General features: G+C 43.4%; 6 protein-coding genes across 17 annotated transcripts in view; 2 read left to right on the top strand and 4 right to left on the bottom strand.

The window, feature by feature from the left end:
- The first annotated feature begins 49,868 nt into the window (after window positions 1-49,868).
- Window positions 49,869-66,667, top strand: gtpbp8 (GTP binding protein 8 (putative)). The gene is made up of 7 exons (XM_035773450.2): window positions 49,869-50,037; window positions 50,447-50,783; window positions 57,993-58,091; window positions 58,215-58,345; window positions 59,372-59,471; window positions 63,358-63,473; window positions 65,227-66,667. The coding sequence occupies exons 2-7, from the start codon at window positions 50,466-50,468 to the stop codon at window positions 65,315-65,317; spliced, it is 855 nt and encodes a 284-aa protein (XP_035629343.1). The 5' UTR covers window positions 49,869-50,037; window positions 50,447-50,465; the 3' UTR covers window positions 65,318-66,667.
- A 1,002-nt stretch (window positions 66,668-67,669) lies between these two features.
- On the top strand, window positions 67,670-72,179 carry slc10a2 (solute carrier family 10 member 2). Its single transcript, XM_035774210.2, has 6 exons — window positions 67,670-68,257; window positions 68,653-68,771; window positions 70,370-70,458; window positions 70,604-70,779; window positions 71,151-71,308; window positions 71,614-72,179. The coding sequence occupies exons 1-6, from the start codon at window positions 67,857-67,859 to the stop codon at window positions 71,787-71,789; spliced, it is 1,119 nt and encodes a 372-aa protein (XP_035630103.1). The 5' UTR covers window positions 67,670-67,856; the 3' UTR covers window positions 71,790-72,179.
- Window positions 72,180-84,006: 11,827 nt separating this feature from the next.
- On the bottom strand, window positions 84,007-92,031 carry nepro (nucleolus and neural progenitor protein). The gene is made up of 9 exons (XM_035773448.2): window positions 91,881-92,031; window positions 91,444-91,598; window positions 86,849-86,937; window positions 86,501-86,629; window positions 85,924-86,001; window positions 85,379-85,731; window positions 85,092-85,153; window positions 84,763-84,992; window positions 84,007-84,604 (listed from the first exon to the last, which is right to left on the bottom strand). Exons 1-9 carry the CDS (start codon window positions 91,975-91,977, stop codon window positions 84,235-84,237), a joined length of 1,563 nt encoding a protein of 520 aa, XP_035629341.1. The 5' UTR covers window positions 91,978-92,031; the 3' UTR covers window positions 84,007-84,234.
- Window positions 92,032-92,161: 130 nt separating this feature from the next.
- tex30 (testis expressed 30) lies at window positions 92,162-96,070 on the bottom strand. The gene is made up of 5 exons (XM_035773447.2): window positions 95,953-96,070; window positions 95,629-95,865; window positions 95,400-95,451; window positions 92,743-92,957; window positions 92,162-92,465 (listed from the first exon to the last, which is right to left on the bottom strand). The coding sequence occupies exons 1-5, from the start codon at window positions 95,968-95,970 to the stop codon at window positions 92,307-92,309; spliced, it is 681 nt and encodes a 226-aa protein (XP_035629340.1). The 5' UTR covers window positions 95,971-96,070; the 3' UTR covers window positions 92,162-92,306.
- A 571-nt stretch (window positions 96,071-96,641) lies between these two features.
- poglut2 (protein O-glucosyltransferase 2) lies at window positions 96,642-117,567 on the bottom strand. The gene is made up of 10 exons (XM_035773446.2): window positions 116,996-117,567; window positions 114,818-115,023; window positions 111,614-111,819; window positions 110,529-110,606; window positions 107,785-107,957; window positions 107,251-107,488; window positions 105,362-105,571; window positions 105,144-105,233; window positions 98,096-98,203; window positions 96,642-96,845 (listed from the first exon to the last, which is right to left on the bottom strand). The coding sequence occupies exons 1-10, from the start codon at window positions 117,280-117,282 to the stop codon at window positions 96,828-96,830; spliced, it is 1,614 nt and encodes a 537-aa protein (XP_035629339.1). The 5' UTR covers window positions 117,283-117,567; the 3' UTR covers window positions 96,642-96,827.
- Window positions 117,568-121,140: 3,573 nt separating this feature from the next.
- stxbp5l (syntaxin binding protein 5L) overlaps window positions 121,141-144,179 on the bottom strand; it is a 258,352-nt gene continuing 235,313 nt past the window's right edge. For 4 of the 12 annotated variants that reach the window (XM_052522027.1, XM_052522032.1, XM_052522029.1 and 1 more), the window contains 9 exons: window positions 142,379-142,432; window positions 137,811-137,993; window positions 131,546-131,647; window positions 129,625-129,864; window positions 128,803-129,166; window positions 128,470-128,635; window positions 121,770-121,881; window positions 121,351-121,571; window positions 121,141-121,231 (listed from right to left, as the gene is read on the bottom strand). In XM_052522027.1, the coding sequence (XP_052377987.1) occupies window positions 121,190-121,231; window positions 121,351-121,571; window positions 121,770-121,881; window positions 128,470-128,635; window positions 128,803-129,166; window positions 129,625-129,864; window positions 131,546-131,647; window positions 137,811-137,993; window positions 142,379-142,432 (1,484 nt within the window). In that variant the 3' untranslated portion in view covers window positions 121,141-121,189. The remainder of the gene's footprint in view (window positions 121,232-121,350; window positions 121,572-121,769; window positions 121,882-128,469; window positions 128,636-128,802; window positions 129,167-129,624; window positions 129,865-131,545; window positions 131,648-137,810; window positions 137,994-142,378; window positions 142,433-144,179) is intronic. The other 8 variants (XM_052522028.1, XM_052522033.1, XM_052522035.1 and 5 more) reach the window with 4 other exon arrangements.

Here is a 144,179-nt window from a genome sequence, read left to right as displayed (position 1 = left end):
AAACAATAAACAATACAAAACAACAAACAATACAAAACAACCGTGAAGCTTAAGTGCTATGTGCCACAAACAAAGACAACTACCCACACAGAAAGGAGGGAAAAGGGCTACCTAAGTATGGTTCCCATTCAGAGACAACAATAGACAGCTGTCCCTGATTGAGAACCAGCCAAAACAAAGAAATACAAAAACATAGAAAATAGAAGATAGAATGCCCACCCAAATCACACCCTGACAAAACCCAAAATAGAGACATAAAAAGCTCTAAGGTCAGGGCGTGACATGCACTCAACTTGTAATGTACTGACTCAGATGACCGATGATTGGTTAAAAGAAATGGATAATAAGATGATAGTTGGAGCTGAATTGTTAGATTTCAGTGCAGGCAGCCTTTGATGTTATTGATCATACGTTGTTATTAAAAAAAAACTCACTTGCTATGGCTTTACATCACCTGCCATCACGTGGTTGGAGAGTTATTTATCCAATAGAACCCAGAGAGTGTTCTTCAATAGAATCATTGCTAACATCAGATACTGTATGTACAGTACGGTGTCACTCAGGGCAGTTGCCTTGGGCTGTTACTCTTTATTGTTTACAAACTATTTTCCACTGGTTTTACGCAAAGCTAGAATTGCAGATTATGCAGATTATTCCACACTCTACATGTCAGCACTCAAAGCCAGTGAGCTCACTAAAATTCTAAATAAGGAGTTACATTCAGTATAATATAATAATAATAATATAATATAAGAATGGGTGATTAATAATAAACTGGTCTTAAATACATCTTAAACTAAAATATTTGTATTTGGTTCAAAACATTCTCCAAGACCTAAACCTCAACTAGAGTTGTACATAAAGGGTGTGACTATTGAGCAAGTTGAGGAAAATAAACTCCTAGGTATAACATTGGATGATCAATTGTCAGGGTCAAGTCATTTTGACAGAGTTTATGGTACGTTGGAGAGGGGTATTTCTATTATAAAAATATGTTCTGTGTTTTTGACACAAAAATCAACTGTACTAGTTGTTCAGGCTCTGGTCTTGTCCCATCTTGATTACATGGCAATATGGTCAAGTGCAGCAAAGAAATACCTAGCAAAGCTGTAGCTGGCTCAAACCAGAGCAGCACGCCTTGCCCTTCGCCGCACATAAATAACTAAAAGCAACAACAACATGCCAGCCTTTCCTGGTTGAGGATTGATGAGTGATGAACTGCTTCTCTTCTAGCTTTATCATGAAGTAACATTCAGCTCAGACACCCATACGTACTTTTCCCCACAAACCATTCCTCCACGGGTCACCAAGCCCAAAAACAAAATCACGGCAACACACAGTTTATCTAATACAGAGCCATGATCGCATGTATTGCATGTTGTATTGTTTGTATAAAAAAAAATGTAAATGGTTGTATTGTTTGTATATCGTTGTATTTTACATTTGTGTGACTGTTCTTGTCTATCAATGTTTTGTTACTTGTCATGTTTGGTGTTTTTTATGGACCCCAGGAAGAGTAGCTGCTGCTTCTGTAAAAGCTCATGGAGATCCAAATAAACAAACAAACAGTATGTGATTAGGTAACACCCTGTTAGGAGATGGGACAGAGAAGTGGGGTGATGAGTGAGTGAAAGAGGTGTGAGAGGGGACCAGAGGGGAGTGAGGGAGGTGACAGAGCCCCAGCACACGGCTGTTCCTCTGGGATATTTCCTCTAGGAGACAGACCCTTGGATCTCAGGAGACCTACCGGGAGACCCCCGGAGCCCTGTGCTGACGGATGCACAGGTGGCTGACCATGAGCAAGGCCAGGCTGCTAACAGACGGGCCCAGGCCCCTACAGGATGAAGCTCAGACACAACACAGCTGAAGGAGGCCCGCGGAACTGGAACTGTCTGCATCAGAACACTCCAGAATGGCACCAACATTCTATAACATACAGTACCGGTCCAAAGTTTTAGAACACCTACTCATTCAAGAGTTTTCTTTATTTTTTTACTATTTTCTACATTGTAGAATAGTAGAGAAGACATAAAAACAATGAAATAACACATATGAAATCATGTAGTAACCAAAAAAGTGTAAAACAAATCAAAATATATTTTATAGTTGAGATTAGTAGCCACCCTTTGCCTTGATGACAGCTTTGCACACTCTTGGCATTCTCTCAACCAGCTTCACCTAGAATGCTTTTCTAACAGTCTTGAAGGAGTTCCCACATATGTTGAGCACTTGTTGGCTGTTTTTCATTAACTCCGCAGTACGACTCATCCCAAAACATCTCAATTGGCTTGAGGCCCGGGGATGGTGGAGCCCAGGTCATCTGATGCAGCACTCCATCACTCTCCTTCTTGGTAAAATATCCCTTACACAGCCTGGAGGTGATTTGGGTCATTGCCCTGTTGAAAAACAAATGATAGTCCCACTAAGCCCAAACTACATGGGATGGCGTATCGCTGCAGAATGCTGTGGTAGCCATGCTGGTTAAGTGTGCCTTGAATTCTAAATGAATCACACACATTGTCACCAGCAAAGCACCCACTCACCATAACACCTCCTCCTCCATGCTTTAGGGTGAGAAATACACATGCAGAGATCATCCGTTTACCCACACCACGTCTCACAAAGACACGGCGGTTGAAACCAAAATTCCAAATTCCAAATCCAATTTGGAGTCCAAACCAGAGTCCATTGCCCATGTTTCTTGGCCCAAGCAAGTCTCCTATTATTATTGGTGTCCTTTAGTAGTGGTTTCTTTGCAGCAATTCGACCATGAAGGCATGATTCACACAGTCACCTTTGAACAGTTGATGTTGAGATGCATCGGCCTTGTCCGGGAGTATCGTTGGACGGGGCCACCGTGCCTCATGACCCCTCCTGTCTCAGCCTCCAGTATTTATGCTGCAATAGTTTATGTGTCGGGGGGCTAGGGTCAGTCTGTTATATCTGGAGTATTTCTCCTGTCTTATCCAGTGTCCTGTGTGAATTTAAGTATGCTCTCTCTAATTCTCTCTCTCTTTCTTTCTTTCTTTCTTTCTTTCTTTCTTTCTTTCTTTCTTTCTTTCTCTCTCTCTTTCTTTCTTTCTTTCTTTCTTTCTCTTTGCTGTTTTCAACTCAGCTATGAATAGCCAACTGACATTTACTCCTGAGGTTCTGACCCTCAACTACCACTGTGATTATTATTTTTTGACCCTGCTGGTCATCTATGACCATTTGAACATCTTGGCCATGTTCTGTTATAATCTCCAACCCGTCACATTCAGAAGAGGACTAGCCACTCCTCATAGCCTGGTTCCTCTCTAGGTTTCTTCTTAAGTTCCGGCCTTTCTAGGGATTTTTTCATAGCCACCGTGCTTCTACACCTGCATTGCTTGCTGTTTGTGGTTTTAGGCTGGGTTTCTGTACAGCACTTTGTGACTTCAGCTGATGTAAGAAGGGCTTTATAAATACATGTGATTGATTGATTGATCTGTTACTTGAACTCTGTGAAGCATTTATTTGGGATGCAATTTCTGAAGCTGGTAACTCTAATGAACTTATCCTCTACAGCAGAGGTAACTCTGGATCTTCCTTTCCTTCTTTCCAGTCCTCATGAGTCAGATTCATCATAGCGCTTGATGGTTTTTGTGACTGCACTTGAAGAAACTTTTAAAGTTCTTGACATTTTCCGAATTGACTGACCTTCATGTCTTAAAGCAATGATGGACTGTTGTTTCTCTTTGCTTATTTGAGCTGTTCTTGCCATAACATGGACATGGTCTTTTACAAAATCTGTATACCCCCTTACAACTGATTGGCTCAAACGCATTAAGAAGGAAAGTGTCACAACTTCCACCGAAGGTGGCTCCTCTCCCTGTTCGGGCGGCGCTCGGTGGTCGTCATCGCCGGTCTACTAGAAGGTGGCTCCTCTCCCTGTTCGGGCGGCGCTCGGTGGTCGTCATCGCCGGTCTACTAGAAGGTGGCTCCTCTCCCTGTTCGGCGGCGCTCGGCGGTCGTCGTCGTCGGCCTACTAGAAGGTGGCTCCTCTCCCTGTTCGGGCGATGCTCGGCGCTCGTCGTCGCTGGTCTACTAGAAGGTGGCTCCTCTCCCTGTTCGGGCAGCGCTCGGCGGTCGTCGTTGCCGGTCTACTAGAAGGTGGCTCCTCTCCCTGTTCGGGCTGCGCTCGGCGCTCGTCGTCGCCGGTCTACTAGAAGGTGGCTCCTCTCCCTGTTCGGGCTGCGCTCGGCGCTCGTCGTCGCCGGTCTACTAGAAGGTTGCTCCTCTCCCTGTTCAGGCGGTGCTCGGCGGTCGTCGTCGTCGGCCTACTAGAAGGTGGCTCCTCTCCCTGTTCGGGCGGTGCTCGGCGGTCGTCGTCGTCGGCCTACTAGAAGGTGGCTCCTCTCCCTGTTCGGGCGGTGCTCGGCGGTCGTCGTCGTCGGCCTACTAGAAGGTGGCTCCTCTCCCTGTTCGGGCGGTGCTCGGCGGTCGTCGTCGGCGGCCTACTAGAAGGTGGCTCCTCTCCCTGTTCGGGCGGTGCTCGGCGCTCAACGTCGCCGGTCTACTAGAAGGTGGCTCCTCTCCCTGTTCGGGCGATGCTCGGCGCTCGTCGTCGCCGGTCTACTAGAAGGTGGCTCCTCTCCCTGTTCGGGCAGCGCTCGGCGGTCTTGGTCGCTGGTCTACTAGAAGGTGGCTCCTCTCCCTGTTCGGGCGATGCTCGGCGCTCGTCGTCGCCGGTCTACTAGAAGGTGGCTCCTCTCCCCTGTTCGTCGTCGGCCTACTAGAAGGTGGCTCCTCTCCCTGTTCGGGCGTGCTCGGCGTTCGTCGGCGGTCTACTAGAAGGTGGCTCTTCTCCCTGTTCGGGCGGTGCTCGGCGGTCGTCGTCGTCGGCCTACTAGAACGTGGCTCCTCTCCCTGTTCGGGCGGTGCTCGGCGGTCGTCGTCGTCCGCCTACTAGAAGGTGGCTCCTCTCCCTGTTCGGGCGGTGCTCGGCGTTCGTCGTCGCTGGTCTACTAGAAGGTGGCTCCTCTCCCTGTTCGGGCGTGCTCGGCGCTCGTCGTCGCCGGTCTACTAGAAGGTGGCTCCTCTCCCTGTTCGGGCGATGCTCGGCGCTCGTCGTCGTCGGCCTACTAGAAGGTGGCTCCTCTCCCTGTTCGGGCGGTGCTCGGCGGTCGTCGTCGGCCTACTAGAAGGTGGCTCCTCTCCCTGTTCGGGCGATACTCGGCGCTCGTCGTCGCCGGTCTACTAGAAGGTGGCTCCTCTCCCTGTTCGGGCAGCGCTCGGCGGTCGTCGTCGCCGGTCTACTAGAAGGTGGCTCCTCTCCCTGTTCGGGCAGCGCTCGGCGTTCTTCGTCGCCGGTCTACTAGAAGGTGGCTCCTCTCCCTGTTCGGGCAGCGCTCGGCGGTCGTCGTCGCCGGTCTACTAGAAGGTGGCTCCTCTCCCTGTTCGGGCAGCGCTCTGCGTTCTTCGTCGCCGGTCTACTAGAAGGTGGCTCCTCTCCCTGTTCGGGCGATGCTCGGCGCTCGTCGTCGCCGGTCTACTAGAAGGTGGCTCCTCTCCCTGTTCGGGCAGCGCTCGGCGGTCGTCGTCGTCGGCCTACTAGAAGGTGGCTCCTCTCCCTGTTCGGGCGATGCTCGGCGTTCGTCGTGGCCGGTCTACTAGAAGGTGGCTCTTCTCCCTGTTCGGGCGGTGCTCGGCGGTCGTCGTCGTCGGCCTACTAGAACGTGGCTCCTCTCCCTGTTCGGGCGGTGCTCGGCGGTCGTCGTCGTCCGCCTACTAGAAGGTGGCTCCTCTCCCTGTTCGGGCGGTGCTCGGCGTTCGTCGTCGCTGGTCTACTAGAAGGTGGCTCCTCTCCCTGTTCGGGCGATGCTCGGCGCTCGTCGTCGCCGGTCTACTAGAAGGTGGCTCCTCTCCCTGTTCGGGCGATGCTCGGCGCTCGTCGTCGTCGGCCTACTAGAAGGTGGCTCCTCTCCCTGTTCGGGCGGTGCTCGGCGGTCGTCGTCGGCCTACTAGAAGGTGGCTCCTCTCCCTGTTCGGGCGATACTCGCGCCGTCGCCGGTCTACTAGAAGGTGGCTCCTCTCCCTGTTCGGGCAGATGCTCGGCGGTCGTCGTCGCCGGTCTACTAGAAGGTGGCTCCTCTCCCTGTTCGGGCAGCGCTCTGCGTTCTTCGTCGCCGGTCTACTAGAAGGTGGCTCCTCTCCCTGTTCGGGCAGCGCTCGGCGGTCGTCGTCGCCGGTCTACTAGAAGGTGGCTCCTCTCCCTGTTCGGGCAGCGCTCGGCGTTCTTCGTCGCCGGTCTACTAGAAGGTGGCTCCTCTCCCTGTTCGGGCAGCGCTCGGCGGTCGTCGTCGCCGGTCTACTAGCTGCCACCGATCCTTTTTGTGTTTCACCTGTGTTCTATTTGGTTTTGGGATTGTTTTGTTTGCTGTCAGTTAGTTTTGGGTTGCGTTTTCTTGGGTTTAGTTTAACAGGTGGGTTTTCCCTGGACTGTGTCTGAGTGGGTTTTGAGGCTACTGTAGTCCGCTTTCCTGTTATTTGGACTTGCTAAATAAACGCCCTTTCGGAGCTTGCGCCTGACTCCACACCCACATCTCCTTGGGGAGAATCTGACAGAAAGAAATTCCACAAATGAACTTTTAAGAAGGTACACCTGTTATTTGAAATGCATTCCATGTGACTACCTCATGAAGCTGGTTGAGAAAATGCCAAGAGTGTGCAAAGCTGTCATCAAAGCAAAGGGTGAAGAATCTCAAATATAAAATATACTTTGATTTGTTTAACACTTTTTTGGTTACTACATGATTCCATGTGTTATTTCATTGTGTTGATGTCTTCACTGTTATTCTACAGTGTAGAAAACAGTAAAAAATAAAGAAAAACCTTTGAATGAGTAGGTGTTCTAAAACTTTTGATGGTACTGTATACCATTTGGAGGAGTGGTGACAGCAAGAGCCAATAAAAGACAGCTACTAATATAACTCTATTATCTTACACAGACAAATATAATTGATTATGGTCACTGATTGATAACTATTTGTACAAATACTGCGCAGAATACCAGATTATATTTGGCTGTCTATTATGTGTAGATTGAATTAGTTTAATGATATTCAACTGACACGTTTATTCATTATTATTGTAAAGAATGTATGTTTTCAGAGGACACCATGGAATACTCATGAGAAATCAGCTGGCTAATTTGTTATGCACATACAGTTACTGTAGGTAGAGCGATCCAGGCCCAGCTGGGGGGAGACTAACTGTGAGTGCCAGTAGTGACAGGTCACAGCTATGTACTCGAACATAAACCCTCTCGGAGTCTGACTGCACACCAGATCCAGGACCCAGGCTGTAGAGGAACTCCCCAAGCCCCCAGATCCCTCCTCAGACGCAAGCTAATCACACATGCACGCAATCAGACCTCCTCCAGCATGGGGCCAAGGCCGGGATCAGAGGGAGCGTGGAACTGTCACTCAGCCCAAATCTGGCCTCCTGGGTCAGGTACATGGTGCTGGTGGGCTGGGTTCTCTGGTGCTCTGAGTTTGGTAAAACGCTGAGGGAAGGGCCTGGAGAAATGTAACCACTCTCAAATTCACAGACAGAGGTATGGATGCAAGGTCTGACCATACATTATATCAGAAATGATAGTTTTAACCATGTTTTGAGGCTATACAGTGCTACAGATTGACATTGTTTTCAAACACTGGCTTTAAACAAGCGTATATTTTGGAATTGAATTGGGTATGGCAGTTGAACTAAGCTCATGAGGCATTTCTAAGTTATATTCTTGTTGTCTCAAAGTGGGGAGATGAGAAGGGCTGGTGGACAGTCGATCCAAGTTTATCATTTGAGAACTTAAAGTGGACTCTTGACTTTTCAGACAATCAAAATCCATCGATCTGAATGTTTTGTTTGTGTCTGTGCAAGAGGGGTTTGGAAAATTGCCCATGATTATGTCTTGATTAGCCATTGATGTTATTCTCAACAACTTTGACAACTTCATAATGCAGAGTCTGTTCTGTTCCCATTTGAACTCAGTATGAAAGTTGCCACAGAAGCTATTGGGCTTCCATTTTTCTCTTTAAAATTCAGATCTAAATTCAAACCAATCAACTCCCGTGGTGTAACAAACTTCTTCTTCGTCTGATGAGGAGTAGGGAGGATCGGACCAAAATGCTGCGTTGTAAGTGTTCATGCTAACTTATTATATCAGAACACGAAAAATACAAAATAACAAAGTGAGGGAAAGAAATGAAAATGGAAACAGTTCTGTATGGTGAAAACACAGACACAGAAAACAACTACCCACAAACACCAGATGGGAACAGGCTACCGAAGTAAGGTTCTCAATCAGCGACAACGATTGACAGCTGCCTCTGATTTGTAACCGTACCAGGCCAAACACATAGAACTATAACACACAGAACAAACATAGAATGCCCACCCCAACTCACACCCTGACCAAACTAAAATAGAGACATAAAAAAGGAACTAAGGTCAGGACGTGACACGTCATGCTAGGCATGGAAACGAACAGAACCGTAACCTCCAATGAAATTAAATCACACTGAACAGAAAATACAAGTCCCCAGCTTTCCATGTTGCGTTTCATTATCACCCAAGTGCTGAACAGTCCCCACTTTCAAAAACCGAGACCGACCCCCCTCACATACACACAACTTACTTTACATACAGAACAAGAGTGCATTTAATTTTTCTCCTAATTACGCTAATGGAGGTTTCTTTGTCGGACTAGGTGCTACCAAACGGAGGAAGTTAAGGAAAGAGGCTCTCAGAGCTCAAGGCTCCATTGTCTGGTGAAGCCCCTGGCTTACACTGCCAGGCAGAGGGGACCGACGGTAATTAGTTTAGCGCTCTCAGCTTCGCCCCCTCTGCCAGGAGAGGGCTTTACCCACAGAAAGGTAACTCCGGAGTCAGCCGACAAGGAGGCTCAAACATCATTCAGGTCATGGGGAGAAGGGAAAGGGAAGTTCAGGGAAGTGAATACATTTTTTGTTCAATTCATAAAATGTTATTTCAGTTGAGTTATCCAAAACCGGGGTTGGGAAGCAACGGATTACAAAAAACTATAACTGTAATATTGTAATCAGATTATAGATACTTTCGAAAAACTAGATGATTTCTTCTACAATTACTTTTAAATTCAGAAAGGATATGTGCAAAAAAATTATGAAGGACACTTTTCTGTTGAGATTCAAATCAGCATTGAAAAAAGGCGCAAATTTACGGTTGTACCACCTGAGCGAGTCTGACCACAAGTCAGAGACCACTATGATGACCCACAAAATGCATTTGATGGATCGCAGGAAAAGAGTAGGAATAAGCTTTTGTAGGCTACAGTCCAACGTACACTATATATACAAAAGTATGCAGACACCCCTTCAAATTAGTGGATTCGGCTATTTCAGCCACACCAGTTTCTGAGAGCACACAGCCATGCAATCTCCATAGAAACACATTGGCAGTAGAATGGCCCGTATTGAAGAGCTCAGTGACTTTCAACGTGACACTGTCATAGAATGCCATCTTTCCAACAAGTCAGTTAGTAAAATATCTTCCCTGCTAAAGCTTCTCCGGTCAACTATAAGGACTGTTATTGTGAAGTGGAAATGTCAAGGAGCAACAAAGGCTCAGCAGCAAAGTGGTAGGCCACACAAGCTCACCGAATGGGACCGCCAAGTGCTAAGCGCGTAGCATGTAAAAATCATCTGTCCTTAGTTGCAACACTCACTACCGAGTTCCAAACTGCCTCTGGAAGCAACGTCAGCACAAGAACTGTTCATAGGGAGCTTCATGAAATGGGTTTCCATTGCCGATCAGCCACACACAAGCCTAAGATCACCAAGCACTATGTCAAGCGTCGGCTGGAGTGGTGTAAAGCTTGCCGGCATTGGACTCTGGAGAAGTGTAAACGTTTTCTCTGGAGTAATGAATCTGTCAGTCCGGTGGACAAATCTGGGTTTAGCAGATGCCAGGAGAACGCTACCTGCCCCAATGCATAGTGCCAACTGTAAAGTTTGGTGAAGGAGGAATAAGGGTCTGGGGCTTTTTCATGGTTCGGGCTAGGCCCCTTAGTTCCAGTGAAGTGAAATCTTAAACTTGACAGCATTCAATGACATTCGAGACCATTCTATGCTACTAACTTTGTGGCAACAGTTTGGGGAAGGTCCTTTCCTGTTTCAGCATGACAATGCCCCTGTGCACAAAGCGAGGTTCATACAGAAATGTTTTTTCCAGATCGGTGTGTAAGACGTTGACTCCCTAGAGAGCACTGACTACAACCCCATCGAACACCTTTGGGATAAGTTGGAACGCCAGCTGCGAGCCAGACCTAATCGCCCAACATCAGTGCCCGACCTCACTACTGCTCTTGTGGCTGAATGGAATAGAAGTCCCCGCAGTAATGTCCCCAACGTCTAGTGGAAAGCCTTCCCAGAAGAGTGGAGGCTGTTATAGCAGCAAAGGGGGGACCAACTCCATATTAACATGATTTTGGAATGAGATGTTTGACGAGCATGTAGTGTAGGTCTTCCAATGGTGTGACTGCTGTCGGCATCCAAAGATTATCCAACTTGAATAAATGTTTAGAGGTAAGGACGACAGCAGTGGCTTGGTCTACCGGCGGTACGGATATCACTTATTATTAATATCTTCATAGTGCATTGATATGAATCACATTGCTGCTCTCTCATTTAGCTATTTGTAGCTTACGGTTTGAGGTTGTTGTGGATGGCTGCACATTCACAAATGTATTTGTGTATGTTTAAGTTGCCTACCAATCATTGTTTTACGACCAGTGGACAGCCAGTGAAAAATGCACTCTTGCAACAGCTGCATAGTGCGGATACCAGCCTATGGAATACAAGTCTAAGTTCCTCCCTTCTAAACTCCTCCCGAGTATTGTGCTCCATACTGTCAAAAACAAGTTACATTTATTTAAGTAGACCATGAGTGGGGCTTTTGTTGCTGTATCCAATTTGAGATGATACAAAAACAAAATCCATAGGCCTAACGTACACTTGCTCAAACAGTCAAGGTGAAATCTGCAGTTGCTACGTTAATTTTAGGATTGATAAATTAATGATGTATGCCCATTGTTTCTTGAAGAATAGAACTTATAAATGCCTAATGAGCTTAGCTCAACTGTCGTACCCCACGAGAACCCAAAATTATGAGCTTGTTTTTCTCCAACGTTTGTTGGAACATTGCAAATGTAAACAAACACTGTATAGCCTCAGAACATGGTTTAAACAATACTTTTGATCTCCTGGATGGTCAGTCCTTGCATCCATAGCTCTGTCCATTCATCTGAGAGTAAATACAGGCCCTCAGCGTTTTACCAGAACAGAGGTATGTATGCGCTTTGTTATTGTTTCAACTGTGGACTCGCCATTTAAACAGCTGCAAATTATCAAGGTATCGAAGTGTCATTTAAAAAAAAAAAACGTAAACAATAGGCCGATAGCAAATGCAGCATATGGAATACATTTTTCACATGCTAATAGAACTTTTCGGTAATGCTCAAAGCATGCCATTCGATGAGAGCAGCATTTATTTTTTTCCAACTCAAACCAATGAGCCCAATCAGTCTTCCATGACAACAAAATCATAAACAACAGAGTAGGGAAGGCTTATGATTGCTTAGCTTTTGGGTTATGCTCAGGTAAAACAATTTGGCTAATTATACTACTATAAGTCCTATTCTTGAAGATCAAGGGGTGTTCAATTCATTGGAATGACTGGAAACCTGACAGACTGTCACACCCTGGCCATAGAGAGGCTTTTATTCTCTATTTTGGGTAGGCCAGGGTGTGACTAGGCTGGGCTAGGCTGGGCATGTTTTCTCTTTCTATGTTTTGGCCGGGTATGGTTCTCAATCAGGGACAGCTGTCTATTGTTGTCTCTGATGGAGAATTATACTTTTGCAGCCTTTTTTCCTTTGTATTTTGTGGGTAGATGACTTTGTTAGTGGCACTCTAGCCCTAGTAAGCTTCACGGTCCTTTCCTTGTTTTGTTGGCGACATTCATTTCAAATAAAAATAAATGTACGCTCATCACGCTGCGCTTTGGTCCAGTCATTTCCAAGACGACGCCCGTGACAGAACTACCCACCACCAAAGGACCAAGCAGCGTGGCCAGGAGAGGCAGCCCGGGACGGGGCGGTCGGCAAAGCCCAGGTTGGAACCAGAGCCAGTCGGGAAGAAGAAGGTGAACTTGGAGGGGAGTGAAGGGAGGGAAGCAGAGACAGTTAAGGAGTTGATTTTTTAGATTGGAGGAGAGAGTTAGGAGAGAGCTGTTTTGTTGGTGCTTGAGGCATGACATTCGACCCCTACGGAGCATGTCGTCAGTTTAATGTCACCTGAGTCAGCTCTCCATACTCGTCCTGAGGTGCGTGCGAGCCGGTTGGTGAAGACTGTGCCAGCCCCACGGACATGGTATCCTGTGCGCCTCCCCAGCCCGGCGAGTCCTGCGCCTGTCCTCTGGAGGTGCCAGGCTAAAGTCGGCATTCAGCCTGGAAGAGTGGTGCCAAGGATACGCACCAGATCTCCAGTGCTCCCCCACAGCCCGGGTCATCCTGTGCCTCCTCCAAGGACCAGGCCTCCAGTAAGTCTCCCCAGCCTGGTGAGTCCGGGGCCGGCAGCGAGGGTCCCCAGTCCGGGGCCTGCGGCGAGGGTCCCCAGTCCGGGGCCGGCCGCGAGGGTCCGGAGCCTCCGGTGACAGTCCCCAGTCCGGGGCCGGCAGCGAGGGTCCCCAGTCCTGGGCCGGCAGCGAGGGTCCCCCGTCCACACCAGAGCTCGTAAGTAAGTAAGTAAGAACAGGGCTCCGGGCAGCCGAGTGGAAATGGAGGAAAACTCGCCTCCCTGCGGACCTGGCATCCTTTCACTCCCTCCTCTCTACATTTTCCTCCTCTGTCTCTGCTGCTAAAGCCACTTTCTACCACTCTAAATTCCAAGCATCTGCCTCTAACCCTAGGAAGCTCTTTGCCACCTTCTCCTCCCTCCTGAATCCTCCTCCCCCCCCCCCCTCCTCCCTCTCTGCAGATGACTTCGTCAACCATTTTGAAAAGAAGGTCGACGACATCCGATCCTCGTTTGCTAAGTCAAACGACACCGCTGGTTCTGCTCACACTGCCCTACCCTGTGCTCTGACCTCTTTCTCCCCTCTCTCTCCAGATGAAATCTCGCGTCTTGTGACGGCCGGCCGCCCAACAACCTGCCCGCTTGACCCTATCTCCTCCTCTCTTCTCCAGACCATTTCCGGAGACCTTCTCCCTTACCTCACCTCGCTCATCAACTCATCCCTGACCGCTGGCTACGTCCCTTCCGTCCTCAAGAGAGCGAGAGTTGCACCCCTTCTGAAAAAACCTACACTCGTTCCCTCCGATGTCAACAACTACAGACCAGTATCCCTTCTTTCTTTTCTCTCCAAAACTCTTGAACGTGCCGTCCTTGGCCAGCTCTACCGCTATCTCTCTCAGAATGACCTTCTTGATCCAAATCAGTCAGGTTTCAAGACTAGTCATTCAACTGAGACTGCTCTTCTCTGCATCACGGAGGCGCTCCGCACTGCTAAAGCTAACTCTCTCTCCTCTGCTCTCATCCTTCTAAACCTATCGGCTGCCTTCGATACTGTGAACCATCAGATCCTCCTCTCCACCCTCTCCGAGTTGGGCATCTCCGGCGCGGCCCACGCTTGGATTGCGTCTTACCTGACAGGTCGCTCCTACCAGGTGGCGTGGCGAGAATCTGTCTCCTCACCACGCGCTCTCACCACTGGTGTCCCCCTGGGCTCTGTTCTAGGCCCTCTCCTATTCTCGCTATACACCAAGTCACTTGGCTCTGTCATAACCTCACATGGTCTCTCCTATCATTGCTATGCAGACGACACACAATTAATCTTCTCCTTTCCCCCTTCTGATGACCAGGTGGCGAATCGCATCTCTGCATGTCTGGCACACATATCAGTGTGGATGACGGATCACCACCTCAAGCTGAACCTCGGCAAGACGGAGCTGCTCTTCCTCCCGGGGAAGGACTGCCCGTTCCATGATCTCGCCATCACGGTTGACAACTCCATTGTGTCCTCCTCCCAGAGCGCTAAGAACCTTGGCGTGATCCTGGACAACACCCTGTCGTTCTCAACTAACATCAAGGCGGTGGCCCGTTCCTGTAGGTTCATGCTCTACAACATCCGCAGAGTACGACCCTGCCTCACACAGGAAGCGGCGCAGGTCCTAATCCAGGCACTTGTCATCTCCCGTCTGGATTACTGCAACTCGCTGTTGGCTGAGCTCCCTGCCTGTGCCATTAAACCCCTACAACTCATCCAGAACGCCGCAGCCCGTCTGGTGTTCAACCTTCCCAAGTTCTCTCACATCACCCCGCTCCTCCGCTCTCTCCACTGGCTTCCAGTTGAAGCTCGCATCCGCTACAAGACCATGGTGCTTGCCTACGGAGCTGTGAGGGGAACGGCACCTCAGTACCTCCAAGCTCTGATCAGGCCCTACACCCAAACAAGGGCACTGCGTTCATCCACCTCTGGCCTGCTCGCCTCCCTACCACTGAGGAAGTACAGTTCCCGCTCAGCCCAGTCAAAACTGTTCGCTGCTCTGGCCCCCCAATGGTGGAACAAACTCCCTCACGACGCCAGGACAGCGGAGTCAATCACCACCTTCCGGAGACACCTGAAACCCCACCTCTTTAAGGAATACCTAGGATAGGATAAGTAATCCTTCTCACCCCCCCCCCTAAAATATTTAGATGCACTATTGTAAAGTGGATGTTCCACTGGATGTCATAGGTGAATGCACCAATTTGTAAGTCGCTCTGGATAAGAGCGTCTGCTAAATGACTTAAATGTAAATGTAAGTATTTCACTGTAAGGTGAATAATGGTTGTATTCAAATACCTGTTGTATTCGGCACACCTGACAAATAACATTTGATTTGATTACATTTTATAGCTATCGCCAAATAGTAATATTATCTGTTTTGTAGTAGAAAGCGATGGGTTAGAAGAAGCCTACATAACTAACCCATAATGTAAAATGCAACATCTGTTAATGGTAGGCTATGTAAACTTATTGAATTATGAATTAAATGATTTATCTTGTAATAGATGTTATTCAATTGGTAATATTAATGTTAGTCTTCTTCTAATGCCTCTTAGGGGGAAAGTAATCAAAAGTAACAAAGTAATTATTACTAAAAGTAATTTCGGTAATCCAAAAATCAAGTTACGGATTACAATTTTGGACAGGTAACTAACTGTAATGGATTACATTTACAAAGTAAACTACCCAAACCTGTCTAAAACATAGACATAAAGTATACAGTGTATCTAGCCCCATATTTGCGAACATCTGTGAATGGTTGTTTTTCTTGTTTATCCAATCATTGCTGTTTTAATGCTTGTTGTTTTTTGAGCGGTGGCTGCTCACACCTCAGTGATCACGCTAAATGGTTCTCAACCCCATATCTGCCATTTCCCCCAGCCCTTTGCCCTGAATGAATGGATACCCTCTCCTCCTCTCCATGAAAGGGGAGGCTAAACCTCCCCAGCCTAATCAGGGAGCTCAGGACGATTGTGGGAGCTAGGGGGCTCACGCCTTTGTTGCGGCCTTGACCATCTTGATGTGGTTGGCATTTTCTGGCGAGGTATGATGCCCCAGGGCTTTTTAATTTGCTCTCCATTGACTCCTGGTTAATTGGGTTGGTTAGCTGCATCCAGATTCCACTCCCAAGTTCAGCCATGTTAAACCCACATGGCATTTCTCACACACACACAAAGACACTGAGCCTCCTGGGACGGCTATGTATAAGGAAAGGGAGGGAGGGAGAGATAGCTGAGTGGCAGGAGGGAGGGAGGAAGAGAGAGAAAGAGGGGTGGAGGAGGAGTAGGGGTATGGGGTGGTTTGGCCCTTAACCAAAGGAATTTTCAGCAATTACCCGGCTCATGCACATACATAGAGGCTCTGGACATGCATGTGGTTGTATTGTTCTATACCAGCTTTTAACATGACTACATCTGTAAGTAGTTGTATATTCTGTCATGACTGCGGTCTGTGCAATCAGGCATAATATGCATGTACCAGACAGGGTACAAGCAACCAACACTGACCACCACTAGTGGTTGAAGGATTATAAACATCACATGGTCAGGGATAGAGCCACGTATTTAGATGTATAATGCATAGCTCTGATCGGGGGTAGGCTGTGGCCTTCATCACTGTGGAGGAAAAACCAGACAAGTCACATTACCTTAGAAAGCCCATCTGAAGTGGGGCTTACCCCCCGTGGGGCTGGCCACATATGCCTGGGTCTCCGGTGGGCGCCAGCATATGAAGTTCCCTGGACTAAGCGATAGGCTTTCTAAGTGTGTAATCATTTGTTTCTCCTCTGGGACTGTGTGAACCCAACGCTGGTTAATTGATGAAATCCAAGCGATTAAAATGCACCTTAGGAATCTCATTAAAGCCCTCCACGCGTCGATGGCTCTGCTTCAGACTGATGTTTTTCTCCTGGAGCCCAAGCAGGAGCAGACCAGGCCGGATTTACCCGGATAATGGTATTGGTTTCACATCAAGTAGGAAGCAGGAAGGAGACAGTGGATAAGCAAAGTTGGGACAGCTTCTTTCTCCCTCTATACTTCCCTCACTCTCTCACCCTCTTCAATCTCTGTCCTTATTCCTTAAGCCCACCTACTCAGGCAACCAAAATAACATTGATTTCCCATTATGTGTAGCAAGGCTCCTGCTGAGGAGGTCCTGTCGGTTGACTGGTTCTCAGACCTGACCTTAGAGAGCGTTTTGCACTGTGGTATCGATGTGATCCTGTGCCTGCTTTCCCAAAACAAAGTGATTGAACTTGGTGCTGTCACACTAGCTTCCCTGGGATAGGGCTACAAAGTCTGGGAGGGGACAGGCTGTCTGAATAAAGGCTAGACCACATGACTTAGTTTAACCCCCAATTTGGTAAGCAATTGATCAATTTCAACAACAAGAGCAAGACTGTCAAAAGTCCTTTCAGAGTCATAGCATGAAACATGGTTATCTAAGCACCTTGCATATCAGTTGGTGATGTGAAAACATCCACATTGTTGAAGATCAAACAGGGGAGATATCCTATCAGTGGTAAACAACTACACTTTAAAAAGTGGGACAACGCTGTTGTTTATCTGAAGTGCTTTTACTGATTGGGAGATTGAAAATTATGCTTGGGTTCATTCAAACAACCTAAATAAAATAACAACATTTGACAGATCAATGTGATTTTTTAAATTGAATGAAAGCTCTAAAATTGCAATGCAGATTGAATATCCGTGGGGGCAATGTAGCAGCGGCAGCAGCCTATCAGAAGGGTTGGGGGCAATGTAGCAGCGGCAGCAGCCTATCAGAAGGGTTGGGGGCATGGCGTATTTGGGGCTTGGCTTTAAGTTTGCTCTTTTTGCCTATCTGTGAGAGTGAATGTCATCCTAGTTAATCTGGTCTACTGTAGTTGTTATTCACATGCAGATGTATACTGGCAGCACATGTAAAGATACCTGAATAAGTGCATGTGCTGCTAAAGAGCCTGATAATATTTTGGTTATTGTGTTTCTTGATTTACAGGGAAGTCATGTCATTTATTCTAACCTAAATGGAGAAGTTTGGTTTATCCCAGATTAAAAAGTGAATTTGTAACAAGATAACAAAACAAATGGGTTGTGTTCACATGAAATATTTGTTTTTATTTGTTATTTATTAGGTTTAACAAAAGAAGGTCTCTGCCAGAGGACCACGAGGCATTGAACTCCAGACCTGTCTCGGCTCGGTGTACTGTATCTGTTCACACATGACCTCTGGGCTGCAGCGTAACCCTCAGTGACACAACAGTGCAGCTGTAAATCCAGCAGAATGAGAAGAGAATGCTCAAAGGTCAAGGAGGAGGTCATCAATATACACACAGAACACAGAGCTGAAGCAGAAAGGTTTTCAGTTGGGCTTTTCAGCTACAGTTGCTGTGCAGTTGTTTGATTGCCGTTCACCAAAGGGAGCAATTCACTCCTCGGATTAGGATAGACTGTTTTAGGATCTCTTTTAAATATGTCCACAGTTTAGGACCCCTCAGGGTCTCTCACAGGCTATTCCAGAGGCTTGGGGCATAATAACTAAAGGCTGCCTCTCAATGCATCTTGGTCCTAGGCTTTGAGATAGTTAAAAGGACAGTGCCAGAGGACCTGAGGGACCTACTGGGTACATAACTTAAAAGCATGTTTGACATGTACTGGGGTGCACAATCATGAATTGATTTAAAAAAACAAAAAATTATTTTAAAATTAATTCTGAATCTTACAGGCAGTCAGTGCAGAGACCTTAAAAGCTGTGTAATGTGTGCTTTCCGCCTGGTCTTGGTCAGTACCCACGCCGCAGCATTCTGTATGTTTTGCAGTTGACCAATGGCTTTTTTAGATCGACCAGACAGGAAAGCATTAGAGTAGTCAAGCCTGTTCGTAATAAAAGCATGGATGAGTCTCTCTGTATCAGCCTGAGAGAGAAATGTCCCCACTGTGGCAATGTTCCTCAGGCGGTACTAAGCTATTTTGGTCACATTCCTAATGTGTGATTGGAATTTAAGTTCAGAATCTAAAATAACAGTATTTTTTACCTTTATTGCCCGTGAATGAAAATGTGTGGCCAGATTCTCTCTCTGGGCTTTGGCTCCAAAAAATAGTACCTCTGAAGTTGTGAGCCTTCCAAGCATTTACAGTGCATTCGGGAAAGTATTCAGACACCTTGACTTCTTCCACATTTTGTTACATTACAGTGTTATTCAAAAATGTATTACATCGTTTTTTCCCTAATTTAAATTGGCAAGTCAATTAAGAACCAATTCTTATTTACAATAATATATAATATAATAATATATGCCATTTAGCAGACGCTTTTATCCAAAGCGACTTACAGTCATGTGTGCATACATTCTACGTATGGGTGGTCGCGGGGATTGAACCCACTACCCTGGCGTTACAAGCGCCATGCTCTACCAACTGAGCTACAGAACGACCACGTCGTGGTCTATCCCGGCCAAACCCTAACCCGGACAATGCTGCTGGGCCAATTGTACACCGCCCTATGGGACTCCCAATCACGGCCGGTTGTGGTACAGCCTGAATCGAAACATGGTCTATAGTGATGCAACTAGCACTGAGATGCAGTGCCTTCTGGAAGATTCTCCGCTCCACAGAGGAATGCTGGAGCTCTGTCAGAGTCACTATTGGGTTCTTGGTCACCTCTCTGACCAAGGCCCTTCGCCCTGGATTGCTCAGTTTGGCCGGGCGGCCAGCTCTAGGAAGAGTCTTGGTGGTTCCAAACTTCTTTTGTTTAAGAATGATGGACGCCACTGTGTTCTTGCTGCATAACCTTCAATGCTGCATAATTGTTCTGGTACCCTTCCCCAGATCTGTGCCTCGACGCAATCCTGTCTCTGAGATCTACGGACAATTTCTTCGACTTCATGACTTGGTTTTTGCTCTGACATGCACTGTCAACTGTGGGACTTTATATAGACAGATGTGTGCCTTTCCAAATCATGTCCAATCAATTGAATTTACCACAGGTGGACTCCAATCAAATTGTAGAAAGATCTCAAGAATGATTCATGGAAACAGGATGCACCAGCTCAATTTCAAGTCTCATAGCAAAGGTTCTGAATACTTATGTACTGTAAGGTATTTCTGGTATTTGTTTTGCAAATGTAAACCTGTTTTCGCTTTGTCATTATGGAGTATTATGTGCAGATTGATGAGGACAATTTCATTTGTATCCATTTTCGAATAAGGCTGTAATGTAACAAAATGTGGATAAAGGGAAGGGGTCTGAATACTTTCCAAATGCACTGTAAATAACTAATACAGTCGTATAATTTGTCTGTGGAGTTAAAATCCTCTGGTGACACAGAAATGTAAAGTTGTGTTTCATCGGCGTGGTAGTGAAAATCCATGCTGTGCTTTCTGATAACACTGCCAAGGGGTAACATATAGAAACTGAACAGTACCAGACAAAAATCTAATCTTGTGGAACGCCACATGTGATATGCATTTTCTCAGAGTTATGTTCACCAAGGGTGGGAAAAAAAACTCTTGACCGGTTAAATAGGTCCTGAACCCATTTAGAAGTGGACCGGAGAGGCCAACCCACCTCTCCAGTCTGTATAAACTCAATGACAGTAAAAGGTCATTATACTGCACGGATTTGAAAAATATATAATCAAGGAAGTAAAAGCAGATATACGGAATTTCTACACAACATGTAACTTTAATATAACATCAATGAGGATTCCCGTGGTCAAATTCAATATCACTAATTCAACAGTCACAGAGTACATTTACTGGTCGCCACCCTCTGTTCCCAAGCAGTTGTCAATCACGCTAGTCTGACACGCCCTGAGCTGTGTGCTGCTGATTTGGAGAGCTCATTAACCCAGGCCTGTTTTGGAGGAGAGCGTGCCCTGTCTGTCCTAGGCCCAATGTGAGACGTTCCTCCGGGCAGAGACAGGCTGATCAGTAGAGTTGAAATATCTGGGCTCTATCCATTAAAATTGCTGGGAGTTTATATATGGAGTGAGCGACTTTCTTGCTTTTGATAGTTTATAGAAATATTGGTCCTGGATATATAATATAAAGAAGTAACATACTGTTATTACACCGTGAAGACTGAATAATGAGAAAGGGCAATATTCACATGGATTTGAAAGGTATGATACCGTATGTTCAGTGAAACAATAGAGGTGGAATCAACAAAGTGTTGCCCAGACCTCAACACTATTTAACTCTTTATTTCCTTTTTATTCTTTATGTTTGCACATTTTCATTCAACCATGCGTAGGGCAAAAGCTATCATTAAACAAGACGCTGGATCAGACTTCAGAATGCTAACTTGGAACACTGAGCGTTTCCATGTCGGGTGCCAAGATGTTATGACATGAAGAAATAGTGCCTCTAAAACTATTCTGCCACTGCAGGAATATAAATCATTATTTATTACCACAGAAAACACAAAGAAAATGGAATTGAGGAACGAACAATGGAAAAGAGGAAATCGAGGAAACCTGCATTAAATGTGCTTTGGTTTACTCTTGTTCGCTTTTATAGTTTGGTTGTATTTATTTTGAATGGGAGGCTCCTTGTGTAATGTGGGCTGGGATCTAAAATAACGGAGGCTGGACGGTGCAGATGGAAATGACCACTGAATGGCCAATTGAGACCACTAATGTCCCTAGACTAGTGTTGACCACACTGTCTAGCATCCTCCTCATGGCTAAATATAGGATGGAAATATCAAGCAGTAAATATGGTCATTGGAAGGAAGAGCTGAGCAATCACAAAAGTTCAGCATGGGACTTTGGAAGCAACAAGACAAATTAAGAAAACAAGGGAAATTTGGCATGTTTTTGTGTACCTTTTATTTAACTAGGAAAAACCCATTGAGACACATAGTCTCTTTTGCGAGGGAGACCTGGCCAAGAAAGCAGTAGCACAATTGCTCAAGGGAAGTGTTTAAGGTGAGGGTTTGTTCAGACTTTATGAAGTCCTATCCGACCTGTCTACTGAATTCAGGGAATCGCACTGACTGACTGACTTTGTACCCGTCTTTCTCTTCTTCCAGCTTTTGGACTGTCTTGTCATATCTTGCCCTTCTACATTTGATCGGGGTCTTGTTTTTGAGACAAGTTCCTGTCAGACTTAGCTACTGAGTACCGGTCATCTTCTCATTTGATTGGGTTGGATGGGGAGCACCGCTGGCAACTACTTTCAGGTCTCTCCAGAGATGTTTGATCGGGTTTGATTGTCACATCTAGCCAGTTTCCCTGTCTACATTTTATAGGCCTAACCTTGTTCATTTTCACCCCGGTTACCTAACATAAGCTGTGTGGGTGGTAGGAGTGGAGAAGCGTCTTGCCTGTCTATTCCTTTGGCAGCGGTACCTTTTTCTCCACTTGCAGATTCTCCTGTGAATTTGACTTCTTAAACATGGGTTTATTCATGGCTCTCTGGCTGTGTGATAACCCCTCTCTCTCTCTCTCTCTCTAACGGGGGCTGTATGCGTCTGTATAAATGAGGTGCTGCTGCGTACGTCCGTTTTCCCCTGCAGGTATTAATCATTCAGACTGAGCAGGACTGTGTCTGATGTCTGGACTACACTTACTTACATTCACAGGTTTCTTTATCTGTACTTGTAAAGCTGAATGGGTGTCTTAAGCCCCTATTCTCCAGCTACCCTATGCGACTCTGTCATTGTCGTTTCCTCCACTATCTCCCTCGCCTTCCTCCATTCTTACCATCCTTCTTGTGTTTGCTCTCGCTCTCTCCTTCTCTCTGTCAGACTATTCTCTCTCTCAAACCCCTCTATCCCCTTTTCTCTTGCCCCCGTCGCTCATGCACTACACACACACCTTTGATGACTGCCAATCCAGTAATAGTCTGTTTTCGTCCGTCTCTTATTGTGAGGCATTTTCTATGTTTTCCTTTAGCGATCTGTGTCAGAGAGGAGCCTGGGGAGGGGAGGAGAACACTGCAGTACCATGGACCAGAACCAACCAATCTGCATCTTCCTGTAGAGGTAAAGCTATCCTGCAGTGCATCTTATCTCTGCAGCTGATTCTACGCTCCTCCTTCCGAACCTGAGGGGGGCAGTGTTCTGTTCTGCAGTGTTCTGCTCGACACAGCCACCAGGCAGCTCAGAGAAACAGCTAACAACGTGGCTGCAGGGCGGTGTGACCCTGTCTCAAGCCAGTTCTGAAGAGGGCGGGCTGCCTGGCTCTTCGCCAGCCGTGCAAGCTGTGTAAAAGTCCTGCGGCCCCATCACATATAGCCAATGTTACATTGGTTCCAGCCCCTCTCTGCTTCTCTATGCTTCCCCGCCATCTGTGCTCTTAATGAAGCTGTCGAGAAGCTGTCATTCACTCATGAATGACTACGCCTCTCAGGCTGATTGCTAGCGCTATGTTAGCCAGCGGGGATTTAGCTACGAACCAACGCCAGAGGGTGGGAGAAAGTAACTTTTCAAAACTGCAGAGGACTTATTTTCAGCGCAGCACGGCCACTCGAGAAACGTGTACCTGACGACGCAGGCTAATTTGAAGACAGACCTGTGAGGGATCCAGCTCTGTAGGTCTACATGGTTTATTTTAAAGGGAGCACAGCTATGTGAATGTGTAAGAGCATAACAGTTGAGTGATTAATAAGTCATGATAAATCCCAGTGTGTTTGTCAGCACAGCGAGGCCTCGGGTTTGGGAACAAAGGGGGAAGTCCCATCTCTGGTGATGAAGTCATGGCAACGATCTACTGCCAAGCCTTTGGATAGAGATGGAGGGGTTGGTGTTGGATAGGGAGGGGTGGGGTGGGGTGGGGTGGGGTGGGGAGGGGTGCTGAATCATGTTCACCTAGTGTCACACATGCCTGATCGGAGCAGGGGGGCTTTCTAATACTTAGTCTCTCCACACCCCTTGTTAACTCAACCACTATGTTGTTTCACAACCCTTAGAGCCCCTCATTCATTTGCAGTTAATTCAGCAAGGATTATTAGGAATAGAGCCTGGGATGAAGAAATATGGGTTTATTATTTACCAGATGTAGATTTTTTTCTATAGTGACGGTGGTGGTTTTCGCAGCATCAGAGCATTACTAGGGGAATAAAATGTGTTCATTTCATTCCCATGCATTGGTAACATTATGTCATTACCACATCTTGGTAACTGTATAGTAATATCATCATAATTCAGATCAGATCACTTGAGAGAAATTGGATATGAGATTACTGAAAAAGAGCACCCGTTGGAAGCCTGAGCCACTTATAACACTGAATAGTAATTGCTATGCCGTTATGCACGTCTGTCGTGAGTCATAATCTCAGCCGTCTGCGTGTATCGCTGTATAGTACGTGTTCTAACAAGCCAGCCAGCTCAATCTTAATTACACTGCTTGGCTTTATCTCATATGACCATCATCCCTACTAATGTAATGATCGTCCCCCAGGCTGTAGTTGTTCAGTGATATAGAGAACCAAAGACAAATACAGTTGGATGGTGGTTCAAAGGGGGGTTTTGTGACCATGATGAAGTGAAGTGTGTTGCTTTTTCCACTGGAGCCTGGTAAGAGGGCTGTTTTCGGAGAGGGGACGGTTGCTGCCTAGATTGATGAGTCAGCAGCCCCCGGAGCCAGGGGTTGTTCTGGGCCATAAGGGCCCGCGGTGTGGCCTCTCTTCCTGGTGCGCACTCTCCTTCTGCACGCCCTCCTCCGAGTGGAACAAGGAGGGGAGAAGTTAGTGCCAAATGCCGAGCCAAAGAGGCCCACTGCCACCGCACCAGATCCAGCACCACCAGGCCCAAAGAGGACGGCTCCGGCTCTCATCCAGAGACCACTAAGCCTGGACAGACACCCACAACCACAGGAGCTCAACACACTGCCTTGCACAGCACACAGTCCCCTCGTTTAGACAGACACTCTTTCATTTCTCCCTCTCTCTCTCTCTCTATGGCTGGCACACTTGCATGTCAATGTGCTAAATCTATTAAGCATTACCAGCTCTGCAAAAATGTAGCATAATTAAATAACTTTGTGAATTACCACTTTGCTTTATGTTGGGGTGAAGATTAAACTGTACTTTTTATGACCGAAGAACAAAGAGAATTGAGTTCTAGAGTTTTGACAGCAGGGCCCAGAAAGCAATCTCCATTCCAAAGAGGGTTGGGTAAAAATCCCTCTTTCTCAGCAGTCATAATAAACAAAGACCATCATCATCTCTCTCTCATGATCAGAAAGATTTGATGTTATGCCTCAATTGAGTTTGCCAGAGAAGGATTTAAATCCAGGACCTAATCTAATACGGTCTCTCTCTCTCTCTCTCTCTCTCTCTCTCTCTCTCTCTCTCTCTCTCTCTCCCCTCAACCTTTCCCTCTTTTTCGCACTCTCCTTCTCCCTCCATCTACCTCACTCTTTCTTCCCCTCCCTCTGTCTTTCTCACACTCCCAACCTCCCTCCACCTCCTCCCTGTCTGCACGGAAGCGAGCACTCCGTCTCCATGCTTTGCCTGGACAGGACTCAAGAGATAATGGTTGTAGCTACATGGCCCACAAATCAGGACAGATTTATTCCAACATCGCTGGCCGTGTCCTGGGCCAAAGGATCGCCATCGCCCCCGGAGTGCTGTCCTCAGGAGCGACAAGGACGAAAAGGGGAATGAGGAGAACGAGCCACCAGGGTCTGGGTGACGTGACGGGGAACGAGCTGGGCCACACAGAGATCAGACGCTGCGCCACGCTCCCCTGTGTTCCTCTTTAAACAGCTTCCTGCACTAGACCTCATTATACTGTGCCCTAGCCTCACTCTGGTGACATTCTCAGTTCTCTCACACACACACACACTCTCTCTACGTCATATAGATTACAGCTCCCACTGAAGAGCTGAGTTTAGATTTGCACTGGGTCTAGACTGCAGTGTCCTCTGTAGCTCAGTTAGCAGAGCATGGCACTTGCTATGCCAGGATAGCAGGTTCGATTCCCTCAGCCACTCATATGTAAAAAAAAGTTATGCATGCATGAGTTGCTTTGGATAAAATAATCTGCTCAATGACATATATTATTATTATTACACACATTGGGCTCTGATTTTGGTTGGTGGTAAGGAGGTGCAAGTGTCTAATTTCTTCTTGGAATGAATTGTGTCATGTAAATACTGGCGAATTGGCTTTTCTTTTGCCTTTACGGCAGCTTCGGCAATTTACCTGTCTACCATCAGCTGGCTTGTGCTGAGGTGGGAGGGATTTAAATGGTTGAGGTGTGTACTTACAAACGTGTGCCAATATGACAATTTCAGTGAGCGCAACTAGGATAATTTTTTTAAAAACATTTTTTATTTATTTTACCTTTATTTAACCAGGTAGGCTAGTTGAGAACAAGTTCTCATTTGCAACTGCGACCTGGCCAAGATAAAGCATAGCAGTGTGAACAGACAACACAGAGTTACACATGGAGTAAACAATTAACAAGTCAATAACACAGTAGAAAAAAAATGGGCAGTCTATATACAATGTGTGCAAAGGGCATGAGGAGGTAGGCGAATAATACGATTTTGCAGATTAACACTGGAGTGATAAATGATCAGATGGTCATGTACAGGTAGAGATATTGGTGTGCAAAAGAGCAGAAAAGTAAATAAATAAAAAACAGTATAAAAACAGTATGGGAATGAGGTAGGTGAAAATGGGTGGGCTATTTACCAATAGACTATGTACAGCTGCAGCGATCGGTTAGCTGCTCGGATAGCTGATGTTTGAAGTTGGTGAGGGAGATAAAAGTCTCCAACTTCAGCGATTTTTTGCAGTTCGTTCCAGTCACAGGCAGCAGAGTACTGGAACGAAAGGCGGCCAAATGAGGTGTTGGCTTTAGGGATGATCAGTGAGATACACCTGCTGGAGCGCGTGCTACGGATGGGTGTTGCCATCGTGACCAGTGAACTGAGATAAGGCGGAGCTTTACCTAGCATGGACTTGTAGATGACCTGGAGCCAGTGGGTCTGGCGACGAATATGTAGTGAGGGCCAGCCGACTAGAGCATACAAGTCGCAGTGGTGGGTGGTATAAGGTGCTTTAGTGACAAAATGGATGGCACTGTGATAGACTGCATCCAGTTTGCTGAGTAGAGTGTTGGAAGCCATTTTGTAGATGACATCGCCGAAGTCGAGGATCGGTAGGATAGTCAGTTTTACTAGGGTAAGCTTGGCGGCGTGAGTGAAGGAGGCTTTGTTGCGGAATAGAAAGCCGACTCTTGATTTGATTTTCGATTGGAGATGTTTGATGTGAGTCTGGAAGGAGAGTTTGCAGTCTAGCCAGACACCTAGGTACTTATAGATGTCCACATATTCAAGGTCGGAACCATCCAGGGTGGTGATGCTAGTCGGGCATGCGGGTGCAGGCAGCGATCGGTTGAAAAGCATGCATTTGGTTTTACTCGCGTTTAAGAGCAGTTGGAGGCCACGGAAGGAGTGCTGTATGGCATTGAAGCTCGTTTGGAGGTTAGATAGCACAGTGTCCAATGACACTTAATTTAAGATGGGTCTTTATTTTTGTATTTATTTTATTACATATTAAAACATACAATCTACATGTAGTGAAGCCGCTCAACATTTACATTACATTCAGTCATCTAGCAGACACTCCCATCCAGAGCACCTACAGGAGCAGCCAGGGTCAAGCGCCCCACCCAAGGGCACGTCAACAGATCCCCCACCAAATCGGGGACCCGAACCAGAGACCCATTGGCCACCGACCCAAGCTCCCAACCGCCAGTCCGCCAATCCAAGATCCCCCACAGTTCACCTAGAGCTGCTCCTCAACCATCCGAGACCACCCTGTTCGGATTTTTATGCACCACATACTGTATCTTTCAACTATGCTGTGATGTTTAACATACAATTTGAATCTACCTAATTGAATAGAATCCACAGATTGCGAGTTAAAGATAAATACTTTTACTAAGAGTATTAGTAATTGACTGACCCGGTCTCTCCAGATCTCCTAACAGTACTATTTCTAGGGTCAACTTTAGATTAATGCTATGAATTTTCAGCCATTTCTGAACCTGAGACCAGAAACAGGCGACCTGAGGGCAATACCAAAACAAATGGTCTATTGATTCTGCATCTGCAGAGCTGCGATGAATTTATGCCCAAAATATTCAACATTTTGTTGAAGGCAAGAATTCTGAACGATAAGTTTAGCTGAAAAGTTTTGAATCTTGTATCGTTTCATGTATGAACTCATACACCCTGCGCCATGAAATTGGTGCATCAAAAATCTCTTGCCAGCTATTTTGCAATCTGTATGACACAGCTGTCAACATCCTGGTCCTCAACTTAAACTGGTTTACTTAACTATTTTTGCTATTTTTGTTCCTCTGCCAGTTTTGATCCTTTATATTGGGCAGACAAACCAGTTCCCCACCTCTTCCTGCTGACACCTACCTCCTCAATTTTGGGGGTAATTCTCTAATCAATTGGTTGTAATCTTGGATTGAGAATTCCAATTTACAATAACATTTTAAAACAAAATACCCTTTCCAAAAGCTGGTCTTAGCAGTAACACAATTGGTTATGGCGCACACAGTAGTCTTACTAATGGTACCCAAACTACCATGCACTGACCCGACGCACACTCACTAGACTATATATACAGTGGGGCAAAAAAGTATTTAGTCAGCCACCAATTGTGCAAGTTCTCCCACTTAAAAAGATGAGAGAGGCCTGTAATTTTCATCATAGGTACACTTCAACTATGACAGAAAAAATGAGGAAAAAAAATCCAGAAAATCACATTGTAGGATTTTTAATGAATTTATTTGCAAATTATGGTGGAAAATAAGTATTTGGTCAACAACAAACAAGCAAGATTTCTGGCTCTCACGGACCTGTAACTTCTTCTTTAAGAGGCTTCTCTGTCCTCCACTTGTTACCTGTATTAATGGCACCTGTTTGAACTTGTTTATCAGTATAAAAGACACCTGTCCACAACCTCAAACAGTCACACTCCAAACTCCACTATGGCCAAGACCAAAGAGCTGTCAAAGGACACCAGAAACAAAATTGTAGACCTGCACCAGGCTGGGAAGACTGCATCTAGGTAAGCAGCTTGGTTTGAAGAAATCAACTGTGGGAGCAATTATTACGATATGGAAGACATACAAGACTACTGATAATCTCCCTCGATCTGGGGCTCCACGCAACATCTCACCCCGTGAGATGTAAAATGATCACAAGAACGGTGAGCAAAAATCCCAGAACCACACGGGGGGACCTAGTGAATGACCTGCAGAGAGCTGGAACCAAAGTAACAAAGCCTTCCATCAGCAAGGGCATTGAAGATGAAACGTGGCTGGGTCTTTCAGCATGACAATGATCCCAAACACATCGCCAGGCAACGAAGGAGTGGCTTCGTTAGAAGCATTTCAAGGTCCTGGAGTGGCCTAGCCAGTCTCCAGATCTCATCCCCATAGAAAATCTTTGGCGGGAGTTGAAAGTCCATGTTGCCCAGCAACAGCCCCAAAACATCACTGTTTTAGAGGAGATCTGCATGGAGGAATGGGCCAAAATACCAGCAACAGTGTGTGAAAACCTTGTGAAGACTTACAGAAAACGTTTGACCTCTGTCATTATTATGTCATTAAAGTATTGAGATAAACTTTTGTTATTGACCAAATACTTATTTTCCACCATAATTTGCAAATAAATTCATTAAAAATCCTACAATGTGATTTTCTGGATTTTCTTTCTCATTTTGTCTGTCATAGTTGAAGTGTACCTATGATGAAAATTACAGGACTCTCTCATCTTTTTAAGTGGGAGAACTTGCACAATTGGTCGCTGACTAAATACTTTTTTGCCCCATTGTACACACCACATACAGTACACACTCACACACACTACACTGACACTCCCACACAAAACACACACATTCACATACACTACGTACAGTACGCACACACAAACACACATAACACACACATACAGACCGACACAACACACACATACATTCACATTACACACACATGCACGCACACTCATTTTTGCACTCATGATTTACTCCTGCTACTTCTTTATTTTTCATTAATATCTATCTGGATGCCTAGTCACTTTACCCTGCCTTCATGTACATATCTACCTCAAATACCTTATTATTATCTATATGGCTGCCTAGCCACTTTACCCTGCCTTCATGTACATATCTACCTCAAATACCTTATTATTATCTATCTGGCTGCCTAGCCACTTTATCCTGCCTTCATGTACATATCTACCTCAAATACCTTATTATTATCTGTCTGGATGCCTAGTCACTTTACCCTGCCTTCATGTACATACAGTATCTACCTCAAATACCTTATTATTATCTATCTGGATGCCTAGTCACTTTACACTGCCTTCATGTACATATCTACTTCAAATACCTTATTATTATCTGTCTGGATGCCTAGCCACTTTACCCTGCCTTCATGTACATATCTACTTCAAATACCTTATTATTATCTGTCTGGATGCCTAGTCACTTTACCCTGCCTTCATGTACATATCTACTTCAAATACCTTATTATTATCTGTCTGGATGCCTAGCCACTTTACCCTGCCTTCATGTACATATCTACTTCAAATACCTTATTATTATCTGTCTGGGTACCTAGTCACTTTACCCTGCCTTCATGTACATATCTACTTCAAATACCTTATTATTATCTGTCTGGGTACCTAGTCACTTTACCCTGCCTTCATGTACATATCTACTTCAAATACCTTATTATTATCTGTCTGGGTACCTAGTCACTTTACCCTGCCTTCATGTACATATCTACTTCAAATACCTTATTATTATCTGTCTGGATGCCTAGTCACTTTACCCTGCCTTCATGTACATATCTACTTCAAATACCTTATTATTATCTGTCTGGGTGCCTAGTCACTTTACCCTGCCTTCATGTACATACAGTATCTACCTCAAATACCTTATTATTATCTGTCTGGATGCCTAGTCACTTTACCCTGCCTTCATGTACATATCTGACTCAAATACCTTATTATTATCTGTCTGGATGCCTAGTCACTTTACCCTGCCTTCATGTACATATCTGACTCAAATACCTTATTATTATCTGTCTGGGTGCCTAGTCACTTTACCCTGCCTTCATGTACATATCTACCTCAAATACCTTATTATTATCTGTCTGGGTGCCTAGTCACTTTACCCTGCCTTCATGTACATATCTACCTCAAATACCTTATTATTATCTATCTGGATGCCTAGTCACTTTACCCTGCCTTCATGTACATACAGTATCTACCTCAAATACCTTATTATTATCTATCTGGATGCCTAGTCACTTTACCCTGCCTTCATGTACATATCTACCTCAAATACCTTATTATTATCTATCTGGATGCCTAGTCACTTTACCCTGCCTTCATGTACATACAGTATCTACCTCAAATACCTTATTATTATCTGTCTGGATGCCTAGTCACTTTACCCTGCATTCATGTACATACAGTATCTACCTCAAATACCTTATTATTATCTGTCTGGATGCCTAGTCACTTTACCCTGCCTTCATGTACATATCTACCTCAAATACCTTATTATTATCTGTCTGGATGCCTAGTCACTTTACCCTGCCTTCATGTACATATCTACCTCAAATACCTTATTATTATCTGTCTGGGTGCCTAGTCACTTTACCCTGCCTTCATGTACATATCTACCTCAAATACCTTATTATTATCTGTCTGGGTGCCTAGTCACTTTACCCTGCCTTCATGTACATATCTACCTCAAATACCTTATTATTATCTGTCTGGATGCCTAGTCACTTTACCCTGCCTTCATGTACATATCTACCTCAAATACCTTATTATTATCTGTCTGGGTGCCTAGTCACTTTACCCTGCCTTCATGTACATACAGTATCTACCTCAAATACCTTATTATTATCTGTCTGGATGCCTAGTCACTTTACCCTGCCTTCATGTACATATCTGACTCAAATACCTTATTATTATCTGTCTGGATGCCTAGCCACTTTACCCTGCCTTCATATACATACAGTATCTACCTTAAGTACCTGGTACCTCTGCACATTGATCTGGTACTGGTACTCCCTCTATACAGCTCCATTCTTGTGTATTTTATTTTATTCATCTTGTGTTACAATGTTTCTATTTGTAAACTCTGCATTGTTGGGAAGGGCTTGTAAGCAAACATTTCACAGTAGTCTACACCAGTTGTCTTCAGTGCATGTGACATACAAATTGGATATGTACATCACCAGTGTTTTATTACACTATCACAAGCCTTTTTGTTGATATTGGACATTATTTTTTAAACATTTGGACTTGTTATGTGCGTTGCCCCTTGCATGAAAGGTGTAAGTGACAGTAGGAAGCATGTTTAGGAAAATCAAGTTACTTAAAAAGAATCCTCATTGTTTTTCCTTCCTAATGTTGTCCAAAAAATGCATCTTCCACTTTCAAATCTCATGAATTCCAATGTGCTGAGTCTGTTCGTAGGCTATATTGGCCTGGGTGTTTGTTTACCTTTCACGTGGCAAAGTCACGACAGGCCACATCAACGGCAATGGTAGGCTATATATTTTGGACATTCTCTTTATATTGGATCTTTTCCCAGCTCATGTGGTTTGAATGTGTGTAAAAACCCTCCACCCTCCGTATGCTGGTAACTATTCAGACATAGCCTGTCTTTTTTTAGTTTTGAACTAGGTAAGTCAGTTATGAACAAATTCTTATTTTCAATGACGGCCTAGGAAAAGTGGGTTAACTGCCTGTTCAGGGGTAGAACAACAGATTTATACCTTGTCAGCTTGGGGATATGAACTTGCAACCTTTCGGTTACTAGTCGAACACTCTAACCACTAGGTCTAAAACAAGTTATTTATTTATTAGAATTTGACTAGAATTATTCAGTCTTTTTAGGTCTCATCAATAGTGAATTTAATCTTGCTTATTGATAACGTTTGGCTTGTCCATGGCTCAGACATAATGCATTTTACAGTAGGCCTATATCAGTGTGAATGCTATGTTAACAATATATTTCCATACTGAAGCCATGGAATTACTGTTCAAAAACAGAATCTACAATTATAGGATAGGCCTGCATTTAGTTCATTGGACAGTAAGGGGTCAAGTTGACACACCTTCAACATGTTTATTCATCAAAAGCCCCTTCGCACCACCGCCAGCTACTGTGACCATAATTCTGGCTGTGAAAATAGCAAAAAGAATTCTCACTCACCCCTGAACCTATTGCACTACCGCCAACGCTCCGGTTTTCTATTGTGTTAGGTTTGTTACAATAAAGCCGTGCACATACCTGCCATAATCACACTTTCATAACTAACATCTCAAAATTCAGAATATATACTAATTGCCTCTGTCGTGAAAATTGTTCTTCAAACATGATTTAAAAAAAGTATAGGCCTCACTCATCACAAATTGTAAAACAAACTCCTAAAGGCATGACTGACATCGGGAAAAGAGGGTATTGGTTATAAGCAGATATAGGCTATGACTGTCTGACTAGTGGCTTGTGTGGATATTTTAGTATGGTGATTAGCCAGAGTCTAAACTACCTGTGTTCAGGGCTTAATTGGTAAATCGGGAGGTGCTAGAACAAAAAGTGAGGACGAGAAAGGTGTGGCCTGGGAAATGCTCTGTGGTACCGGAAAGTGTGAGATATATATTTTTGGACTTTATAATAAAGCATTGCAAGGCATGTCATCACATTTGTGTAGTGGCATAGAGCAACTTACAGAAGTTGCACACATGAAGGAACATTCTTCGTAGCCAAGGGTATGGGAAAAAATGTGGTCTTTTAGAAATGTATTCCATGTAATTCTACATCATTTTAAAAATATATAAAACATATATTTTATGAAATATTGAACTTGGCCTTACTGCTATTAGCCCTTAGAAACGCATTGAATAACCAATTCATACATAGAAAAAACAAGTCAAAAATGTGTTTTGTTTCAAAAGTTTCTGTGCTATATCTGAGAGATATAAGAAAGATCATGAAATTATGATTTAAAACATTTTTTCTCTCCATATTTAAACCATTTATTTTGGCACTAAACTACTTCCAAAACAGAGAACATCATGTTTGTGAGAGCCTCATCTTATAGGCCAAACAGTTCAGACACTATAGACGTGTAGCTCTGCCACCTTCCACCACAGATGCGGAAGGCTGACATAGGTGATGGATTGAGATGCAGCCCACGCAAAACAAAACATATCTCTAGCTTAAATAGACAGATTTTGATGGAGATTTTTTTGATTATGCTAATTACATTTCCACGGAGGCGCGGATATCAACTCTAGGGGGTTTTAATACCTCACAAACGATGGAAATGACAGGCTACCTTGACACTGACAAACTGAGATCAATAAAAACGACTTTGTCTTAAATCCATCAATATCCTAGGCCTGGATGTGTGGAGACACACATATTGTAGGGTACAATATGAGGAGGAAATTATAGTCCTAAAAGCCAAAAGCTTTCCAGTTTCACTGACTCACCCAATTATGTGCAGCTCACTCGCCAGAGCTGGTCGATGCTCGTGTCAAAAGCCTACCTCTTTCTTTTGTTTTACTTTGTAAAATAATATTCGCTCAATAGGCCTATTTAGAAGTTGAATATGTTGGTATCCTACAGCAGACAGATTAGAGTCTTCTCTTTTCAGCAGGAGCCATTTGCTTTCCAACCTGTGTTTTCTCGCGATTTTATTTGAAATATTGCGAAAGACCTGTTTTGTCTGTATGCTTTTCAAGAAGCTATTGATCCTCTGTGGCTAAATTATAGGCCTACTCGTGGTGTAACAGGCCTAGGCTATTCTGAATTATTTCATTTATTTCTGACAGACAGCATTCATTCTATAACTTTGGGAAATGTATTTCAATTTATCAGGGGTGCTCCGCACCTCCAGCACCTCCAGCACTCTTCCCGAGGCTATGATTCTATAAGGAAATGAATTATGAAGTGCTGCGGGTAGGCTATCTGCAAACCGGCCAAATCAAATGTTATGCTGCTGTGGCAGTACTGTTGCTATTTAAACTAGGTAGCTTGCTACACACACTCGACCACTGACCGCATTTAAAACCATGCATGTTTGGATACCGGGGTACAGGGCAGACTGGGAGAAAGGCACAAAGGGCGCATGTGAGCTCCATACCGAAGCAGTCTAACGGACAGGGTAGGGGTGGCGAACCTGACGACCTCACGACCACTTGGGGGCAGTGGGTTCATAACAACAACGACAAAAAACGTAAACAAAAAAAATATACAGTGACTCCAAAAGTATTGGGACAGTGACACATTTTATTGTTGTTCTGGCTCTGTACTCCACTTTGGATTTGAAATGATACAATGACTATGAGGTTAAAGTGCAGACTGTCAACTTTAATTTGAGGGTATTTTCATCCGTATCGGCATGAAACAGTTAGAAGTTACAGTACTTTTCGTACATAGACCCCACATTTTAAGGGAACAAAATTGTTGGGACAAATTCACTTAGATATGTATTAAAGTAGTCAAAGGTTTAGTATTTGGTCCCATATTCCTAGAATGCAATGATTACATCAAGCTTGTGACTCTACAAAGTTGTTGGATGCATTTGCTGTTTGTTTTGGTTGTGTTTCAGATGATAATAAATGCTAAATAATATATTGTGTCATTTTGGAGTCACTTTTACTATCAATAAGAATAAAATATGTTTCTAAACACTTCTACATTCATGTGGTTGCTACCATAAATACAGATAGTCGTGAATGAATTGTGAATAATGAAGTGAGAAAGTTATAGATGCACAAATATCAAACCCCCAAGATATGCTAGACTCTTAACATTACAATAACAGGGGAGGTTAGCATTCTTTTGCGTGGGGTATGATAATTGTGCATCTTTAACTTTCTCACTCATCATTGTTCACGATTCAATCAGGATTATCCATAATCATGGTAGTAGCATCCACATTAATGTACACATTAAACACATTCTATTCATATTTACAATAACAGTGACTCCAAATGACACAATACATCATTTACCATTCATTTCTATTGGGCACAAAATAATCTGAAACACAACTGAAACAAACAACAAACGCATCCAACAAGTTTGTAGAGTCACAAGCTTGATGTAGTCATTGTGTGCTATGAATATGGGATCAAATACTATACTTTTGACTACTTTAATACACATAAGTGTATTTGTCCTAATACTTTTGGACCCTTAAAATGGAGGGACTATGTAAAAACAACAGTGCTCTAATTTCTAAACGGGTCACACAATGTGGATGAAAATAACCCCCAAAAATGTAAGATGACAGTCTGCACTTTAACCTCATATTCATTGTATCATTTCAAATCCAAAGTGCTGGAGTACAGAGCCAAACAACAAAAGGGTGTCACTGTCACTGGCACTAGACGAGTGTGTGGGGCAAAGGAGCAGGTGCTTGGGCACAGGTAGACCCCTATCTGTGCACGTGCCTGGCCCACTGTGTCCCAGCCTGATGCTAAAATACGTTTTTATGACTGACTTGTTGGCAAGTCCTATATTAGATCGTTTCATAATGTTTGTTAGCACCTGACGGAAGCTTAGCCAAATGTACTCTAAAGTGCAAATTAACATTCTCTACAGTGTTTGCCACAATCGAGCCATGAGCCATGCCTAACCCTTCCACATCTTTAGGTTGTAGCTCGGTGCCATATATCTACCGTGTGTAATGCCCATCCCTACTGTTAGCAGATCCAGTCGTGGCTTGTCTCAGTCTCAGTGTTGGCCTGATCCCCCGTCTGGTCTGACTCTCCCATCCGTATTGTCTCCAGCCCCAGTAATAGTTCGGTCATAACTCTCTCTCTGTCCCTCTGACATTCACCAACACTGCCGTCCCCATTGTTAACACATCCCATAGCAGGCCTTGCTAAAGGTTAGCCAGCCTAGCTTCCAGACTTTGTTCCACTCACTCCCCCCTTCGCCTTGTATTGTTAACAGCTGAGATGAGTGAGCTTGGCTGGGGAGAGAGAGGAAGAAACACTGGGTAACATGATTTAGGTTCACATACTCTGTCTGGACTCTCCCAGGACCCTATGAAAGGCAACAGATTGTAAACTCTGTGTGACTCAGCCGCTGCCTGGGGATCCGTGGGGCTCTACTGCCATCTGCTGGTAGGGGCTTCCTCTTGACAACTGCATGAGGCGAATGGGAACTTAGATTTCAGAAAAGTGGTTCATACTCTTTAAACAAGCTGGGTCAAATGTTATTCCAAACAAACAAATGAAAACAGTGGTAATGATGAGCAACAAAGATTCTTTGTTGACTTTAACTATATTCTACATTCATTCCTCAATGAAAATGGATTTTAATATCCCCTGTATTAGTGAAACTTTTACTGTTCACCTCAACAGCCAATTGGCTTCGGATTTACATTGGTTGAAAGAACATGATGATTTAATACAGAAATAGATGAATGCAGCAGGGTCATTCCACCAATGTGGTGCTATTTGAGAAGTGTAACTTGGTGATATTTTTTTTTTTTTTTTTTGGGGGTTCACCTAATTTTAACATTCTGTCATAAAGAGCACATGTTCCACTTCATAAAAAACATGTTTCCCCATCTCAATAGGTTAAATAAATATAAATGTGTATAGTAATTGCTTATTAAGTTCCAAATAAAGTCACTGGGATTGAGGATTGATGATTTCATCTTAAATCAGCCATCAATCCCCTCGTCACAGGGGGAGTGGAAGCTTGTTGTTTGCAACAGGGAGTGGCAATTGAATGCAAGCTTCACATTTTTTTTTTTTTTTTACTGCCTATACATTTCTAGCCTGTCTGTCTGTGGGTAACAGGTTTGACGTGTTCTGCTCGACCCACTCAGTTTTCCACCACAAAACACCAGAAAAGGGCCCAAACGAGAACCAGATCTCGTGCTTTTACGCTAAGATTTGATTATTAGATGTTCAATGTTTCTATTGAAATAAATATTTTAAAAGGAATAGTTTAAAATGAGAGTTCAGTTCACGTAAACAGCGTTCCACCTTAAAATGAGGGGCAGACGTAAATGAATCACATGAAATAAATAATAATCTTTGACTTTGTCAAACTGTTTTGGGATTAAGTGGGTTGAAATATTCCTAGACGTGACAGAGGGATGCCGGAGGAACATGTCAAAATGCTGAATTTTGTCACGTTAGCAAGCCTTTATTCATATCAAAATCTTGATTGAATTATCCATGTGGTCTGTATTAAAGAGCACTTTATATAAAAGGCTTTTTAAAAAATCAATATTGGTGCATCATTTCTACTCAAAATATCAAAGGGATGCAAAAGACAACCTTTTTGTGGAATGACGCAGTAAACACTATTATAAACAAACACATTTGATTCAATCGTATTTGGAGGGAATCTCTGGCGAGTCTTCACAGATCCCACTACCTGTGCCGGGCCTATTTCAGACAACAGAACAGACACAAAACTATCCATCACTTCCGTGGATAAAAATGTGTCTCCTCATACAAAAGGAAGATGAAAAATGGATGAAATTCTAAGAGGGGTGAGCAGATGGATTATGAACTATAAATGTATAACAAATGAACCATGTGGGGGGGGGTCTAGGACTTCTCAATCAATCACTGCTTTAACCAGGCAGCAGGCAGCGTCTCGTCGGATCTGAGACAGCAGACAGAGAGACACAGTCTCTGTCCCAAGAGGCACACTATTCCCTATGTAGTGCACTACTTTTGACCAGATCCCTATGGTCCCTGGTGAAAAGTAGGTGCACTATCAAGGGGATAGGGTGGCATTTGGGACACAGTAACTGGCAACAGACTCACGGCCCAGGAGGTAGCAGACACCAAAAAAACCACAACCGAGATAAAGAGCCATCCATCTGACCCCAGCAACCACCTGGAGTATTACAGAAGCTGTCTCAAAGAGTTGTTTGTCTTTCATGTGGTTCCTCAGTCAGTCAGTCAGTCAGTCAGTCAGTCAGTCAGTCAGTCAGTCAGTCAGTCAGTCAGTCAGTCAGTCAGTCAGTCAGTCAGTCAGCAGTCAGTCAGTCAGTCAGTCACCAGATCAAGAGCCATCCAGTCTGACCCCAGTCATTACAGAAGCTGTCTCAAAGAGTTGTTTGTCTTTCTGTGGTTCTGTCTCAGTCAGTCAGTCAGTCAGTCTGTCTGTCTGTCAGTCAGTCAGTCAGTCAGTCAATTCAGTCTGTCTGTCTGTCTGTGTCTGTCTGTCTGTCTGTCTGTCTGTCTGTCTGTCTGTCTGTCTGTCTGTCTGTCTGTCTGTCTGTCTGTCTGTCTGTCTGTCTGTCTGTCTGTCTGTCTGTCTGTCTGTCTGTCTGTCTCATCACGTCACCTTACTCAATTTCTCCTCTCTATAATCTCACAGACTAACCTTCTTGGGCCACCCATCCGATCCCACTAGCCATCGACAGACAATGACCTCAGCACCCCCAAAACCCTCCATGCCCCCACCTGCCCCACACAGACGACGATCTGACGTGTAGCCATTAAACACATTGTTAGTATGCCCGGGGCTGTCAGAGTCCAGCGAGTCACAATGGCCAACAGCGTGTCTCCATACTGCTGCTGTGCAGCCATGGGAAGGACCTATTGTCAGCGAGGATGGGGAGGCACAACTGTTGTGGTCTTGACCAGTAGGACTTTGGCTCTTTAGAAAGTCAGAGAGGTGTGGAGCAGTGTGTAATGCTGCACACACACACTTACACACACACCTACCTACACCCCCCTCGTCTCTCTTAGCTTCCTCCTGGCTCTGCTTTTATGAGAAGAACAGTGTGAGGCTGACACGGCCATTATCTCTCCATGACTAGCATCCCCCCCAACCCCCTCACCAAGGACAACCGTCTCATATCCACACAAAAGACAAATCCTCCTTCATCCGCTTCTATCTCTCTCGTGCTCTCTCGACCCTGGCAGAGCTACAGTCGTTGGTGACCTAAGCAGAAGCTAGTTGTGACACTCATGATTACAGTCTATCTATCTACCTACCTACCTATCTACCTATCTACATATCTATCTACCTACCTCCTGTGTTGATACACATCCAGGACTTTTGTTCTTGTCTCCCGCTGTCGTGGAAACCTTAAAACTGGTTCCTGTCATCTCAGAAGACTCCAATAACTCTCTGGGGGTCACCGCAGGGCTCTCATAGCACCACCTTCATTATTTAACTGTCCAGGAAACTCCTCTCTTTTCTAATCACTTGGCTGCAGACTAGAGTCTTAACTCTAGTCTACAGTAGAGAAGCTTCCTGAATTTGTTTTTTCGCTTTCTCTTTTATTGAAGGAAAAAATTGAAGGAGAAAAAAAACAAGAAAGCTAGGCTTTTTTCAAATCTATTATAGGCTAGTATTGGCCGGGCGTCTCCAGTGTGGGGATTAAGACTCCAGACGGCATGGGCTCTGACCCCGATGGCCGTGGAGGAGAGGGAAAGAGGGGATACATCATCTCTGTGAAAAGAAAGAGAGGGATGAAGGCACGGATGGGGGGGTGAATGTTTGGGGTGGGTGTGTGTGTGTCTTGCCTCAGTCCTCAGCCTCTAGAAGGTTATACATCTTAGATGCAGACACTGGAAGGGAGAGTGTGGCCATAACGTTTTGATGTGGCCCAGAATCTGACAAACAAGTTCTATAGTAGTTTGTTGTTTCAGATGTAGATGGTTTCAGGAGAACTGTAAACAGCTGTGTGACTGATGCGTCTGATGACCAGGGCTACAGTCCACAACTTTATCAAATCAGCACATTATCTGAAATACTCCAGGAATTCAGAGCAAATTAAAGTAACCTGATGGACTATGTTCACAATTCACATGCGTATGATCTTCACTCTCCCTCTCTCTCTCGCCTTCTTTTCTCCCATTCCACCCTGGTTACACTCAGTCAGTGAGTGTTTGTGGCTGTCTTCCCTCTCCTTCTCTTGCTCTCTCTCCTTCCAGCCCACCCTGTGTCACCCAGAGTCAGTGTGGCCTGGCGGGTGTCTCCAGAAAGCATTTGTTTCCCTCTGCATTTCCTTACTGCTGTGTTTTTTTTACCAGGTTCTCTTCCTGGATCCTGGCTCAAGGTCACTCCCCCCTCCTCCCCTCTATAAGTATGGATGCCAGCAGCGGCGAACAGCAGAGCTGGGGCTCTTGGCAGGGAAGCCACAATCGATATCCCTGAGCTCTGGGTGCTAGCTCTCTAATATCTTCCAAATACCACCTGCCAAAATATTTATGCTATATTCTAGACAGATGCCTAAAGAAAGAGACAATAGATGGGAGAGACAGTGCTGGTGGTTTCGGGGGGTTTCTTAAAAGAGAGAACTTGAAGCTCGTATTAGTTCATGACTGATCATGTTTGTGGTTATACCAGGCTTAGGGCTCGAGCTGGCTTCAGCTCAGCTCGGTTTTACCTCCGCTCAGTTTAGCGCAAGGTTCATCGCAGAGCTCAGATATGGATCGAGAGCTTGTGGCTTCGCGTTTCACTCCGGCTAAACAGGATTTGTGAGGTGAACACTGATATTAATTAACATTTATCAACACCGAAGTGGTCTGAGTAGATGTTGGTGGTTGCTACAGGTGCAAGCCTGGAGATACAATACCCATTGCACACACAGGCTCTGTTCAGACACTGCTAGGCAGATGAGGAGATAAAACAGGAACACATTGTGATAATGATCATCCCTGGCAGGCGTTGGTTTCCCTCACGACAGGCGTCAGTGTGTGTAGGAGGTGTATTGATAGTTTGACCTCCTGACTTGATAAACTGCTATGGTACTTCATCGCACAAAAGGAGGGGCAGGAGGTTGGGGGGAGGTGTTGGGGAATAGTGGTTAACATGCAAATGAATGTGGTTATGTGTCTTGCAGGGGTAGTGTAGGTCACAATGCATGATAATTCAGTGTCAGTTTAAGCACCATTAGCTTTTAGTTTGCAGTGTGTATTATTGTGTGTGTGCTACAATGAAACACCCAGCCTTGGAGTGGACACAGTCTTCACTGCCTACACCTCAACATACAGCCAACACCTGTCTCAACCACATAAATCAGACAGACTAAATCAGACAGACATCTAAAAAGAACATCATCATCAGAGAGAGAGAGAGAGAGAGAGAGAGACTATAGATAATATAATAATAAGAAGAAGAAGAAGAAGAGGGGATAGCTAGTTTGATAGCGTGGGTTGGTTCAGTAAGTTGTTTGGGGACAATCCATTTTTTATGATTTCTGTCTTATTTTATTGATGTGTACCCTGGGGAGGTAAATGCCATCATGGCTCTACTATAGATGTCTGCTTGGGGGACAATTGATTGCTCTGCCATTTGATGCTGTGGCTCACGCAGAATGATGGGGGGTGGGGACAGAGTCATGAGAGAATTGGAAGGGGCCTCCTTCCGTCCTCTCAGCCCTCCATTCCGCTCTCCCTACTACTTCTCCATGCTCTCATCCCTCCAACCCTACCTCCCTCCATCCCCCATCCTGCTGTATGTCTCGTTCCCCAGTAAGTGCCTCATAAAGCCCTGGGAATGTGTGGTTTTGGGTTTAATGAATTTGCCCGCCGCTCTATTGTGTTAAGAGCGATATAAATGGCTGGTGGTCGTTCTGGGGATAATAATGGTTGTCCATAAAGAATCCCGTCAGCTGTCCTCGCTGGTAATTCCTGTTGGAATGTGATTAAGGGAACATCATTCTCTTCTCTCTGAAATAATGCAGCGGACACCATCTCATTTAGTAAGTAATCCCACTGAGGTCACACAGAGCAACTCTTTTTCTCTTTATATGAGCCTGCCTGAACCAACTGATGATTCACACAAAAGGTACAAGATGTACAGAGTGTTGAAAAGTAAATCCACTAAGTGGCTGACAAATGAAAAAGAATAATCTGCATGATTATTGCATGTAGCCTCGGTCTACAGTGTAAATGGATGAGGGAGAATATTGTAGCGAGTGATAGGATTTCTCTGAATTAGCTGGTGCAGTTCAGCATGAATCACTGCAGTAATTGTCTAGAACTCTGAGGGTTAGGAAACGAATGGGTGGATAGGGAGGAGGACTGCAGGGGAGGGGGATGTTGCCAGGGCCAACCAACTGGAGCAAGGTTTTTGGACAGTCAACACTGCCACCTCGTGGATGTACAGGAAGAAACACAACCTTAGTGATGGGAGAAAGAGAAGGCGGCTTTCTTGGTCTGAAACTGGTGTTGAAAAATTCCATAATTTTCTATAATTTCCCAGGTTTTCCGTAAATCCTGTTTGGAGGATTCAAGATCTCCTGCTTATTCCCTCATTTCTGGGGAATCTTTCAACCGGGATTTCTGGGAAACCTGTTAATTTTGGAAAATTACCAGATTACTGCAACCCAACCTGAAAACCAGGTAAACGTTGTCATATCTGAGTATGGAGCAATGTTTAATTTAGTTACTACTATATTGCACGATTGACTAAAGTTGGGCTTCGATTGATTGCAATGGAAAAAGTAAGGGCAGTCCTGGATGCTCATTCACCCAACTATACTGAACAAAAATATAAACGCAACATGAAACCATTTAAAAGATTTTACTGTTGCAATACATATGAGGAAATCAGTCAATTAAAATAAATAAATTAGGCCCTAATCTATGGATTTCACATGACTGGGAATACAGATATGCATCTGTCGGTCACAGATACCTTAAAAAAACAAATGGGCCTTACAATTGGCCTCAGGATTTCGTCACTGTATTTTTGTGCATTCAAATTGCCAATCGATAAAACGGGACATTTTATTTCCGCTCATGAAACATGGGACCAACACGTTACAGGTTGCATTTATATTTTGTTCAGCGTAAAAGCAGGTTGGAAAACACTGCTGTTCAGTAGCCTGTAGCATATCAGCCAAACACCTGAAGCATCATCTCCCCTCAAAGAGTCAATGTAAAGGAATGTATAAGGAGTGAGGTCTATGGAGCCACTCTTATCACTACCACCTCCTAGAATCGAATTTACGATGACATCGCACAACATTTCCCTGGCTCGGTGTATTTAAACGTCATCATTTTAATCCCGTCCTAATCCCCTTTCAGAAGGTGATAGACGATATATGTGACATCTACATTCAGAGAGGCAGTTGCTTTCCAAAACCCTGAGTAGGACCTCAAGAATGTTACAGTATCATTACAAATCCGAAGGAGGTTCGACAGACAGCCATGTATCAACTGGAACGATGTAGCCGAGGCCAAAAAGGATTAAACTGCTCTTAAATACGTTCATGTGACATATGAGAAACTTGAATTTCACTTCAAATATATACATAACCAGGTTTCCATCCAAACCTCAGTAGGTCTTTATGTCGGTTCAAAAAAAATGTCACGACACGTCTGATGGAAACAGCACATTTTTTTCAGGTAAACTTGACAAATTCGACAAAAACAAAATTCGGTGGACAAGGTGGGATTTTTTTTGTGTCGGTGAAATTAATGAATTATAATAACCATCATATCAAAGTAAATGTATATGTTGTGTGGTCCTCCCATTACACTAGGGAAAACATGCAGTTCATGAGGCTACAGATTAAATAAATGATGAACTTCACAAGGTGGTGGAAGTGCATGATGATCTTGAAGCTCCTTTCCAATACATATTGAGGGGCTTATTCTGGTTACATGATCTTTTGACAAATAGAAAATCATATTTTTTTCGCCCAGAATAATCTTATCATGTAGCTAGCCTACCCACACTATACATCTGTGAGCTGTTGGCTAGAGCACACGTACCTAGACCAGAGTGCACACAAATATGTTTGAGACAAAACCATCAGTAGAGTTGAAAATGCGATGGAATCCAATTTGTAAATCGCTCTGGATAAGAGCGTCTGCTAAATGACTTAAATGTAATGTAAATGTAATTGAACTTTTATTATTGCTGCGTTCATGTGCTAGTTGGAACTAGGAAACGTTTACATTTCCGATTTGCGAACTAGTAGTCAATTATTGAGTAAGAAGTATCCTCGCTGTATAATGCTGAATAGTTTTGTTGATATATTTCAATGTTAAACAAATTACTTTAATCACCAACACTGTAATTAAAATGGCTGATATAGTTGTGGCTATTTTCAGCGATGCAAAAACTGATGTCAAGGAAAATGAGACCTGGAGCAAGGTTTTGGGTCGAAAATGCCCAAAAGGAGACTCGTTTACCTATTTTTATCATGGAGCATGGAGAGAGAAATCCTGACAAAGAAGGCCATAGCCAACCCCATTAAGGAGGAGGAGCTCTACCACACTCTCATACATGAAATTCATCTAAACCACTTGAGGTCAGTACAGAGAGTACATGGCCTCTGGCGTATATATACAGTGCCTTGCGAAAGTATTCGGCCCCCTTGAACTTTGCGACCTTTTGCCACATTTCAGGCTTCAAACATAAAGATATAAAACTGTATTTTTTTGTGAAGAATCAACAACAAGTGGGACACAATCATGAAGTGGAACGACATTTATTGGATATTTCAAACTTTAACAAATCAAAAACTGAAAAATTGGACGTGCAAAATTATTCAGCCCCTTTCAGTGCAGCAAACTCTCTCCAGAAGTTCAGTGAGGATCTCTGAATGATCCAATGTTGACCTAAATGACTAATGATGATAAATACAATCCACCTGTGTGTAATGAAGTCTCCGTATAAATGCACCTGCACTGTGATAGTCTCAGAGGTCCGTTAAAAGCGCAGAGAGCATCATGAAGAACAAGGAACACACCAGGCAGGTCCGAGATAGAAGTTTAAAGCCGGATTTGGATACAAAAAGATTTCCCAAGCTTTAAACATCCCAAGGAGCACTGTGAAAGTGATAATATTGAAATGGAAGGAGTATCAGACCACTGCAAATCTACCAAGACCTGGCCGTCCCTCTAAACTTTCAGCTCATACAAGGAGAAGACTGATCAGAGATGCAGCCAAGAGGCCCATGATCACTCTGGATGAACTGCAGAGATCTACAGCTGAGGTGGGAGACTCTGTCCATAGGACAACAATCAGTCATATATTGCACAAATCTGACCTTTATGGAAGAGTGGCAAGAAGAAAGCCATTTCTTAAAGATATCCATAAAAAGTGTTGTTTAAAGTTTGCCACAAGCCACCTGGGAGACACACCAAACATGTGGAAGAAGGTGCTCTGGTCAGATGAAACCAAAATTGAACTTTTTGGCAACAATGCAAAACGTTATGTTTGGCGTATAAGCAACACAGCTCATCACCCTGAACACACCATCCCCACTGTCAAACATGGTGGTGGCAGCATCATGGTTTGGGCCTGCTTTTCTTCAGCAGGGACAGAGAAGATGGTTAAAATTGATGGGAAGATGGATGGAGCCAAATACAGGACCATTCCGGAAGAAAACCTGATGGAGTCTGCAAAAGACCTGAGACTGGGACGGAGATTTGTCTTCCAACAAGACAATGATCCAAAACATAAAGCAAAATCTACAATGGAATGGTTCAAAAATAAACATATCCAGGTGTTAGAATGGCCAAGTCAAAGTCCAGACCTGAATCCAATCGAGAATCTGTGGAAAGAACTGAAAACTGCTGTTCACAACTGCTCTCCATCCAACCTCACTGAGCTCGAGCTGTTTCGAGATGTTTTGCTCAAGCTCGATGTGCAAAACTAATAGAGACATACCCCAAGCGACTTACAGCTGTAATCGCAGCAAAAGGTGGCGCTACAAAGTATTAACTTAAGGGGGCTGAATAATTTTGCACGCCCAATTTTTCAGTTTTTGATTTGTTAAAAAAGTTTGAAATATCCAATTAATGTCGTTCCACTTCATGATTGTGTCCCACTTGTTGTTGATTCTTCACAAAAAATACAGTTTTATATCTTTATGTTTGAAGCCTGAAATGTGGCAAAAGGTCGCAAAGTTCAAGGGGGCCGAATACTTTCGCGAGGCACTGTATCTTCTCAGTAAGGAAGCAAGGTCAAAGCTTCTGATCAGAGGAATAATAGTCAGAGGAAAACATGTTGTGTTCAAAGAGAATAATCTGTTCAGTTTGAAGTCGCACATGGCTGACCAGAACTCAATTCCAGTTACAAATAAAGAACTACCTGATTCAGCAGAGGATAGTGTTGTGACTGAGTTTCTGGCTAAAGCTGGATGTAAGCTGGTGGGGAGAGTGATGAGGCGCATGATAAGATACAAGGGTCAATTTACGAACTGCTCCAAAGGAGATCGTTTTGTATGTTGAAGCAGCACCCATCATTCCTATAACACGGTCTGTAAAGATGGGCCCTCACTGGATCAAAGTATTTTATGATGGACAAGGTTCTGCGCATAGACAGGACTGGCTGACACAATCCCATGCTAGAGGGGGTCAGGAGATGGTAAAGTACAGTTCTACTACACTGGACAACATAAGGTGCATAAAGGATGTGCAGGACAACAATCCTGTCCCCGTGAGTATGGCAGACGTATCACATATTGCTGAGATGACAGAATGGCAAAAGTTTGCAAAAAAAAAACATTGCCATTTAGAGCATTTATTTGCAGAAAATGACAACTGGTGAAAATAACAAAAATGATGCAGTGTTGTCAGACCTCGAATAATGCAAAGAAAATAAGTTCATATTCATTTTTAAACAACACAATACGAGTTCATAAATCAATATTTGGTGGAATAACCCTGATTTTTAATCACAGCTTTTGTGCGTCTTTGCATGCAGTCTTTCACATTGATATTGGGTAACTTTATGCCACTCCTGGCGCAAAAATTCAAGCAGCTCGGCTTTGTTTGATGGCTTGTGACCATCCGTCTTCCTCTTGATCACATTCCAGAGGTTTTCAATGGGGTTCAGGTCTGGAGATTGGGCTGGCCATGACAGGGTCTTGGATCTGGTGGTCATCCATCCACACCTTGATTGACCTGGCTGTGAGGCATGGATCATTGTCCTGATGTAAAAAACAATCCTCAGATTTGGGGAACATTGTCAGAGCAGAAGGAAGCAAGTTTTCTTCCAGGACACCCTTGTACCAGGCTTGATTCATGCGTCCTTTACAAAGACAAAGCTGCCCGATTCCAGCCTTACTGAAGCACCAGCAGATCATCACCGATTCTCAACAAAATTTCACAGTAGGTGCGAGACACTGTGGCTTGTAGGCCTCTCCAGGTCTCGCACCTACATATGAAATTTGGTGGACACACACACACCTGGAAAGATATTCTGACCCCTTGAATTATTCCACATGTTACGTTACAGCCTCATTCTAAAACTGATAATTTAAAAAAAATCCCCACTCATCAATCTACACACAATACCCCATAATGACAAAGTGAAAACAGGTTTGCTAATTCATAAAAAAACAACAACTGAAATATCACATTTACATAAGTAGTCAGAACCTTTTCTCAGTACTTTGTTGAAGCACCTTTCACAGTGATTACAGAGTTGAGTTTTCTTGGGTATGACACCACAAGCTTGGCACTCCTGTATTTGTGGAGTTTCTCCCATTATTCTCTGCAGATCTTCTCAAGCTCTGTCTGGTTGGATAGGGAGCGTTGCTGCACAACTATTGTCAGGTCTCTCCAGATGTTCAATTGGTTTCAAGTCCGGTCTCTGGCTGTGCCACTCAAGGACATTCAGAGACTTGTCCCGAAACCACTCTTGCGTTGTCTTGGCCTTGTGCTTAGGGTCATTGTCCTGTTGGAAGACTAATGCTGAGGCATTTTTTGGGACTACATCAACTACATCAACAATATATATGAGTGACATGAAGTTAGACATAACTGTTCATGCAGAAACTCAATGCTGACAGGGATTTCAGACGGTGGATGGTGGTTGGAAGAGCACACTTGCTGGAAATCGAAAAGCGTTGCAGTAGCTTTTGATAAAGAAGAACATCAAGATGAAGCAGCTGTTTTACAAATGGGCTGCACTGGTGAGCATTACATCCTGAGGGGTTCGTGCTGATTGTACGGAGATTGTGACAGCTGGTTAAATGGGGTCCCTTGAGAAGGCAAGAACAAGATGTATGTCAGGAGAAGTGCAGTATTATCATAAGGAGACGTATACTTGGAATACGGAGGAGGAATGGAGGGAAAAAGAGAGGCAGAGGAGGTCTAAGAGAGGGAGGAAGAGGGTGAGCTTGAGTCGGCGAAAAATGTCAAAAAAGGGAGATGGCTTGTTAAAGAAGAATGTAAGTGTAAATGGAGTGAGCTGAAGACAGGAGGAGAAATGGAAGTGATTGAGGTCGAAGTATTGGAGATGGTAGGTGTGGTGAAGTTCTCGGAGCCTGAGGCTTGCACCGAGGGTCAGGATAAAGATGAGTCTGTGACAGTAGGAGTGAAGTTTTTTGGAAAAAGTGAACCCTTGCCTTTTGGCTGATCCATTTGTGGTTTCAGGGTGAGTGAAAACAGAGTTGGGAGCTGTGGAATCAGTAAGGTTAACCTGAAGTGGTCTTGTGATAATTGTTTGTGTTTCTGCTGGTCGGAAGGAGAAGGCACTCCGCGTTAGACGAATGGGGGAAAGAAACATGGCGGCATGAGTGGTGAAACAGAAGAGTCATTGTCTGTTCTTTTGAGTTTTGATGTTTGTCTGACATAGTGATGTTAGGATATACGTTATCCTGTATGAGCTCTTGTGCCGAATACATTACGTTGTTACAGGTGTCAAGCTTATGGGCATGTGGCAGCAGTGTATAGAAGGGAGGTTCCTAGGTGTGAGAAGTGTGCAGAAGGCCATGAGGACAAAGGAATGTGTAGCATTGGGGAAAGTAAGGGAAGATGGGTCAAGGTGGAGGGATCCTGAGCGGAGTGGTGTTGTAGTAGATCTGTACCAATTCAGAGGGATAGGCCAACAAGTGATATATGTTTCAGTAAGTTTGGATTTTTAGCATTTATAGCAATGGTTATTAACTGTACTGCAGGGATAGAATGTAGGTCACAGAACATGGAGGTTGTGGTAGCTGCAGAGAGGTATTTGGTGTGTATGACTTAACATCAGAAGAGTTACTGGGTGTGTTAAGTGGTGGAGTCCCATCCTTTCAGGTTGTTGTCCTGAGGTAGGACTAAATAGATTTAAATAGTGGACTAGGGTGGTGTTATTTTTTTATTTTTGTGTGAGTGTAGTGTTAGATTGTAGGGTATTATTATTTGTTTATATATTTATTTTTTCATGCAAAGTATAAGGGAGTTCCACTCCAGTCTAGTAGGTGGCGGTAATGCAATATTTAGTGGCTGTCTTTAAACCTCATCGAAGAAGAAAAAGACTTCGAGAATGGAGAGGGTGGTTTTAAGGCGGAACTACAATCGTGTCAACTTTTGTCTGCCGGTTGCATTTCAATGGAACCATTAAAAATCAAACATGGAGGACGTTGACTAGAAAGTGTACGTGTATCAATGCATCTCTTCGTAATTTGATCAATATATGTAGTCACATTTAAACGCGCAGGAATTATTGGCGTAGTATTTCAGCAAGTCATTGGGTAAGTTTAATTCATTAAGAATTGCGAAGTAAACAGATAGCTAGCTAGTTGCCATAAAATGTAATAATAGCCCTGTCATGTGTTAACCTAACGTTACCCATTAAATCCCAAGTTCACGAACATTGGGAAACGACGGCACAATATTTTTAAAAGACGTCACCTTCATTTCACCTTTTTTTATTTTCGTCCGGGCAGGCAAACGCGTTCCGACAGTTGTGACTTTATCAGAGCATCAAGAGATGTGCCAAACCCATTGTATTATTATTAAAGTGCTTCGGTGATAATGACAATTGCCTACACTTGTGTGAGGGCGGTGCATAGTGGTATTCCAAAACAGTCAACCAACAATTGTTACTATATAAAAAAGAAAATACACAGAGATAACCTATAAGACATCATACCTTTGCAGCTCACACATCAAACAAAAGATGTTCTGCAGGAGGCTATGGCTAAAGCCAGGGACTGGATTTTGGACTGCATCCCAGCAGGGTGCCCACAATCTGGCTTCTTTCCATCAAGCCTCCCTGCTCCCCCAGAGGAAGCTCCGGGGCCTGCTGTTTCCCTTCAGTGAGCTGGAGCCCCACTTGGCTTGTTCAGTGGATAGGGGCCACTTCCAGCTCTTCCAGCCCAGTGTGGAGGACATAACCAAGGCAGAGAAACTCTTCTCCCCGTCCTCCTCACACAAGATTGATTACCACACCTCCGCCGTGAGGATGGAACACGCGCCCTCACAGAACCAGCCAGAGGTAGGTGGAGGGATGTGTGTTGGATGTATGTTAAAATAGTTGTGAATGTACATAGTTTGATTTTAAATAAAAAACACTTGTATATAGGCTAGGTCTTATTTAACTTTTAGATCACAATATGCAGCTTCAATTTAACATTGGTGTCTCAAGAAAGATGAAAAGATGTTATTGTTACATTTCTTTAAAAACATCAGGGTTTCAAAAAGCTTGTCAGACATGGAGCAGCGATCTGGTCTGAAGATACGTCCTCCAATGTTGGAAAAGCCACTCCACAACTGCAGAGAATGCTGGAATATGTACAGTTGAAGTCAGAAGTTTACATGCACTTAGGTTGGAGTCACTAAAACTTGTTTTTCAACCACTCCACACATTTCTTGTTAACAAACTATAGTTTTGGCACGCCGGTTAGGACATCTACTTTGTGCATGACGCAAATAATTTTTCCAACCTTTGTTTACATACAGTGAATTATAAGTGAAATAATCTGTATCACAATTCCAGTGGGTCAGAAGTTTACATGCACTAAGTTGACTGTGCCTCTAAACATCTTGAAAAATGTCAAATGATGTCAAAGGCTTTAGAAGATTCTGATAGGCCTTGAAATACATCCACATGTACACCCTCCAATTGACTCAAATTGTCTATTAGCCTATCTTCAAATTTAGTGCCTCTTTGCTTGACATCATGGGAAAATAAATTGTAGAACAATTTCCAAACGCCTGAAGGTACCACATTAATCTGTACAAACAAAAGTATGGAAGTATAAACACCATGGGACACACAAGTTCCTAAAGATTATACATTTGCCTTTGTTGACAGGAAATGGCTATATTGTGGTATGGTTATTTTCCGTCACCACCCACAGGAACGATGCACAACTCAGGGAGTTCAACCAATACACAGATTGCGATGTATCCCAAAGCTAGTCAAACTGTGTGTCAAATGAAGTCTAAGAGTCTATATCATTTGAGGATGAAAACAAAAATTGTAACCTTTTATTTAACTAGGCAACGTCCGTTAACAACATTCTTATTTACAATGACGGCCTAGGAACAGTGGGTTAACCGCCTTGTTCAGGAGCAGAACTAAAGATTTCTATCTTGTCAGCTCGGGAATCAATCTAGCTACGTTTTGGTTACTGGCCCAACGCTCTAACCCGTAGGCTACCTGCCGGCCCTAATTATTAAACCTCATTGTTTTGGCAAGCCTAAATAAGTTCTGGAGTAAAAATGTGCTTAACAAGTCACATAAGTTGCATGGACTCTGTGCAATAATAGTGTTTAACATGATTTTCATGTTTTTCTTATGTTTGGGGCAAATCAAATACAACACATTACTGAGTAGCACTCCATTTTTTTTCAAGCATAGTGTTGGCTGCATCATGTTATACGTATACTTATAATTGTTAAGGACTGGGGAGTTTTACAGGATAATAAAAAATGTAATGGAGCTAAACACAGGCACAGTCTGTTAGAGGAATTTAGTTCCTATGTGTTCATTAACCAATTCAATTAAAACACTGTCTGTTTATAAGAATTTGTAAGGTTCTTATTTACATAAAATAGACAGAGACCAGTCATCAACATTAACCAATAGCGTTAATTCTGGAGCGCTCTGGTCATAATACCATGTACATTGGTTTATATACCTCACATTTCATCATAAATGTCCCTCCTCCTCTCAGATACAATGGCAGTATAGTTCACAAGCCTTCTCACATTGTCTGCCACCTGTTAAACATTCTTCTACAAGCCCAAGGTCTCTCCCCTCCCTGGGTGGGGATAGAATGTCCTGTAAGGAACAGTTTTCCAGCCGGTCTGACGATAGCTCCATTAGTTTCTAACAATAACAGAAAGTCCTAATTCTTAACTAAAACTACACGTGTTATATTCAGTGTTTTGGTTATAATAAGATTCATACAGTGACAGGGTAGTATTCTGTTTAGTTATAGTTCTATGTTAAATTTATACATAATTTAGTCATTATTCATATAAATCCCATAACACAATCCTAGAGGAAAACCTGGTCTGCTTTCCACCAGACACTGGGATATCCTTTCCCCTTTCAGAGGTACAATAACCTAATCTACACTAGAGTTGCTTACCAAGAAGACAGTGAATGTCCCTGAACAGACGAGATACAGTTTTGACTTAAATCTACTTGAAAATCTATGGCGAGACCTGAAAAGAATTGTCGAACAATAATTAACAACCAATTTGACAGAGCTTGAATAATGTTTAAAACAATAATGGGCAAGTATTGCACATTCCGCGCGTGGATAGATCCAAGAGACTTATCCAGATACACTCACAGCTGGAATCGCTGCCAAAGGTGCTTCTACAAAGTATTGACAGGTGTGTGAATACTTATGTAAATAAAATATTTCTGTATGTAATTTTCAATAAATTAGCAAACATTTCTAAAAACATGCTTTCACTTGGTTATTATGGTGTGTGTGTGTGTGGGTAGATAAACATATCTATTTAATCCATTTTTAATTCAGCCTGTAACAAAACAATGTGCAATATGTCAAGGGGTATGATAACCTTCTGAACCTTGCTGTAGGGGACACACTAAAGTGATCCTGTGCAAATGTGGGCTTGGGATAGTGGGAGACAGTAATAACCTCAGCAAAGCCATTTCCAAAGCCTTTATCTGTAGATTTAAGGCAGTCTAATGGTGAGCTATAGTGTGTGAGCAAAGCATCTTTCATGCTGTGGAAAGTGAACTTCAAGGTCAGTGGAACTTACAGGTTGCAAACCTTCCTCTTCGGCATCATTATCCTTTTCTTCAGAGGTTGTTGTCTTCAAAATTAGCAAAAGCAGCAATCATGTTACCACAGTGTTGACTTTGGTTGTATGATTTTGTTTGACGACTGGACCAGAGATCAAGAGTGAAACAGATGTTGCTGACCCTAGATGAGACATAAGGCTATCCTCCATCTTGATTTTCTGTTGACAGAATTGTATATTAACATTTGCCTTGTTTGCCAAACTTTTAGTACTGATTATTTCAGGGCATTTGAAATATGTTTTGGAAAAATATTTGAAAATTGTTTGAGGACAGCTTTGCACACTCTTGGCATTCTCTCAACCAGCTTCGCCTGGAAATGTCAATAGTCTGGTGGCCCTTTTTTGATTGCTGAATAATTAGTCTTATGGCTTGGGGGTAGAAGCTGCTAAGGAGCCTTTTGGTCCTAGACTTGGTGTTCCGGTACTGCTTGCCGTGAGGTAGCAGAGAACAGTCCATGACTTGGGTAACTGGAGTCTGACCATTTTTGGGGGTTTTCCTCTGACGCTGCCTAGTATATAGGTCCTGGATGGCAGGAAGCTCGGCCTCAGTGATGTACTGGGCCGTACGCACTACCCTCTAACACCTTATGGTCAGATGCTGAGCAGTTTCCATACTAGGCGGTGACACAACCAGTCAGGATGCTGTCTGGTGCAGCTGTATACCTTTTTGACAATCTGGGGACCCATGACAAATCTTTTCAGTCTCCTGAGGTGGAAAATGTGTCTTGGTGACAGTCATTATAGTTTGTTAGTGATGTGGACACCAAGGAACTTGAAGCTCTCAACCTGCTCCACTACAGCTCTGATGTAAATTAATTATTTGCCTACCTCCTCGTGTATTTGCACACAATGTATATATATACTTTTTTTTCTTCTACTGTGTTATTGACTTGTTTATTGTTTACTCCATGTGTAACTCTGTGTTGTTGTCTGTTCACACTGCTATGCTTTATCTTGGCCAGGTCGCCGTTGTAAATGAGAACTTGTTCTCAACTAGCCTACCTGGTTAAATAAAGGTGAAATAAATAAAAAATATATATAATAATGGGGGCCTGTTCAGCCCACCTTTTCCTGTAGTCCACGATATGCTATTTTGTCTTGCACACATTGAGGGAGAGGTTATTGTCCTGGCACCACACTGCCAGGTCTCTGACCTCCTCGCTATAGGCTGTCTAATCGTTGTCGGTGATCAGGTCTACCACTGTTGTGTCGTCAGCAAACTTAATGATGGTGTTGGAGTCGTATTTGGCCATGCAGTCGTGGGTGAACAGGGAGTACAGGAGGGGACTAAGTACACACCCCTGAGGGGCCCCAGTCTTGAGGGTCAGCATGGCAGATCTGGGGGTGGCCTGTCAGGAGATCCAGTTGCAGAGGGAGGTGTTTAGTCCCAAGGTCCTTAGTTCAGTGACGAGCTTTGTGGGCACTATGGTGTTGAATGCTGAGTTGTAGTCAATGAACAGCATTCTGATATAGGTGTTTCTTATGTCCTGGTGAGAAAGGGCAGTGTGGAGTGTGATTGAGATTGTGTCATCTGTTGGGGCGGTATGCAAATTTTAGTGGGTCTAGGGTGTCCGGGAGGATGCTGTTGATGTGAGCCATGTCCAGCCTTTCAAAGCTTTTCATGGCTACCGGCGTGAGTGCTACGGGGCGGTAATCATTTAGGTCGGTTACCTTCACATCCTTGGGCACAGGGACTATGGTGGTCTGCTTGAAACATGTAGGTATTACATACTGCCAGGGAGAGGTTGAAAATGTCAGTAAAGACACTTGCCAGTTGGTCCACACATGCTTTAAGTACATGTCCTGGTAATCTGTCTGGCCCCGCGGCTTTGAATTTTTACAGCGTCATCTGACCACTTCCGTATTGAGCGAGTCACTGGTTCTTCCTGCTTTAGTTTTTGCTTGTAAGCAAATTATGGTCAGATTTGTCAAATGGAGGGCGAGGGAGATCTTTGTGTGTGTGTGTGTGTGTGTGTGGAGTAAAGGTGGTCCAGAGTTGTCTTTTTTCTCTCTAGTTGCACATTTGACATGCTGGTAGAAATGAGGTAAAATGGATTTAAGTTTTCCTGCAGTAAACTCCCCGGCCACTAGGAGCGCAACTTCTGGATGAGCATTTCCTTGTTTACAGTTGGTTGAGTGCGGTCTTAGTTCCAGCATCGGTTTGTGGTGGTAAATAGACAGTGTGGTCTATAGCTTATCATAAGGTACTCTACTTCACGTGATAAATACCTTGAGACTGCTTTAATATTAGACATCCCGCACCAGCTGTTATTGAAAAATAGAAACACCCCCCCCACCCCTTGTCTTACCAGATGCAGATTCTCTGTTCTGCCGGTGCATGGGAAATCCCGCTAGCTTTATTTTATCCGTGTCGTCGTTGTTCAGCCACGACTTGTGAAACATAAGCATTATAGTTTCATATCTTGTTGGTTGGATAATCTTGATCGTAGGTCAAGGTCGATTTTATATTTCAATGCTTGTACGTTGGCCAATAGAACGGATGGCAGTGGGGGTTTACTCGTTCGCCTACAAATTCTCAGATGGCAGCCCGACCTCCGCCCCCTTTTTCTCTATGTTTTCTTCTTCACGCAAACGACAGGGATTTGGGCCTGTTCCTGAGAAAGCAGTATATTTTTTGCGTCGGACTCGTTAAAAGAAAAAGCTTCTTCCAGTTCAAGGTGAGTAATCGCTGTTTTGATGTCCAAAAGTTATTTCCGATCATAAGAGACGGTAGCAGCAACATTATGTGTAAAATAAGTAGTGAACAACTAAATAAAAAGCTAACAAAATAGCACAGTTGGTTAGGAGCACTTAAAACGTCAGGCATCCCCTCCGGCGCCATTCTACAATTCGACCATGAAGGACTGATTCACGCAGTCTCCTCTGAATAGTGTATGTTGAGATGTGTCTGTTACTTTAACTCTGTAAAGCATTTATTTGGGCTGCAATTGCTGAGGCTGGTAACTCAAATGAACTTAACTTCTGCAGCAGATGTAACTCTGGGTCTTTCTTTCCTGTGGTAGTCCTCATGAGAGGCAGTTTCGTCGTAGCGATTGATTGTTTTTGCGGCTGCATTTGAAGAAACTTTGAAAGTTCCTGAAATGTTCTAGATTGACTGACCTTCATGTCTTCAAGTAATGATGACTGTCTTTTTTTCTCTTTGCTTATCTGAGCTGTTCTTGCCATACAGAATTATACAGAATTGTTCTGTATACCACGCCTACCTTGTCACAACACAACTGATTGGCTCAAATGCATTAAGAAAAAAGTTGATTTGTGGAACATCTTTCAAGGCACAACTGTTAATTGAGATGCATTCCAGGTGACTACCTCGTGAAGATGGTTGAGAGAATGCCAAGCATGTGCAAAGCTGTCAAAGGCAAAGGGGTGGCTACTTTGAAGAATCTCAAATAGAAAATATATTTCAATTTAAAAAAGAATAATTTAAACACTTTTTTTGGTTACTACATGATTGCATATGTGTTATTTCATAGTGTTGATGTCTTCACTATTATTCTACAATGTAGAAAATAGTACAAATAAAGAAAAACCCTTTAATGAGTAGGTGTGCCTGAACTTTTGACTGGTACTGTACTTGCATACAAAAACAAATTTGGGCTGTGAAAATACTAAAATACACAGGAGGAAAAAGTATATTAAATAACACATATTCAAATACATGTATTTGAACCCGGGTCTGGTGTGTGTAGGGGCACATGCGTGGGTGGGTGGAAGACTGGGGGGGATGACTAAGTGTGTGGAATGGGCAGATTAACCCTCTCCCCCTCCTTCATGCTCTTATGCTTAGAATAATGGAATGAAGTGAACATTGGCCATGGCTTAATAAATTAACTCAATTCTGAAATGTATTAATGTAACCTCAGTCAGACCAGGACTTTAACTTAGATTCTTCCTCGCAGTTCCAAATGGAAAGATGTTTGGAGAGAGGAGTGGTGCAGAGCCAGAGGGTTCAGTGATTGTGAGACACGTGGTTTTAGTTACCGCTCGGCTCACCACCTCTCCCCTGTCGGTGTGATTTATCCCCCGGCAACATGGGGGAGCGGCTCTCTGCATCCATCTTGTGTCAGCGTAGTGTCCGCTGGGACTCCAGGGATATTACAGTAGCACACTGTCACATCTCTACAAATTACTGATTTTATGTCATGGCTGGCAACACACAGTTGCAAACCCAAAGCAGTGTGCTCAGCATCGCAGAATATACTTGAAGGTGAACTTATCTAGTATTCAAATATCTACGTACACTAAGCTTTAACTTCAAAGTGATAATACAAAACAAACTGTAGTATATTTAATATTTTCTATTTGGTCAGCTTGTTGTTTAGGTCCTTATACCCTTTTGGATGTTTGTTGATGTGTTGTAATATTGATCGTGGTGATTGTGTGTGTGCGTTGCCAGGTGTGTTTCATCGGCAGGAGTAATGTGGGGAAGTCGTCTCTCATCAGAGCTCTGTTCTCCCTGGCTCCTGACGTAGAAATTAGAGTCTCCAAAACACCCGTGAGTAAACTAAGATCTGTTGTTTATTGGGGGGGGGCTCCTACATTGTGTTATTGCTCTGTCTCATTCCATATATTCTCGAAGTTACTTTCACTACCTGGCATTTTATCCATTCTCTCTCAGGGCCATACCAAGAAGATGAATTTTTTCAAAGTGGGCAAAGCTTTCACCATGGTGGACATGCCTGGTTATGGATACAGGGCTCCCAAGGACTTTGTGGAGATGGTGGAGCACTATCTGGGTTCAAGAAAAAAGTAGGTCTTCGGGATGTTTTAGCTTTACGTTATGTGGCCGTCAATCTATGTACAGTAAGTATACTGAACAAAAATCTAAATGCAACATGCAACATTTTCAAATATTTTACTGAGTTACAGTTCATATGAGGAAATAAATTCATTAGGCCCTAATCTATGACATTTACATGACTGGGTAGGGGTGCAGCCATGGGTGGGCCTGAGAGGGCATAGGCCCAACCACAGTTTTTCCCCACAAAAGGGCTTTATTACAGACAGAAATACTCCTCAGCACCTCCCCCACCCCTCAGACGATCTCGCAGGTGAAGCAGTCGTATGTGGAGATCATGGACTGTCTGCGGTTGTGAGGCCAGTTGGACGTATTGCCAAATTCTCTAAAATGACGTTGGAGGCAGCTTATGGACATTAAATTCTCTGGCAACCGCTCTGGTGGACATTACTGCAGTCAGCATGCCAATTGCATGCTCCCTCAACTTGAGACATCTGTGGCATTGTGTCGTGTGACAAAACTGTACATTTTAAAGGGGCCTTTTATTGTCCCCAGCACAAGGTGCACCTGTGTAATGATATTGATGTTTAATACATTTATTGATATGCCACTCCTGTCAGGTGGACGAATTATCTTGCCAAATGACAAATGCTCACTTATATGAATGTAAATACATTTGTGCACAAAATTGGAAAGAAAAACTTTTGTATGTGTGTATGGAAAAAATCTGGTATTTTGTATTTCAGTTCATGGAACTAACACTTGACATGTTGCATTTCTATTTTTGTTCAGTGTAGATCACGGCCAACCCGGTTTCTGGAGAGCTACCCTCCTGTAGGTTTGCGATCCAATCTCTGTTGTAAACTAACCTGATTCAGTTTATCAACCAGCTAATTATTAGAATTGAGTGTGCTTGATAACCAACAGGATGGTAACTCTCAAGGAGCAGGGTTGGAGAGTCTTGGTGTAGATCGAATGCATTTGTCTGTTTGTGTGACATGATCATGCTTCCCTCTGCTGTGTTACATTTCTATTAGTCTGGTAAGGACCTTCCTATTGGTGGATGGCAGTGTTGGGCTGCAGGAGGCAGATATGATCGCCCTGGAGATGTGTGAAGAGTTCAGTCGGCCTTACGTGGTGAGATTAGCGTCTATAGCCTCTGTTTTAATTGAATATATATATATATATATACAGTTGAAGTCGGAAGTTTACGTACACCTTAGCCAAATACATTTCCACTCAGGTTTTAACATTCATGACATTTAATCCTGGTAAAAATTCCCTGTTTTAGGTCAGTTAGGTCAGTCACCACATCATTTTAAGAGTGTGAAATGTCAGAATAATAGTAGAGATTTCTTTCAGCTTTTATTTCTTTCATCACATTCCCAGTGGGTCAGAAGTTTACATACACTCAGTTAGTATTAGGTAGAATTGCCTTTAAATTGTTGAACTTGGGTCAAAAGTTTTGGGTAGCCTTCCACAAGCTTCCCACAATAAGTTGGGTGAATTTTGACCCATTCCTCCTGACAGATCTGGTGTAACTGAGTCAGGTTTGTAGGCCTCCTTGCTCGCACATATTTTCTATAGGATTGAGGTCAGGGCTTTGTGATGGCCACTACAATACCTTGACTTTGTTGTCCTTAAGCCATTTTGCCACAACTTTGGAAGTATGCTTGGGGTCAATGTCCATTTGAAAGACCCATTTGTGACCAAGCTTTAACTTCCTGACTGATGCTGCTTCAATATATCCACATAATTTCCCTCCCTCATTACGCCATCTATTTCCTGAAGTGCACCAGTTCCTCCTGCAGCAAAGCACCCCCACAACATGATGCTGCCACCCCCGTGCTTCACGGTTGGGATGATGTTCTTCGGCTTGCAAGCATCCCCCTTTTCCCTCCAAACATAATGAAGGTCATTATGGCCAAACAATTCTATTTTTGTTTCATCAGACCAGAGGACATTTCTCCAAAAAGTACGATCTTTGTCCCCATGTCCAGTTGCAAACCGTAGTCTGGCTTTTTTATGGAGGTTTTGGAGCTGTGGATATTGATACTGTTGTACCTGTTTCCTCCAGCATCTTCACAAGGTCCTTTGCTGATGTTCCGGTATTGACTTGCACTTTTCCTACCAAAGAACGTTCATCCCTCGGAGACAGAACGCGTCTCCTTCCTGAGCAGTATGATGACTGCGTGGTCCCATGGTGTTTATACTTGCGTACTGTTCGTACAGATGAACGTGGTACCTTCAGGCGTTTCGAAATTGCTCCAAAGGATGAACACGTTTTTTCCCCTGAGGTCTTGGCTGATTTCTTTTGATTTTCCCATGATGTCAAGCAAAGAGGAGGTAGGCCTTGAAATACAACCACAGGTACACCTCCAAATGATTTAAATGTCAGGTAGCCTATCTCAGACTTCTAAAGCCATGACATAATTTTCTGGAATTTTCCAAGCTGTTTAAAGGCACAGTCAACTTAGTGTATGTGAACTTCTGACCCACTGGAATTGCGATACAGTGAATTCTAAGTGAAATAATCCGTCTGTAAACAATTGTTGGTAAAATTACGTGTCGTGCACAAAGTAGATGTCCTAACCGACTTGCCAAAACTATAGTTTGTTAACAAGAAATTTGTGGGGTGGTTGAAAAACGAGTTTTAATGACTCCAACCTAAGTGTATGTAAACGTCCGACTTCAAGTATGTGTATTTATATATATATACTGCTCAAAAAAATAAAGGGAACCCTAAATAACACATCCTAGATCTGAATGAATTAAATATTCTAATTAATTACTTTTTTCTTAACATAGTTGAATGTGCTGACAACAAAATCACACAAAAATAATCAATGGAAATCAAATGTATCAATCCATGGAGGTCTGGATTTGGAGTCACACTCAAAATTAAAGTGGAAAACCACACTACAGGCTGATCGAACTTTGATGTAATGTCCTTAATACAAGTCAAAATGAGGCTCAGTCGTGTGTGTGTGTGTGTGTGTGTGTGTGGCCTCCACGTGATGGAATGACCTCCCTACAACGCCTGGGCATGCTCCTGATGAGGTGGCGGATGGTCTCCTGAGGGATCTCCTCTCAGACCTGGACTAAAGCATCCGCCAACTCCTGGACAGTCTGTGGTGCAACATGGTGTTGATGGATGGAGCGAGACATGATGTCCCAGATGTGCTCAATTGGATTCAGGTCTGGGGAACGGGCGGGCCAGTCCATAGCATCAATGCCTTCCTCTTGCAGGAACTGCTGACACACTCCAGCCACATGAGGTCTAGTATTGTCTTGCATTAGGAGGAATCCAGGGCCAACCGCACCAGCATATGGTCTCACAAGGGGTCTGAGGATCTCATCTCGGTACCTAATGGCAGTCAGGCTACCTCTGGCGAGCACATGGAGGGCTGTGCGGCCCCCCCAAAGAAATGCCACCCCACACCATGACTGACCCACCGCCAAACCGGTCATGCTGGAAGATGTTGCAGGCAGCAGAACGTTCTCCACGGCGTCTCCAGACTCTGTCACGTCTGTCACGTGCTCAGTGTGAACCTGCTTTCATCTGTGAAGAGCACAGGGCGCCAGTGGTGAATTTGCTAATCTTGGTGTTCTCTGACAAATGCCAAACGTCCTGCACGGTGTTGGGCTGTAAGCACAACCCCTACCTGTGGACGTCGGGCCCTCATACCACCCTCAGGGAGTCTGTTTCTGACCGTTTGAGCAGACACATGCACATTTGTGGCCTGCTGGAGGTCATTTTGCAGGGCTCTGGCAGTGCTCCTCTTTGCACAAAGGCGGAGGTAGCGGTCCTGCTGCTGGGTTGTTGCCCTTCTACGGCCTCCTCTACGTCTCCTGATGTACTGGCCTGTCTCCTGGTAGCGCCTCCATGCTCTGGACACTACGCTGACAGACACAGCAAACCTTCCTGCCACAGCTCGCATTGATGTGCCATCCTGGATGAGCTGCACTACCTGAGACACTTGTGTGGGTTGTAAACTCTCATGCTACCACTAGAGTGAAAGCACCGCCAGCATTCAAAAGTGACCAAAACATCAGCCATGAAGCATAGGAACTGAGAAGTGGTCTGTGGTCCCCACCTGCAGAACCACTCCTTTATTGGGGGGTGTCTTGCTAATTGCCTATAATTTCCACCTGTTGTCTATTCCATTTGCACAACAACATGTGAAATGTATTGTCAATCAGTGTTGCTTCCTAAGTGGACAGTTTGATTTCACAGAAGTGTGATTGACTTGGAGTTACATTGTGTTGTTTAAGTGTTCCCTTTATTTTTTTGAGCATTGTATATATATATATGGCAAGAGGGTATTGTTAAACAACTCAGTGTTCTGTTTTGTGTCCTTGTATATGTTAAGTTTACAGAATTTTGCTGTAATCTAGGTTCTCCATTTTCATTGCCATTTAAGCCTTTTCTCTCCCTCTCCTCCTTAGTGTGTTATGTTCCATCCCACTCACTGTAGAGCACAGTTTCATGTAGAACACTCTAACGTGGCCCACTCAGCTATTTAAAAACTGCAGTCCTGGATCCGGGTCATTATTGATTGGTCCTGTCCTGTGCTTTAATGCATGGAGCTGTAAATTATTCAAGCTATCAGGTTATTAAGCACTTTGACCACATAACTAAAATGATGTCAACGGGGATCTTAAATAAAGCTTATGTCCACCTTGTGGAGCCACAACAGACTAAAGGACTGGCGTCAGATTAAAATGATCCCATTGATGTACTTACATGGAATTAATGGATGCACTCGTCATATTGCAAATAAAAATCCAGGCCTAATCCCTGCCGCTTGCAGCGTCCTAAACCACCCAGAAGATGACCGAAAAGCGTTTGCTATTGTTCCTCATAGAACCGTTTGTTTTGCTTGGAAATTAGGAACACAGTGTCTGATTTGGACTAGCACACAATGAGAACCTGTTTATTCATTCATGATCGTATAGCCTATCAGAACTTGTTAATGAGGCATCTTTGTCAAGCTCTTGTTTTGTCTGGTGTGTGACGCAGATTGTGGTGACCAAGATCGATAAGTGCCGCCAGGGGGTGCTGTTGACTAACCTTCTGCAACTTCAGGACGCCATAACACAAACTGTTAGATGCTTCCCACAGCCCTTCCTGGTCAGGTGAGTCACCCACACATCCCTACTATTTTCAGTAAATTGTCCACCATGTATATATCTCTCTTTTTAGACTGATGGCTTGTCACTGTGAACTTGCCATGTCAGAATTACACACACTGTTATAAAGCTCGCCTTTTATAGTCCTAAACAGTGTGTTACCTCTGGTTCGTATGGCCATTGCTATGACGGAAATGAATGGGGAAAGAGTGGGGTTTTGGGATAAATACCGAAAGTAAGGTTAACACAGGTTTAGGAGATGTTTTGTTCTGATAGTTAATGACCTTTAGGAATTATGGAGCATTTATGTGCTCGTTTTGATTACATAAATGCTTAAAAATTTCCAAAAAGTGACGTTAGCTGATGAACATTCTCTGATTTAAAAAAATACATATGTCTTATACGTAATTTTTTTAACAGATAATCTTTATCAGCTAATGTCACTTTTGGGGAATTATGATGCATTTATGGTCTCCTAATACCTTTTTTTTATTTTCTGCATTTATCAGAAAACCCTCCAAGAACCCCATTCCTTTCCCCATAGGCTTAACAAGCCATGGCGGAGTTAGTGCTTCCAAAAAGAAGCCATTTACTATTGCTCAATATTCAAGGACATGGAGTTAGTCACAGAGTCTCACTTATTTGAAAAAAGACCGACTGACACACCCTCTCTCACTCATTTCACTCATGTCATTGTAGCAATCACATGACTAGACCAAGGTCATCACAGATGGAATTGTCGTCGTCTACAGGAAGAAAGTGTGGCTGCATGCTGACTGCTTACATACAAAATGTACACTGAGTGTACAAAACGTTCCATGACCTAGACTGACCAGGTTTTGCACCCATGTATATAGACTATCATCTCAGATATTTCTTGTTCATCCTTTTCGATAATGGAACGATATGCTTCAGTTCCATCGTCATGCCAACCACACCATACAGTACGGTGATATCGTACTGTAAAATCTCTGCCTTCTCTGTATACCAGAAAGTGTGCCATCGTTTAGTGCTGTAGTTTGACTAACCTGTCTTCCTAATTCTTTGGATGAAGGGAAAGGACAGACTGGATTATGTCACAGTGCAGCTTACATATTCTCTTATGTAAACTGCAGTGCAGTTCAGTCTTCTTTATTGCAAACTGTGAAAGTGCACACATGCATTTGTGTAAATAAAACCTACCTATCTAATTGGGTCAGATGGCTATCAGTGATCAGATAAGACAAGATAATGGTGGCAGTGACACGCACGTATGGTTGGGCACACACACACGGACCTGACTGCACACTGGAATTGGAGGGAGGGGAATGACCATGTGCAGGAGTGACAGACTGTGTGTGTGAGAGATTGACTAACTGTCACTCACACTCTGCCTCTCGGCCAAGGCCTTGGGAGTTTCGTCCGGCTGCACATTCCATAGAGGTTGAGTGTCGGAAGAATATCTCACACCAGTAACTAACTGATAACAGACCCACTGAGGTGCTACTCTACAGATACCAGCACACTAATGCGCTAATTTACTAACATGGAAGGGCCCCGTTGTAATGGCCTGTAATCTTACATACACATACCCTAGTACTGTCATTCTTCACAGGTAGGCAAACCTACTTTCTCACTTTGACAACTACTTCATTACTCTGTCCTGTGTTGTGTAGAGCAGGCCTCGCCAATTCTATACATGCAAATATGTTTGGATGTCTTCAAAAATTTGAAGCAGTTATATACTGATCTCTCTCTCTCTCTTTCTCCTAATCGACAGTTCTCTCCATTTTTCGGGGATATACCTGCTCCGTTGTTTCATTGCCCATGTGACCGGGAGCATTCAGCTGGGAGACACTTGTCGAAGCTGATCTGAGACCACTGCACACTCTGGAGCACAGCTGATAACTTGTTTGGAATCAGCTCATACTTCCTCAATCTATGAACACTCGCACCACTGATACAGTAGCATATTGTGGACAGATTTTAAAACTGACCTGAGATCAGTTGCTATACTTGGTTCGTGTGCTGCTACAGTGTTTCTTTTCTAACCCCTAAACCATTATAACAAAGCAGACAGCTGATCTAAGATCTGATTCACTCTCTGGAAGTGCTTTCTTATGGACACGGTACTGTGTGACTCTACGGGAACTTTCACCTTGGGAACAGAGACAAACTAAAAGCTGACCTGAAGACAGTTTCCCAATAGAGCCGCTTCATCTTTAGTGTTTGTGTACATTGTTTACTATAGTCAGACTGCTATTTCTGTATATACCGTGCATTCGGAAAGTTTTCAGACCGCTTGACTTTTTCCACATTTTGTTACGTTAGAATAAGTCTATCGATTCAGTTTGTTTTACCTCAATCTACACACAAGACCCCATAATGACAAAGCAAAAACAGGATTTTAGAAATGTTTGCAAATTTATTACAAATTTTAAAAAATTTAACTATCACATTTACTTAGGTTTTCAGACCCTTAACTCAGTACTTTGTTGAAGCCCCTTTGGCAGCGATTACAGCCTCGATTCTTTTTGGGTATGACGCTACAAGTTTGGCACACCTGTATTTCTGGAGCTCTGTCAGACTGACCATCGGGTTCTTGGTAACCTCCCTGACCAAGGCACTTCTCCCCCAATTGCTCAGTTTTGCTGGGTGGCCAGCTCAGGGGAGAGTCTTGGTGGTTCCAAACTTCTACCATTTAAGAATAATGGAGGCCACTTTGTTCAGAAATTGTTTGGTAATTTTCTCCAGATCTGTGCCGACACAATCCTGTTTCAGAGCTCTACTGACAATTTCTTTGACCATGGCTTGGTTTTTGCTCTGTCAACTGTGGGACCTTACACACAGGTGTGTGCCTTTCCAAATCATGTCCAATTGAATTGAGCACAGGTGGACTCCAATCAAGTTGTAGAAACATCTCAAGGATGCTCAGTGGAAACAGGATGCACCTGAGCTCAATTTTGAGTATAATAGCAAAGGGTCTAATTAGTGGAAATAAGGTATTTCTGTTTGTCATTGTTTGCAAATATTTCTACACTTTTTTTTTTCGCACTTTGTCATTCTGTGTAGATTGATGAAATGTTTTTATTTAATTGATTTTAGAATAAGGTGTAACAAAAATGTGGAAAAGGGAAGGGGTCTGAATACTTTCTGAATGCACTGTATGGTGATGGGAATATGGATTGTTTTAATTTTGTAATAAAAACTATAAAAGGAAACATTTTGTGTTGGTTGTTGTAGAACTCTGGACCTAAAGGGTCCTTTATAGTAAGCTACTGGTGGAGACTTTGTTAAACATTTCCCCTAGCATTTAATGAATGACAGAATTCATGGGGAAAGAAGGACTAAGGTAAGCAAAAACTTGTGTTTTGTGGGGAAAGTGATCAGTTCTGGAGTACGACTGAACCAAGGTCTCATCTCAGGGAAAAATAAGGTTACATTCATGTAATATCAACTGGATAGTTGCGTAAGAGGAACAAACTTGTTACAGACTTACAATATAATCAGATGGTTTGTGATACATTTGAGGCACAGTAATACAACTGATTATATAGTGAAATGTGAGGCACACACACGTTGTCACAGTTGTTTGTGCTGTAACACATTATTTCCATGTTTTTTTTGTTGACAGATATTTATCCATCTACTTGGTTGATATTATATTATTATTTCCTAGGGTATGAATTTCACAATGTCTCATTTTCTTTCTCCAAACGATAGAAGTGTGAATACCTCAGGTACTTTTTGTGTCCTTGTCTTCCTCTAACCGCTAAACGCCCCCCACTGGGTACGAGGCCTATACAGTGTCATTTTTGTGTCTTTCAGTGACTGACACTCGCTGTCTAGCTTCTTTTTTTTCCCATAGTGGGTCCAACACCCAGGGACTTTTTCCAGTCCTACTCTTTTACAGTCTCACTGGGGAGAGGTGACGCACACCAGACAGGACCTTGTGCCCACACTCAACACGTACTGGTAGGCATCATCGCTCCTTTGGTGGCGGTACCAGGATGATGATGTTGCATGGCTGTGATTGGAAGAAGACAATAAAATTTAAGAGCTGAGTGATAAAAAAAAAGTAAGATGGTGCAATTTACATTTATTGTAAGTTTAATCAATGACTGTCTTTTTCTGCATTCACATTTGGACACTGACCTCATAAACGTTAGGCACGAGTTAATTATTATTATATATATTTTTTTTAGGTAGGTCTTAAAGGCCTGGAGGGGAGAGGCGTATGGTCTCAGTGCAGCCCTCGTCACCGTGGATACAGGAGGGAGGAGAGCCGGAGGAGTCTTAAAAGAACGCAACACCACAGGACAGACTACTTCTCTCCACCCCCCCCCGCACTCTGGAATTCTTCTATTGGGTTCCTTTTTAGATTTATTTTTTTAATCACCTTTCTCCACTATGAACACACCAATGACAACAGCTGCCGTGGTGTTGGCCACCTGCCACACCAACGCCACGATATGCTCGGGCACGTCGTGCCTGGTGGCTCCCAGCAACTACAACGAGAACCTGAGCCTAGTTCTCAGCATCGTGCTGACCGTCATGCTGGCCATGGTCATGTTCTCCATGGGCTGCACCGTGGAGGCCGGAAAGCTGTGGGGACACATCAAGAGGCCGTGGGGAATTTTTATCGGCTTCTTGTGCCAGTTCGGCATCATGCCCTTCACCGCCTTCGCCCTGTCGCTGGCCTTCAACGTGCTGCCCGTGCAGGCCGTCGTCATCATCATCATGGGCTGCTGTCCCGGTGGCTCCAGCTCGAATATCATTGCCTACTGGCTGGATGGAGACATGGACCTCAGGTGAGACTGACTGGAAGCAGTAACACTCTTAGATGAAGAAGAATGGGGGGAAAAATGGGTTCCAAAAGAGTTCTCCGGCTGTCCTCGTAGGATAACTATTTTGGATTCCGGGTAGAACACTTTTGGGTTCCATGTAGAACCCTCTGTGGAATGGAACCCAAAACGGTTCTACCTGGAACAGAAAAGGGTTCTTGAGATCTCCTATGGGGACAGCCGGAGAACCCTTTTAGGTTCTAGATACCACCTTTTTTCCCCCCTAAGAGTACATGTTATTTGTTTGATGATTTAGCCTACTTTCAAGTTTTGCCTTTGGTACTACGTTTTTGAGTACTTTTATGCGAGTGTGTTTCTATCGTGATCCAGTGTACTAATGTTGTGTGTTTTCCCCGCTCTAGTATCAGCATGACAGCCTGCTCCTCTATCCTGGCCCTGGGGATGATGCCTCTGTGTCTGCTCATCTACACGTCTGTCTGGACCTCTGCTGACACCATCCAGATCCCCTACCAAAGCATAGGTAGCTACCAAATACTAAAATAAACCATTCCATACAGGGGCATATGCATTGATGTACCATCTACACAATGTATTGGTGGGAATGCTTTTGTACAGCACTCTTTAGATTCCATCTAGCAGCACAGGAACATATAAATTGTATAGATTTCCACATATAGATTGTATTTCTGTGTTAACACCGTTAGAAATGCTAAAACATTTGGATCCTTAGGCCAATGGCGGCGAGCTTTAGACCGCTCCAGAGGCCAATGGCGGCGAGCTTTAGACCGCTCCAGAGGCCAATGGCGGCGAGCTTTAGACCGCTCCAGAGGCCAATGGCGGCGAGCTTTAGACCGCTCCAGAGGCCAATGGCGGCGAGCTTTAGACCGCTCCAGAGGCCAATGGCGGCGAGCTTTAGACCGCTCCAGAGGCCAATGGCGGCGAGCTTTAGACCGCTCCAGAGGCCAATGGCGGCGAGCTTTAGACCGCTCCAGAGGCCAATGGCGGCGAGCTTTAGACCGCTCCAGAGGCCAATGGCGGCGAGCTTTAGACCGCTCAGAGGCCAATGGCGGCGAGCTTTAGACCGCTCCAGAGGCCAATGGCGGCGAGCTTTAGACCGCTCCAGAGGCCAATGGCGGCGAGCTTTAGACCGCTCCAGAGGCCAATGGCGGCGAGCTTTAGACCGCTCCAGAGGCCAATGGCGGCGAGCTTTAGACCGCTCCAGAGGCCAATGGCGGCGAGCTTTAGACCGCTCCAGAGGCCAATGGCGGCGAGCTTTAGACCGCTCCAGAGGCCAATGGCGGCGAGCTTTAGACCGCTCCAGAGGCCAATGGCGGCGAGCTTTAGACCGCTCCAGAGGCCAATGGCGGCGAGCTTTAGACCGCTCCAGAGGCCAATGGCGGCGAGCTTTAGACCGCTCCAGAGGCCAATGGCGGCGAGCTTTAGACCGCTCCAGAGGCCAATGGCGGCGAGCTTTAGACCGCTCCAGAGGCCAATGGCGGCGAGCTTTAGACCGCTCCAGAGGCCAATGGCGGCGAGCTTTAGACCGCTCCAGAGGCCAATGGCGGCGAGCTTTAGACCGCTCCAGAGGCCAATGGCGGCGAGCTTTAGACCGCGCCAATGGCGGCGAGCTTTAGACCGCGCCAATGGCGGCGAGCTTTAGACCGCGCCAATGGCGGCGAGCTTTAGACCGCGCCAATGGCGGCGAGCTTTAGACCGCGCCAATGGCGGCGAGCTTTAGACCGCGCCAATGGCGGCGAGCTTTAGACCGCTCCAATGGCGGCGAGCTTTAGACCGCTCCAATGGCGGCGAGCTTTAGACCGCTCCAATGGCGGCGAGCTTTAGACCGCTCCAATGGCGGCGAGCTTTAGACCGCGCCAATGGCGGCGAGCTTTAGACCGCTCCAATGGCGGCGAGCTTTACACCGCTCCAATGGCGGCGAGCTTTACACCGCTCCAATGGCGGCGAGCTTTACACCGCTCCAGCCGACACTTGGCATTGCACATGTTGATCGGCCACGGAAAACCCTTTCATGAAGCTCCCGACAAACAGTTCGGGTGCTGACGTTGCTTCCAGAGGCAGTTTGGAAGATGATGACAGATTGTATATCTTCGTCTCCAGGTATCACTTTGGTGTCCCTCCTCATCCCCGTCGCCCTGGGAATCTACGTCAAAAACAAGTGGCCCGAAATAGCCAAAAAGATCCTCAAGGTAAGATTAAACTCCTCGCACTGCATACAGCTGGTTTTGTTCCACACTACTGCTACACTATACACTTCTAGGTTGTTATTCCGGGATCAATAGTGTGCATGTGATTTGTGGATTCAAATCAAGTCTGTAAAATGTGTGTTTGCAGGTGGGTTCCATAGTTGGCCTCCTCCTCATCATCATAATTGCGGTGGTTGGTGGGGTGCTGTACCAGTCCTCCTGGACCATCTCCCCCTCTCTCTGGATCATCGGAGCCATCTACCCCTTCGTAGGCTTCATCCTGGGCTTCTTCATGGCCCGCTTTGTCGGACAACCCTGGCACAGGTACTACTGCAATATTACATGATTCATGGTAGTCCAGTCTTAATATTGTACCTAGCTGATAAAATCCAAGTTACCATTGCAATAGAAGGTGTTGATAACACCTACCTGAATTATACTTGAATAACCTGAATGAGTCATTCCCTTTGTCTCCTCTCTGGAAATGCCTTAACATTCAAGTTTGTGTAAACACTACAGTACCAGATGTGCAAGGTACTCCACAGACGCTACAATGAAAACCATCCAGTGCATTTTAACTTCACCCTGTTCATTTAACAGAGCAGAAGGTTCTTCATAAGCACGCCAGTCAAGCGGAGCCCTTCGTCACTCCATGGAACCTACTGTAGTTAACAAGCCCTTCGATTATGTTTAAGGTGTCGTACCATCGCCCTGGAGACAGGCTTCCAGAACTCCCAGTTGTGCAGCACCATCGTCCAGCTGTCGTTCTCCCCTGAAGACCTGGAGGTCATGTTCGCCTTCCCACTCATCTACAGCATCTTCCAACTGGTGGTGGCTGTCATGTTTGTTGGAGGTGGGTCAGCTTATACCGCTGTTGAAGAGCTAATGTCAATATTGATATGCTATCAAAAGTTTTGAATGGTTTTGTGGTCGACTTATCGATGTATAGTAGGCCTATGGTCTGGTATTTTCTACCGTGTGTTATCTATATTCCCAACATTTTTTTTGTCATTCTAGCTAATGATTGATTGCCCGGGTGCCAGTCTGATCATTAACTTCTCTCAGATTATTGATGCTTTTCAGTGCTTATGTAGATTGAGAATTTGTGGCTGTAAAGGCACACAGTAGGTATAACATGTGTGGTTCTGCTTCCTACAGCTTACCAGATGTATAAGAGGAAGTGTGGAGCGGGTTCATCTGAGTTAGACAGCGAGGGAGCAGAGGGGGATGCTGAGGCACCTAAGGATAAGCAGGAGTACGCCCTGGAAAATGGAGGCTTCGAGTGCGACGAGAATGGCAACAATGGAGAAAAGGGCAAGATCACCCAGATGTGAGCACGGACAAGCCGCGGGACTCTGACAGCAGCACGCAGCGACCTGGGTTCAATACCGTACCTACATCCTTCCCACTCAATCACACCATGCACAGGGTTGCAGTGTGGTAGTGACTGAGGCGAGGTATTGTGAGATTTGTTGAGTGGTGAGAGACAGAGGAAACTGTTCACCATGAAAAGGTTTCTGTCTAGTCACTCCTGTCAGAACTACAATAACTTTTTCAATATTTATATTTGCAAACCAGTCAACCTAAACTAATTTATTAGTCCATGTCGTAGGACTCATGACACACACACACCAGCATTAAGACATTATATTGAGTTTTAAATGGACCCCTCCAGGATATTTTACACATGGCTCATATTTTATCATTTGTATGTTAAAGCAACATTACAAGTCTTCCTGACTAATACAAGTGTTGTGCTGAACATTAATTTAGTTTTAAATGATTAGACAGTACATTTGAACCATATTTATGAATGTACTGTCTTTGTATCCATTAGTGTAATTCATGTTTTGGTGTATTTTTTTACATTTACATAGAAGAACCCCTTCCTAATATTGAGTTGCACCCCCTTTTGTCTTCAGAACAGCTTCAATTTGTCGTAGCAGGGACTACAAGGTGTAGATGCTGGTCCATGTTGACTCCAATGCTTCCCACAGTGGTCATGTGTGCTGGATGTCCTTTGGGTGATACACACGGGAAACTGTTGTGTGAAAAACCCAGCAGCAGTGCAGTTCTTGACACAACCCGGTGCACCAGGCACCTACTAACATATCGGGTTCAAAGGCACTTCATTCTTTTGTCTTGCCCATTCACGTTCTGAATGGCACACATACAAAATCAATTGCCTCAAGGTTTAAAAAAAATCCTTCTTTAACCTGTCTCCTCCCCTTCATCTACACTGATTGAAGCGGATTTTAACAAGGGACATAAATAAGGGATCATAGCTTTTACCTGGTTAGTCTATGTCATGGAAAGAGCAGGTGTTCATATTGTTAAGTATACTCAGTGTATATATCTGTGACGAACTCTCCACATTGCACTGCACCTTAGTTGTTCTCTTTGTCTTGTACGCAGTGGCTAGTTGCTAGTGTGTTGTCTTAAAGAAGGTACCTACCCACCTGATCTTTTCATGTGTAAATGTACCCGGAAATGAAATAAAGGTGAACATTTTAAGTGGTCTATCAAGAGTTTTACTAAAATATATATTTCATGACAAACTGCAGATCCTTTAGTGAGACTTATCTTCTGACATCTATCACATCCAAACATGTGCTTCAAACTGCCCGAGATGGCATAGCAGTTCAGACGTCTTTTGTCCTCGTCTTGTCGTGTCCTGTATATATATTTACAACTTTTTTTCACATACATTTTATTTTTATTTTCCAGCAACTCATCTTCAAAACACTCTCCTGCAACCCGCCTCACCAATTTATATTTATAATTAAGTATTATTTACCTCAAATCTGCAATCCTCCAAGAAGCTAGCCAGAAGCTAGCCAGAAACTAACCAGAAGCTAGCCAGGAGCTAGTTCAGAAGCTAGTTAGCTTCTTTACTGGCAAATCGTTAGTATTCAGCTAACCACGGTTTGTGGTCATCAGCTATCCTTTAGCTCGAAAATCTATCGGCAGTTTTGTACGGCTCGGAACGGAACATACCGGACCCATTTTTCTCTCCATGTCCTTGGATTTCAACTGCTCTCTAGACATTCATTCCCGGATCTCACAGCTAGCTAGCTGCTATCCGTGTGTCTATCTGCTCTCGTCGATTCCGGAGCAAACATCAATTACTCCGGAGCTAGCCAGCTCCGTCAATCACTCCTGAGCTCCGTCAATCACTCCTGGGCTGCAGTCACCTATCCGGACCCGTTTTACTGCCTACGCGGAGCCCCACCGGGCCTTCACAACTGGACTGCCGACGTGATCTACCCGAAGGAGATCCTCCGTCGCGACGTTACCTGAACGCCCATCTGCGGCCTGCTAACCGTTAGCTGTCTTACCGGCTGCTCTCAGAATAGACAATCGGACAATTTATTTATTTTTATTATTATTATGTTTCTTCTTGGGCCTCTATAACTATATATATTGTTTTTATTTTATTTTTGTTGTGTGATTTGGACTAATCCCCTCTACCACACGGAACCCCACTAATCTACTGACGGAACGCAAGAGGTGGCTAACAACAGACCTCCATCCTATGCTAGCTTGCTACCGATGTCCTGGCTAGCTGTCTAAATCGCCGTGACCCCCAAACCAACCACTCCACTCACTGGACTCTCTTGATCACTCGACTAAGGATGCCTCTCCTTAATGTCAATATGTCTTGTCCATTGCTGTTCTGGTTAGTGTTTATTGGCTTATTTCACTGTAGAGCCTCTAGTCCTGCTCACTATACCTTATCCAATTTATTAGTTCCACCACCCACACATGCAATGACATCTCCTGGTTTCAATGATGTTTCTAGAGACAATATCTCTCTCTTCATCACTCAATACCTAGGTTTACCTCCACTGTATTCACATCCTACCATACCTTTGTCTGTACATTATACCTTGATGCTATTTTACCGCCCCCAGAAACCTCCTTTTACTATCTGTTCCAGATGTTCTAGACGACCAATTCTTATTGCTTTTAGCCGTACCCTTATTCTTCTCCTCCTATGTTCCTCTGGCGATGTAGAGGTGAATCCAGGCCCTGCAGTGCCTAGCTCCACTCCTATTCCCCAGGCGCTCTCTTTTGATGACTTCTGTAACCGTAATAGCCTTGGTTTCATGCATGTTAACATTAGAAGCCTCCTCCCTAAGTTTGTTCTATTCACTGCTTTAGGACACTCTGCCAACCCGGATGTTCTAGCTGTGTCTGAATCCTGGTTTAGGAAGACCACCAAAAATTCTGAAATTTTAATTCCAAATTACAACATTTTCAGACAAGATAGAACTGCCAAAGGGGGCGGTGTTGCAATCTACTGCAAAGATAGCCTGCAGAGTTCTGTCCTACTATCCAGGTCTGTACCCAAACAATTTGAACTTCTACTTTTAAAAATCCACCTCTCTAAAAACAAGTCTCTCACCGTTGCCGCCTGCTATAGACCACCCTCTGCCCCCAGCTGTGCTCTGGACACCATATGTGAACTGATTGCCCCCCATCTATCTTCAGAGCTCATGCTGCTAGGCGACCTAATGGAACATGCTTAACACCCCAGCCATCCTACAATCTAAACTTGATGCCCTCAATCTCACTCAAATTATCAATGAACCTACCAGGTACCCCCCCCCCAAAGCCTTAAACACGGGCACCCTCATAGATATCATCCTAACCAACTTCCCCTCTAAATACACCTCTGCTGTCTTCAACCAAGATCTCAGCGATCACTGCCTCATTGCCTGCATCCGTAATGGGTCAGCGGTCAAACGACCTCCACTCATCACTGTAAAACGCTCCCTGAAACACTTCAGCGAGCAGGCCTTTCTAATCGACCTGGCCGGGGTATCCTGGAAGGATATTGATCTCATCCCGTCAGTAGAGGATGCCTGGATATTTTTTTTAAATGCCTTCCTAACCATCTTAAATAAACATGCCCCTTTCAAGAAATTTAGAACCAGGAACAGATATAGCCCTTGGTTCTCCCCAGACCTGACTGCCCTTAACCAACACAAAAACATCCTATGGCGTTCTGCATTAGCATCGAACAGCCCCCATGATATGCAGCTGTTCAGGGAAGCTAGAAACCGTTATACACAGGCAGTTAGAAAAGCCAAGGCTAGCTTTTTCAAGCAGAAATTTGCTTCCTGCAACACTAACTCAAAAAAGTTCTGGGACACTGTAAAGTGCATGGAGAATAAGAACACCTCCTCCCAGCTGCCCACTGCACTGAAGATAGAAAACACTGTCACCACTGATAAATCCACCATAATTGAGAATTTCAATAAGCATTATTCTACGGCTGGCCATGCTTTCCACCTGGCTAGTCCTACCCCGGTCAACAGCACTGCACCTCCAACAGCAACTCGCCCAAGCCTTCCCCATTTCTCCTTCTCCCAAATGCATTCAGCTGATGTTCTGAAAGAGCTGAAAAATCTGGACCCCTACAAATCAGCCGGGCTAGACAATCTGGACCCTTTCTTTCTAAAATTGTGCCGAAATTGTTGCCACCCCTATTACTAGCCTGTTCAACCTCTCTTTCGTGTCGTCTGAGATTCCCAAAGATTGGAAAGCAGCTGCGGTCATCCCCCTCTTCAAAGGGGGGACACTCTTGACCCAAACTGCTACAGACCTATATCTATCCTACCATGCCTTTCTAAGGTCTTCGAAAGCCAAGTCAACAAACAGATTACCGACCATTTCGAATCTCACCATACCTTCTCTGCTATGCAATCTGGTTTCAGAGCTGGTCATGGGTGCACCTCAGCCACGCTCAAGGTCCTAAACGATATCTTAACCGCCATCGATAAGAAACATTACTGTGCAGCCGTATTCATTGATCTGGCCAAGGCTTTCGACTCTGTCAACCACCACATCCTCATCGGCAGACTCGACAGCCTTGGTTTCTCAAATGATTGCCTCGCCTGGTTCACCAACTACTTCTCTGATAGAGTTCAGTGTGTCAAATCGGAGGGTCTGCTGTCCGGACCTCTGGCAGTCTCTATGGGGGTGCCACAGGGTTCAATTCTTGGACCGACTCTCTTCTCTGTATACATCAATGAGGTCGCTCTTGCTGCTGGTGAGTCCCTGATCCACCTCTACGCAGATGACACCATTCTGTATACTTCCGGCCCTTCTTTGGACACTGTGTTAACAACCCTCCAGGCAAGCTTCAATGCCATACAACTCTCCTTCCGTGGCCTCCAATTGCTCTTAAATACAAGTAAAACTAAATGCATGCTCTTCATCCGATCGCTACCTGCACCTACCCGCCTGTCCAACATCACTACTCTGGACGGCTCTGACTTAGAATACGTGGACAACTACAAATACTTAGGTGTCTGGTTAGACTGTAAACTCTCCTTCCAGACCCATATCAAACATCTCCAATACAAAGTTAAATCTAGAATTGGCTTCCTATTTCGCAACAAAGCATCCTTCACTCATGCTGCCAAACATACCCTTGTAAAACTGACCATCCTACCAATCCTTGACTTTGGCGATGTCATTTACAAAATAGCCTCCAATACCCTACTCAACAAATTGGATGCAGTCTATCACAGTGCAATCCGTTTTGTCACCAAAGCCCCATATACTACCCACCATTGCGACCTGTACGCTCTCGTTGGCTGGCCCTCGCTTCATACTCGTCGCCAAACCCACTGGCTCCATGTCATCTACAAGACCCTGCTAGGTAAAGTCCCCCTTATCTCAGCTCGCTGGTCACCATAGCATCTCCCACCTGTAGCACACGCTCCAGCAGGTATATCTCTCTAGTCACCCCAAAACCAATTCTTTCTTTGGCCGCCTCTCCTTCCAGTTCTCTGCTGCCAATGACTGGAACGAACTACAAAAATCTCTGAAACTGGAAACACTTATCTCCCTCACTAGCTTTAAGCACCAACTGTCAGAGCATCTTACAGATTACTGCACCTGTACATAGCCCACCTATAATTTAGCCCAAACAACTACCTCTTTCCCAACTGTGTTTAATTTATTTATTTATTTTGCTCCTTTGCACCCCATTATTTTTATTTCTACTTTGCACATTCTTCCATTGCAAAACTACCATTCCAGTGTTTTACTTGCTATATTGTATTTACTTTGCCACCATGGCCTTTTTTGCCTTTACCTCCCTTCTCACCTAATTTGCTCACATTGTATATAGACTTGTTTATACTGTATTATTGACTGTATGTTTGTTTTACTACATGTGTAGTTGTATCTGTCGAACTGCTTTGCTTTATCTTGGCCAGGTCGCAATTGTAAATGAGAACTTGTTCTCAACTTGCCTACCTGGTTAAATAAAGGTGAAATAAATAAATAAATAAATAACATTTATTTTAAAGGTGATACAAATATACAGAATTTCTCTTTTAAGACATGTTTAAAAACGCTTCCAAAGCTGTTTAACAAAGATATCTTCCATGTGGTATCACAGACCTGGTACTGTATGTATCCACCCCCCTTATCCATTCATACATCTGTCTACAGTGGGACGGTACTGTACAAATAGGGTACTGCTCCTCAGATGTACACAGACATCAACTACAAGTCTGTGATGATCAGAGAACGTATTGCAGCCCTGCCCTCATTTCCTAATTGACTGTGGGACTTTTGTACTTTTATTCATGGAACCAAACTAACCATTTAATAATGACTTTGTAACCTTGAGTATAGAGATGACCAGTTTACAGAGGAGTATAGTGCAGTGATGTGTCCTATAAGGAGCATTGATGGCAAATCGGATGGCCGAATGGTAAAGAAAGTCTAGCCGCTCGGAGACAATCTATAAATTGTCTCCGTAATCTAGCATGGGTAGGATGGTCATCTGAATCAGGGTTAGTTTGGCAGCTGGGTTGAAAGAGGAGCGATTACAATAGAGGAAACCAAGTCTAGATTTAACTTCAGCCTGCAGCTTTGACATGTGCTGAGAGGAGGACAGTGTACCGTCTAGCCATACTCCCAAGTACTTGTATGAGGTGACTACCTGAAGCACTAAACCCTCAGGAGGTAGTAATCACACCTGTGGGGAGAGGGGCATTATTTTTACCAAACCACATGACCTTTGTTTTGGAGGTGTTCAGAACAAGGTTAAGCGTAGAGAAAGCTTGTTGGACACTTTGATGTAGAGCATTTAACATAAAATCTGGGGAGGGGCCAGCTGAGTATACGACTGTATCATCTGCATATAAAAGGATGAGAGAGCTTCCTACTGCCTGAGCTATGTTGTTGATGTAGATTAAGAGTGTGGGGCCTAGGATTGAACCTTGGGGTATTCCCTTGGTGACAGGCAGTGGCTGAGAGAAGATTTTCTGACTTTATTCACTGCACTCTTTGAGAGAGGAAGTTAGCAAACCAGGCCAAAGACCCCTCAGAGACACCAGTACTCCTTAGCCAGCCCACATGAATGGAATTGTCTACCGTATCAAAAGCTTTGGCCAAGTCAATAAAAATAGAGGCACAATATTGCTTATAATCAACGGCAATGGTGACATCATTGAAGACCTTTAAGGTTTGCAGTGACACATCCATAACCTGAGCGGAAACCAGATGTTTTCCATGGCATACCTCGGTTACAAAGTTTTCCCATTAGTGAACCCTGTGTAGATGATTTGTCCGAGATACTATGCAGAGTAACGAATATAAAGTCACTTACAGAGCTATATGTGGAGGCACCAGTGATAAAATTGCTAAATCAATCAAACCGATTAAAACACCAACGAAAGCATGACCTCTTGATTAACCTAACAATCATTAAGTTATCAAATAACACATATATAAAAAGATGCCACTGTCTTGTCTCCAGAACCTGACAACTTTTGAACTAGGGCTCAGCCAGGAAATACTATTGCGCCTTCCCCTATCTGACATTAAGAAAATACAGTCCTAGAGTTTATGTAGAAATGAAATAGATTGTAATATATTGTTTGTTTTTTTAATCAAGGAAATCAGTTTGGAATATACCACTATAAGTAGCTTCTCAATGTCCAGTGTTGAATCATGCATTGGGCTGAAATATTTGCATTTAAAACGGTAAATCCTACTTCACATATTAAATGGAATTTTATATAGTCTCAAAAACCTTAATAAATTAGACATTAGACACAAAATAGACCCGATCTCTGCTTTTTCCAAAATCAACAATTACATGGATAACACATCAAATTTGATTGGGAAATAATCTAGAAATGCTTTTTGCAAAAAAGTTTGGAGAAGCTGCAGTATCGGGTTTTATCACTCAATTTAATTTCACACATTGAAGACTTTGATTTCCTGGGATTGACAAATCTGGAGCTCTTAAGACATTACACAAAATAAAATGGACAGATGCATGCAAACATGTTTACTGGTTTACATAGTTTGGCATTGTTAGACCTGAGGGACAATCCACTGATTCACACTATTGTCTTTCACACACCTCATGTGTCTCTGGGGGACTTGAACTTTCCACCTACAGAACCTGTGTTCAAGCTGAATCTGACACTCATATTTGGTGACATTCCGAGGCAGCGGACTCTTCTGTACATTAGTTCAGGTATGAGGCCAATGCAGTTGATAATTGGCAGTAATGTCACGTCCAAACACAATCTGAGTCTCCAGCTCAAAGGCCAGACTGTGTCATTTGAGGACTGTGACAGACCTTTCTTTGAGTCTGTCATTTATCTTTAATGCTGAAGAATTCCTTTGTGGATCTGAATTCATGGGAAAGTACTTCAAATCATTGGAAAGACTTGAGTACAGATCTAAGCTTTCAGCTAAAAGTGGTTGATTCAACATCAAGCAGCTGATTCCCTTGAGAAAACTGACTAAATACAGGCGGATCTTTCAATACAGCGTACTGCCAACATTTTTCACAACCTGACCAAACTGAATGTTCTGAAACTTTCAAACTGCAGGATTGACTCGAGGGAAGTTTAACAAAATACTTTCTTTGAAAACATCCTATTTGCGTATCGAGAACATAATATATTCTAGCTTTACTGACCCTCTCTAGTCTTTATTTAATACACTACAAATGTTTTGATTGCTCGGGCAAAGGGGTACAGGCAGGTTGAAGTGATCATGCTTAATCATGATCATAATTAAGCTTTGGAAGACTTGATATGCTTGTTAGACAAACCTAACTTTGTCAAGTACACATAAGCCAACTGCACAACAGAGGTGGGCTTTGCTGTGACAACCCTGGGAGTCCTGTTCTTCGTGCTCCTCCCCTTCTACCACATCACCGTTGGCCCACTATGATGCATTTGTCGGGAAGGACGAGCACTAGGTGGTGGAGGAGCTTCTGCCCAACCTGGAAAAGAGGGGTCCTCTGAGTTTGTATGATGGCAATTTGCATATACTCCAGAATGTTATGAAGTGTGATCAGATGAATTGCAAAGTCCCCCTTTGCCATGCAAATGAACTGAATCCCCCAAAAACATTTCCACTGCATTTCAGCCCTGCCACAAAAGGACCAGCTGACATGTCAGTAGTTATCTCGTTAACATAAGTGTGAGTGTTGATGAGGACAAGGCTGGAGATCACTCTGTCATGCTGATTGAGTTCGAATAACAGACTGGAAGCCTCAAAAGGAGGGTGGTGCTTGGAATCATTGTTTTTCCTCTGTCAATCATTATTAACTGCAAGGAAACATGTGCCATCATCATTGCCTTGCACAAAAAGGGCTTCACAGGCAAGGATATTGCTGCCAGTAAGATTGCACCTAAATCAACCATTTATTGGATCATCAAGAACTTCAAAGAGAGCCGTTCAATTGTTGTGAAGAAGTCTTCAGGGCGCCCAAGAAAGTCCAGCAAGCGCCAGGACGTCTCCTAAAGTTGATTCAGCTGCAGCATTGTGGCACCACCAGTACAGAGCTTGCTCAGGAATGGCATGAGGCAGGTGTGAGTGCATCTGCACGCACAGTGAGGGAAAGACCTTTGGAGGATGGCCTGGTGTCAAGAAGACTGATATTCTGCAAAAGGTACAGGGATTGGAGTGCTGAGGAATGATGATGAATTCCCTTTCCGATTGTTTGGGGAATCCGTAAAAAAGCTTGTCCGGAAAAGACAAGGTGAGCGCTACCACCAGCCCTGTGTCATGCCAACAGTAAAGCATCCTGAGACCATTCATGTGGGGTTGCTTCTCAGCCAAGGGAGTGGGCTCACTCACAATTCTGCCTAAGAACACAGCCATGAATAAAGAATGGTACCAACACATCCTTCGAGAGCAACTTCTCCCAACCATCCAGGAACAGTTTGGTGACGAACAATGCCTTTTCTAGCATGATGGAGCACCTTGCCATAAGGAGGAAAAAGTGATAACTAAGTGGCTCGGGCAACAAAACATTGATATTTTGGGTCGATGGCCAAGAAACTCCCCAGAACTTAATCCCATTGAGAACTTGTGGTAAATCCTCAAGAGGTGGGTGGACAAACAAAAACCCACAAATTCTGACAAATGAAATGCTTATAATTATACTTCAGTATTCCATAGTACAATCTGGAAAAAATATCTAAAGACACTGAAGCAGCAAACTTTGTGGAAATTAATATTTGTGTCATTCTCAAAACTTTTGGCCGCGACTATAGACTTCCAGATGGGGAAGGACATTGTGGAGAACATCAGAGCCTCTACCGGAGCCACCACACCCTCTGCCTGGTCAGTTGCCTCTACCTGCACAGTAACTGGTGTTCCCTGGAGATTCGGCAGGCCACCTCCAGGTGGAGCAAAGGGACATCCTTCTCCTGATCACCCCCCCCCCCCTCCGGACTGCCTGCCTGCCCACCACAGGCTGGCCTGGTGAAGACCTCTCTGGACGGGCACCAGGACCCCCATCAGCACCAGGCATTCTGGGACAGACTGTGGGCTAAAATGAAACCTCGGACTGAAGCGTAAGCTCAGAGATTTATGTAGGACCTTGTGTTGATGCAGATAAGGTTTGCAGATATGTTGAGGACTTTGTACTGTAGACTTTTAACCAGTTTTTCCAATAAACATATGCATCGTTGTTGCTAAGAGCAACTGAAAGTCTCTCAGAACTCCTTGGTTTTGATCCCTATCTGTTTTCAGTGTATCAGGTTGAGAACAACCTGTAACGGTTTTGACTTGAGGTTATTATTTATAGGGGTGCCAGGTAGGTTGTGCCTACCAGAGAAAACATTGGTTTCTCCTTTTAGTTTGGGTGGGAATGAGTCCCATCTGGTCCGTCAAGTCTACACCAATACAAAGGACTTATGTAAAAGTCAGGATGGAAATAAACTTTTCATAAACCCTTAAAACATTGGAAAGAACTTCAAAAACAACTATATTCTGTTGCGTGGGTTGTATTAGCAACAACAATGATTACACACACACATATAATAATATCACAATGAGTTCTGGTTCCTCCAGAAATGTCCTGTACCTCGGGCCTAAAGAGTCCCGCCCGGTAAAGGAGTTCAGTGAACTCAAGTGACTTTTGTCACGCGATGTTTGTCCGTTCATTCCGTGTAGCGTAAACCCAGTATTAAACATACAATCAATATAACAATTACTTTACCACAGAACTTTAAAGCGGATCAACTCTTAATTAAGTCCTCAACTACAACTAACTACATAAATCACAGTATACATCACATCCAAACAAATGAAATACCGTATACAAAAAGGTGGTAGTCAGTCGGTCAGTCAGACAATCCAATCCGCCAATAGATCTCCAGTGGAGAAAGGCCACGAAGAACGGAGAGGTGTAGTCCAGGGACGCGAAGACTGGATCCGATCCTGGGTAAACTCTCTTAGGCTACAAAACACACGTTTAACGGCAACAAAACAAACGGAATAGAGAAGCTTCGGAACTGAGGGTTGAACACATCCTCATGCACGTCTCCATCACAACCCCACTTTCGCGCAGCTGATGCTGGCTATTTAATTGGGTATTAAAGGGAAAGCGCCCTATTGGAAGGAGCTGCACTGAGACGGTTCAGAAAAATTCAGGGCCGTCACAAACCTGTCCATCTGCTGTGACAATACAGTAATGTTCATACAATGAAGCAGTTATTTTTATTTCAACATATATACAAACATCTTTTGATTTGGAGGTTGCTAATTGAAGCAGGTGTTAAGAGCATTGGGCCTGTTACGGAAAGGGCGCTGGTTCAAATCCCTGAGCAGGCAAGGTGGAAAAATCTACCGTTCTACCCCGAACAACTTCTCCCTGGGTGCCGAGGATGTTGAATAAGGCAGCCTCCCGCACCTCTCTGATTCAGTGGATGGGTTAACTGCAGAAGGCACATTTCAGTTGAATAACTGACTAGGTATCCCTGCTGATTGTTAACCTTGAATTTAGCCCTTCACAGTATATGATTTATCACACCCCCTTTCCATCCAATCAGGTGAATTCTAGGCAATATTTGTGAATCCAGTTTAAATGTATTATTATTTATGCCCTTGAAAAAAAGGAATTTAGGTGAAATGTTGGAAACTTGCCATGATCTGTTTATGATTTGTCTTAAAGAAAAGTTTACATTTATTTGTTAGCAATGTATAAGCAGTTTTCCTGTAAATGCCAAATATAATTAGATAAAAAAGTGAATACCGCACACAGACTAAGGGTTTGCATAGGTTTAATACCACGTTTCTAAAACATTTTAATAATAGGCTACTTTAAGAAAAACTTAAGGCAAGCGACTGATGTAGGTCTAGAAACAGTGAAAAAATTGTAACTTGATGTCAGAGATGAAACACATGCAACCAAGAAAACCTTGTGTGGATTTCTTTGTTTAAATCATGAAAGCTGAGAACCCCTTTTATCCCATAGGCCAGGGTTTTGGAGTCTTAGAAACCTATGAAGGCAAAAATGTCATCAATGTTAGTCTCGTTCAGATCTAAGGGTTTCTGAGCTGGAGTGTCTCTACTTTGGTTGCTAAGCTCATTGCTAAGGGACTTGTCAGCAGTCATCGTGGCCACATCCCCCGGTGTGCCAGGTAAAATACTCCTGTTTCTCTTGTGTCTTAGTGACCGTTTTCTGTTGACACAGAATGCACTTGTGATTGGTTCAAATGCAGTCCTGAATGGCTGAAAGCAAATTCTAGGGTGAGCCCTCCTCCACAGTGTTTTCAGCGACTGACAGGTCCTGGGTACTGCCCCTCTGAGTGACAAGGCCCAGCAAACCTCCCGTTTGTAGCGCGTTAGTTTCCCTTGTACACTGGGGAGACCAAGAACAAACAACACATAGGTTCCCCATCGTTAATGTGACTGGAAGTTTTAGTTTGGACAAGGCGTGCAAAGATGTCCCATTGTGATAGTCTGAAAGATGCAGTAGACAATATTATTAAAAGGCCAGTTAAAATAGAGCCCCTGTACCTGCAGCCCTCTGATTCCAGGCGTTTCATCCTCTGGCACTTCAGGTTCAGGAACGTCAGACGCCCCTTCTCCTGACGCAGCTTCCTGCATTCACACCATCGCATCACTTCCTCCAGGTGGGCGGCCATGTTGCTGAAAGTGGTGGCTGTTTTCAGTTGCTTCAGAAACTTCCTCTTCTGACCAATCACAGCAGCATCCAGTAATGAAAGCTGCTCTTGTTCTGTTGACACCTGCAGAGTTCAAATGACAATCTAGTATAAGTAACAACACTCATCATCAAATAACTAACTCAAATGAAAAGTAGTGGACTTAAAAACAACCACACATACCTCTGTGATACCGCCATGGGTTCGTTTCAGCAACTGCTTCATATCAAATCCAGAAACGGCACCTGTTATAAGGAAATTATATCACTGTTATACATTATATGTTCAAATGTAAACAACAGAACATAGGCTATGCCAGGAGAGCTACAAAAAAATATATAGATCAATCTATCAAATGTATTTTATAAAGTCCTTTTTACATCAGCAGCGTGATACCAATCACAAAGTGCTTTATAAATACCTGCCTGAAACGGCAAAAAGCAAGGAATGCAGAGTCCGGGGACACTAACCTGTATCACCAGTTCTCCGGAGTAAGACTGCAGTTCCCAGATCCACTTTGCTGCTCTTCTTATTGGAGGGACCACCCAGATCCTGCTTCCTACTCTCCTCTCCCTCCTCTCTGAACAGTCTGTTGAGCACAGAGGACCTGGAGGCTCCTATCCCTCCAAGGCCCTTAGGAGCCCGGGAATGCTCCATCTTCAACAAGGATGAGTCAGAGGGCCCGAGGAACTCTGCCATCCCTGCAGGCAGGGTGAAGTCTATGAGGAAGGCCATAGCCTGAGCCTGGGACACCTCCTTCAGGAGCTCCAGGAGGTGCTGGTAGAGAGGGGCCAGCCTACCCAGGATGCCCCGGAAAAACACCCTAAGGAGCAGGAAGATACATCACTCCTATCCAGAGTCACTTCCACTTACAGAGTCACTTACATTCGTCTTACGATTGATATGTGGTTGTCTCATCTATCCAAGTCATAGTAAGTCAGCGCTAGTAAGAAGGGACAGGTTTGAGTGAAAAGCAGTACGTCAGACATGACCCTGAAAGAGCCACAGGACTCACCACAGTCGACTAAGCATGCTGGTGAGCACCACGTTCAACGTAATGAATTGCTTTGATTGGAGGTCCTGCCTTGCTAGTCTGGAGAGGAGATCTGGTCAAGGCAATCATACACACCTCATGTATACATGTCTACACTGAGAACATTGTTGTGTTCCAGGTGGTCTTTTGTTTTGTTTTGCAGTCATGCTGCACATTACAGAAGACTGTCGTGTTGTTACATACCCAGTCATCACTTTTGTCTCGAGACGTCTTCATTTATATTGGTCTTAAGTCATCTCTGGATTTGTCTCAAGATGCCTTAAGACATGTTGATGGCTGAGTAGGTATTACTGTGGTTCCTGACAAGTTAAACACTTCTCCAGGTGTTGAGAGACCTAACAATATGCAACTGCAAAAAAGATGACCTGGAACGCCAGCAACAGTCATTTATATAGTAATATTCATACATTGGATTTAGAGCACCTTTCAAAAAAACAAAAGGACACTTAGGCAAAAAAAGAGGTTTAAAAAAAAAAGCAAGGAGACAGAGATAGCAGCTGACGTCTCCCAGATGAGAGAAAGAGAGAGAGAAGGATACATGAAGGCTCTGGTGCAGTGATTGAGCAGACATGTCATCAGTCTGGCAGCTCCCAACACCTTGAGACAAAGCCATTCCAGTATGGGCTGACTGGGGACATCACACTGACCCGTCTCCATAGCTAACTTGCTGCAAACACAAGCATATACACACATCAAGATGACACAGTTAGTCTACGGTGTATTGGCCATCAAATAAACATCGACCCCAAAACAAGTTATATGGATCTTGATGCTCGATAGTATACTGTGTCTGCGTGATTAGATGCAGCTATGTAGTCCAACAAGGGCATGTCAATTCCCTGGCACAGGGAATATCTAAATGCAGAGTAATTCTAGCAGTTAGTACCTTTGCACTTTCTTTGGACATAGCTCCTTCAGGTCCAGAAGAGCAGCATCCAGCTTCATTTCCTTCAACCGGTTTATGCATTGCTCAACCTGCAGGGGTTTTCAAAACTCAAGTCAATAACCCTCTACATCAGGGGTGTCACACTCATTTTGTCCTGGGAGTAGGGTTGCCATGCCCATGGTTTTTCCGCAGTTGGCCTATTTTGAAAAAAGGATGTCACGGGTGAAAATGTATTGGTCGCTGGTTTTCAGCATACCTCTATATCGCACTTCCGCCACCTTGACTCATTCAAGGGTTTTTCTTTATTTTATATTATTTTCTACATTGTAGAATAACGCTGAAGACATCAAAACTATGAAATAACACATATGGAATCATGTAGTAACCAAAAAAGTGTAAACAAATCAAAAATATATTTTACATTTGAGATTCTTCAAAGTAGCCACCCTTTGCCATGAGGACAGCTTTGCACACTTGGCATTCTCTCAACCAGCTTCACCTGGAATACTTTTCCAACAGTCTTGAAGGAGTTCCCACATATGCTGAGCACTTGTTAGCTGCTTTTCCTTCACTCTGCGGTCCAACACATCCCAAACCATCTCAATTGGGTTGAGGTCGGGTGATTGTGGAGGCCAGGTTATCTGAAACAGCACTCCATCACTCTCCTTGGTCAAATATCCCTTACACAGCCTGGAGGTGTGTTTAATAAACATGGTGTCTTATACATTACATAGTGCACGGCATATTACGCATGGCAGAAAAATATCAAACAAAACTGATCTTCTTGATACTAGCCATCCCGGATCCGGGATCGTGACTACAGCCTCAAGACCATTAACATAACGCAACGTTAACTATTCATGAAAATCACAAATGAAATGAAATAAATATGCTAGCTCTCAAGCTTAGCCTTTTGTTAACAACACTCATCTCAGATTTTCAAAATATGCTTTTCAACCATAGCAAAACAAGCATTTGTGTAACAGTATTGATAGCTAGCGTAGCATTTAGCGTTAGCATTCAGCGGGCAACATTTTCACAAAAACAAGAAAAGCATTCAAATAAAATAATTTACCTTTGAAGAACTTTGGATGTTTTCAATGAGGAGACTCTCAGTTAGATAGCAAATGTTCCGTTTTTCCTGAAAGATTCTTTGTGTAGGAGAAATCGCTCCGTTTTGCTACCAAAAAAAACGAAAATTCAGTCATCAAAACGGCGAACTTTTTTCCAAATTAACTCCATAATATCGACTGAAACATGGTAAACGTTGTTTAGAATCAATCCTCAAGGTTTTTCGCATATCTCTTCGATGATATATTGTTCGTGGAAAGCTGCTTTCTCAGAATCACATGGAAGAATGCTTGCAGCTGAAGATTACGCACCAATTTCGACAAAGGACACCGGGCGGACACCTGGTAAATGTAGTCTCTTATGGCCAATCTTCCAATGATATGCCTACAAACACGTCACAATGCTGCAGACACCTTGGGGAAACGGCAGAATGTGTAGGCTCGTTCAGGGCACATTCACAGCCATATAAGGAGACAATGGAAAACAGCGCCTCAAAAATGTAGCTCATTTCCTGTTTGAAGTTTAATCTTGGTTTTGCCTGTAGCATCAGTTCTGTGGCACTCACAGATAATATCTTTGCAGTTTTGGAAACGTAAGAGTGTTTTCTTTCCAACGCTGTCAATTATATGCATAGTCGAGCATCTTTTCGTGACAAAATATCTTGTTTAAAACGGGAACGTTTTTTCATCCAAAATGAAATACTGCCCCTAGAGTTCCAAGAGGTGTCTTTAGTACTCGTGATACAAGTCAGTATTCAAAGTCCATCCATGTCTGAGGACATCAGGAGATGAAGTGTAAAACCAGCCACTAGGGGCTACAGTGAGGTTTCGGTTTTGCTCGAGCGTTGTGTACGGGGATGGTGGATGGGTGTAAGCATCGGCCACTGATTCCAAAGGATGCAAGTTCAAATCCAGCGACATAACGTTGATTTTGATATTCTTGTTTTAAGCCCATCCCAAACCTTAACCCTCACCTTAATGCCTAAGCTTGAGAATTTGGAGTTAATGCCTAAATTTAACCTTAAAAAGACTTCAAAATGTGACGTTTGAAAACATGTTTAATTCTGACCTAAGACTGAGCGCTGGTAGCAACTACTACCAGAGCGAAGGCCTATGCTTTCACCTTCCAGAATTAGAAGTGTGTGGGCAACAGTATGAATATTGTAAATAAAGGATGTATATGCCCCATGTGGGATTAGAATTTACAACCATTGAACTAGGAGCCAACTGTTTTAGCAGACCGCGCCACCAATCAGTCATAACGGTCGAGGAAAAAAAAAACGTTGACATAAAGTTGACATATACAGTGGATATAGCTACAGATATAAAGGTATAATCCACAGTCTAGACGTTTTCTTTCTTCGTAAAAGCAATACAGATGTGTATGAAATGGTAAGCAAAAAACTTTGAATTTGGTCAGATGCGGAAACTAAATGCATGCTATTCAATCGATCACTGCCCGCACCTGCTCGCCCATCCAGCATCACTGGACGGTTCTGACTTAGAATACGTGGACAACTAAAAATACCTGGGTGTCTGGTTAGACTGTAAACTCTCCTTCCAGACTCACATTAAGCATCTCCAATCCAAAATTAAATCTAGAAATCGGCTTCCTATATCGCAATAAAGCATGGGGCGGCAGGGTAGCCTAGTGGTTAGAGCGTTGGACTAGTAACCGGAAGGTTGCAAGTTCAAACCCCCGTCGTTCTGCCCTTGAACAGGCAGTTAACCCACTCTTCCTAGGCCGTCATTGAAAATAAGAATTTGTTCTTAACTGACTTGCCTGGTTAAATAAAGGTTTAAAAAAATACATTAAAAAATCCTTCACTCATGCTGCCAAACATACCCTCGTAAAACTGACCATCCTACCGATCCTCGACTTCGGTGATGTCATCTATAAAATAGCCTCCAACACTCTACTCAACAAACTGGATGCAGTCTATCAGTGCCACCTGTTTTGTCACCAAAGCCCCATACACTACCCACTATTGCGACCTGTACGCTCTCGTTGGCTGGCCCTCGCTTCATACTTGTCGCCAAACCCACTGGCTACAGGTTATCTACAAGTCTCTGCTAGGTAAAGCCCCGCCTTATCTCACTGGTCACCATAGCAGCACACGCTCCAGCAGGTATATCTCACTGGTCACCATAGCAGCACACGCTCCAGCAGGTATATCTCACTGGTCACCACAGCAGCACACGCTCCAGCAGGTATATCTCACTGGTCACCATAGCAGCACACGCTCCAGCAGGTATATCTCACTGATCACCCCCAAAGTCAATTCCTCCTTTGTTCGTCTTTCCTTCCAGTTCTCTGCTGTCCATGACTGGAACGAATTGCAAAAGTCTCTGAAGCTGGAGACTCACATCTCCCTCACTAGCTTTAAGCACCAGCTGTCAGAGCAGCTTACAGATCACTGCACCAGTACATAGCCCCTCTGTAATCAGCCCATATATCTACCTACCTCATCCCCATACTGGTATTTATTTATTTTGCTCCTTTGCACCCCAGTATCTCTACCTGCACATTCATCTTCTGCCAATCTACCATTTCAGTGTTTAATTGCTTTATTGTAATTACTTCGCCACCATGGCCTATTTATTTCCTTAACTTACCTCATTTGCACTCACTGTATATACAGTAGAACAAAAGAAAACAAAAAGTATGTTTTGTTTATTCCACGTGTAACTGTGTTGTTGTGTGTCGAATTGCTTCGCTTTATCTTGGCCAGGTCGCAGTTGTAAATGAGAACTTGTTCTCAACTAGCCTACCTGGTTAAATAAAGGTGAAATATATATATATATTTTTAAATGTGCTTTACTGTCTTTTGAATTCAGTGTAATGTCAGAAGTCTAGTCAAGACCACTGTCAAATAAGGCGTGCCGTCACCAGCTTTTATTGTTAGCCTTGAGGTGGTACCGCTCAGCACATCTAGAAGAGTGTATTTCATACCGACCCCCTCCCTCGAGATGACATCGAGGCCAATACATCACTATTTCAATGTAGAGTTGAACCGCAAGGTTAAAAGGGGGATAGATTTTACTACTAAAAGACCAAAATATATCACTTCTGCAACAAACTGTTATAAAACCAGAATTGACTTGTTTCACTATAACTCAAATATGGTTTTCAATGAAAGTTACTCTTCAATTGGTTACTCAACTCCCAACTTGGAAGTTAACACAAGTCTGAACGTCCACGTTTAGTTGCAGGGAGTTTGATTGAATTTAGAAAATGCTCCATTATTAAATTAAATGTATTTTTTTTCACCCGGAAGTAACCCAACAATCTGCACACCGCAATCTCGTCTATTTCAAATCTGATCTCATTGAAAAGTATCTGTGCTATGCTTAACATTACATAATGTTACCTAATAAAGCCTATCAGCTGGGAACAGTAGCCTAGTCATAATGGTCTGAATAGATATTGTTAATAACTATAATCATAATAGGCTACGACTTAAATTACTTAGTTGGTAAAAAAAAAAAAAAGAATGTAATGCAGGCCTTTTTCTTGATCCTCACCTGTTTGAGAACCCTGAAAGTCTTGTTTTGCCTGAGGCTGTTATGGAGAACGTAGAGAAGCTCGTACAGGACAAGGATCTCAGTCTGCAGGACTCCACTGCCAAGCAACTTAAGCACTTTGTTATTTTCCTCCAGGACACGTTTTACGTATGTACCTAGATACAATGAACAGCGCACACACATACACACACACGAAAAAAGCAGTCAAAAAAAACACCACACAATTGTGATGTAAATAACGTTAATCTAGTTAGCCTAACTATTACAGAGCAAGAGATTGCTCTATGGCATCAGTCAGAACACTACCCACGTGTGTACCGTACCGTAGCTTGCTGTAGTCTTGCAGGGGGGCTAGTTTCCGTGAGCTAATGTGGCTATTATTACACAGCGAAAGGACGCTCCAACAAGTTGATGCATAAATGTGATAAACTACATACCTGTTGAGAGACCGAATGGTATATGGACAGTTGAAACCGCACTTGGAAAGGGAATGTTTACTTTATTCCACGGTTCTTCAGCCATGCTCACGTCCATTTCATCGCAAACACAGGAAGTGAAAGCTACCCAATTAGAATCAAGGAAATATTAACGTCATCGCCAGGCTTTAAAGGTACACTTCCACCTCCAGGCACACTGCTATTTTCAGAGAAGCAACCAGCAGGCTATTATTTGTCAATCTGTGTAAACACCTTAACCAAAATAAACGAAATACTATCGCTGGTATTATAAAAGTATAGATTTAATCAACATCATAAATACACAAACACATGAATTCATCAAACCAAATGAGAAAATTATACAGAATGTGTGGAGCTAAAAAAGAAAACAAAAAAAACAAAACAACTTGAGCATTGAAAGAAGGTTCAAGTATGTTCCAAAATCCACGATACGACATGTGAGTTGACTTCATCCAGCACAGACTCCTCAGCCCTTCCCTTCACTATAAGCCCATGGCTACCTCCTTCAATCCAGTGAACAGTCGCTGGAGACTTCATTTCCTTTAACACGTCATCTAGAAGGATCTGGACAAAGGAAAAATCGTCAGCGCAAAACAAAATTGGGACCAGAAAAGAATGTTTCTTCCAGCCCATCAGTTTGAAATAATAAAATAACATACACAATCAAGAGACGCATGTGCAATTACAAGGGAGACGTGTGATCAGTTTGAAGTGAAACACATGCATCATCAAAAAATAGGGATGTGCACGTGCAAACTTCAACGGTTTCTGTGAATGATCACATTCCTCCGATCTGCTGATGTTTATGCATTGACCAAAAGACACCCATCACCATTCTCACCTTCTCACACATGTTGTCTGCAGTACCAGACAGAAACAGTACAGGCACCTCCTTGGGCAAGCCCCTGAGGTCCTCACTCCGCTGTCGATGGGTGTGTGTCAGTCCTGGAGGGTGTAGGGGAAAGGACAGACAGACCAGTCCCTGCAATGCATCCTCTGACCCACCACTGAGCTGCCTGGCCAGGGCAGAGGCAGCACGAGACCCCATAGAACGGCCTGAAGTGGAAGGTACACAGTGAGTAAGTAAACAGTGAGTATTATATCTGTCTTGGAAGTGATTGCTTAAGAAGAACTAGTTTATGGATCAATTAACAATGCTCAATTACTCATGCCCCCAGTAACCACCAATACACAGAATATGTCCCTTGTGAGGGGTTTTCAGTAGCTTCCACAGCCACAAAGTCAAAATTGTCTACAAAAAAAAAAGGGCTTTTTGGAAAATAAATATACAGTTAGGCATAAGGTTAGCAGTGTGGTTAATGTTAGGTTTAAAATACAATTTTAGTAAGATACATTTTAGAAATTGGCGTGATTTATGACGGGTATAGAACAATTAACCAATAAGGCCTGAGGAGGTGGTATATGGCCAATATACCACGGCTAAGGGCTGTTCTTAAGTGCAACGCAGTGCCTGGGCACAAACCTTAGCCATGGTATATTGGTAATTTATCAAAAGCCCTGAGGAAACTTATTGCTATTATAAACTGGTTACCAATGTAATTAGCAGTAAAACTAAATGTTTTGTCATACCCGTGGTATACGGTCTTATAAACCGGGTGGTTCGAGCCCTGAATGCTGATTGGCTGACAGCCATGGTGTATCAGACCGTATACCTCGGGTATGACAAAACATTTATTTTTACAGGTTTAAGGCACTCTGCGATGCATCGTCCCTAAACACAGCCTTCAGCTGTGGTAAATTGGCCATACACCACACCTCCTCGGACATTATTGCTTAAATATACCATGGCCTTCAGCTAAACAGAATTCACTTCTCAAACCACCCAGTTTATTATAATGAATATATACCTGGATTGCAGATGCAATGTACGGGCCATTGAGTCACCTAGTTTATATAAACTCAGCAAAAAAGAAATGTCCCTTTTTCAGAACCCTGTCTTTCAAAGATAATTCGTAAAAATCTAAATAACTTCGCAGATCTTCTTTGTAAAGGGTTTTAACACGGTTTCCCATGCTTGTTCAATGAACCATACACAATTAATGAACATGCACCTGTGGAACGGTCGTTAAGACACTAACAGCTTACAGACGGTAGGCAATTAAGGTCACAGTTATGAAAACTTAGGACACTAAAGAGGCCTTTCTACTGACTCTGAAAAACACCAAAAGAAAGATGTCCATGGTCCCGGCTCATCTGCGTGAACGTGCCTTAGGCATGCTGCAAGGAGGCATGAGGACTGTAGATGTGGCCAGGGCAATAAATTGTCATGTCTGTACTGTGAGACGCCTACGACAGTGCTACAGGGAGACAGGATGGACAGCTGATCGTCCTCGCAGTGGCAGACCACGTGTAACACCTGCACAGGATCGGTACAGACGAACATCACACCTGCGGGATAGGTACAGGATGGCAACATCAACTGCCCGAGCTACACCAGGAATGCACAATCCCTCCATCAGTGCTCAGACTGTCCGGAATAGGCTGAGAGAGGCTGGACTAAGGGCTTGTAGGCCTGTTGTAAGGCTGGTCCTCACCAGACAGAGGCAACAATGTCACCTATGGGCACAAACCCACCATCGCTGGACCAGACAGGACTGGCAAAAAGTGACCTGGGGCAGTGTGTCACAGCATCATCAGACTGCCTGCAATGACAACAAGCTCAATCTCAACACTGTGTGTTACAGGGAAGACATCCTCGTCCCTCATGTGGTACGCTTCCTGACATGACCCTCCAGCATGACAATGCCACCAGCCATTCTGGTTGTTCTATGTGTTATTTCCTGCAAGACAACAATGTCAGTGTTCTGCCATGGCAGCAAAGAGCCCAGATCTCAATCCCGTCAAGCACGCCTGGGACCGGTTGGATCGGAGGGCGAGGGCCATTCCTCCCAGAAATGTCCAGGGAACTTGCAGGTGCCTTGGTGAAAGAGTGGGGTAACATCTCATAATAAAGAACTGGCAACTCTGGTGCAGTCCATGAGGAGGAGATGCACTGCAGTACTTAATGCAGCTGGTGGCCACACCAGATACTGTTACTTTTGATTTTTTAATGTGTCCCCTTTGTTCAGGGACACATTATTCCATTTGATAGGCACATGTCTGTGGAACTTGTTCAGTTTATGTATCAGTTGTTGAATCTTATGTTCCTATAAATATTTACGCATGTTAAGTTTGCTGAAAACAAAACGCAGTTGACAGTGAGAGGACGTTTCTTGTATTGCTGAGTTTGTAAATCATTGGTATAGAAGCTAATAAGGACCCCGGTGAGGGGGGCCACTCTCTGGACAAGGGGTTGGAGATACAGGAGATACAGTAGAGAGCTATGTGCAGATAAACATTGAGCAAGGATCTTTCAGAATGATGCAATTGCATTGGTTTGTTATGGAAGCATAAACCCCAAGCATGGCTCATCATCACTGGGAAATACATAAGGCCAATTAGATTTAATTGAGGTTATAAAAAGTGTTGATTGCTTACCACCAAGAAATATGTTTCTTATTGTGAATTTCTCAAGATTTTTCAAGTATTCCTGCAAAATCAAATAGAATATTTATATTAATGGCACACTTGTATTCAGTGAATTAACTAGTAGATCTTCATAGCCAACTAAAGACGAGGCTTTTTATTACTTGGAATTCTTTCTTCGCGTCGTCTTATGGAACGGAACGAAACATGCACAAATCTGTATTTCGAAAATAATTCTTACCCAAACGGCATGGTAAGCCTTCACTCTGTAAACCAGGTTTAAACCTTTACACGTGAAGCGAAGACATAGCAGGCCATTCGATGAAAGTGCATGAGCAAGAGAAACCAAATGCTTGAAGTTCATGTCCCCACCAGCCCCGTGCGTCAGAATAACAGCGGTCTGCACACCACTGGCATTGGCTGGGATACTCAACACAGCAACTAGATGTTTTTCCCCAAAAGGTATTGTCATGCTGTCCTGCAAAGTAATTCGAGTTAGTGAGTCATTTAAACATGACCAGGTAACCTATCCGATCCTTGTATCAATAGTGATCAAACATTTTACCTCTAGAATCGTTTCCATGCTTCCATTTGTTTATCCCGCACAGCTTCTTCTAATCACATGACTTCTCAACTTCACTGTAAACTATTCATAAGACGCCATCTAGTGTACTGGAGTCGATGGTACCACACAATTACAATTGGGGATTTGGGAGAATCTATTTGACTATAATAAATGGTTGGAAACTCAGTCTAATGTATACTGAGATTTTAATACACAAAGTGTCATTTTTCCTAGCTTCCAGAGAAATATAGCCTGGCCGACAGTGGTGCGACTCACAGTGAGGGAGAGCTGTGACAGGAGGACTTCGAGTTTGGTGTCAGCCAGACTATGAGCAATAACCCTCCCAACTACACACACTGGCGATGGGTGTGTGTCAGTCCTGGATGGACTAGCCAGTGTGTGTGGAGTGACAATGACACTTCCAAGGTCAGGTCTTGCTTTATTATTGTAAATATGCCTCATAGGATATAGACTACTGTCAGAGAGGCACTTTGCCCATTTCCTTAAAGCTATCAGTTCCACACATCTATAGGGCTATTACATGGGAGTTTAACAAGGAAAACAATATAATGCGTCTATCATATAATCAACTAACATCTGTGTGTTTGTCTTTACATGCTTCTATTGTGTACAACTTGAACCTGTGATATGGTGTGTGCATATATTGAAGGAAGAAAAGAACAAGTGCATACAATGAAAAAATATTTATTATAAACATGTGGAAACTAACAATCATGTATGGTTAGGGTGACTGACAAGCCCACAATTCACATTTTGCCCCCCCCCCCCCCAAAAAAAAAAAAAAAAAAAAAAAATTTACAGCACAGGAACATCCGATAAAAATGTGATTGTTTTATAATTGAACAGTGGACAAATCATAATTCATCCTTGACCTGAAAAGCAAACATAAAAAAATCAATGTCAAACTTCATATGCAGGGCAGGGTTGATGTTAGTGTCATAAAAGTCATACGTTTGTCAAAAAAATCTGTTATAAAAACCATGCAATGCCATAAAGCTTTTCCAATCCAATTCATCTGTTCCCTCGGAATCTTTGATCCATCCGCATGTGTTTTACAAAAAAAAAAGGTTTCTAAAGATCGCTAGAGTTGAGTATTATTTGCAACATAACATTTATGATATGTTTGGACTGATATAAAACCAGCTTAGGGGGATTTAGCATAGGCTAAGATAACATTTAGCTCTGTGGCAAATGCATTTTGTAAAAACGTATTATATGAATCCAACGCAATCAGTTGATTGAATATCCCTTTGCCAAAGATCTGTTTTCATGTCACCTTTGACAGACAGCAGCCTGTAAAAAGACACTGGCGGGGACATTCCTTTAGCATTGGAGATATAGGGGGCAGATGATCATATACTGTATTAGAGTTGGGCGATACGGACAAAGATCTATATCGCGATAAATTGCCTGAATTGATCGTTTCAGAAGAATCGGACGATGTGTGTGTATAGCGTTACAGGAGCAGTGCAGTCAAAACGTGATTGTCCTTCATTTTATTCCTGATCTACTACCGCATGACAAGAGGCACCAAGACTGGAACCAACATCTACCCAGACTATCTGCATTGACCCTTTTTTTGCACAAACTCTACCCACACACTCACGCTACATACGCCCACACACACAACAGGCATACTGACGCCACACACACTTTCATACTCACCACATATGATGCATCTGCTGTTACGGTCTATTATCTAACCTGTTGCCTAGTCACTTCACCCCTACCTATACATACAGTATATGTTATTTTCTACTCCCTATATATAGCAATGTTCTTTCTTTTTTTCTCCATTATTCACTGTGTATTTATTCATTGTGTCCCTATTTATGTGTTTATCTTTAACTCTGCATTGTTGGAAATGGACCCATAAGTGAGCATTTCACTGTCAGTCTACGAAGCATGTGACAAATAAAAATGGGATTTGCCAATAATGTTGTTTATAGTCCCAGCTCTGTCATATATCAGAATCTCCTGTTATCAAAACACTGACAGCCCAGTTCAAGGTTGACTGTAGTAGGATCAGAGCTAGGATGCAATCCCTTGTGCAAACATTCCTGCCCCCATTTTCCTCCCTATATGCTGTAATAGAGAGATTAGCTTGTGTCTTGATGCTTACCTGTGGTGTCCGATGGCAGGAGCATGGGAAGAGGTCATCAGTGGGCTGCTCGACCTGTTCCATGCCCTCTCTGACCTTAGGCTCAGTCACCTGCAACTTGGCATACTCCTGGTCAACAGAAATAAAGAGAAACATGGAGAGAAAAATATATATATATTACACACACTACCGTTCAAAAGTTTGGGGGTCACTTAGATATGTCCTTGTTTTTTAAATAAAAGTTCATTTTTTTGTCCATTAAAATAACATCAAATTGATCAGAAATGTTGTAAATGACTATTGTAGCTGGAAACGGCAGATTTTTTTATGTGATATCTGCATAGGGGTACAGAGGCCCATTATCAGCAACCATCACTCCTGTGTTCCAATGGCACATTGTGTTAGATAATACAAATGTATCATTTTAAAAGGTTAATTGATCATTAGAAAACCCTTTTGCAATTATGTTAGCACAGCTGAAAACTGTTGTCCTGATTAAAGAAGCAATAAAACTGGCCTTCTATAGACTAGTTGAGTATCTGGAGCATCGGCATTTTGAATATGATTACAGGCTCAAAATGGCCAGAAACAAAGATCTTTCTTCTGAAACGTGTCAGTCTATTCTTGTTCTGAGATATTAAGGCTATTCCATGTGAGAAATTGCCAAGAAACTGAAGATCTCGTATAACGCTGTGTACTACTCCCTTCACAGAACTACGCAAACTGGCTCTAACCAGAATATAAAGAGGAGTGGGAGGTCCCGGTGCACAGGACAAGTACATTAGTGTCTAGCTTGAAAAACAGACACCTCACAAGTCCTCAACTGGCAGCTTCATTAAATAGTACATGCAAAACACCAGTCTCAACGTCAACAGTGAAGAGGCACATCTGGGATGCTGGCCTTGTAGGCAGAGTTGCAAAGAAAAAGCCATATCACAGACTGGCCAAAGTTCTGTGAAGGGAGTAGTACACAGCGTTGTACGAGATCTTCAGTTTCTTGGCAATTTCTCACATGGAATAGCCTTAATATCTCAGAACAAGAATAGACTGACGAGTTTCAGAAGAAAGATCTTTGTTTCTGGCCATTTTGAGCCTGTAATCATACTCACAAATGCCGATGCTCCAGATACTCAACTAGTCTATAGAAGGCCAGTTTTATTGCATCTTTAATCAGGACAACAGTTTTCAGCTGTGCTAACATAATTGCAAAATGGTTTTCTAATGATCAATTAGCCTTTTAAAATGATAAACATGGATTAGCTAACACAACGTGCCATTGGAACACAGGAGTGATGGTTGCTGATAATGGGCCTCTGTACACCTATGTAGATATTCCATTAAAAAAAATCTGACGTAAATGACTATTGTAGTTGGAAACAACACTGTCTTTCTAATCAATTTGACGTCATTTTTAAATGGACAAAAAAATTTGCTTTTCTTTCAAAAACAAGGACATTTCTAAGTGACCCCAAACTTTTGAATGGTAGTGTATATATTAAAGTGATGATGAAAATAAGAAAACTTTGACACCGATCGCTTTGTCATGTCACCACCTTGTCATGTCCCCATCATTCACTACTTATCATAACTCACAGGTGTTGAAATATTAGTGATATTTTGGAGATGAAAAAAAATCTATCCCACAATCCTGTCATACAAGTAGCAAAACAAGGATACACAAAAAAGTTCAACTTCGTACTACGAGTTCAGAATCATATGTATGTAACTGAAAGAAGGACATTGTAATTGAAAGAAGGACATTGTTTTTCTTTTCAGTTTATTGAAAACCAAACAAAAAAGTCCCTTTTTCAGGACCCTGTCTTTCAAAGATAATTTGTAAAAATCCAAATAACTTCATAGATCTTCATTGTAAAGGGTTTAAACACTGTTTCACATGCTTGTTCAATGAACCATAAACAATTAATGTACATGTACCTGTGGAACGGTCGTTAAGACACTAACAGCTTACAGACGATAGGCAATTAAGGTCACAGTTATGACAACTTAGGACACTAAAGAGGCCTTTCTACTGACTCTGAAAAACACCAAAAGAAAGATGCCCAGGGTCCTTTCTCATCTGCGTGAATGTGCCTTAGGCATGCTGCAAGGAGGCATGAGGACTGCAGATGTGGCCAGGGCAATAAATTGCAATGTCCGTACTGTGAGACGCCTAAGACAGAACTACAGGGAGACAGGATGGACAGCTGATCGTCCTCGCAGTGGCTGACCACGTGTAACAACACCTGCACAGGATCGGTACATCCGAACATCACACCTGCGGGACAGGTACAGGATGGCAACAACGACTGCCAGAGTTACACCAGGAATGCACAATCCCTCCATCAGTGCTCAGACTGTCCGCAATAGGCTGAGAGAGGCTGGACTGAGGGCTTGTAGGCCTGTTGTAAGACAGGTCCTCACCAGCAACAACGTCACCTATGGGCACAAATCCACCGTCGCTGGACCAGACAGGAATTGCAAAAAGTGCTCTTCACTGATGAGTTGCGGCTTTGTCTCACCAGTGGTGATGGTCGGATTCGCGTTCATCTTCAAACGAATGAGCGATACATAGAGGCCTGTACTCTGGAGCGGGAGCGATTTGGAGGTGGAGGATCTGTCATGGTCTGGGGCAGTGTGTCACAGCATCATCGGACTGAGCTTGTCGTCATTGCAAGCAATCTCAACGCTGTGCGTTACAGGGAAGACATCCTCCTCCCTCATGTGGTACCCTTCCTGCAGGCTCATCCTGACATGACTCTCCAGCATGACAATGCCACCAGCCATACTGCTCGTTCTGTGAGTGATTTCCTGCAAGACGGGGATGTCAGTGTTCTGCCAATGCCAGCGAATGGCCCGGATCTCAATCCCATTGAGCACATCTGGGACCTGTTGGATCGGAGGGTGAAGTCTTGGGCCATTCCCCCGAGAAATGTCCAGGAATTTGCAGGTGCCTTGGTGGAAGAGTGGGGTAACATCTCACAGCAAGAACTGAGTAGGAGGTGCATTGCAGTACTTAATGCAGCTGGTGGCCACACCAGATACAGACTGTTACTTTTGATTTGGGCTCCCCCTTTGTTCATGGACACATTATTCCATTACTGATAGTCCCATGTCTGTGGAACTCAGTTCAGTTTATCTCAGTTGTTGAATCTTATGTTCATACAAATATTTACACATGTTAAGTTTGTTGAAAATAAAAGCATTTTGACAGTAAGAGGATGTTTCTTTTTTTCCTGAGTTTAGTACCTATTTTTTAAAGACAGTTTTTATTTAGAAATTCTTATCACTTTCAGAATGAACTACCTTAGATTTAAATTGACCCCAACCCGGTTATGTAATATGTATGCACGATGAGTAGGGAAAATGTGCACATTCATTCAGTTTCCAACAAGGAACACAGGAGCCCTAACTTTGTTGACCTCCAACACTATCCCTCATAAAACACACCTGTCTTTATGGCTGATATATTTCGTGAAGACAGGAAGTTGTCCGTTTAAACATTCATACTGCAACGGCTGGGTTATGGGCTCCAATAAAGCACTTCAGAGAGAGACACACCACCATTATGTCCCTGGGCCAAGTGTTCCTTTCCCAGAGAAAACACAGGGAGGGGCTGCGCCACGACTCTTCATGATACCCCATGACTCTCCTGACCTGTGGGCTCAGAGGTGGACCAAGGCTGGAGGCAGGTGGAGGTGGTTTGGGTTAGTGCTCTTCACTCATCTGATTCAGAATTGTGTTTTTAAATGTGGCATTGGATGAAACACACAGGTACACTTTTTATGTTTGAAAGAGTGCAAAGGGAAAAACATCTCCCATCTGTATGGCTCAGTTGGAAGAATTTGCAATGTCAGGGTTGTGGGTTCGATTCCCACAGGGGACCAGAACGAAAGAGTAAGAAAATGGAGGCACTCACTATGTAAGTCGCTCTGGATAGGAGTGTCTGCTAAATGACTCAAATGTACATTGAGGCCATCTATAGATTTCAGCAAAATAAATACAAAAAGTATATTCTCATGAATAAAATAGACATTGATAAGCATGTACTGCTTTTGACTGACATTACTACATTATAATGAAATGTTGCTCTAAGGGAGGATAGTAACATTAGGAGAAATCCAAATTGAGGAACATGTAAAACCACATTGAAAACAACCAAAGCCAAAGCAATTGTTGAAGGTACACATGCTTAAAGTGATTCTCCACTGCTTCTTCAAGGTCACCATATACCACCGATGTAAAACAGTAACACGTGTAGGGCCTGAAATGAGCATGCAAAACCTCACTGTTGACAGCGCAAAGACAGACAAGTCACAAAACAAGATCCAGTGTCAGAAAATGTCTTCCTTGTCAGCCAGACAATTCTTTCCATGATGACCCAGACGCATGGATGGGAAGCTTGGTTATCATGTTGCTAACTAGAACTCAATACGCGGAATTAAATTCACTCATTGGAGGCGTACCATGGAATGGTTCAATGACACCCTATTCTAGCCCGGGGGGGGGTCACCCACCCAAGTGTCATTCCAATAGGTGGGCCCTTCTATTCTGCCCTAGCCAAGGTGAAAGTTGAGCCCTGACGTGTCAGTGACACCGCTGAGGAGTAGCCCAACCTTGGAATACCTGGTCTCTGTACGAGTAACTACTGTCCTTGAAGTGTGGGTATAAAAGTGAGCGGTAGAGATGGGAAGATAAGAGATGAGATACGCAAGCTGATGATGCTGATGATGATGATAAGGGTGCATGGAAACACTAGGCACACTTTCAACATCTAGATTGTTAGAACCAACAATACAACAAGTCTGTATCTAGGGCCGTTGCGGCGACCGCATTACAGCCACACCGGCGGTCACGAGTCATGACGCCAGTCAAATTCCACGTGACAGTTAAGTTACAGTAATTAGGAATCTCCGATCTCTAATGCTGCTGGTCATATAGCCTACAATGCAAATGTAATCAAAAATCTAATCAAACACTTCATGAGAGCTCATGTTGCATAACATTTCTATAGGCTATGCAATTTCCTGAGAAAACAGAGTGATGGCCTCTATTAAAAAGAGGAGGATCCCATCAGCTTTCTATAGGCTTACAATATTTATTTATCAACTTTCCTAATATTAAGCACATTGCTTATTTTACAACAGGAGTATAGCCTACCTGGCTGGCATGGAAATGAACCATGGGAAAAGTGTCCTCCATTCGCTATTTAAGTGCATAGATTACATGTCTTTTTATCCCCTGCCCTGTTTTGACAGAGGTGCATGATAATGGTACATTCTAAATGAAAACAAATTTCACACATTATCTAGTAAAGACAGGATTAAATCAAGGATAGTCTGATGGATGACAATATTAGCATATCCCTTGTGAATGATGCCCAGCTTAAGGCAAGTAAGAGCCTAGGCCATAGGCCTATATGTTTTGATAAGGTTTGTGTCACAACTAAAGTGGCAAAATAACTTACAATTAAACACATGAATCTGCTTTAGAGCCTAACTGGCATACATATGGAGCATGAGAGTTCCAAGTTTGGCGAAGTTCATTTTCACCATAAAAATGCATCTTTATAATAAAAGCATTATATCCATAAATCGCAAATTCGGTCATATGAGAATGGTGTTTTCATGCTAATGGAACATTTGCGCTTATAGCCTACTGACATGTGCACATTGCTGCGCTTATAATGTGAAGAAACAGCCTAATAGTTTATCAACATTTTTAAGATAAACGTTCTGATCTGTTGCGTCAACCTCATTACTTAAAGGTTTTTTGATGCTAAGTGGTTGCATTAATTTGGGATCTACTGATCTCACAACTGTCCCAGACTGTTTGGAATATTTATTTATTGTACACAATAGGTCAACTTTTGTATTATGGGGGATAGTAGATTGACATAGGCTAGTGCTTTTGCCGTTCGTTAGGCCGACTCATTTTGTTGGCTGACAAATAGTAAGTGTGAACAGTTATTCCAAGATCTTCAATATGCGCCTCGAAATTGGATATGGGTATGCGCAGTTGCATCCACGAAGTGTCTGTCTTCACTTGTTGCCTGTGAGAAAGACCCGATCACATGACGGAGAGCCATGTGAGTGAGAAGTTCTTCGGAGTGCGCAGTCGGGATAAGGGAATTATAATAATTATATTCTGCCCAAGGGCACGGCCACTTGGCCACAAAAGGCAAGGATTCTTTTAGGGGGCATTACGGCCACACAAAGGGGACACCATTGGGAAATGTGTTATCAAGTGCTTGTTAAATTGTGAATGAGAGACTGATATAGTGTGTACAACCTGCGCAAAAATGTTTTTTGTCAAATCATCATTTGAGTCGCATCATGCAGCCTTAGAATGTATAAAAATCTAAACATATAGCCTAACATTTGAATCACAACTAAAGTTACATAAATAACTTTAAATTAAGCATATAGGAGTACCTGTTTCTTTGTTAACAGCTCAATACAGAATAGCCGCATGTGTGCACTCCCTCAAATCGTTTGGAGAAAATATTATTTTTATTTTATTCAGCTATGTTCAATTATATATATTATATAACAATATAATTCCATGGAACTCTAAGCAAATCTTGTCTGCTAAATTAACTAGTGCAGCCCACAGCCATATGGCATAGCCAGATCAGGGCCTAACATTAGGAAAACTCAGAGTATGCTATTTTGTTCTTTTGAAATACTAAATTTGTTTCTTTAGACCTGTCTAAAATAAATAGATTTATTGTGATGGCGTAGGCTATATTACATGGATTTATTAGACTTTTTAAAATGTAGATGTTCTATAGGTCTGCATCAGTGGCTTGTAGGCTGTGTGCGGAAGCCAGGAGATGCCAAATGTGTTTATGTTAATCAACGGCAATTACCGTGAGACCGACAGTTATTTGCTTGACAATCACCAGCTGACAGAAATCCATGACCGCCACAGCCCTATCTATACCTACTACCGTCAGTTATCCAGGTTCTCAAGTTTCTCCACAAAAGGCACACTCTGCACTTACTTATTAAATACATCTCTAATATGTAGAGTTAAATCAATGTAGTCGTAGTGTAAAGTGAAATGTTACCTGGAAGAGTTTGTAGTAGTAGCAGAATATACTGTCGCCCATCAGATGATTTCGGGCAAATTGTTGACCGGCTACTGCGATTTTTCTTGCCTGGAAGAGCGAGATCATACTGAGCTTTTGAACAGAATGAGGGGAAAAAATGTTTGCCCCAAAATATTTGAAACTTTGAAGTGCATTACAAATCCAACAGAGTATTCATCAATCATCCTCATCATCACCTCCTCATCTTGCTCACGGGCCCAATGGATCTTCTCCTGCAGGTCAGCCAGGTCTGCTCTGATGGGGATGTAGTGTTCCCAGGGTCTGAGCTGGCTGTAGAAGTGTTCATAGTAACCAGAGTCCTGCTTCAGCACCACACTGTCCCCAGCCAGCAGGTAGGGCAGTCTGTAGGCTGCCACCGTGCCATCTATGTTGATCTGGTATTTGTACTGTCAGAGGAGATAGAGGTGGGGTGGTGAGACTGTTCAGTTCCATTTTCAAATCAGCCTTCTGGGGTGTTTATGCTTGTTCCTGACCTATTTCCTGTGGGAATCAAGGGACTGGTTAACCTGATACAGAATAAGCATAGTCCTGGACTAAAAAGCAACCTCAATGGAGAATCTCTGTTGACCCCAATTAGTCGACTGGTCAATTGTTTGGTCAATAGGCTGTTTAGTTGACCAAGTTTTTTTTTCTTGGCAAGCAGTAGCAAATATATATTTGTTTTTTTTATGGCACACGAGATACCCGTCTTATACCTGTCGCGCCCATCTCACTGAACTAATCCATTGCAGAGGACGAAACTAATCCATCGCGGAGCCACTGGCACAGTGCTAAATTGTACATCTCTCTCCAGAATGTGCTCACTCCTGCCAAATTTGTGCACATTCATTGTTTCATAACTTAATTGTGTGAAATGTTTTCCTTGATTGTTAGTCTTGGTATATTTTCATTCCACTTACAAGTTTTGTCAATTTAGTCAGTCTTTTGTTTGGGAGCGCTACTGTCAATGTTGAGTAACGCCTCGACCACACCGACAGCGTCATTGCATTTTTGTACACCAGAAGTACATTCAGTTCCAATGGAACACTGCGTTTGCCTCACAGCATTGCGTTGCAGAGGCAGTTGCAGTACGTTCTGTGTGGTGCAGACGTTGGATTCATCCAAGTACCCGACAAACTATGTATAGACGGCTTGACGGAAATGGTAGCGGAAGGTGAACGTTGAACTTTTGTTGCACACATACCCAGATGATGCTGCGTCACATTTTGTGCAACTATACTAATCGGTGTAATCGAGGTGGAAGGAAAGACGCGCACCTGACGCACAAAGTTTGTTTTTCCAGCCATTGAGAATGACAATAGTTCCTCAATGTATTTGAAAAATCGTTCCCGCTCTCTCTTTCAATAACCAATCAGGTGAAAGGGAAAAATGTCATGCTCTGATCCAGTGGGAACGTCATGAAATAGGTTTACCTGATGAGCTCTTATACATTGTGAGCTCACTGGCTTGGGAAACTCTGAGGGCCCTGAATATTACATAAAATGTTGCAAGTTTGCTAGTTTAAGCTTCAGGCTGGACCCAAGTTAATAGTTTATACAATGTTTCTCGTTCCTTGCAGACAAGCCATGAGTAACCAATGTGATTTATAGGATATTTTTTTTTTTTTAAATCTGAATATTTTCTACCTGCAGGCTGCAATGTTTTTATTTGTTTGCTTTATGACTGGAAAGCTGGCCTCCCGTTGCCATGCGTTGCCATGTGCATATTGCCTTGTAAAATGAACTATTAAAATCTACTTTTTATCTCTGGCATAAAGTCTCCTCCAAACCAAGTCTCGTCCCTTGTTCTTTTTTGTTTTACAAGCAATTATCTGCCTCATTAAATAAAATGTAGTCAAATGTCACCACTAAAAGAGTAAAAATTATCCATGTGGACATTTTCTAATTGTCGACTTACAAATTAAATATATTGCCAAATATGATTCAACCAGAAATCAACCCAAACTTTATCATTACCTACCCTAAAGCAGCGAGGTGTCTAATTGATGATACACCTAGCCTGGGAGCACGTCGGTCTCATCTGCAGAGACTGGATACCTTTTCTGCCTACACCACATCCATCTCACCTTGAAGAAGTCAAAGAAGGAGACGTGCTTGACCAGCGGTCCGTAGAGGCTCTCATCATGTTTGAAGAAGAAGAAGTTGGTAAAGGCTGCATCCACCATGTCGGGATGAGCCCTGGCCAGCTTCACCAGCTCCAGGCGCTCCTTGCGACTGTCCCGCCCCCTCCAGAACGCTGTGGCGTTCTTCTCCCGCCACGGAGGCCCCGTATTGGCCTGGACCGACATCATGTCCAGACTCACTCTGCTCATCGGAGGAGAAACGTGTCAGTCGAAGTGAACAACAGACGCAATTGGCTAGCACACAGACCTGATAAAGATCATTTTCTTAAAATGCTGCCACTAACCAGTTGAGTGTGTGGGCCCCACTATTCTATTTTGGATTATATTATTTGTCCAGCGCACATTTCCCTTTTAATCTAATACACTATCATAATAGTACATTATGAAAAACTACATGTTTGGGGTGTAGCATCACTTGCACATGTGTATAATGGATGACACACAAAGATAAATGAGGAGAGCAACAGTGGTGCTTGCCTTCCCATGGTCTCCAGGACCGACTCGGTGAGGTCGTAGGTTGGCATAACAACATCGCGGGTGTCATTGGAGCCGCACCAGGAGAAGATGGGGTGGAGCCTCTCTGAGGGCCTCCTCTTCTCCAGGGGCCAGTCCCCCAGGTTCACAAAGAACTCTAGATCTGGGACCCGCACCTGACCGCACAGGGAGAGAGAGTGAGAGAGGAGACCTTGGGCTTAGAACATACATCACTACCTGACCGCACAGGGAGAGACAGAGAAGACAGAAGAGAGAGACAGAGCAGGATGTGCGAGAGAGAAGATACTGGGCTTAGAATGTACATCACCTAACAAACACAACTTCATTGTCCATGTTCCAGCGAACAACGGAAACGTCTTCTGCTCTGTTCTACATAACCTCTTTAAAAAATAAACATCCCTGCTTCTAAATTCACCCCCCAGTATACCCTGATAAATAACACAACCTTTATAAATGAAGTTGACACATATTCTTTACAGAAATGCCATAGGTTGCGATCTTCATGAGTCCACAGTGCCATCTAGTGGCCACGGAGACAAATATCCCCAGAATCAACCCCAACACCTTCCATTATCTCCCACCACGTTGGTGATTGCGGATGTGGAGGAATCTGATAGGTGCAAGCAAAACCTGCCTTTCCGATCAGCCTTGAACGGGCCTTTGTCTTTCAATAGGGGCTCAACAAGGACTTCCTATTCCAAAGTAAATGGTCATGAATGTTAAAAACGCCCACACCAGTAGAAATACACCTTTCCAAGCTGAAAGATGGCCTGAGCTTACCCATGATGTTGCACAACGATTTAAGCCAAGATGTCATCGTTTTAGTCAAAGTATGATAGTTTGCTTAAACTAATAACACACAAACAATTATATGGTTTTCATGTCTTTATTGAACACACCGTGTAAACATTCACAGTGCAGGGTGGGAAAAGTATGTGAACCCTTGGATTTAATAACTGGTTCACCCTCCTTTGCCAGCAATAACCTCAACCAAACATTTTCTGTAGTTGTGGATCAGACCTGCACAACAGTCAGGAGGAATTTTGGACTATTCCAAAACTGTTTCAGTTCAGCAATATTCTTGAGATGTCTGGTGTGAACTGCTCTCTTGAGGTCATGCCACAGCATCTCAAATCGGGTTGAGGTCTGGGCCACTCCAGAAGGCATATTTTATTTTGTTGAAGCCATTCTGTTGTTGATTTACTTTTGTGTTTTGGGTCGTTGTCCTGTTGCATCACCCAACTTCTGATGAGCTTCAATTGGTGGACAGATAAACCTAACATTCTCCTGCAAAATGTCGTGATAAACTTGGGAATTCATTTTTCCGTCGATGATAGCAATCTGTCCAGGCCCTGAGGCAGCAAAACAGCTCCAAACCATGATGCTCCCTTCACCATACTTACAGTTGGGATGAGGTGTTGATGTTGGTGTGCTGTGCCTTTTTTTCCACACATAGTGTTATGTGTTCCTTCCAAACAAATCAACTGTAGTTTCATCTGTCCACAGAATATTTTGCCAGTAGTGCTGGGAACATCGAGGTGCTCTTTTGTGAACTTCAGACATGCAGCCACTGGGTTTTTTTGGACAGCAGTGGCTTCTTCCGTGGTGTCCTCCCATGGACACCATTCTTGTTTAGTGTTTTACGTATTGTCGACTTGTCAACAGAGATGTTAGCATGTTGCAGAGATTTCTGTATGTCTTTAGCTGACACACTAGGATTCTTGTTAACCTCATTGAGCATTCTGCGCTGAGCTCTTGCAGTTATCTTTGCAGGACGGCCACTCAAGAAGAGTAGCAACAGTGCTGAACTTTCTCCATTTATAGACATTTTGTCTTACCGTGGACTAATGAACATCAAGGCTTTTAGAGATACTTTTGTAACCCTTTCCAGCTTTATGCAAGTCAACAATTCTTAATCTAGGGTCTTCTGAGATCTCTTTTGTTCGAGGCATGGTTCACATCGGGCAATGCCTCTTGTGAATAGCAAACTCACATTTTGAGAGTGTTTTTTTATAGGGCAAGGCAGCTCTAACCAACATCTCCAATCTCTTCTCATTTATTGAACTCCAGGTTAGCGGACTCCTGACCTGACTCCAGTTAGCTTTTGGAGAAGTCATTAGCCTGGAGGTTCACATACTTTTTCCAACCTACACTGTGAATGTTTAAATGATGTATTCAGTATAGACAAGACAAATACAATCATGTGTGTGTTATTAGTGGAAGCAGACTGTGTTTGTCTGTTGTGACTTAGATGAACAGATCAAATTTTATGGCCAATTTACGAAGAAATCCAGATAATTCCAAAGAGTTCACATACTTTTTCTTACCACTGTAGAAAAACACATATCGGCTATCTTTCAATAGTTATCCATATTACAGGAGCTTCATCTTATTATTTTTTTAAACAATATCTATGGTGGATTCGGGGCTACAATTTATGGAAGATGCCAAAACTTGAGATAACAAGAGACGGCGAAGTCAAATATGGGCCCAGTGGTTTCCATCTGTGTCAGTTTTCCCTAAATCAATGCTTATGAAAAACCCACATCCAGAACCAGCTAATCTTGTGAATATGGTGTAGCAATTTTATTTATTTTTTTAAACTGCAACAAATAAAATGAGCTAGCTGGATAAGTTCAGCGAGACAGTTAGCTACGCTGACAGCACCCAATCTGTTGATGTTCATCAACTCCACATGGTCCTTTCACTTAATTTCAAGAACTCACCTTCCTGGTTAGCGAGAGGAGGAAGGCATCCATGAAGATCCTGAATCCCACATGCTCCCCTAGTGTCTTAATGTAGACCTCAGGGTGGAAATATAGAATAGACACATTAACCTTGTCGTCCATGTGTTACAGCAAACCGTGGGACATTTGGTCTTCTGCTCTGTCCTCAACCCTCCCGCAGAACGCCCGCGTCGCCCACAGTTCAGCCGAGCGCATGGTCAAGCTGCAGTGACGCAGCCATGGACGGACATACATTGCTCATGGTAACAGTTAGAACATTCTGATAACATTACGGCTGTAGTCACTACAGTGGTGGCATCAACATCTCTTGGGAAGCTCACATGTATGTAGATGTATAAATCAACTGAGCTAGTGTGTAATTCCAGATGACCACAGTAGTGTGTGGGAACTGCTGCTGACCTCTTGCAGCTCACCACAACCTCGCTGCATAAAGCCTACAGCTTACCAGGGCAGTGCGACGTCACTGGGGTAACACACACTCAAACATGGATTGCGGTGTTTACGCAGCATTGTGTGAGGAAACAAGAAAAGGGGATATATCCAGAACATGCCTAATGTTGTTTGGGTATGGAATACGGTTCAAGCAAGAGATGAAGCACATCCAGTTAGCGGATGTATCAAATCCCAGCTGAGAAGTATAGTGTGATTCAAATCTACATCTCAACTGACAACTGTATAGTCGGATTCAAATGTACAACATTTTAACTGAAACCTGTCTGTATGTAATAGTATGATTACAGGTACCATGCATTGTTGTCTTCCAGCATTATTGGGGGGGATTAACAATACTACCTGGTTGTTCAACAAGGTACAGGTGCCAAAACAAAAATGGGACTCAGGTGTCTTCAACCTTTACAATAAGTCAATTTTTATGACTGGAAATGGCCACGCCACCTGGACCCATATTCACAAAAAGTCTCAGAAATACGAGTGATGATATAGGACCAGTTTAGCGAGTCATAATGAATACAATTATATGGAGAGGGGTGGGGGGTGGGGGGGGGCTGATTCTTGATCAGCACTCTGGTATGCTTTTTGAACATGGGTCCTGGTCTACCATGTACCTTGTTGTCTTTGATTGTGTAGTGGCAGAGGCTCTGTCTCTGTCCGAAACGCTGGGGCACCTCCAGGGCGTTGCGGTCTGGGTCCACCCTGGGGAACAGGGCCAGGTCCTGCTCTATCTGAGGGAAGGACACAGGGCACTGCATGTCCTTCTTCCACACAGAACCACTGGGCTGAGGACAGTCACAACCATCATGGTACACTGGACCTAAAGAGAGAGGGTAGAGAAGGGAGCACAGAAAGTTTAGATGACCCTCATGAAGATGCAGTAGTGTCTCACAGAGAGAAAGACAGTTTCCCTGGTGTCTGGAACCAAGGACTAGTAACACCAAGTCTATTCCAAATTTGACCCAAACAATTGTCGTGGCATTTGTGCCAACTGCAACCTGGGGGAAATATTCTGCGCCATGAACAGCAGATTACTGCACTCTCTCAGTCAACAAGACATCCCAAGCAAAAGTTACATTGAATTCCTACCAAATGATTGAACTTCAGACCATATTTATTCCCTACACACCCTAAATGACAAACAAAAACAATGTTTCATTGTCGATTTCCAAAAACGACTTGATTAAATTTTGCAGGAAGGCATTTCACTACAATTCATTGAAAGTGGCAGGTGGAAAAACCCATGTCATCAAATCGATGTACACAAGTAACAAACGTGTAGTCAAAATGTGAGATAAACATACGTTTATTTTCCCAAGGGCGTGGAGTAAAACACGGAAACAACTTGCCTATTTAATATTTCTATAAATTAATTGGCCAAAAACACTTGAGCAATCAACAGCCTCATGCTTGACACAGAAAAAAATATATATATGCCTCCTTTATGCAGATGATCTGGTACTGCTGTCACCCAGGAAATAGGAACGACAGCAGCAAGTAGATCATCTACATCAGTTCTGTCACGCCTGGGCACTGACAGTCACTCTTATGATATTCCACAAAAGGTCCAAATGTCAGGGAAACCGATATACTTTTTTAACTGGGCTCAACTCCTACACACCTACTTGGGACAACAACAAAAGATTTGCTCCACAAGGAACTTCAACCTGGCCGTGAATGAAGTGAGAGACATAGCAAGGAGGGCTTTCTATGCCATAAAAATAAAAAAATCTATCAAAATTAGACATACCAATTAGAAATCGGGAAATATTAGAATCAATAATAGAACCAATTGCATTATATGGCATTGAAGTGTGGGGTCGGGTTACAGAGCATTGACAAACCCTGCATGAGGAATTCTGTAAGAGCATCCTCAGAGGACAGAGATAAACTGGAAACCACACATGCAGAGCAGAATTAGGACAATTCCCTCCTCTGATTACTATTAAAAGAGCCACCAAATGTTATAATCATTTTTTTTTTTTAAACAAGTGAAAGCTAAATATATCACCTATTGGAAAAGATACCATAAAAGATCTAACTTAAATGATATTTGGCTCTAAAACCTGACACTGTACAGACTCAGAGCACAGCCTGGCCATAGAAACCGTCTGTCACAGGTAGATCTGGATACCCACAGAGGACAGGCTGTGCTCACTCTGTCCTCAGAGAGGAGGTCGAGACAGAGCTCTACTTTCCCCTACACTGCGAGAACTATGCAGACTTCCAGGCAATTTTCTTCCCCAAAATGAATACAAATACAAAGGTTTTAAAACAAAAACAGAAAAGATGAAAATCTACTTGGAGAAAAACCCCTTTGTGCCATTATCAGTGGAAAGAAAAAGTATGTGAAACCTTTGGAAATACCTGGATTTCTGCATAAATTGGTCATAAAATTTGATCTGATCTTCATCTAGGTCACAAGAATATAAAGTCTGCTTAAAGTAATAACACACAATTATACATTTATGTCTTTATTGAATACACCGTGTAAACATTCACAGTGCAGGGTGGGAAAAGTATGCGAACCCTTGGATATAATAACTGTTTGACCACCAGCAATAACCTCAACCAAACATTTTCTGTAGTTGCAGATCAGACCTACACAACAGTCAGGAAGGATTATGGCCATTGCTCTTTACAAAACTGTTTCAGTTCAGCAATATTCTTGGGATGTCTGGTATGTACTGCTCGAGGTCATGCCACAGCATCTCAATCGGGTTGAGGTCAGGACTCTGACTGGGCCACTCCAGAAGGCGTATTTTCTTCAGTTGAAGATTTACTTCTGTGTTTTGGATCGTTGTCTTGTTGCGTCACTAAACCTCTGATGAGCTTCAATTGGCGGACAAATAAACCTAACATTCTCCTGCAAAATGTCTTGATAAACTTGGGAATTCATTTTTCTGTCGATGATAGCAATCAATCCACAAAACATGATGCTCCCTCCACCATACTTTACAGTTGGGATGAGGTTTTGATGTTGGTGTGCTGTGCCTTTTTTTCTCCTTCCAAACAACTCAACTGTAGTTTCATCTGTCCAAATAATATTTTGCCAGTAGCGTTGTGGAACATCCAGGTACACATTTGCTAACTTCAGACATGAAAAATACCATTTGTGTGCTATTAGTTTAAGCATACTGTGTTTGTCTATTGTTGTGACTTAGATGAAAATCAGATCAAATTTGATGACCAATTTATGCAGAATTCCAGGTAATTCCAAAGGTTTTTAAAAAAAAGGTTCACTTCAACTATGACAGACAGAATGAGAAAAAAAATCCAGAAAATCACATTGTAGGATTTGGTCACTACGGACAATTCCTTCGACCTCATACCTTGGTTTTTGGTTTGACATGCACTGTTAAGTGTGGGACCTTATATAGACAGGTGTGTGCCTTTCCAAATCATATCCAATCAATTATTCTGACCACAGGCGGACTCTAATCAAGTTGTTAAATCATCTCAAGGATGATCAATGGAAACAGGATGCACATGAGCTCAATTTCAAGTCTCATATCAAAGGGTCTGAATACTTAAGTAAACAAGGTATGTTTTTTGTTTGAATACATTTGCTAAAATGTCTAAAAACCTGTTTTCCCCTCGTCATTATGGGGTATTGTGTGTAGATTGATGACGTAACAAACTGTAGAACAAGGGAAAAGGTCTGAACACTTTCCGAATGCACTGTATGTGGTAACACTTTCCATGCCAATGAAGCCTTTTGAATTGAATTGACAAAGACAGAGAGACTGAGGTAGAGAAAGAGAGGGAGAGATGGAGAGAAAGGGAGACATAAAGAGAGAGTTAGTTGGTTGGTTCACCTTTCAGAATGAATGGGGACTTCGCGACATGCTTGTCGTTGAGCAGTATGTGGACATGTAGGTCTGTGTAGCTGGCATACATCCTGTACCGCACCAGAAAGGAACCATCTCTGCGATCTAGAACCTGAACCCAGATTCTAGTGAACTGTTCCACTGGGGACACGATCTTCACCTCGAATGTGTTCTCCCCGGGAGATGATGTGAAACTGAATGGTGTACACAGTGACATATACAAACATGAGGGAAACAACACGTAGGCCTATGAGCTGAACAGATTACATTTGGCTGAGCTGATGGTCATCATATGATCACAATTGTATCAACAAATCTGATTACAGCGCCTTCAGAAGGTATTCATACCCCTTGACTTTTTTCCACATTTTGTTGTAAAAGTGGGATTCAAATGTTTTTAAATTGTAATTTTCTGTCAATAATCTACACAAAATACTCTAATGTTAATGTGAAGAAAAAAAAAATTTGAGCATTTAAAATAAAAAGAATAATAAAACACTAATACATCTTGATTAGATAAGTATTTAACTTCCGAAGTCAATGCATGTTAGAATCATCTTTGGCAGTGATTACAGCTGTGAGTCTATCTGGGTAAGTCTAACAGCTTTTCACATTTGGATTGTGCAATATTTGTCAATTATTCTTTTTTTTTCAATATTAAAGTTCTGTTAAATTGGTTGCTGGTCATTGACAGACAACCACTTTCAGGTCTTGCCATAGATTTTCAAGCAGATTTAAGTGAAAATTCTAATTCTGCCACTCATTGAACACTCACTGTTTTCTTGGTATGCAATTCTAGTTAAGATTTGGCCTTGTGTTTAAGGTTATTGTCTAGCTGAAATGTGAATTTATCTCCTAGTGTCTGATGGAAAGCAGACTGAACCAGGTTTTCCGCTAGGATTTTGTGGGTGCTTAGCTCCATTCCGATAAAAATAATTATCCTGAATAACTCCCCAGTCCTTAACGAGTACAAGAATACCCATAATATGATGTAGCCACCACTATGATTGAAAAAATGGAGAATGGTACTCAGTAGTGTTGTATTGGATTTTCCCCAAACATAACACTTTGTATTCAGGACAAAAAGTTAATTGCTTTGCCACATTTTTTTGCAGTATTACTTTGTTGCAAACAGGAGGCATGTTTTGGAATATTTTTATTCTGTACAGGCTTCCTTCTTTTCACTTATTGTGGAGTAACTAATGTTATTGATCCATCCTCAGTTTTCCCAGCCATTAAACGTTAACTGTTTTAACGTCACCATTGGCCTCAAGTTGAAATGCCTGAGCGGTTTCCTTCCTCTCCAGCAACTGAGTTTGGAAGGAAGCCTGGTATCTTTGTAGTGACTGGGTGTATTGCTGCACCATCCGAAGTGTAATTAATAATTTCACCATGGTCAAAGGGATATTCAATGTCTGCTTTTTCAAATTTTAACCCATCTACAAATAAGTGCCTTTCTTTGCAAGGCATTGGAAAACCTCCCTGGTCTTTGAGGTTGAATCTGTGTTTGAAATTCATTGCTCGACTGTGTAGGGTACAGAGATCAGGTTGTCAGGGGGGAAAAAATGTTTAACCCCATTATTGCACACAAGGTGTGTCCCTACAACTTCTGTGACTTGTTACCCAAACTTATTTAGGCTTGCCATAACAATGGGGTTGAATACTTATTGACTCAAGAAATCATTTGTAAACATAATTCCACTTTGACATTATGGGGCATTGTGTGTAGGCCAGTGACAACAAATATAATCTAAATCGAATCCATGCTGCAACAACAAATGGGGAAAAAGTCAAGGGGTGTGAATACTTTCTGAAGGCACTACAGGCCCATCTGTAGTTTAAACTCCAGATGATATGTCCATTTCAAAACGGTTAAATGACTGTAGGTTACAATTATGCAGGCCAAAAGTGGACCTCGTGAGTAAACACCCAAAACAACAATGACAACTGTGGAGGAGGAAACTGCCCCAGAGGGAGAGGTGCCACAAAGATGTGTTCAGTGACGTAAACGTTCAGCTCGACTTTATCTGCACACTTTCTATCATAATTCACGTGTGGTTTTACGATTCCACCGCTACATTGTGTCCACTGCCCATGCCATCGGTAGCTAGCTAGCCGCTTTTGTATCGTCTGGTAGGCTTCCTTAACGAATAACGACATACTTACTTTCTCCCCGAGCTGTCCACAGTCTGTATGTAAAAGAAACGAGCTGGAAGGACAATATTTGCTTCGAGTCCAGAACCCCATACCAAAGTTCTTGTAGCACTGGGCACCGCGCCGGTTGAAGCCACGGGAGGTGTCTGTTCCAACAGCCCCAGACAGCACAACACAAATAACGAAAGCAATTTACGCAACATGTTTCTGTGACTCGGTTCTTCTGAAAATGCTTTGGTCTCTTGTCTCTTCCAAACTGCTCTTTTACAATGGAATTTCAAGCCTGTAAAAATGACCATCCCGGTAAAATGTAGGAAACGCCGGATAATTCGACATCTGGCCGCCAGCAGTGTATAGCCTACATCCAGCGAAACACCCTTTCTGGCAAATATGCGGATGCAATGTTTCGATTTGTGTATAGTATACTCACATATACACAACAAGGCGCATTTCTATTAGTTTGCTGTGTCACATTTTTTATCGGTAAAGTTTATAATAAAACATACATGGACACAAAATCCTGGCCGGTTTGGGTAGAAGTTATTCGCAGACAGGCGAGCCTGGCAATCTGATTGGTCGCCACCACAACGTCTGGTAGAACGGGAAGCTGATTGGACCAAAGGAGTCGGGAAAAGCCATTGGGCCACACGTATTTACTGCCATGCAAGGGCACATTTTCAATGACTAAGTGAAAACAATTTTACATGAGGGGTTTGTGCTTCAATGTTCCTAGGTAGTGGGTTTCAGTGCAAGATGCGTCCCTGGTTCGAATCCAGGTTTTATCACATCCGGCCGTGATTGCGAGTCGCAATTGCCCATCGTCGTCAGGGTTTGGCCGTAATTGTAATTAAGAATTGGTTCTTAACTGACTTGCCTATTAAAAACATAGTGGATTTTACTTATATTGACCTAATATAAATAATCAGTCATATGTATGTCCATATATTTCTATAGTATATTGCTCAACTTTTTAAAGTGTTGGTGCAATGTTGGTTTACAAAAGTCTTCAATCTACAATTTTAACAATCGTTATGGGTTCATACCACAGCTCTTTACTGTGTAGTTGGGTGAACAAAACAGTACAGGTTTCTCTGGTGTGTACATCAATCAATGTTTATTTTGAATTTTTGATTTGCATCAACATATTTTCAGTTCTTTTTTCCAGTAATCTCTATTACACTACTATAATATCAATAAGAACAAAAGGTGGTAGAATCCATTTAAACAAGACAAACTTTGCTGTCATCATTGAGAAAACAACCAGAGAAACGGTTGGCTTGGCCAGGAAACAACAGTGTGGACAAGAGTTCCAGTGACTAGACACAGCCAGAATAACCAGGTACAGTACCATGATTCATTTAACAGACATCTACAGAGAAAGAATATCCTAAGAATATCCTATTTTTCTATGTTTTTGTGTTTTTCTTTACTCCCAGCCAGCGTTGTTGTACAGTTGATATAAAATCAAAATAAACATACAAACAAAACACCCTTTATGTCAGGAAAAGTCCCGGTTTCCTTTTTCTCAGCCATTGAAGTTAACTGCACCGGTACTAACTCAACACAAACCTCAGAGACGGTATAGTCCACATAGGGAAATACATCTGTTCCCTCTTCATTAGACCACCACAATCAGTTATGGACAATGGCCTTCATATTGGCCTGGAAAGCAGCCAGGCAATCGAATCCAACTCTTTCTAGGGTCTGGGGCTGACTGGCTCCCAGTACAGTAGACTGTCTGTCCTTTAGGAATGTCTCATTAGCCTGAGAAGGAGCAGAGTGAAATGAATAGTGATAATGGAGGATTTTACCTGTGTGTGTGTGTGTGTGTGTGTGTGTGTGTGTGTGTGTGTGTGTGTGTGTGTGTGTGTGTGTGTGTGTGTGTGTGTGTGTGTGTTTGTTTCAGCTGTGTTGTGTAACATATGTTGTGTGAGAGAATGGTTGCCTGTATGGTTATGGTAACCACCTTTCTGTGGTTCAAGGCAGGGTGGATATGTGAGCGTCGGTGAGGGAGAGTGAGTGACTGTTGTGGTCATAACAATCATTTAGACTTTCGTATATCATTTAAAAATACAAACATAACCTTTGAAAACAGAAAAATAAATGATGGTATTGTCATGTCACAATAGATCAGTTACGAGAGGACTTGTCAGTGTTACGTGTACACTTATTGACTTGTACAACATATACAATAACATGTATCATAGAACAATCTTTGTACATAGATGATCATTTAGGAGAGAAGAGGCTACCACCATCCACTAGGGGGTGAGGATAAGGGGGGGGGTTACATTAAGGTCATCAAGAGCAACTACGAGTAAAACGAAGAATAGAAACACCTTTGCTTCAAACTCATATCAGTCTGGATTCCTTACATGTACCAATATGTGTAACATAGAAGATCCATATACTGTATGTGCCAACGACACCTGACAACCGCAAGACTCATGATGGTAGGCTATTGTTAGTCTTATTACATTTCTCCATATAGATCAACAACACGGACCGACCGCAGGATATTTGTGATCCGGAATGGTAGTAGTGTTTAAATGGATCTGACTCTACCTCAGTCGTTTAGCTAGACCTACTCCTTTTCAACAAGACCCCTGGAGACTTCTGAAGCATAGTTTTCTCATCAACGTGCAAAAGAGGACCACTCTGGATACCAAAATGTAAACACGGGACCCACCACCCACAATAACATATGATGACACAATCCTCCAACTGACACCTTCATTCGTGAATTGCTTTGGCAGAAGAAAGAGTAAGAGTTTTGTCTTTACATGGGCTTGCGTGAGACACACACGGGCTCAACAAACTCATACATAATATGAGAAAGGCAGCAGAAGATTCCAATGAAGAAGCAACAAACAACAACAAAAACAAAACATTAAAAAAAGGTGTCACAATTCTGTCAAAAGAACCAGAAACCCAGTTACAGCAACAGACGCCTATCAGCGGCCATACTGAAAAGTTGGGCTCAGCTAGCCTACTCTTATCTACAGCAAACACGTCATTACTACCACATAGTATTAGCTCTTTGCTAGTTTACAGTAAGGGGCTTCACCCATCTTGATTTATGGCACGTGAATTATTACATCATGTTATATATGTTCAGATTAGAAATATAAACACACTCAATCCAGACCTCACAGTCTACTATCACCGTGGCACCTCAGCCAACACAACTCATTTCCATGACCGTTCACACATTATTAATCAATATATTCTCTGTGTTCACACATTATTAACCAATATATTCTCTGTGTTCACACATTATTAATCAATATATTCTCTGTGTTCACACATTTCTGGCAGGGGGGGTGAAATGTACCTTTTTTTCCTGGTAACGGGTCTAGTCAGTAGTAGCAGCCAAGAGAATGAAATTAGTGCCAGTAAAATTGACAATTCAGTTGTTCAGAATGTGTGGAGTGATATATGTTGAAAGACTAGATTGTGTTTTTGCACCGTGAGTACACCACAGAGATCTTGGATAACGATATAGTTTGAGCTCAGTGTCTAATGGTGGGAATATGAATAGTATCATCAGTAGTAGTATTGTGTAAAGAAAGTATTGAAACTGAAATGATGTGTGTTCAGAATGTGTTCAAAAAACAAATGAAAGTAATAAAAAAAAGGCTAACAGAAAAATGTGGCTTTATAGCTATGCAGGAATACATTTTCGTTTTTATATGTCTTTTTTTCCATATTTCAAAAAATATAAAGTTTTTTTCATACTTTCTGTTGTTGGCTTATATTATTAAATAAAAGTTTTATTTTGTTTTATTTCCCTCTGTTAAAGTAGCATGCTGCTTTCTAATATTGCAGTTTTACTTTTTTTGTACTCATCTGTTTAGTTTCATGCAGTCTTGTTGGATTATTAACTTTAGAGTATCTACACAGCAAGATCTGGGTAACCCACCCACACACACTGATGGACTGTCATCATCCACTTTGGGTTCCCCCTGTCGTACCAACTTACTTCCTGGTCTGTGTCCATCTCACTATAGTCTAGATAAGTGACTGCCCTCTGTCTTGTGACAATGATGTACAGACGGCCTACAGAGAGGCCCGTTAACACAAAGTCCCTCTTGTGTCTCTCTCTATCTCTATCGCTCTCATGTCCGTCGAGTAAAGGTCCATGTCCCAGCATAGTGCCCCCCACCAGGTAGAGGGGCAGTCACATCACAGCCCGCTGTCCTGCCTTTAAAGCTGATACCATTTCTTGTCCTTATGTTTCAGCATCACCTGTGGAGAACAGATAGAAAAGAGACACAGGGTAAGATACATACCACCTTATAACACACCCCTCTTGCTTTCCACAAGTTGCTTCATCACACAATCACTGGCTGGGGGGGGGGTCGTACCTGGTGGGCGTGTGTGGAGAAGGTCTCGGCGCTGTTCATCATGAGGGCGGTGCGTTCCTCCAGCTCGCCCAGTCTCTCTCCTCTCTGGTCCAGGGCGATGCGAGCTCGGGCCAGGTCCCCCACGACGCCGCCGGCTGCAGCCTTCATGTTCTCCAATCCCATTGGACCAGGGATGTGCTGGGCCAAACTCCGAGAGGCCTTTCCCGCTGCTGCCTCCCCAACTATAGGGAGATGGAGAGGAGAGGAGGGAGATGATAGATAGAAAGAAAAAGATAGAAAAAGAAATTGGAGAGATGGATAGGAGCGAGAGGCAGAGAGAAATGGAAAGATAAAGGGTGGGAAAAGGTTCATATGTGTCAAATTGTCTCTCACACTTAGTACACATAAATAACACACGTAAAATATAGAAGGTAACCTACACAGCTCCTCTCTGTCGAAGGTCTGGGCGTTGCCCCCAAAGAAGCCTTTGAGGAATCCTTTGTTCTGGGCCTCTGGTGTTTCTATAGGAGTGAACAGCTCCCCCAGCATGTCCTGAATCAACACACCGCACACATTAATACACACACACTAATTATGACACACAAAATAATGGCGCCGGAGGGGATGCCTGCCGTTTTACGAGCTCCTGACCAGTTTTGATATTTTGTGTTTTTTTACAATGTTCCTAACTTTTTCCCACATAATGTTTTGGCCATCATTGCATATGACCAAAAATAGCTTATGGATATTAAAACAGCGAATACTAACCTCGATTTGGATGAGGACTTCTATTTCAACGAATCAGAGGCAAAGGATATAATGGTCATCCCAGACCAGGCACAAATCCCTGTAATTCGGAGGAGGCGGAGACAGCGCTGTTGAGGTCAGGGTGCAAAATATCTAATGAGATGGCGAGTGGATGAGTCGCCATTACCCTCCGTTCTATTGGTGAACGTGCAATCACTGGAAAATAAACTGGATGAGCTCCATTCGAGCCTGTCCTATCAATGTGATCAGATTAACTGTAATATCCAATGTTTCACCGAGTCGTAGCTGACCAGGAAATATATAAATCTAGCTGTTTTTTTCTATACATTGGCAAGACATAACAGCTGAGGGGAGGGAGTGTGTGTCTCTTTGTCAACAACAGCTGTTATGCAATCTCTAATATTAAGGAAGTCTCAAGGTTCTGCTCATCGGAGTTAGAATACCTCATGATAAGCTGTAGAACACACTATTTACTAAAATAGTTTTAATCTATATTTTTCAAAGCTGTCTATTTACCGCCACAAACCAATGCTGGCAGTAAGACCGCCTTCAACGAGTTGTATAAAGCCATAAACTCACCTAGATGCAGCACTCCTAGTGGCCAGGGATTTTAATGCAGGGAAACTGAAATCCATTTTACCTCATTTCTACCAGCATGTCTCCTGTGTAACCATAACCATAACTATATATTCCTGATTCCGGCTTACAAGCAAAAACTCAAACAGGAAGTACAAGTCATGAACTCAATACGGAAGTGGTCAGATGAAGCAGACACAAAGCTACAGGACATATTCGCTAGCACAGATTGGAATATGTTCCGGGATTCATCCAACGACATTGAGGAGTTTACCACATCAGTCACCGGCTTAATTAATAAGTGCATCAGTGACCGTATGTACATATCCCAACCAGAAGTATTGGATTACAGGTAACATCCTCACTGAGGGAATGGCTAGAGCTGCCTCTTTCAAGGAGTGGGATACAAATCTGGCCGCTTATAAGAAAACCCGCTACACCTTCCAATGAACCATCAAACAGGCAAAGCATCAATACAAGTTTAAGATCGAATCCTATTACACCAGCTCTGACGCTCGTCCGATGTGGCAGGGATGGCAAACTATTACGGATTACAAAGGCAACCCAGCCATGCGGGTGAATGACTGATCGTGTATGGAGGAATCCTCACTATCACTGTTCCTCAACTTGGCAGTAAGCACAGAATATTGCTACGGGAACAACTGAGGTATCTCAGTTTCAAGGTCTCAACTTGGAGAGAGAGAAAGCCTTTTGTGAGGTATTGGTCAGTCGAGCCAACGGTAATGATTAATTATGCTAAATCATGCAAATATAACTTTTTTCTTTAATGAGTCTGACGAGAAGGATATCCTGGTTTCACTGGAACAGGCCCAGATCCATGCCTTTTGCGTGAAGAAAAGACACCGGAAAAGGGGAAGCAGATCAGGGATTCTTCTGAGAATTCGGAGACGAGCAAACTCCCAATGCCTTCCATTCTTCTTGCTAACATGCAATTGTTGGAAAATAAAATTGATGACCTACCATTAAGATTATCCTACCAACGGGACATTAAAAACTGCAACATCTTATGTTTCACCGAGACGTGGCTGAACGAAGAAACAAACAATATAGAGCTGCAGGGATTTTCCATGCACCGGCAGAACAGAGACACTACCTCTGGTAAGATGGGTGGGGGTGTGTGTCTTTTTGTCAATAACAGCTGGTGCGCGATGTTTAACATTAAAGAAGTCTCAAGGTATTGCTCGCCTGAGGTAGAGCACCTTATGAAAAGCTGTCGACCACACGATCTACCAAGCGAGTTCTCATCTGTATTATTCGTAGCCGTCTATTTACCACCACAAAGCAAAACTGGCACTAAGACGCTCTCAGCCAACTCTATAAGGCCATTAACAAAGAACAAAATACTCACCCAGAAGCGGCGCTCCTAGTGGCAGGGGACTTTAATGCAGGCAAACTTAAATCAGTTTTACCAAATTTTTACCAGCATGTCACATGTGCAACCAGGGACATAAAATCCTAGACCACCTTTACTCCACACACAGAGATGCATACAAAGCTCTACCCCGCCCTCCATTTGGCAAATCTTACAGCTGTAGTGGAGCGGGTCAAGAGTTTCAAGTTCCTTGGTGTCCACATCACCAACAAACTATCATGGTCCAAACATACCAAGACAGTTGTGAAGAGGGCACAACAAAACCTTTTCCCCCTCAGGAGACTACCGCATGGCGAGCAGTACCGGAGCGCCAAGTCTAGGACCAAAAGGCTCCTTAACAGTTTCTACCCTCGCCACCAGACAATTTACAATGACAATACCTTTTTTACCCCAAAGCCATGACTGCTGAACAGTTAATTAAATGGCTATCCAAATTTTCTGCTTTTCAGTCCCTACCTACTTGTACATAGTACATGAATCAATCACCTAACCAAACCTACATGTACATATTATCTCAATCAAACTACCTCGAACTAGAGGTATATAGTCTGCACTGTATATAGTCTGTACTGTATATAGTCTGTACTGTATATAGCCTGTACTGTATATAGTCTGTACTGTATATAGTCTGTACAGTATATAGCATGTACTGTATATAGCCTGTACTGTATATAGTCTGTACTGTATATAGTCTGTACTGTATATAGTCTGTACAGTATATAGCCTGTACTGTATATAGTCTGTACTGTATATAGTCTGTACTGTATATAGTCTGTACAGTATATAGCCTGTACTGTATATAGTCTGTACAGTATATAGTCTGTACTGTATATAGTCTGTACTGTATATAGTCTGTACTGTATATAGCCTGTACTGTATATAGTCTGTACTGTATATAGTCTGTACTGTATATAGCCTGTACTGTATATAGTCTGCACTGTATATAGCCTGCACTGTATATAGTCTGTACAGTATATAGCCTGTACTGTATATAGTCTGTACAGTATATAGTCTGTACTGTATATAGTCTGTACTGTATATAGCCTGTACTGTATATAGCCTGTACAGTATATAGCCTGTACTGTATATAGTCTGTACTGTATATAGTCTGTACTGTATATAGTCTGTACAGTATATAGCCTGTACAGTATATAGCCTGTACAGTATATAGTCTGTACAGTATATAGTCTGTACAGTATATAGTCTGTACTGTATATAGCCTGTACTGTATATAGTCTGTACTGTATATAGTCTGTACAGTATATAGCCTGTACTGTATATAGTCTGTACAGTATAAAGTCTGTACTGTATATAATCTATACTGTATATAATCTGTACTGTATATAGCCTGTACAGTATATAGCCTGTACTGTATATAATCTATACTGTATATAATCTGTACTGTATATAGCCTGTACAGTATATAGCCTGTACTGTATATAATCTGTACTGTATATAATCTGTACTGTATATAGCCTGTACTGTATATAGCCTGTACTGTATATAATCTGTACTGTATATAGCCTGTACAGTATATAGCCTGTACTGTATATAGTCTGTACAGTATATAGTCTGTACTGTATATAGTCTGTACAGTATATAGTCTGTACTGTATATAGCCTGTACAGTATATAGCCTGTACTGTATATAGTCTGTACTGTATATAGTCTGTACAGTATATAGTCTGTACTGTATATAGTCTGTATAGTATATAGCCTGTACTGTATATAGTCTCGTTATTGTTATTGTGTTACTATTTTATTTTTATCTATTTGTTAATTTTCTCACTTTAATTGCATAGTTTTTATTTTATTTTGAACCCCTTTTTAATCTCCCCAATTTCGTGGTATCTAATTGGTAGTAGTTACAGTCTTGTCCCATCCCTGCAACCGTACAGACTCGGGAGAGGCGAAGGTCGAGAGCCATGCCTCCTCCGAAACACATCCCAACCAAGCCACACTGCTTCTTGTCACAATGCACATCCAACCCGGAGGCCAGCCGCACCAATGTGTTGGAGGAAACACTTGTACACCTGGCGACCTGGTCAGCATGCGTTGCGCCCGGCCCGCCACAGGAGTCGCTAGTGCGTGATGAGACAAGGATATCCCTGCCGGCCAAACCCGAGCCAATTGTGCATCGCCCCATGGGCCTCCCAGTCGCGGCCGGTTGGGACAGAGCCTGGGCTCGAACCCAGAATCTCTGGTGGCACAGCTAGCACTGCGATGCAGTGTCTTAGACTACTGCACCACCCGGGAGGCCACTTAAGTGCATTGTTGGTAAAGGGCTCGTAAGTAAGCGTATCAGCATTCGGCACATGACAAAATCACACACACACGCACGCACGCACGCACGCACGCACGCACGCACGCACGCACGCACGCACGCACGCACGCACGCACGCACGCACACACACACACACACACACACACACACACACACACACACACACACACACACACATACACATTAATACACACACACACATTAATACACATTTCTAACCAACATAAACACACAGTAATACAGTCATAACACAGTCCTAACTAACCAACATAAACACACAGTTACAGTCATATCGAACCAGAGGCACACAACAGTAGATTACGCACAATGGGATTTGTGGATATTTAGGGATTGCAAGTTGGCTAAAAAAAGCATGCAGTTGATGAAACAGGCTTGAAATATTGTAGGGGAAGTCATCACTTGTCTGCCGATTTCAAAAAGGACACTTGCTGAGAAGCATATCAGTGTTGGAGTTTTACTGTGCCAGCAGATGGCAGTAGGTTTATGCTGCATGTTCAGTCATGTTGCTGGATGAGAAGGACTGCATGTCTGAAGCTGGAGCTTCACCAATGTCTGCTCTTATTAGTGTGTGTTTGTTGTGATGGCTCTATAGCAACACACACACACACAGTGTTGGGAAAGCTACTCTGAAAATATAGTTTTCCTAGCTACCGATTCCTTCACACTGCAATAAATGTAGTTACACTTCCGTTACAAAAATAAAACGAAATATAACTAACGACTGGGTCTTAGATATAGAAATAATAGAACTAACAACTGGGTCTTGTCTCTAGATATAGAAATAATAGAACTAACAACTGGCTCTTGTCTCTGGATATAGAACTAACGACTGGGTCTTGTCTCTAGATATAGAAATAATCAAACTGAATGGGTCTTGTCTCTATATATAAACCTGATAGAACTAACGACTGGATCTTGTCTCTAGATATAGAACTAATAGAACTAACGTCTGGGTCCTGTCTCTAGATATAGAACTAATCTAACAAATGACCGTAAACAAAAGATGAGAAAGCATGAATTTGCTTTTTTTTGTAAATATATATATAAATATATATATATATATACATAGCTCAAACCACACATGACAAGCGTGACATTTCACTTCAATGGCCACTGTCATGATTGGGCTTTAGCAAAGGTATCAATTATAGCACCCATATATTTACTGCACCACTGGCTCTGAGAAATCACTCTGCCAAAGCTGCAGGACGCAATGTGCTGTCATACCCACAGAGCAATGAGATTACCACGGATATATATATATATATACTGTATATATCAACAAAGAAATGTTATTTCTACCAGTAAATGTGTGCTTTAATGTTGTTTTATTTTGCCACTGTGGTATAAGTGCGATTCATTAGTGAAAACTTCACACCACTGCATCATCCATTTTTCTAAGGTAATGTACAGAATGTCAGCGTTTAGTTTCAAGTGAGAATTGGGCAGGTCTGATGCCGAAAAAGAAAGGAAATTCCTGCCAACCATATTTTATTTTATCTTTGCTGAATGTATAGTGTGTAGTTCCAGTAGTTAGCTACAGCACGACATGACAAAAAAAGTAATTAACTACTGAAAACACTACCTAGATTAGAATGTAGTTCAACTACCACCAAGCTACGTTCACTACTCGCCAACGCTGCGCACACACACACTCCACCACCACGGAGTCAGCGCAGTGGAGCTCAAACCACACATGACAAGCGTGACATTTCACTTCAATGGCCACTGTCATGATTGGGCTTTAGCAAAGGTATCAATTATAGCACCCATATATTTACTGCACCACTGGCTCTGAGAAATCACTCTGCCAAAGCTGCAGGACGCAATGTGCTGTCATACCCACAGAGCAATGAGATTACCAAGGATAGACACACAAACACATGCACAGATACGCACAAACACAAACACACACACACACACACACACACACACACACACACACACACACACACACACACACACACACACACACACACACACACACACACACACACACACACACACACACACACACACACACACACACACACACACAAACAAGTACAGATCATTCTAAACTCCACAGTACACAAATGCACACACAGATGGGTGCTGACCTGTAGGTTGTCCGTCATCTCCTGGCTGTATGTGAGACGCTGTATCTCTGTAGGAGAGCTCAGATACAGGGCCTGACCTCCGTTAGTGAAGACAAAGGTCCGGGCGATACGCAAGTCGGTCAAGGGAAGATAGTTGATATCCATCAGGGGTCTTAGACTGGGCAAACTGGGAGGAGACAACAACAGAAAATACACAACGCTGTCAAGGGTGGTAGTAGTAGAAGTCATCTCATGGGCCTGTAGGAATACGACAGAAAGACAGGTCTTTTCGATCCATCAAGGGAACACGACCAAGACAGCTTTTAAGAGGCATGAGAAAGACCGACCGTATACCTTAGGGTCATGATGTGTCCGTTGGCGCAGAAGCAGGCCAGGCAGACGCTGTTGCAGACGGAGACAACGTCAGCCCGCAGGAGGAAGGAGGACTCGGTGATGTTGTGGGTGAACAGGACAGCCTGGGTGGGCATGAGGATGACCTTGGCCTGCTTCTCAGAGCACACAACGGCCAGGTGACCGTCACCGCACGCCTCCTGGGAGGATGACGGGGAGAAGTTGATCAGCTTGCGCCTGCGGGGCCGGTCGGGGTCCTCCGGACCGTTGGGGTCCCGCCACACCTCGTAGGGACTCTGAATGAGAGCGCCCCCACAGTCCAGGAAGGCAAATCGCAACACAGAGCCTTTTAGCATCAGGACGGTACCTGGGTGTGCCATGGAAAGAGGCAGATAAGACAAGATAAGAAAAGATAGCACTTTCGGTAACGTGACATCCAAGATCTTTTCTATATTCACCAAACATTCAATTCTTTCTGATCTTGCTATCTAATATTGACTAATATCAGTCATTGAAATGGAATGAGAGAGTAGGAGGGCAGCGAAGAATGCCAACCTGCAAATCCCATTATCACACCCACGTTAGCATATCGATAATCTCTTCTCAATTGTTGCTTAGGTGGGCTTGAAGAGTAAGCCCCTCCCCCACAACCATGCCCTCTATGAACCTGCACCCCTACACCCTACCCTGTGAGTCAGTGAGTGATTCCTCCATTACAATCCTGTCTAATGTCAATGACATCAAAATAACGAAGGCTAAGGCAGGCCACATTCGGGATCTCCTTCCCCCAGACCATCTATCATTCCCTCACGCAGACAGGCTCACCACTGGGCCCCATGGTGATGGGCTCCTCCATCCTCTCCTCCTCTTCTGTGGGGATGGATATGGGCAGGAGCAGGACCACGCCCAGGCTGGTGCCCACCCACAGGCAGGCGGTAGGCAGAGCATCGCCCTTACGGCCGTAGGACTCTCCGAACTGCAGCGTGGTCACTGACTCCTTGGTGTCGCGATCAATGCTGGACACACTGGAGCTCCGCGAGCGACTGAATGAGTTCTCTCTACTTTCTGCTTTGCAACAAATTACGGTGAAGGACACAGACACAATGAGGCAGATGGGGGAGAGGGCGGGAGGGAGAGAGAGAGAGAGAGTGAGAGGGAAGGAAGGAAGGAGAGAAAGAGAGAGAGGAAAGGAATGAAGGAAGGAAGGAAGGAAGGAAGGAAGGAAGGAAGGAAGGAAGGAAGGAAGGAAAAAAGGAAGGAAGTATAACAGTAGACAGAGTGGAGAGAAGAAGAGAGAGAGAGAACAGGAATAGGACAATGGAGTATGCAGACAGACAGAAAACAGAGGGTGATATACAGAAAGAGAAACAAGGCAATAAGACCAGGAAGAGAGAGATGTGGAACATAGAGAAGGGAGAAAACAGCTGCTTAAAAGGGAGGAGAGACAACGAGCAGCCAAGTGAGAGCACACACACACGTGCAACACACACACACACACACACACACACACACACACACACACACACACACACACACACACACACACACACACACACACACACACACACACACACACACACACACACACACACACACACACACACATGCAGAGACAGACACACACACACCACAAACCAACATGAAGTCACAGCTGTAGTGCTTGGTTACCGTTGGATCCATCTATGACTCATTTGATTATGGCCCAATGAAAGCAAACACACAGTACAAAACCATTTCTGTCCTTTTGAATTTTCCCATTATTATGTTCTCTCACTCACTGCAGGTTCAAGAAATACCCTGATGTGCACACACATACACACACACACACACACACACACACACACACACACACACACACACACACACACACACACACACACACACACACACACACACACACACACACGCAGAGACAGACACACACAAAACACAGGTACTCATATTGTACACACACACACAAACACATACACACACACAAAATAGGTGGACGCACACACATCACATCAAAACACACAGATTGTGTTGACCCCTTGCCTTGCTAGGCATTCGGATCCTCTATTACATATTTATAGATTTAGCCTCCTGCCTCCACCATAAAAGTATTTCTGTATTGCCCAAGAATGATTCATGCACTTCTCAATTATTTACAACCTGACTATGTGCTGCCTGGGCTTGTTCTACAAACACCGTAGACTTTATAACTTAACAGCGGCTGGGGATTTCTGCATTGCCCAAGGTTCACTCTTAATATTTTCATTCAAAAGGCAAATGGAACAAATTGGAAAGGGCTCTAGCTAAACACTGCTTTCTCTCTGCCCTACTCTGTCTTTACTAACAGTAGAAAATAAAAAGTGTATCAGAATAAAGAACCAGCACATCATTAATGCACCTCATGGCATTTCACAGTGTCTTGGATTATCAGGCAAGCAAACAAAACTGAACAAGCAAAAACGCAGCAATAAAGATGTGTGTCCGTGGCATGCAAACATTAGGACAGTGTACACTAAGCACATACAGAACAGCTGTACCTTGGACACAGCACACACTCCTATAAGCCATGGAGAGATAAAGTACATAAAGTTCATCCTGTCAACCCAAAGTACAAGAGCAACAAGCGTGTGTCCCTGAACATCTCTAGACAGGACATGGACGGTGACAGAGCAACGTGGGGCCACAGGACGGACGTTACTGGCCGACGGAGTTGCGGACAGTGGGCCGCACGTGGCGGTGCACTGCGCCCCCTTACCTCTCTCGCTCCAGTTGTAGGAGGTGGTGTGGTGCTCGTCGTGGGAGTACATACTGACTCCATGCAACTGCTGAAGCATTGCCCTCCTGGACGCATGGCCACCTATTCCCCCACATCACAACCCCCATTCAAACCCCAGACACCAACCAAGCCAGCCAGAAAACCAGCCGACAGAAGGACAGACGGGACAGACGGCAATACCAGAGATAGACACAGGGGGAGAGAGAAAAAAAACAACTCAGTGGGGATGAGCATGGTTAGGACAAAAGAAAAAGGGAGAAACAGAGACGTTTTTATCCCTCCAGCAGAAAGAAACTGCCGAACCCTCCTCCTCCTGCCAAACTCCTCGGACCATACATGACAAGTGAAACCTGTTTCTGTGACTAATCAATAGGGATATGAAGAGAAATAACATCCCTCCAGGCTGCAGTACAGCCGAGCCCTGTTTAGGGCGACGCTACACTACGCTACAACGCTGCCGGCTAGCATTGAGGCTAGAGAATATAATGGCTTTTGTAGTCGGGCCTGTGTCCAGAGTGGCAGCTCATTTTCTGCCGTGTGTGTCCGGGTTATGTTTGTGCATGACAGAGTCTTCAAGGTGGTAGCTAATGAAAGTCACGCACAGTGGCACTCGGACAGGACACGGGGACCCCCAAGGGGGCCAAGCAGGGATATAGTAGGAAGAGGGAGGGGAGGAGGAGGAGAGAAGAAGGGGGGAGTAAAGAGGAAGGTAAGGAGGGAGGGCAATGCTTCAGCGACTCAAGACACACATAGACAGTGTAGTGGAGAGACGAGGACAGACAGACGCCCTGGAGCTACATCTGACACCTCGGTCAATAACTTCATCACTACTAGAATGAAACCCATAGGTTTCAGCAAGTTAATACCCCACGTACCACCTAGGGAGTGAATGACCAAAAGCGCCCACTTTGGCCTCATGGGACGAAAATCTGGTGTTTCTATGTCAAACAGTTTTGTTATATTTCAGTCTTCTGTGATGTGTATAATCTCCAAATTAAATGCATTTCAACTCTATATCTGACATGGTACAGGTGTCTTATTTCTTTTAAGCTCATTACGATGTGTGTGAGGTGTATACTTTTGTTTAAAGTAGATTTGTTTAAGACTACCAAGAAACACTCTGTGTGACCCTGATTTAGCCCACTGCAGTAAAAGGTGGCAGCGATCGATGTCTTCGTCCAGTCAGTCATTGTGTGCTCCTAACAATGTCAAAGCTGGAACTATGTTCACAGGCCATAATTGCCTCATGTTGCATAGCTTTAATATTTAATTCTCTGTCAGACAGGGAGACATGGCGTGGTTGTTTATGTTGTGCCTGTCCCCTTTCTCTGGTGTGTGTGTCGTCTGGTGTATGAGTGTGTGTGTGGCGGGTCGCCTGGTGTGTGTGTGGCGTGTCGCCTGGTGTGTGTGTGGCGTGTCGCCCGGTGTGTGGGCCTCATTACAGAAACTCAGCCCTTCACACCGCTCATTGACCTTTCATTATTCCAGTGACCCTGCTGTTTCATCGCTGTGGTAACCCAGCCAGCGCCAGCGCCAGCGACAAACTGAATGGGTAAGGGGGTCGCACTGCCTGATGGGAGCACCAGCATAACACACGCCATAGACTGGGTATGTCCTAAATGTCACCCTATTCCCTACGTAGTGCACTATTTTTGACCAGAGGCCTATGGGTCCTGTTTAAAAGTAGCGCACTATAAAGGCAACAGGTGCCATTTAGGACACAGCTATAGTCTCCATGGTGAGAGGAAAATATATTTAAACATAGTTAGTGAACCGCCCAGGGCATATATAGCACTAACAATACTTTAACACCGCCTGGTCTCCCATGTGCTTTGACATTTTGAGGAAACCACTTTAAGATCCACCTGTTGAGCTGTTGGCTAGTTTTGATACGGTTACACAGTTTGAGTTCAAATGAGGTGATCTGTCCTTTTACAAATTCTTTTCTTTTTTCACCTTACCGTGTGAAAAGCTTTGAGAGAATGAGTATTAGGCCTATTTGTGCGGTCAATGACTCCTCATTGTTATCTAGGCGATTCCCAATTTCGCACTCTGGCGACTTCAACGTGTCGACGACGCTGATCTAGGTTAACTAAAGGCTTTCACACGTCCTGCCGTCATTTCATTCCATTACGAACAGAAGTCAAGGTTCTAAGTTACAGCGAAATTGAACAAACTACATTTTGGCACTAATATTCTGTTCTAAAGGGGATTTTATTACTATTCTAACCCAGGAGCTCTGGGAATATATGTAAACTAGGCATTTATAGCATGTCAGTATCAATCTGATCAGTAACAAAGGCGACTGTGGCCTTCATTAAAACATGGAGCGTATGCTAATGTGGAACACAGCAGACTGCAGCCTGCCTCCCAGCTCCATGGGTTCTGCCTTAATGGAGGATTTGTTCAGGAAATGGAAATACAAATCACACAGTTTTTGTGAAAGGGTGCATGCCGGTGTGTGTGTGTTTCGAAATCTTCAGGAATAGAGATTCTTATGTTGCCATTACCATGGATAAATTCGTCGTTTTCTTTCTCTCCCTGTCCACTTCTATCCCTGACAATCACCCACTGTCTTTGCAATTCGGGAGCAGCTGCTACTTTTGACAAGTTAAAATGTTTTGTTCTCCGGACAGCCTCGGCTAATCAAACACAACTCAGCGTGGCCCGTGGCTGGTCCAGGGTCCAGGGTCCTCTTGGAACACAACTAGCTCAGTCTGCCTTCCGTCCCTCCCTACCTGCCTGACCATCTGTCTGATCTGACGCTCCAGCTGGGTGATAGAGCCCTCTGACGCCGGCGCAGGTCGGCTAACTGTGACGTTTTGGAAGCAGTCCCCATCCTCTCTGTACCGCGGAGAGATTAGCTGGAAGGATCACTGGTGTCTGTCTGCTAATCTGTCCGGATCGGGATGAACCAGCCAGGCCACGGTAGTGCTAGTGTGACCTGGATAGGAAGAGCTTTGGCCAGGCTTACAGTACTCAGAGTACCCCTCGGTCTGTGCACTGACAGGACAGCACACAACAGCAGATCAATACCAGGTCAAACGTTTGGCATCCTGAGAATGACTCAGAAAGGTCAGAGAGTGGATTACGCTAACTCTCTGATAGAGAAGGACAAGAATTGTGTAACACATCTATCAGTAATGTTTGACATTCTGAGGAGCAACAGTATACATACATTAACCTTTAGATGTTGACATAACCACTCATAATAATGTATAGTTTTAGTATGCAGCTCTTGAAATAATATCTGGATATTCCGATCCATAGTGGTAATCTGGATGTTCAGATCCATAGTGGTAATCTGGATGTTCAGATCCATAGTGGTAATCTGGATGTTCAGATCCATAGTGGTAATCTAGATGTTCAGATCCATAGTGGTAATCTGGATGTTCAGATCCATAGTGGTAATCTGGATGTTCAGATCCATAGTGGTAATCTAGATGTTCAGATCCATAGTGGTAATCTGGATGTTCAGATCCATAGTGGTAATCTGGATGTTCAGATCCATAGTGGTAATCTAGATGTTCAGATCCATAGTGGTAATCTGGATGTTCAGATCCATAGGGGTAATCTAGATGTTCAGATCCATAGTGGTAATCTAGATGTTCAGATCCATAGTGGTAATCTGGATGTTCAGATCCATAGGGGTAATCTGGATGTTCAGATCCATAGTGGTAATCTGGATGTTCAGATCCATAGTGGTAATCTGGATGTTCAGATCCATAGTGGTAATCTAGATGTTCAGATCCATAGTGGTAATCTAGATGTTCAGATCCATAGTGGTAATCTAGATGTTCAGATCCATAGTGGTAATCTAGATGTTCAGATCCATAGTGGTAATCTGGATGTTCAGATCCATAGTGGTAATCTGGATGTTCAGATCCATAGTGGTAATCTAGATGTTCAGATCCATAGTGGTAATCTAGATGTTCAGATACATAGTGGTAATCTGGATGTTCAGATCCATAGTGGTAATCTAGATGTTCAGATCCATAGTGGTAATCTGGATGTTCAGATCCATAGTGGTAATCTAGATGTTCAGATCCATAGTGGTAATCTAGATGTTCAGATCCATAGTGGAAAGGTAATTTATAAAATCTGCACAGCACTTTTAACAATATTACCTGAGTTTAGCTTCCTCGGTAAGGAGGAGGACTGTGTTCATAAACCATGCAACGTTACATTAGACGACTTGTCTCTGTGTTTAAGAGCCTATTATCGCCTATGTAAATGCATATTGAACTTGCATTTAGTTAAGGTGCACACAGCCCCACCTCCTGAATATACCCAGTAGAACATTTCCTTTGTGGATGTTACATTCTACTCAGGATTAACAGGCCTGGGCAGCTGATCTCAACACTCAACACATTTCACCGTCATTTTGTCCATTTTGAGAAAAGGACCGCATCCCGACAGACTGGTTCTATTAATGGACCAGGAGCTGAGTGACAGTAAGCTGCTATAAGACAAGGGCTGCGGCCCAAATGGCAACCTATTCCCCATATAGTGCACTACTTTTGACCAGAGGCATATGGGCCTGAGTCAAAAGCAGCGCACTATGTAGGGAATAGGATGCTAGTTGAGACAACCAGGGGGGCGAGGTCATGTAGCTGGCTGAGAAAGGGGACGCCTAGTCAGTTGTTCAACTGAATGTATTCCACTGAAATGTGTCTTCCGCATTTAACACAACCCCTCTGAATCAGAGAGGTGCGGAGCGCTGCCTCAATCCACATCCACGTCTTCGGTGACCAGGGAACAGTGGGTTAACTGCCTTGCTCAGGGGCAGAATTACATATTTTTACCTTGTCAACTCGGGGATTCGATCCAGCAACCTTCCAGTTACTGGCCCAACCCTCCCCACCAGGCTATAGAGACGTAAGTGCGGAAAACAATGAATGGATGTCCGTCGTTTGATGTTGTCTCGAGCTGTCCCTACAGCGTTCTGACTGTGACTAAAGAAGGCTGACTGACAGGGAGGTATGATTGCACGTAATGGCATGTTCATACCCATCAAGACAGCAGCCGTTTTCTCTCACAGCGTTTCGCAGGGGAGAGGTAAACATTTTGGCTCAACAAGGAACAGAGTGAAAGTAGATGTGAGTAACCGCTTGACAGTGTCAGATGAGAGGATTTCCCCTGTTTGATGTTATTTGTGGCAGGACGCCTCAAGGCACATTCGAGCACAACAATGAAACGTACCTACGCTCTGTAACACGGGACAAACATATGACGATAACCTTCCTATTGAAGTAGTAACCAGAGATCACAAATGCAATGGTTGAGAAAACACTGGACAAATGACCAGCAGCATTCAGATACATTCAGCCAAGTAGCAACATCTGGGATATAGTATTGCAGTCAGATAAGCACCTAGAGGGAGTTAGACAGGTATATATATATATATATATATATATATATATATACATACACCTTTACATACATACATACATACATACATACATACATACATACATACATACATACATACATACATACATACATACATACATACATACATACATACATACACACATACCACACAGTACAGTGTGGAATGGAAACACCTTCTGGCGCCACACATACAGCACATAGATATACACACACAAAAACACCCACCCTGTCACCATTGATACACTAACACAGGGACGGTATGGGTGGTACAAAGTGAGGGTGTGGGCTTTAGTGTTGTGGTGTAGTCACATTGTGGTGGTGTGGTGGAAAGTGAAGGGCTGTGAATGACAAGTGAGGTCAAAGCGGAAGGGCCGCTGGATTATGTGCGAGCAAATGTGTGTGAAAATCCCCAACAATTTGTCTTCAGCAAAACCTTTTTGTGAACTTTGACTTTATAGCTGTTCTCTTACAATTTGACATGTGACGCAACATGTTTTGAAGTGGTCAACTGTCATCATCTACTCAATATAACACTCATCACAGACAATGCTGAAGAGAAAAGTCCCACAGTGTCCACCCTGCTATATGGTGACTAACCAGGAGGGACATAATACTGTAACATTCAATGTCAGTTATGCTTCAGTAATACAGCGTTCACCATTTTTTTCTTCAGGATAGAAAAGTCAGAGAAAGCACAATCAAAATGAATGAGAAAACAGCAGATATCCCACCAACCACAACTCAACCAACCTCTCACCCCCTACCTGTTGATGACTGGCAGACATGCACTTAGGATGGGAGGATGAAAAGGTTAGGAAGAGGGTTTAAGGGGAAGGGGACAAGCACACACCTTCTGTGTGGGAGGAAACAGGCAAAGAGATCTCCATGCAAGCGGCGGACTGGGCCTTGCGGAAGGGCGGTCGGCCAGGCCCTCTCCGGGTGAGCCGCGGGCCCTCGGGAACCCCTGTGATGCGAGGCTTCCCCACGGAGCAGGGCTGGGAGGTGGGACTAGTGCAATGTCCATTGACATGATCTGCAACAACGGCAAAGCATTAGCAAACGACTTCAGGAAAACAAAGCAGAGAGAGAGGGAAAAAACGTCTATGGTAAAGAGAAAATGACAGAGGTAATGAGGTTAGAGTTAGAACGAGAGATCTAGCTCGAGAGATAGGTTGAGGTTAGAGTTAGAACGAGAGATCTAGTTAGAGAGATAGAGAGATGAAGAGAGGTAGAGTTACCTGACCACTGTGACTGACCCAAACTTAAAGGAAAGCTTTGACTATGTACAGACTCCGTGAGCGTAGCCTTGCTATTGAGAAAGGCCGCCGTAGGCAGACATGGCTGTCAAGAGAAGACAGGCTATGTGCACACTGCCCACAAAATGAGGTGGAAACCGAGCTGCACTTCCTAACCTCCTGCCAAATGTATGACCATATTAGAGACACATATTTCCCTCAGATTACACAGATCCACAAGGAATTTGAAAACAAACACCAATTTTGATAAACTCCCAATATCTAATGGGTGAAATTCCACAGTGTGCCATCACAGCAGCAAGATTTGTGACCTATTGGTCACAAGAAAAGGGCAACCAGTGAAGAACAAACACCATTGTAAATACAACCCATATTTGTGCTTATTTATTTTCCCTTGTGTACTTTAACCATTTGTACATCGCTACAACACTGTATATATTATGACATTTGTAATGTCTTTATTCTTTAGAAATTTCTGTATGTGTAATGTTTACTGTTAATTTGTATTGTTTATTTCACTTTTGTATATTATCTACCTCACTTGCTTTGGCAATGTTAACACATGTTTCCCATGCCAATACAGCCCCTTGAATTGAATTGAGAGAGAGAGAGAGAGAGAGAGAGAGAGAGAGAGAGAGAGAGAGAGAGAGAGAGAGAGAGAGAGAGAGAGAGAGAGAGAGAGAGAGAGCGTTAAAGAGAGATAGTTAGATTTAGATGGAGATGGAGAGTTAGAGAGATAATTACAGAGAGAAAGAGAGAGAAGGAGAGTGGAAAAGCTGTCAAAATATAGGGAGAAGCTTTTTACTCAATCCATGCCAAGAAAATAAAAAAGATACAAAACAATATTGATTAAAATAAATAAATAGATTCACAGGTGATGGTAAAGTACATTCGGTCGGACCAGGCATTTTACAGAGTCTTTCATCATCCCTTTGTTTTTGTCCTCAAGTGGCATTGAGAGAGTTTCACACTCAGTACCGAACTTTATTTTACTTTTGAGAGGTGCCGACGAAACTCAGGTAATACATTTTTGACCAGTAAGGTCCTCACCAGACTAGCATCAGGAGCGGTGCAGCACTTCAAACATTTAAGAAATCAGAGACCTTTGGGTGGATTCCAGAGTGTATCAATATTTGAATAGAGTTGGTTGATACTGTAGGTATACAGTCTAGGTTAATGAAACAGCATACTGGACTGTCTGATGCCTCTGCATAGAGTTGGTTGATACTGTAGGTATACAGTGTAGGTTAATGAAACAGCATACTGGACTGTCTGATGCCTCTGCATAGAGTTGGTTGATACTGTAGGTATACAGTGTAGGTTAATGAAACAGCATACTGGACTGGCTGATGCCTCTGAATAGAGTTGGTTGATACTGTAGGTATACAGTGTAGGTTAATGAAACAGCATACTGGACTGTCTGATGCCTCTGAATAGAGTTGGTTGATACTGTAGGTATACCGTGTAGGTTAATGAAACAGCATACTGGACTGTCTGATGCCTCTGCATAGAGTTGGTTGATACTGTAGGTATACAGTGTAGGTTAATGAAACAGCATACTGGACTGTCTGATGCCTCTGCATAGAGTTGGTTGATACTGTAGGTATACAGTGTAGGTTAATGAAACAGCATACTGGACTGGCTGATGCCTCTGAATAGAGTTGGTTGATACTGTAGGTATACAGTGTAGGTTAATGAAACAGCATACTGGACTGGCTGATGCCTCTGAATAGAGTTGGTTGATACTGTAGGTATACAGTGTAGGTTAATGAAACAGCATACAGGACTGGCTGATGCCTCTGAGACAAGGTGGGTACATGTATGGTGCCTGCTCTGAATTGTGTATATTCATATTGATACGGCGTGGGTGCCCACACTTGCTTGTGTGTGTGCGCATGCTCTCTCCAATGGTATTTTCCAGCCAAAAACTCTATGTTAATGAGACGCAATCTCTTTTGTGGGGTGGGGGGGGGATTCTATGGGCTTGGCGCCTATTCCGCAGCTCGTCAGCCTGTGGCTTCGTCAGCCAAACAGGGAAAGCTCTGCTGCCGCCAAGAGACTAAGAATTAAGCAGCTGACGACGTCTGTGCCAGATGCAGACCACTCTGCCGCTTCCATGTCTTCAGTGTCAAGTAAACAAAACTTTGGCATTTTATTGACTGACAGCTCTCAGTGAGGTAGCACTCCACCAGCGCTACACTCCAGAGCAGTAATCAGTGTGTGTGACAGGGAGGCTTGTTGGGAGCAATCCTCGTTGAGTGAGAGCTGCATTCAGAAAGTTGGCATTAGGCCTGGGTGCCAGTCTGCTTCCTCTCGCTTGCCAACTCCTTCTAGAGATTGTCATGCAAAAACATGTTCGTTTTGACAGTGGAGTAGGCAAACGCACAAACAGATCTGGGACCAGGCTAAGTTGGCCTCGTGTTAACTACTGAATATGCCAGACAGGAATCTCTAGTGGGTTGTCTGTTTAGCTATGGTGATTTGAAGGAACACACACTCCTAACACCAAATCCCTTGTTAGGCCCATTGATGCAAATCTAGTTCACTTTCTAAGTGAGGATGAAAGACTCTGTGGTGCCACCCAGTCCGCGTGCGCCTCAGTCCAGTTTCACAGCAGGCTGTAGCAGGGCAATAGTGGGCTTGGAAACTGAGGATAGCTCTAGTGCCAATGAATGTGCTACATGACTACGCCATTGTGTGTCTGGCTAGCACTTATCATCATGGTTGGGTCTGCCAATCAGTGGTTTGTCCTGGCACAGTCTAAAGGAAACTGGTCCACATCAGAAAAAAATGGCAGTCTACCCACCCCACCTACACACACTCACTCTCCTTTTCTCTCTTTCTCTCGCTCTAACACACACACAGACACAGACACATACAGTACACACACACGTTCGTGCGCGCACACACGCACACGCACACACACACACACACACACACACACACACACACACACACACACACACACACACACACACACACACACACACACACACACACACACACGCAGGTTCAAGTAATTTAATCACATGAAACAGTCCCACTTTGTAGCAGCTGTATCCTTGACTAATGACAGACAGCTGCTCATATTATATTTGAACTAATTACATAGGTGCATTACTATGTTAACAGCCTAAACAGGGCACTGATCACGGTTGAAATAGATTTTTGTTCCACTGCATGTTTAATTGAATTTGGACTGCTTGGAATAGTGCTTGAACCTTTTTTGATTAGCCTCCAATTGTTGTTCAATGTTTAAAAGGGGATACATTTCCCAATGCGGTAGGTGCATTTTTGCTATCAACTATCATCCTTTTCAGTTTAATTTCCTGTTAAATGATGGCTTGTTTACCCGACACGGTCTCACTCTAAAACTACAGCCACACATTTCAAACCTGTTGAAGGAAACAGTTGTCATTTCACAGATGTCATACTGTAGATATTGGCACAGTAGTGTACTGTATATGAATTGAAGAGGCATATAGTAGAGGTATATAGTAGGACAGGACAGAGCAGAAGCATGAGCGAGAGAACCTGTGACTGCAAGGGGTGTAGGAGCTCAAGGGATGTACTGAGAAAGAGCGTGTCGCTACAGTCTACAGGAAATGCAGAATGGTCCAGCAACAATGGAGCAAGTCCCGTTGGAGAGACGAAAATGATCCAATCACGATGGAGCAAGGCTGTTTAGAGTTAGAGAATGGTCCAATCACAGCATAGAGCAAGGCTGTTTGGAGATAGAAAATGATCCAATCACGATGTAGCGAGGCTGTATAGAGAGACAGAGAAGGGTCCAATCTCAATAGAGCGAGAGTACATTTGGAAATGCATCTCCCAAAACGACATGGGCATGAGGTAAGAGCCACCTTTGGAAACACTTGCAAAATGTACGATAAACAAAAAAGCTTAAGACGGGTAAAAACACAGACATAGAAAGTCAAAGGAGAAGGACAGAACAGGCCATTCAGTCTCATCATGAGCTGGTCGAGGAGAAGAAGTGAGTGATAAGAAAATACTGCTGGTTGCGTGAAGAGGAAGCTACTTGATGTGAACAACATAAATAAAAACAAATATAAAATGTATATCTGCGCATAACAGGACAAAAGAGGAAGTCAATTAATCAAATGAAACGAGGGTAAAAACTGCTGGCTTTCGCCTACCGTACCAAGATCAGTCTTAAGATCTGTTGGCAGACTTAACTTTCTGCCGGGTCCCTTTACTGTAACAAAAGACATAGGAAAGAAAGGAGCAGTTAATGTTTCCAAGCCAAAACCAAACCAAAATGGAAGAAAAAGTAAAAGCCAAACGATGCAGAAAACAAAAGATCAAACTAAACAAAAACTGAACAACGTAATTCAAAACGTGCAAAAGTGTGCAGTTGTCGCACATGGCAGGCAGATGCAGAGGCCATTCCCATCATGCTCCATGGTTTTCCCAGAGGCCAGTGCTCCCTGTCAGAGAGTGTAGACACGGGAACAGTGAAAGCAGTTCTAGAAACAGGAACTGAGAAACCCGTTTTCAGGTAAGACTCCTTCCCAGTGTGTCTTCCAAGTCTTCCATTCTCTGGCCACTCAAAAGCAACTGATTTAAGTAGAGGTATTTTCTGATTGTTTGTTTTATTTATTTCTGTATGTTCGGGTTGTCAGAGTTCACTAAGGCCTGGGGGGTTTGGCATAAGAAACATAAATAAACTGGGAACTCAAATAAACACAAAACAGATTGGAAAGAAACAAACAAGTTCAACATTTTGCAAGCATTTTGCAGTATATACAGAACTGCAAAGGTACATGTTGAGAGACGGTCATTCAATTTTCCTCAGTCGATTCAAAGGACATACCATGAGGTCACTGGTTTTGGTTGGTTAGATAATTATTCTGGTGTATGGGAAATGTGGGATGTTGTAAGGATGGCAAATCAAGAAACCACACACCAATCTTTGTAAAGTAATGTTTGGGGCAAGCTAGCAGATATTGGAAAGTGCAGTTGTTTGATTGCAACATCTATAAGTGGAATCCAGAACATTTTAGCTTTGAAATTGAACAAACTCTTATGGGCCCCCCAAAAAATACTCTGTTTTACAGATAATAATTCAAGAGGCCAAAAGTCTGAATTCCACCATCTTTCATGGGCTTTGAGTAGGGGAAAAGTGGTGTGCTGAGGTAGAATTGAAGTAGGAGTCATTTTATGATAAATTGCCTTGTTGGGAGCATAGAATTTGAAAGGGATTTTGATGTAAATGAAATGTTCTCCTTTGTGCGGTGCTTGTGACAAAATTGCTGTGGTATATAGTGCCGTGGCATCATTTAATTCTGAAATCAATAAAGTGTGTGTGTGTGTGTGTGTGTGTGTGTGTGTGTGTCTGTGTGTGTGGCCAGATGTTGCGGCCATGATGCGTAGCAACAGAACTGTGTCGAAACAGAGGAATATAAAGATGGAATGACAGTGCTCTACCAATAGCACTGGTATTCACTATTCACAGGTGGAATTCTACACGTCATTTAACAGATCATTTGCACCATGTTAGGACTCTTGTGGGAATATGTTTGCTGGATAGAAGGATGTTTGAACTGAATAAAAAGTGGGACTGTGCATTGTGCCAGCGATGCCTTTTAACAAATGACAGTATTTACATTTTTGGGGACCTAATTATGCTACATATCAACCTGTTGCCCTACGAAATAGAAAAGTATATTGTCTTGTTTATATGCCCTGATAACATCCAAATGCCATTTTATGGTAAATATTTAGGGAGTATTAATTGCTAGTGACATGGAGCATATTGCAACCATCATTGGCTACCAGATTACCGTCAATTGATCTCTTGTCAAACCATCAATGGCCACCAGATTACCGTTAATTGATCTCTTGTTATACCATCAATATGGGTTAAATTCACTTGCACAGCTAATCTCAAAGGCAACCATTATTGGACACCTCTACCGCTCCCTAAAGCTGATGTCGGTGTT

This window comes from Oncorhynchus keta, chromosome 7, assembly GCF_023373465.1.
Source record: "Oncorhynchus keta strain PuntledgeMale-10-30-2019 chromosome 7, Oket_V2, whole genome shotgun sequence".
Lineage (NCBI taxonomy): Eukaryota > Metazoa > Chordata > Actinopteri > Salmoniformes > Salmonidae > Oncorhynchus > Oncorhynchus keta.
Note: the sequence above shows the minus strand (reverse complement) of the source record. Positions and strands in the feature narration are given on the sequence as shown.

Excerpts from the sequence above, each read along its gene's own strand:
- gtpbp8 (XM_035773450.2), top strand. The coding sequence starts at position 50,466 with ATGTTCTGCAGGAGGCTATGGCTAAAGCCAGGGACTGGATTTTGGACT. Across the intron at positions 58,092-58,214 it reads TTAGAGTCTCCAAAACACCC|GGCCATACCAAGAAGATGAA; the intron begins GTGAGTAAACTA and ends ATTCTCTCTCAG. Across the intron at positions 58,346-59,371 it reads TATCTGGGTTCAAGAAAAAA|TCTGGTAAGGACCTTCCTAT; the intron begins GTAGGTCTTCGG and ends CATTTCTATTAG.
- slc10a2 (XM_035774210.2), top strand. The coding sequence starts at position 67,857 with ATGAACACACCAATGACAACAGCTGCCGTGGTGTTGGCCACCTGCCAC. Across the intron at positions 70,780-71,150 it reads GTCGGACAACCCTGGCACAG|GTGTCGTACCATCGCCCTGG; the intron begins GTACTACTGCAA and ends ATTATGTTTAAG. Across the intron at positions 71,309-71,613 it reads GGCTGTCATGTTTGTTGGAG|CTTACCAGATGTATAAGAGG; the intron begins GTGGGTCAGCTT and ends TGCTTCCTACAG.
- nepro (XM_035773448.2), bottom strand. The coding sequence starts at position 91,977 with ATGGACGTGAGCATGGCTGAAGAACCGTGGAATAAAGTAAACATTCCC. Across the intron at positions 86,630-86,848 it reads TGTCCAAAGAAAGTGCAAAG|CAAGTTAGCTATGGAGACGG; the intron begins GTACTAACTGCT and ends TTGTGTTTGCAG. Across the intron at positions 84,993-85,091 it reads CCCATGGCGGTATCACAGAG|GTGTCAACAGAACAAGAGCA; the intron begins GTATGTGTGGTT and ends TGAACTCTGCAG.
- tex30 (XM_035773447.2), bottom strand. Across the intron at positions 95,452-95,628 it reads AGGCTTACCATGCCGTTTGG|GAATACTTGAAAAATCTTGA; the intron begins GTAAGAATTATT and ends TTGATTTTGCAG. Across the intron at positions 92,466-92,742 it reads CAGACAACATGTGTGAGAAG|ATCCTTCTAGATGACGTGTT; the intron begins GTGAGAATGGTG and ends TCCTTTGTCCAG.
- poglut2 (XM_035773446.2), bottom strand. The coding sequence starts at position 117,282 with ATGGTCATTTTTACAGGCTTGAAATTCCATTGTAAAAGAGCAGTTTGG. Across the intron at positions 111,820-114,817 it reads GTCCCCATTCATTCTGAAAG|GTCCAGTGTACCATGATGGT; the intron begins GTGAACCAACCA and ends CTCTCTCTTTAG. Across the intron at positions 98,204-105,143 it reads ACTACTACAAACTCTTCCAG|GAGTATGCCAAGTTGCAGGT; the intron begins GTAACATTTCAC and ends TCTGTTGACCAG.